Source organism: Aptenodytes forsteri, unplaced genomic scaffold (assembly GCF_000699145.1).
Source record: "Aptenodytes forsteri isolate BGI_AS27 unplaced genomic scaffold, ASM69914v1 Scaffold2, whole genome shotgun sequence".
Lineage (NCBI taxonomy): Eukaryota > Metazoa > Chordata > Aves > Sphenisciformes > Spheniscidae > Aptenodytes > Aptenodytes forsteri.
The window spans coordinates 10,226,288-10,365,998 of record NW_008795695.1 but is presented as its reverse complement, the minus strand read 5'-3'; the positions used below and the strand labels follow the sequence as shown (position 1 = coordinate 10,365,998).

General features: G+C 42.4%; 2 protein-coding genes across 3 annotated transcripts; one reads left to right on the top strand and one right to left on the bottom strand.

Annotated features, from left to right (window-relative positions):
* Nucleotides 1-24,074: 24,074 nt before the first annotated feature.
* On the top strand, nt 24,075-89,919 carry ERG (ERG, ETS transcription factor). Of its 2 annotated transcripts, XM_009282990.2 has the most exons (10): nt 24,075-24,194; nt 55,001-55,218; nt 70,481-70,632; nt 73,622-73,825; nt 74,787-74,867; nt 76,950-77,021; nt 82,784-82,852; nt 83,170-83,226; nt 85,085-85,132; nt 87,942-89,919. In XM_009282990.2, the coding sequence occupies exons 1-10, from the start codon at nt 24,177-24,179 to the stop codon at nt 88,460-88,462; spliced, it is 1,440 nt and encodes a 479-aa protein (XP_009281265.1). In that variant the 5' UTR covers nt 24,075-24,176; the 3' UTR covers nt 88,463-89,919. The 2 variants fall into 2 exon arrangements, with proteins under 2 accessions (XP_009281265.1, XP_009281266.1); XM_009282991.2 differs by lacking the exon at nt 74,787-74,867.
* A 36,472-nt stretch (nt 89,920-126,391) lies between these two features.
* Nucleotides 126,392-129,001, bottom strand: KCNJ15 (potassium voltage-gated channel subfamily J member 15). Its single transcript, XM_009282989.2, has 2 exons — nt 128,854-129,001; nt 126,392-128,505 (listed from the first exon to the last, which is right to left on the bottom strand). The coding sequence occupies exons 1-2, from the start codon at nt 128,919-128,921 to the stop codon at nt 127,359-127,361; spliced, it is 1,215 nt and encodes a 404-aa protein (XP_009281264.1). The 5' UTR covers nt 128,922-129,001; the 3' UTR covers nt 126,392-127,358.
* Nucleotides 129,002-139,711: the final 10,710 nt, after the last annotated feature.

Here is a 139,711-nt window from a genome sequence, read left to right as displayed (position 1 = left end):
ATGATCTTAGAGGTCTTTTCCAACCTTAATGATTCTATGATTAAGCTATGATTAAGCTAACCAGTGATCCACGTGGTGTAGTGGCTGACAAATGGCAGTGGTGGTAATTAATACCATAATCAGCTGTTGTAGCTGCTATGGTGGGCATCGGTGCTTGTGACTGAGCGTGGTGGCTGGGGTGGATACAGGATTAATGTGTGTCCTGGTACTGCTTCTCCACAGAATCATCCTTAGGGCTGCTGCTGTTGGTTTTGGTATGGAGTTTGTATCAGTGTATTTTTTTTTGAGATACTTGTATAAAATATTTTTAGCTGGCTTACATTTACTGTCTCTTGCCGTAGAAAATGTTCATTTTTCAACTCGTATTAAGAGAAGTGAGAGATGTTCAGTGATTTCAGGAATAGAGAAATGGAATATGAAAAAGAAATACAGAAGAGTTGGTGTTTAGTGATGTATTAGAAACCCGCTCTATAACTTTCCCTTGACCAAGGAAATCTCACTTGTTCTGAGACTGTAACACAAAAGGCCCCTGGCCATATCGTCAAGTGGTGTCCTTGTAAAAATGCTTTTAGTGAGCCTCAAGGTTACCTGTGGCCCCTGCAAGATGATGTATTATTCTGTGAAGTTGCTACTCAGGCATCACGTCTGCATTTCCATGAGGATTGGGCACTGGGAAGGGACTGTGGGCCCTGATGACTGGCAATCCCTTTTGCCCAGGAGAACGGTACGGAGCAGGAGGAGGCCGGGTGAGCATCCTTCCCGTCACGTCACTGCCTTCAGGCATGGCCTCGAACATCCACTTGCAGGATGAGAGAATAGTTTGGTCTCCGTCACTCTAGGAAGTCCTCTCCTTTCCAGAGGAGACTGCCAAGGTTAATAGCCATGTGTGGGTGTAACCTGAGGTGTGGTCAACGTCTTGTTTTTTGGGACCTGAATTAAAACCACCACTAAATAACCACCTATCTGCTGGTGACGACTTCTGGTTGTTCCCGAGTTGAGCTGGATTTAAAATGGTAATGTGGATGACCCAATTCCTATTTACAGTTTCCTCAGCTCTCCCATGCTCCCAGATATATCCTTACTTGGGAAACTACATAAAGCAGCTGCCACATATTTCTTTCAGAGTTTCCATTAGTATCAGTTCGTGCAGAGGGTGCCGAGTCCAGTTCTCACTTATGTCAGTGACATCTCGGTGCTCTTTGAGTTCCCTCAGATCAGGGAGCCGGTGTGGCTGGCACTGGCTGTCCAGGGCCACCCATTTTGTAGGAAGTGTTTTCTGCCTTACCATCTCCCATTATTTCTGTCTTCCTGATGTCCTGTGGGTAGGGCCTATGAAACCCTCCTCTGACTTACATGCCATTTCTTCGTTACTTTATGTCACTAGGGTCAAGATTCATCTCGCCTAACTTTACTTGTCTGAAAGCTAAACCTATCTTCAGAGCTAATGGAAATAGAGGCATATTCAGAGGGTATTTAATCCCATTTTAAAATCAATTTCAGAGGAGCCTAGGCAACTCTTTCAGCTTAGATGTCGAACTTTGGGCAGCTAAGGTAAGGTAAAGATAATCTTGCTAAAGGATTTGCTTACATTGCTGTTTCTTGATTCTGTAGTGGAAAGGTGCATTCATAGGCATGAAAAGTCTCCTTAAACTTTCAAAAGAAAAATCACATGCCAACTTTATAACAATGGATCAGATGGAAAAAATGTTCTACCAAATATGTTTTAGACTGCTATCTTGGGTAGTTTTAGTACTCAGTTAAAGATATCAGAAGTACAGAGATTAGCAATTTGGATTTACAAATTACTAAACTAATTTATTTATGGTTTCTGTGGGGGGTAGGAGGGCAAAAGTCGTTCGTGGCCTCACGGGACTTTTTAAAGTTTCGTAACTCAGTTTTGTATGTTAATTTTCCTTTCACCAACACTTGTAGGATTACACATAATTTTAAAAGTATATTTAATCCTGTCTCTTTAGGAGTTTGGTGAAATATTTTGCTTTAATGCTTTGTGTATGCTTGGCTCTGCCTGAAAATTAAATACACGCTGATCTTTATTCTTTCCCTGCTCCAGAATGAGGTTCTTTTAAAATGGGTTCAAACGTACAACCCTATTACCCATGTTGATGGTATCATTCCTAGCTAGGATCCCTGTACCTCTTGCAGATTTTAGCTTTTGCTGACAAGGAGGCACAGCATTCCCGGCTATTTGCACCATATGGTGAATAACTGCAGCTTTTATCATGAAGGAATCCTCGAGTGCTTTTCAAACTGTTTTTATAGGAGTCACTTCACTCATCACTGAAATGGAGCCAGTGCTTGGGGTAAAACATGGCAACCATTCAGTGGTAACCAGGGTCTGCAGCACTTCTGAAAAACTGGGACCGTTTTGCAAAACGTCAGTATTTTTGATGACGTTGGTCATGGGAGGCCAGGTCCTCAGTATAAATAAATTAACGTTTTGGCTTTGCTGGTGTCTGCAGAGTTGCCGTGATTTCTACCCATGGCAAAACTGGCCCTGAGTACTTTTCACTCTCCGAAGCCTTGAGTATACAAAAGCCGCTTTTGTCTGATTTCCCACTTTGTACATCTTGAAGCAGCTGTCAGAGGAAGCATCCGATGTTGTCCGGAGTGGACACCAGCACTGCCCCTCCCCAGTCCTCGCCCCTGCTGCTCGCTGATCTCCCCAAGCCCTTCCCAGAGCCATGAGCCACAGTCGGTGCAGGCCCTGCACCCTTCTCACTTCAGGATGATGGGAAGAAAAAACAGCTTTATCCTTGGCTTATCCTTATAGCCAACACCAGGTGGAGGTAATGACCCAGGTGGCTGCTGTTTGTTGATCTTCAGGCAGATTTGGCAGCCCTACCAGTTGCCTGCTGGATCCCGAGCATGGCATGAGGCCTCCTCCTGCTTCAGTCTCTTGCTGTGCAGCGGGGAGATAGCATCTCGCCAGCAACAAAGGAGGCAGCAGTATTTTCCCACTTCATGCATCTGTTATGAGGGTAAATTAATCAAGTAACACAGGCAAAGAGCTGCAAGGTGGATGCGTAAGTTAAAAACAAACAAACACGAGGTAAAATTCCTGAGGTAAACAATACAAGGCCATCTCAGATATCTAAAGCTAGAAATCATAGCTTTCTGCCATCACTTTAGACAAATGTCACGTAAGACGAGATATTATTCCTGTGAAAGTTTTTGAAAGGAAACTCTCTTTTCATGCAAAAGCCCCTCTTAAAATCTGTGGGGTGTTTGCCTGAGTCGGAGCCATAGGGTCTGGCCTGGCATGCATCGCCCTTGCAAATGCAGCACTCTTCGTCAGGGAGGGGGAAATCTCGCACCGAAGAAATGAAACAGCAGCTCCAAAATAATGCTTTTTGTCTTTAAGATGTGCAAATTCTCATGATCTTGTAAGTACATGCCTTAACTAGAGGCTCTCTAAGACAGGTTAATGTGAACCCTGGGATCTGGTAATGCAGGACTTCCCACGGCATCACCTGGGCTTTTCTGAGAGTGTGTCCTAAAAAAAAAGCGATAAAAATGAGGGCCATGACATTATGGGTGGAGTTGTGTGGAAGAGAGTGTGTAGCTGACAGCATTTTTTCCAGGAAACTGGGCAGTGGTCTTGTGATTTCAGATGCTTTACAAGATACTGCTGGTGATCTTGACGAGCAAACCAGGCTGCCTTTCTGCTGGGTGAGGTTCAGATAACGCTTAGCCCCACTGGTACATACTTTCATGTGGTTTAGATATAGAATATTGCATTGTTTTGAATGACATAGACTTTAATGAGAAGACAGTTTTGGAAGTGTTGGCTGTAATAACAGCACTGTTAATATTACTGTTTTTGGCATGGCAGGCACAGGAAAAGTCTTTCTAGAGCCAGAAATCTGACAGGCTTGACAGGGGGTAGCATCTCTTCTATCTGTCTTGCTCAGCATGTGGCTACAACTTAAGACTATTCTTCCCTCTCTGACAGGCAAATAATTTTGGCTAAAAATTGACTTGGGTGTGGGAGACAAAGATCAGCTCCACATGTGCAGATAGAACCTATTACATCAATGGGTACTGAGTCTCAAAGATGAAATTTCACAGCCAGTTCTCCATGGACAGAGATACAGCCATTGTGGATGTGACTCCAGGATCAGGACTTCACAGTAAAGCTTCTAGCGATAGGAAATGAGGAAAAAGTTCATACTTCATGGTGTAAATTTTTCTTCAGACTAGTGTGAGGCATTTTTTTCTACCTGAAACTAGATCTTAAACAAATACACAGGCACATAAATAGAAATAACTTCATTTTCTGAGTGAAGGTTGGTTATGTGGGTTGGTGGCCCTCATCATTTTTTTAAATCTGGGCAGCCTGAACTTTACCTCTTAGAAGATGGCTCCAGAGGGACTCCACTGTCTTCAGACGGAGCTGGTCTGACTAGCCTAGAGCTTTCAGATAGCTAGCATAAGCAGAAATGTGTCCCCTGCTTAAACTCAGATTTAGCCTGGTAGGCCAAAAATTTCAAAACTGCTGGAAGTAGCTTACTTTCAACACTGAGGCTGTTTCTAAATCACTCCCCCTCACACACATATATGCATTTTGGCTGCTATTTATCACTTTAAATTGTCCCCTATCAAATGTGAAAAGTGTTAGGAGTAGCTAGGATGAAGTGCAGGCTCTAAGGAAGACAGTGACAAAACTGCCCTGGCTTCAATGGAGGCAGAATTTAACCCTCACCATCTTTTTTTTTTTTTAAGCTATAGGTCCCTTCCAACCCAAACTATTCTATGATTCTATGTATATACTTTTATTGGTTATGAACTGTATCACTTTTTGCCATTTTGTTTTGGCAGAGTTTAATGCTAGATAATAGTATGTATTTTTTTTTAAGTCAAGTTGCTAGCTTGGTAAAAGGAAATTAAATACTCACTTTTAAGCATAATTAGTCTGTTGAAAAAAATGGCTGTATTAAGGTGTTAAAAACAGGAAACAGTAGAGCCATCCAGAGGGAGATGACGAGATAAACTGGTGAGTAGGGTTCTTCATAAGGCAAAATGAGGTTTTTTTTTAACTTCCTAGTCAAGTTCTAAATACTTTCTTTTTCTTCTGTGGTTGTCCACAAGCATAGAATTATTTTCTACACATTGTATGCCCTTTGAAGTAATGCACACATTGCATCAATGCATTCAGGCTGTGGCTTGCTCACAAACTATGAATTCACTACATTGATTTAAAAACTTATACTCAGACTGTAAGACCAGTCCGCTCCCTGCATTTCCTGTAGTGCATTTTCTGAATGGATAATCAAAACTGTCTAAGCTACAGGGCAAGAAACAAATTTGGCAGCACTCAATTGTTTTTCACTGAAGTCATTCTTCTGTACCGAACATCCATGAATAGGCACACGGTGGAAAGATACTTGTATCCTTAGCTTCTGAAACACCAGTCTTGTCATAATTTTATGTCAGTGACTTCAAAATGTGCCACATGGAAAACTAAGAATATGTAAATTTTTGCAACTGTAGAATAAATGGATTAGCAATAGTTATTTCAGAAGGATGATGTAGCACACAGCCTGGTAATTCCTTTTCTGTATTGAGTTACAATTACAGTAACTATTGGTGCTACATTTTAAGGGAATTTGTAGAAAATCCTACTGAATTTTTACTAGCAGGGGTTATTGAATCTCAAAAATAAGTGATTAAAAATGAGCTTGTGGAGCGTCAAAAATGCCAAACAGTGAATATTTTTTGAAGTATGCAAATATTTGCATCAATGCCTGCATTAATCTAAGTATTTTGACACATAACAAAAAAGCATTAGCATGAGGAATACATTATACAAACCCGCGATAATCACTGCGATTCTGTAACATCTTGATGACCTTCCAAAATCTAGCTGATGTAAACTTTGTTAAGCTAGTAGTAGTGATGATGTCATTTGCCTTGTAAACAGCTTGAGAGATCTGGATAAAGACATCAACCTTGGCCCTTGAGTTTTTTTAAACAAGCCACCAAAAAAAAATGCATACAGAGAAAAGTCACATATCTCAGCTTTTTGGGTAGGCTTCATCGCACCTAACTTCAGACATCCGTAATGCCTGCATTTAAGCTATTTATCCAAAGCTCCCTTTACGTGAGCGCTCCTTTCCAGCGGGAGGGAACCAGCCATTTTTAGAGGCAAAAATAACCTCAGCTGAAAGCAGTCGCTGAAAACTAACCAGAAGAAAATTCATACGGAATACAGTCCTCCTGATTCCCCCAAAAGATGCTTTGGGTCTAGTGTCTCACTGAAAATGGAGACATCAGCGAAAGGCGGGGAGGCCTTTGGGAGGAGGGAAGGCTTGTCCTCCGATGTGCGTCCGCGGAGGAGAAGCGGAGCTGTCCAGCAGCGCCGGCACAGCGCACCGAGCCCTCTTCGGGGTACGGCCGCTGCTCTCTCTGGCTGAGGGGAGACACGCACGTGGGGAGAAAGTCCTACCTGTCCCTTCCACCAGCAAGCGAGCAGTGCCCTTGCGTGCTTTACAGCTGCAGCTAGTGTTGCTTTTGAAGCCTCCTTGTTTGCAGGGGCTAAGAAAGTACCGAATGTGTCTGACATCATCCACAAATGTTAAACACAAGTGGAGCTGGCTCGGCGGAAGTTCTCCTTTGAAACATGCTTTTGAAACACTGCAGCCTTCAAAGCTGGCTTACATACCCTGCGCTGCGATACACAGTCTTTTGTTTTGCATAGTGTTTGTTTTAATGAGGTAGTGCAATGCAGCTCATCAAAATCAAAAACATATGATGCACCCTAGGCAAGAGAAAGGCAATAACTATACAGATTTTTTTGAAGAGGGCTAGTCATACCACAGGCTACCATTATAACAGAAAAAACAACAAGAATTTTAATATAGCTGTCTGGCCAAATATATTAATTTAAATTGAATGGCTTTTTCTGATATTATAGCTGTGAGGCACAATGTTCTACTGGCAAGCATCTTCAAAACCTTTTTTAGAAGATTTGCTTCAAATTATTTCTGTGCACCAGATCTTGACGGTATGTACATTTGGGAGTCTAACCAAAGGAAAAAAGCTTTTGATTAAATCAATGACCTTTCCTGGAGGTTGAATGAAATGGAGATCGTAATACAAAGAGCTACCTCCTCCAAACAGGTTTTTCTTCAAAATATTTACTCTAAGCTCTCCTCCATTAAATTTGCCCTAACTTTTTTGCAAATGTTCATATCCTTGTGCCAGCACAGAAATACACTTTCCCATTAGAAAATCCTTTTAAATAAATTTTAGTCATTTCCATGATCACTTCCCCAAATGGCTTGCTAACCACCAATTTCCATTCTTTGCCAGAGAAGACTGCTGGGTGCTGTTTACTCTTGGAAACCTGGTCTTTATTGTGCTTTTGCTTTGTTGTGCTTCTTCAAAACCTAGTAATACTTGTTTCCCTCAGCTAATTGCATCTCTTCCCACCTGGCAAACTGGAGACATTTTCCTGCTGATGTGGAGAAGGATGAGTGTGATCATTTCTTAAAAATTTTCTGTATTGATTTCACTTGATAAAAATGGTGTAATCTTATCCTGGCAAATGTCTTTGCCCTTTGTTATTATTCCATGAAGCAGAGCTCTGGGAACTCACTGAAGCTGAGAACAACATGTAACATCCTCCCCAGCAGTTGATGTTAATGAAAGTTGAGTCCCACAAGGAGACCAACAGCTTGTGTGATATTAGGCTGCCTATTATTAGATTAGGCTTGCTACAAAGCCATCAGAAATTTCACCAAAAGGCACAGGCTCAAGAGCAACTACTGTGCAGAGCTGGTGGAGGAAAGAGATCATTTTCCTGCTCACCTGGGCGGCCTCATTTTCAGGTGGATGTGGGGCAACCTACACACAGCCCTTACACAGATTGAAGTGGTCCCTTAGGATTTATTCTGGTGCTGTCTGGGGTGGATACTGATTCTCTGCAACCCAAATTGTGTTCTACAGCAAAAGAAATCTTCAGTGACCCCTTTATGGAAGGCTTTTTTTTTTGGCTTGTGCATGTCTGATGCACCATAAATGACATGATCAGGATTTGACAGCCTAGCTCTATGCTGATAATGCAAAGTTTATTTTAGAACAGAAAACAAGTCTTTGCTATTACTTTTAGAAATAGGAACTGTTTTTCATTCCCACACCACCATTCTTTTTCCCAACATGCTTTCCATAATTTTGGAGCAACTTAAAAATAAAAAATTGATTTAAAGCAATTCTGATAAAATCAATTAAGGAAACAACCTTCTAACAACATTTTACCCATCCCTTTTGCATCACATGTTACATTGGTCTGCACTTCTAAAAAGTTGGTGGGTAATTCTGAGCCCCTCACAGGAGACAACAAAATTCTTCAAGATGTAAGGTGTCAGCAACTCACTTTCTCTTACAAGACAAGATCTCCTCCTCTATCCACAGAGGGTATGAAAATTGCTAATGGAAATAGTAACTAATATTATTTCTATAGTAATAGCTCTGCTGCTCTGAAACACAGAGTACTGGCCAGTCCTTCTGCTAAGCGTGCCCTTCTCCCACCCTTAGCCTGTGGTACCTTTTCTGAAACCCCACGCAGTCATCCTCTGCAGTTAATGGGAGTGCACCGGTGAGGCAGAACCAAGGAGCAGCATCCTCCTTCAGTGAGCTGCAGGGAATTAATTTTGGCCAGAGAGTTTAGTAGCTCTGTCTTGATTTCCAGGTTGCATCAATTGTCTCCCTGGAAAGGTCTGGATGGAAATCTTTCTGGTGGAGCACCACCTGACAGCAGCATGCGACCCCAAGTCATGAAGGGAGCGTAGGGATGCCAGGCTGAGCACATGCTGCCGCCTCAGGCATATGGTTTCACACTGCTTAATAACACTGCAGATTCACACAGGTTTTTGTTTTGGTTTCAGTTACTTCCTTTGCCTTGAGATTTCTCCTTGGAGGCAGGTTGCTGTCCATATTTATTTGTCCTGTACCCAGACGGAAATCCCAAGATCCATTAGTTACAACCAAGTTTTGCAACCCATGGGATTGAATGCAGAATTATGGTCAGTCCCCACAAAGACATAAATACCCACTCCAACTTAGTAGACTGAAAAGTCTGAATCTAGAACTAAACTGCAACATTCATGACTAGTCCTGTTAGCTGCTCTCACACATGGGCAGCACAGGGCCCCAATCAGTTACATACAGTCACACTTAGCTAAAAATGTTTCAAATAGGAACTTTTCTTCTCAAGAAGTAATACTGTGTTTTAGCATGATCAGCATTGTTTCTTTAGCACAACCAGATAAACAGTGATTTCCTAAAGTGATAAGTGTATTTCTTTACGATGCCAAAAAAGCCTACTGCATATCCAAAGACTGGTTTTGTATCCAGGCAATTTTTAGTGAACTTGTCCACTTATCTGAATGCTTCTCTGAGTTTCTGACTCTACCGTTGGTCACCAGATCTGGTACAGTTGGAGTCTGGCAAAGCTGTTTTTCTTCTGACTTGCATGCATTTGATTACCTGATTTGCTGTTCTGTAAGCATTGGAGGCTATCCAAGCCTGTGTCAGATTTGAGTATTTTCCAGCAAAATGTTCTCATTTACATGCCTGACTGTTCTGAAGCAGAGATGTATTTTTCTTCTATCAAGGCCCTCAGCTGTAACTCCCCCATGGCCAGACCTGGTGAGGTGCTGGTGCCTCAGGACTCACCCTGATTTCAAAGATGCTAGTATCAGCACAGCTTGGGACTCAGCCTGCAGCGTGACGGCCCTTTTATCTCTGCTCAGAGGTGAAAGGGGCAACAAGCAACAGCTGATTGATGGGTGTGATCAGATATCTCCCATGAATCACCTTGTGGCAGCATGGCGTGTCTCTGTTCTGCTGTTCTTCTCATGCTGTATACAGGGATGATGTTTGTGACTTTGGGTAGGAGACCACTTTCCTTCTAGTCCCATTCACTTAGGTTTTCTTCCTAGTTTTTTAGAAACTTTCTTAATAGTAATTGACATTCTATTATTGAGTTGTTTTTTCTTCCACTAGTTTCTGCATTTACCAGTAGCAACCTATATGTTTCTACCTGCAGTTGTCTACTCACCTTGGATTCAGGAAATTGCCTAAGTACATGCTTAACTCTAAGGATAAGCTTAAGTTTCACCAGTTTTAATGGGATTTAAGCATGTGTGTAAAGTGAAACCTAAGATTAAATGTCCTTACTGAATAAGGATCTTCTCCTGAGTCGGACCCTGCATGCAGTGCCTTAGAATAGATCCTGGCTGTCCCTCGAGTGTGTTAGACATGCCGGATGCTTTCACAAGTGGTTAATCTGGTGAAGGAATTCATCTCAGAGTCATAAAGAAACCACAAGTTTCCTTCACTTTCGGCCTCCTCAGTCTGCTGCTTTGATATCGTTGGTCAGCTGCTTGTGCTGCAAGAGCATTTGTGTGGAAAGTTTCATACTCTTACGGTCATATAGGTGAGAGATCTACCCAGCTGCTCACACATAAGAAGCTGGTGTGACTTTTATTTCTTAATTCTGTGCAGATAACCCTCTTTGTGAATACAGACTGGGCTTGTGTACTAGCATTTCAAAAGTGGAAGTTGTCAGATGAAGACCAAAACGTCCAAGACTCAAGAAATAGACACAAGATGATAAAACACAAATACTGCAAAACAAAGAGAGGGCAAGAAGTGCAAGGGGCAGGTACATTCCCATGACTCTTTTTCCTTGGACAGGCAACCCACTGAAAGCTTTGAAAAGGGAAGAAATACTGTGTCAATACACAGTACACTACCATATAAATGTAATATGGGAGATACGCACCATTATTGCTGCTTGTGGCGTGGTGTTGTAAATGGGACATGGCTCTCTGAGTACATAGAAACATTTTATTTTAGAAGTGTTGTACAATGTTTTGACATTTCCTAATTTTCTCACTTTTTTTTTAATAATCCAAAGCAACTCATGGAATTAAATTCAAATTTGCAAATATTTCAGATGGCTCAGAATTGTATTTCATAAGGGATATATTATTCACTTCTCCCCAGAATGTGGGAACAGTATCCCCATTATGATATGTTTGCAGTTCTCCTCAAAAACAATTCCCGCAGTAAAGTCCTACTCCCTAATGATCTGCTTTGCTTAGCCTAATTTATCTAGTGCATAAGGATGTCTGTCGCCCTACTGTATCCTTTGCATTTCCTTAGTACATGCTAAATATTTGGGGAAGGGGGTTCTTTCCATGTCTTGGCTAGGGAATCACCATGTAATGAATGAGATTGAAGCCCAAAATAGCATGGTGATTAGAGCATATAATTTCCATAAGGTACTTTAATGCATGAGATTTATTTTAATATGTAGGTGTTCCAGCTTGAAAATGGCAGGATAACTTAAAAAAAAAAAAAAAAGGGAAAAAACCCCCACAATAAGAAAATTAGCTTGAGGGAGAAAATCCTTCAAATGAAACTTCACCCATAGCAGCTGAATATTTTGTTAAGAGCTGAACACACTAAAATCATCATTGTAATGGAAGAGTCAACTGTTTTGACTTCTTTTGTACAGTCTTTAAAATTAATAACATAAATTACCATGTATGAATCTGGCTATTCATAGTGTACAAAGTTCTGTTGTTTGGTATAAGCAGCTTGCAAAAGCAATCTACTTGTTTTCCAACCTTACTTGAACTAACATGTATCATTTTATTTGTTATCCATTTCAATTTTGTTTCAAGGGACAATTTCTAGAATGACAGCTTAGTAACATCAGACTTGCTGTAACTTTTGCATTTCTTATTTTTCTATTAGAAGCTCAAGCCAGAAAAATATCCCACTTCTTGGCAGTTGATTAGAACCATTTACTATAATTTTTGACACTGCAATTATATGGTTCTGTGTCAAATAATGCATTCCAAATTCTTTCCTCATGGAGGGAGCTGTGTGACTGGCAATATCTCAATGGACTTGCTTGGATCATACTTGTGATACTGGCAGATACACAGCTTTGGTTCTGCATATCTTGGCTTGAACAAAGCCTACACAAACATAATTTTGAGAGAAATGCATTCTTTTATAACATTGTTCTTGTGTGTTATTTGTACTCCAATGGCAAACAAAGCTTCCCCACCCCCCAGATCTGGGGCTGCCGTTGTGCAGGAGCTGGGAGGAGTTTATGATTGAAGGTCCTGATCCAGGAAAGCATCTGACCAAGTGTTATGTCGTAGTTCAGTTGCTTGTAATTCCTTCTGTCCCACTTTGCACAGGACAATGAAAGAGCAAGCGAGAGGCTGAGCTGGGGAATGAGTGACTGAATGGAGCCGCTGTCTTGGCAGGTGGCAAGTCCTGCTGGCGAGGGATGGAGGTGATCTAAGTGCTGTGCCTGGGCACGCACTGGGCTACCATGGAGAAAGAAGGGGGGGATTTCCCTCCTTGAAAACATTGAGAATCGTGCTCTTTCCTTCCTTTGCTTTCATGACAAGTGCCCTGAAAACAACACATTGAAACCACTTAAAATATCTGTTCAAGGGAACGTCCAATGTTTTCAAAGCCTGCTGTTATTTTTGTTCAGGCCAAAACTACTCAGCAAGTTTGTCCTGAACTAGCAAATGGCTTCAGCTGTCCCCAAACCACATTCTTTGGCAAATAACTGCATTTCCCATATATAAATACAGTTGCGCCAAGCTGTGAGGGAAACATTGCGTATGGTAAGAGATCTTTGCAAGATTGGAACTGCAGCTTGACCTTGGAGGGGAACAAGCACTGTGCCTGAGTGCAAGGGTATTAAACCACCTGCTCATCTTAAATACCTGTGGCTAGCTGGCGAAGTCGATTGATATGGTGAGTAACTCCTTATGGAGTACTGGCACTAACAGGAGTGTCAGCAGCCCAGGGTAGGAAGGTCAATCCATCTATACAAGACTGTTTTTCAAATGGCATTTTTCTATATTTTTGGTAAGCCCATTATCAGTATCATGTCTAAAAAAGTCTGTTGAAGACTATTTTCCACATCAGATCGGAAAGTCTAGGTTTTCTGAAAATTGCCTGCATTTTTTTCACCTGCTGTTTAGGTCTCCTAGAACTCTGAATATCTGATTACACTGGTAAATCTCGCAGGTGACTGACCTACATTGGACATGCAAACCAGTGGTTTCAGGCATTTGTGCCGACGGTATGTGAAGGCATGAATAGAGGCTCAGCTACGGCTAGAATGAAAATTCTCAGAAAAAGTAATAATTAAAAAAGTAAAGTCCCAAGCCTGCAAAACGACATCCATAAATTCCTTTCTTACATTTTATGTAGTCTTCACTGAAGCCAATGAGAATGTAGTGTTCAATTGCGTGAAGGTAAGCCCATATATGTCTTTGCAGGACTGAAGTTCACATCTGTGGTGTTATTTTCAAAACCAAAATGAGATCATTAAAAAGAAATCCAACAGTTGCAGTTGCTAAGTGACAACAACTCAGGTACCAGTAGTGTCCTTTGTTGAACCTAAGAACTGAGAAGCTATGAAATATTAACACTTAAAGAAAACATAAATCTCAGTAACTTTGAAGTCTAAGGAGAATTTCCTACTTTCCCTTCCCCGTTCCCATTCCCTTTCCCCTTCCCTTTTCTTTTCCCTTTTCCTTTTCCTTTTTTTTAATGCCAGATCATTAAAAAAAATGATACTGACATGAATAACATGTCTTCTCCCTTCTCCTCATAACGAATTTGCCATTTACAAGCCAAACAAAATTTTCACCTTGATTCTCTTGGTTGTTAAAATAGAATTGTGTATGGGATACTGGTTACAATTTTATGGGTGAAAAGAGGATCGCCCCTCCATCAAGGCAGCCATTCAGCGTAGAGGCAGATTTGACTGGAGGGACAGTCTGGGACAAGGTTGTCCTCAAGTCTCAAGGACTTGTCTGACTCAAGTAGATCCTGTCCAGCTTTCATAAGGAAACAGAGCTCTCTGCCCATTCAATGGAGGGGTTGAGAGCTCAAGGATAACCGGCTTTCCACGAGGCTGTGTAGCTCAGCGGGGAGGTGGGGAGACAAGTTGCGTGCCTACCATGGGAAGTTGCGTGCCCACCAAGGGAAAGGCAGAAGGAGTGTTTTGTGCTGCACTGGGTGCATTTTGCATTGCTTTTGGCCACAGCTGCCTGGCACACGGGCACCTGCACAGACCCAGACCGGCTACAGCACCCTGACTCTTGCACAGCATCCATGGGTGACGGGAGGGAGCGGAGGAGTCCTTGGCAGCGGGGTGGAAGGATTAGGGGGAAAAGGTGCAAAGGAAACCAAACTGCCTTAATGCCACAGCTCCTCTTTGAGAAATGCAGCAGCACTTTAGATAGAAATGTTTTAACAAGAACTTCTTCTGTACATCAGTCACAGTACATTGTGGGAAATACTGGGCTAATTCTAGAGTGAGTAAGATCAAGTGATTCAAAGTCAGGTCCAGCCCAACAGAAGGAGGGATAGTTTAAACGTTTATCGTTCTGTTGATACAGACTTTTGAGAAGATGGAGATGAAGTAGACACTCCATAGTGTTGAGTGCCATGAACTGGAAAAGTCTGGCATCTTCTAGGGCCGGGCCCAAAACACAGACCCTTTTAGAATAAGTGCCCCATTCTACGGGATTAATGCTGCATACAAAACTTCATTTCTGTTTTACTGGATCCCAGCTAATTGCGAATGGTTGTTGGGAAAGTCACAGGCCACCAAAGTAATTCAACACACATGTTTTAGCAAGTTTTTCACACATGTCTGGCAAGCCTTTCATAGTAGGAGAAGGCTTTAGGGATTCTTCCCTGGGCCTTAAATCATGCATTAAATCCTATCAATTATTGGTTCCCTCCCTGTTTCCACTTCTGCTCATTTTTTGTTATTGGACAGTACTTTTTGCATCTTGTAACGTGCCTTACTTAGAGCCCTTTGAAGCTCAGAATTTCCAGTTTTCAGGAAACTGTGATAATGTGTAATTTTGTTTAATTCTCAGTGGGTTGAAACCTTAGTCCCATTGAGGTGAAAGGAGTTTTGCCATCTGTGTCGGTGGAAGCAGCACATTGTCTTTATTTTTCTTAAAACACTGTGTAACCTACAAAGTCCTTTAGATACGGGTAAAAAGATTGTGATGATGATGACAAATCCCAGATCTGTAAAAACTCTGAGTTAGAATTATCTTGGCAGTTAACTATATTCAATCCTTTTTTTCAAAGTGATAAGCATTTTATGCCCACAGTTTTTATCCATTAAAGTAATTGAGAACTCCTTTGCTCTCCTTCTTGCGGGTGTATTTAGTCCCCAAGAGAAAGTATTTTGGTTTACCATTGCCAAGTCCTTTGATTTCACTGTAGTACTTTTAAGATAATAATCTAATTTTCTTGTATGTTGTTGGAAATGTCTTTCTCTAAATGTACTGAGCTTTAGAAATGTGGTCATACGGAAATCAGATCAGGTAGGACTTTATCAACCTGGCATTTCTTGGGTGTTGGAGATACTTGGTATTTGTCATCAGGCTTTACAGATCCAAGGTACACTGTTACTCTTTAGAAGAGTTCACAGGCACGTTTCGTTCTGGTAGTAAACATTTATTTTATAAACTGCTTGAATAACGCCAAAGGTAGAGAGTTGCCAACAGGCAGTTCCTGGGATCACCCAGTTTCCAAACAAAAGTCCTTTCTCCTACCCAGACGATCCTGCATGACCACCAGTGCAGAGTAGAGCTCTGGGCAGAGCTCCCAGACATGGGATCCCAGACATGGGATCTAGCAGAAGAGAGGAATGAGGGGTTTCATTGCTAGAGAAACGAGTGAGCTCTTTGTAGCACATCATCATGCTGTGATTTGAGACCTATCCTCTCTGCTCTTCAGAAAGCCACAAGAAAACTGCAGTCTCTACAGGCATTTTTGGTTATTATTTCCTCTCAAAATATTTGCTCTGCTCTTCAAAAAGGTGATAAATATTTTTAGTTTAATTGTATAGCTGAGATTCAAGATAGACCAGTGTTAGTTAACAGTGATTTTTTTAATTATTTTTTTTCTCACAAGGCATGTGGTATTACTGGGTCTTAGAGAGAGCGAGAAAAATCAGACAGTTACAGAAATGTGTGAATTTCATCCTTTTGGGACCACACAGCCTAGCCTCGGGAGTATTCCTAGAAGATGTACTATCACATTTTCCAAGTGCTTAATTTCTATTTATTTTTTGAATCTTATTGAAAAATAATTGTTCAATGATTATTGTTTTCATTATTTCAGTATTTAAAAGGGCCAGCTAAATGTATTCTTCTGTCCTAGACAGAGAAAAGAAAATAAAAGAAAAACGAGTTACCGGTGCAGTGGAAGTAGTTTGCTTTTAGTGTATATGTATGCAGCATGCATTTAGTGTTTGGAAACAATGATGGGAATGGCATCTCGTGCAACCTGAATTTCTCCTTCATAATTTTGGCAAAAGAAGAGTGTTCATGGAGGAGTCTAATTAGTGCATTGCTCCATCAGCCCCCACCCCGTTGCTCTTCTAACTGTGCCCTGTCACCCACAGCCGAGGGTGGCACCAGGCAAGGGGTCCCTACTGCAGACAGGGCAATTATTTCAGTTTTAACATAAGATACTGTGAGATACCTGGCACAGATTGAGACAAACTAAGTAGACCAAAGTTTTGTTTATACTTCTATTGTTTCTCTTACATTTCTCTCTTCCCCGCTGCTGAAGAATTCACCTTTGGTGGAAGACAGCTGTCTAAATGGAAGGAGGCTGATCGATATTGGGGAAAAAGATCAATAGGGAATCCATTTTTTTGCTGTTGTTCAAATCTTGAACTACATCTGAGTTCGTAATTAGCATAAAGACGTATAAAAGTCCTGAGGGTTTCTATTTGTGTCTGTCTGTCTGCTGGGGTGGGGATATTCCTGGGTGTGTGCATGTGTCTCAAGGTGGTCAAAGGGTGGCAGATTCCAGTTATTAAGAATGATCTGGATTAGCCCTGGTCTTTCTGGGTCACTAAGTTTCAAACACAGATTATTTCACATCTGTTTCTTGTTCACAGCCACTAACAAAGAAGTGCAATACCGAAAGAGTCCCAACTTTAGATGCGTGTCTGGTCCTTTAAGGAATTCAGCTAGTTACTTGCGGGGGGACGTGTGTGTGTGTGTAAAAAAAGCACAGCTATACCTCCTATTCAAATTTGCAGATTAGGCAAAAGCCCAGAGGTGAAAGGTCAAATAAAACAGTTGAAAGCATTTTCTATAGACTTCCTGGTCGAGGAGAGGAAAAAAGAGCATGCAGTCCTCCAAAGCATGCTATAAAAGCCAGAAGAGTGTGAGAGACACTTTAATAGGTTCCATTCTTGATGAAAATCTTGCAACAGCCTCACTAATACATTGTAGAAATCCAATATGCCAGACATATTTGCTGTGTGCAATGCCCATCAATCTAGGGATGGTAAGACCTTGAAGGACAGCGGTTTGCAATAACCAGTTCAAACTATTGTGTATTTCAGTTAAAATTATCTAAATCATTTGGAAGAAAGAGATGAAAAATGTTGGCCTTTGCCCTCACAGTTATTTCTTTTTTCCTTGCAGAGAATTTGCTTTTTTGAAGTGTTTTGGTTTGGGTTTTTTTTGTGTCCCATGGTATCATTGTCACTTAACCAGCTTTAAATTATCATCAAACACAAAACAAATAGCTTTCATATCGGTGGCAACTTTCAGCCGAAGGTTTCAGCGCACTTTAATTATTAATCCATGCAGCACTCCTTTGGCATTTGGCGGTACAATCGTTAAGATTTTGGAGATGGGAAAATTAAGGAAGAATGAAAGGGAAGTTGAGTGAGATTCATCTCACGTAAGCAGAGTTACCCAAAGCTGGGTGTCTCAGGTAATCGTACAGGTTCCCTTTGTAGGTAATGGAGAGGGAGAAAGAAGTACTTTAAAGGTGCGATTCATCTCACCTCTTTTAAGTAGCTGTTGTAGGTGAGACTGAATGACATGAGGAAGATAGTTGTGTTGGGGACTGCAGAAGAAGTCTTGGAGAACTAGCTTAGTCTGGACACCTACATTTAAAATCGTCGAGGCCTGATGAAGTGAATCCCACTTCAGCGATAGCGATTCAATTCCCTGTCTGGACACGAGTGTGCCAGCACTTCCCTGTTATGAAGTACATGCGTTGACTACTGCAAATAACTCCAGTGTCAATATAATAGTCACTGTGCCAATGTAAGTCATGTAAACAGAGCTCCCATTTCATTTCCCATTTCTGTGGTCTTTTTTTTATGTGGAGAGTATAGCTGGTCTCCAAAGATGATCAGAACCGAAAAGGTGGGCAAACAGTGGTGTAGGCACCAAAAATATTTTGGCTGATAGAAATATAGCTATATTTCTTAATATAGCTTGAGTCGTAGTTGGGGACTCGGAGTCAGTAGATGAAGTGCTTTTGACTTTCACTTTGAAAACTTCCAACATTTCATTTCTGTAAAACTTTGTCCGTTGGAAAACAATCCATTCTTGATTGCTATTGTTCCATGAAGTAAAGTTAAAAAAAAATCGTGTTGCCCCCAAATCAGGCTCTCTCCCAGCTTTTCAGCTCTGCCACCGAGTGAAGTGAATTCATTGCTACGACAGGAAGGAAGGTGGAGATGGGGGAAAGATGTGAAGGGAGTAATTGGCCGAACGGGTTGGAGCAGCTGAAGATAGCGCGTGGGGTGGTTGAAAGGAAGCAAAGACCGGAGAGTGGGAAGACGTTAAGTCGTAACCGGAGGGTAAAACCGACGGTGGGTGCCACCGCAGCAGGAAGAAATCTCGTTAATCTGCTTCTGTTAAAGTACTGTTTTTATTAAAAGAAGTGACTTCTGACTTTGGAAAGAGCTGTTCATCGCGTTGTGTTGGAGGAAGCAATGCAGCCAGGCGAGCCAGCAGCTCTCCTTTAGAGGGGCACGGAGCACCCTCTAGTGACCGCCGGTGCCGAGCTGCCCGCGGCTCCCAGGGGCGCTCCCGGTGCTCAGCATCAACCGGGGGAACATCGAAGGGATGCGGAGGTGTTCCTCCTCGCTCCGTTGTGGTGCAAGACCTGGTAGTAAGGGAAATGAGAAGCACGAAAGCTTGGAAACAATGCTGGAGGAAAGGGTGCTTTTCGTGGGATGCGTGCTGTGTTGCCCCCGTGGCCAGGTGGTGATAATTAGTATTAATTACGCGGCTTTACATGGGCTGCTTGCTTTGACATAGTAACTGGAGTTTGGCGAAAGCAAATGCCCCACTTTACTCAGAGCAGCGCCTTCCTCCCGGTGTTGACCTCCACGTTTCCAGTCATGGGTCAACGGGCATGAGCCCACCCCAGAATTGGACCCCATTTTTCCCAGGATGGAGTTTGTCCTGTGCCCTCAGACCTGGTGCTGCATCAAACCCACTCAGACATGGAAGGAAGAGGTCCCTTCAGCAGCCCCGAAGGCCCAACAGTCCTGGGGACAGGGGACAAGAGTCCATCACTCGGGGCAGGTTGTGAAACTCAGTTTTTCTCCTGAGTACCCCTGTTTGTTCCCCTGCTAAAAGCCTACTTGTGAGAGCTTGCTTTGTGGTGAGGGGAGAGTTTCCCCTTCTGTGGGAAGATTTACTGACTTTTTCTTCAGCCAGCTGAAAGCTGTGAATTAAAGGGAGGAAGTCCTGCTGAAGGGCTTGCTGAAAACTTGGTGAGACTGTATTTGGCCCTCACACACTGAGCTGAGTATGGCCAAACTGATGTTTGGAGCTACATTGAAGCAAAAAGCTACATCTTTCTGAGAGGATTAAGACCTTTACAGGTGTATCTTCGTGTGCCATGAAGTAGCATTAATTTGCCTGAATTTCTTAAAATCTGCTTCCAAAAACTGCAATGCACAGTCTTTTATCGTACTCAAGTTTTTTGATTTGTAGCCTGGTTCTACCTAGAGGAGAACCTCCTTTTTACCTGTAATGTTGGCAAAAGGAACAGAGTTCACTTTTTCTTTTCTTTTCTTTATTCTCTTCTTTTATTTTAATACCCACATCTGCAGACACTGTATGTATGCATGCTAAGCATAACACACAAGGAGAATGCGTCTCCAGCTTGTCCAATTATTTACCCAGAGTTAGTCATAATGTAAAGAAATCTGTACAGTTAAAGGGATGAAGGCCACATTATTAGCAGTACTAACAACATTTTGAAAGTAAAAAGGAAAGAAGCTATCCGGGCAGACTGCTGAACAGGCGTTGTGAAAGTGAAAGACATAGCGGCACTAGTGAGGGTAGTAGAGCACGCCTCTAGTCTCTTGGCCAGCCCAGGCTGAGCAGCGTTCTTGGTTTACCTCCCAGATAGCAAGATGGATTGCAGTTCTGTTTACATAGGGAATACTGCAATATATTTCCTACATCCTAACACTGTACGGATATGATATGAAAAAATCTGAGGACAGGATTGTTTTTTTAGAGTTAGTAGTGGTGTTTCAAATAGCATGAGAAATGGTCTCTATAGAAATATTTTACATGTGTTTAGGTGAATACACGCATATTGAACATATTTCTAGTACATCCTAGACAGGATGCAACAAGCAAAACAACTTTTTTCTTTGGAAATTCATCTTCTTTGTTAAGGATCTAGTCTAATCACTTCTTTTGCATGGTCAGATCGAATCTTTAGGTCTGTACAGGGCCCTGTTGGTTTAAGTAGGCTTAGATCAGCATAGGTCGGATCCTTTGTCTCCAGTTTAGAAAGCTGTTCTCTAAAGAGGGAGCTCTTTAGCCCTAAAGGTAGAAGGCACTTAAAGCGGTGTTTAAACCTGTCTGTATTCAGGAAAGAACTTAAGCACAGCTGTAATTCTAAAGCATGTGCAAAAACCCCGTTTCGATCAAGAACCTTAATGTGTAATGTTAAGCGCATGCGATAGTGTTTTGTTGCTCTGTGGTTTCTAGATGCAGGCTTGAATGTAGAAGAAAATTCCAACAGAAAGGAGCCCAGACAAATTAGGGTGACAAGCTTGAGAGAGAAAATAAGGGAGGAAGGGAATGTTAGGTGACTTGTGTGGGTTTTTAATACTTTTTTGTGTTTTCATTCTGTTTGTTGACCAAGCTGCATTTTTTCAAACTCACACAGCGTTATTTCAGACAATAGCACATAGTTGCCTAACATAACAAAAACATATTTTCTTTCTATTTAACCTTAACAAAATGCAGAAAAGAGAAAAATAGTAGAAGTGTTTGTACTATTTTTCTTTTGCAACTGGATGATGGTGATTTGATAACCCAATATTTTCCTTTCCTTACAATACCAAGACTCTGTCTTGCAATTGGATCGACATAAGCGTAAGCACTCAGAAATCTGCCTGTGGGTATTAGCTTGAAAGTCAAATAAACTTCATTGAATTCTTTGGCACAGAATGTGTGCCAGTTTAAAATGGCAAAATCCTTACTGGGCTGTGGGCTGTGTAAAACTTATATAATAATAATAGAGCTCAGCAGAGTCTGATATTGCCTGCCTTATGCTTCCAAAAGCCCTATATAAATCAAGAGGAGGTTCGTCTATATGGAGGTAGGCTGGAGAAGAATCATTACTAAAACCTGCTTGTGAATGAACTTCTTAGATCCCATCCGCTGGAGAGCTGGAACTGATACTTCAAGCCTCTCAATATATTTGAGAAAAAATCAGAGTATCATGGGCTTAACTGCAGTGGAAGTCACCCAACTGAAACATTATACAATGCTTTGAAATTGCAAGAAAAAGGTTCTAATCTTTTGGCTGTCTTGCTCATTGTTTGGAGATGAAAAGGGAGGAAATCAACATCCCCATGAAATACAATTACTGTAAATTGCTTTCTTTTCATACTGTTCGTAATGAAAATAGGAAAGTTACCAGAAGTTACCTACTCTGCAGAAGCACAGTAATTCGGTGGATGTAGACTGCAAGAAGACATTCAGCAGCGCAACACTGGATTTCTATATGAATCAACTAATGGAGAATATAAAATACTGCACAGCAGTGCTGGCTCTGGATTGCTCTGAAGTGACCAGAAGTCATCTTTGCAGTGGAAGAAACCAGAGCTCCTTAAAGTAAACTATAAGCTCAAGCTGAATTTGTACAGGGAGTTGATCCTGTGGCACCTGAGGATACAGAGCGGGGAGGAAAAGCAGGGTGTCTGCTCTCCCCTTCCCAGTTTCTCCGTCGGGATCTGGAGTCTGCTGGAAGCTTGCTCAGCCCCTTGGGCTGGCTGAGGAGGCCCTGAGGCTTGCGAGGCAGCTGGAGATGAGTTGGGATACAGGCCCAACTGGGAGACACACCGCTAAGCTTGAAACAGGGACTCCCCAGGGGCGGCTCTGCCAGATCCCGATTGCACTGGTCCTGTGTCACTCCGTTGTGTTCAGGGATTTCCAGCTCTGCGGTCCCCATGGGACACCTGGAAACGAGGATTTCCCAGGACCTAGTGGGTGGCAGAGCCATTCTCGTTAGCAGGGGTGGGTGGACGAGCCTTTCCTCTGCCCTGCCTTGCGTGAAATGGAGCAGCGCCTGCGGGACGAATGCCCGAGGCCCCAGCAGGCAGCGCTTCATGTCCTCCGGGTGCATCTCTGGAAAAGTGCATGGCCGCATTTCACCTTCTTCGGGTCAGGATAGGAGGGGAAGAGCGAACTGGGACTTACCGCTGTCATTGTGTGCCATTTGAAAAAATGCATACCAAATGCCAGCAGTCATCACCAGTTACAGAACAACACTCCAATTTCCTTTTCTTTTCCTAAGGAGCAGGAGAGGAAGGCATTGGGAGAGGGTGAGGTCATCTGCCTCCACTAAATAATGCTATGACAAGCCATCGCTATTTCTTGTTCTTTTTTATCATACCAGAGTCCCTGGTCAGAGGGCAGGACCTTATAACAGTGGGAATTATCTGCCCAGTGATGCAGTGCTTTCAAGCAGCATGTCCATGGTTTGATGTTGTTATAGGAAGCATTGAGAAATCATAAACTGGTTATAGTAGGACCAGCTTGTAAAAATTGCAAGCTTATTAAAAAATTAATACATTCTGACTTCTTTTAATTTTTCCTTTCATTTTTGAGGGTCCTATTTTCAAGCTTTTCTCTTCTAGCTGAAAGCTCAGAATCTCTTGACGCTAGGAACTATGTCTTTTACAAAAACACAAAATGTTGTGAGACTCGTAAGAGCAAGAGGGTTGTGCCGGCACTGGATCCTGAGTGGTTCATTCCATGTGGACTTTTACGCTGGCTGGTGCTGTGGAAACACTTGGCCTTTCTTATTCCCATCCTTTTTTTTTTTTTCAGTTCAACACTCCTAAGCAAGGGTCTGGGACAGGAATGATATTTTGCTTGCACAGCTGGTAGTTTTGGGGTGCCCTGTGACTGCCAAGTGCTACAAAAGGACAAATGAAAATATAACACTGAATAAAAAATGACCATCACACTCCAGCTGGGAAGGGAACTGCCAGTGAAACTATCTCATTTTCATGCGTGGATAGAGCTGTGAAGTAAAGGAAGAGTGTGGAAAATTTAAGACTGTTTATGGCATTCAGGCATTTGCTTTTAAAACATATGTCTTTGTGACTTCCTTTCCTCAGTAAGAAATAGGCATCAAAAAGAAACGATTGTCTCCAGTCTACTTGCTGCTTCTCTGAGAAAAAAAAAAAAGTGCTAGATCAGATAGGCTAGAAAGTGTCAATAGCTCAAGAATCCAGGAATGAAGTTAATGGACAAATATAGATGTGGTGTAAGTGGGGCTAGACTTCATTAACATATTTGGAGTTACACCCGCTTATACCAAGTCTGACTTTGGCCCTGAATCAGCAATTCCCCAGTGGGTAAACTGCATGAAACTAGTGCCGAATTTGGCCCATTTCATCTGACATCTGCATCCTGCCTCAAAGTGGCCTGTCACACTTACTGCACATCAAATCACACCTGCCCAGGCAGTCACAGGCAATTGACTTTTTTGTAAAAAAAAAAAAAATTAAAAAAATTTAGTCACATATCATCAAGAAAAACAACATTGTTTTAGGACTCTTATCTCTTCGCTCCCAAATATCCTGTTTCTTCGAGCTGCAGTGGCCAGGACCAATAGAAACCTCTTCCTGCCATTGGCTGACTTCATTTCCCAGAGTTAGCACAATCTCATCCGCTCTAAACAACCTCATCAAAACTTCTTTCTGGTCAGAGCGAAGCAATAATTATTATTAGCAAATATTAGAGATCAATAATCTTGATCACATTATGGCAAGCACTATTAAGGTAAGAAAGGGGTACCTTTTTTGTTGGACTTCTTTTCAGTGGCGTGTTCTTTGGTTTCCTTTATCAACCTAGATAAGTTAGAATTGGGCAACACCCCCACTGCCACAATAGAGGACAACAAGATTTCCTTTGTACTGCCTAGTAAATTTCCTTTTTCCTACTCCAACCATCCGCAAGGCTTAAAAACTTCAAACTCGGAAAAAAAATTGGTTTTTTTAAATTCACTGTTCAGTGCTGTGGATTGCATATGCGAAGCCCTTTTATGAGAGCTTCTGAAATTTCTTGTAGGTATCATTCTGACAACTTGGATGTGTTTGCGGACTGCCATAAGGGGAGAGGGTGTGCACTGGAAGGAAAGAAGGGGTTCCTAAGAACACTAACCTTTTGGATACTTTTAAATGTTTCTCTTGTTGATGGGGACACAAATATTAGCAAGCGGGAATGAGAGGCACCAGCTCTTGTTTCTCTCTCATGCAGGTGTTAATTATCTGCTTTTCTAGAAACTCTTATCCTGATACTCGGGACCTTTCTGAATGTTATTTTAATGGTGGCGGCAAAATCTCATGGGTGTGTTCTTTTCGTTTTAATTTTTTTGACAATAAAATTCTCTTATTGGCTTATAAATTGATCTTGGTGCATGGTTTGTTTTTTTACGAATGACTTTGCAGAGTTTTTCAGGTTGTGTCACTTAGAAAGTTGAATAAATCTATATGTCTATCTATCTATTTAGTTTTTGCTTCTCTGCATGTCGCAATAGATAGCAGTTAGAGATACAGCAATAGCTGTGATTAATTGCAGAAGTATAACTGTAACTAAACGCTTTGTGATAGTGAAACTAATTTTACGTAAAGAGCAAAACAGCATGTACAGTGAGGAGACTGTGGCGTTGTATTATCAGATTTGGGATCAAGGTATTTGTTTTCTTCGTGGTATTGTGTATTTCTGTACTTTTCTAATTATGCCAGAGATTCAGTAAGAGATACAGAATAGCAGAGGTGCCTGGCCATTAGCTAAGTGGAACTGCAGTTTGATTTCTCAGTAACTTCTGCTTAGATGTTTACATTTTAAAGATGATTTGATGCTTTTTGTTATAGTTTTTGAAATCTGAAAGTCTTGCCTGAAGACAATGTGATTAGAAAAACTAATGAACTTTCTCTTGTTGCAATCGCTGATGCTTTCAAGAGGTTATCTGTGGAGACAAAGATCTGAATCTCCTCTGCATTGCTGGCCAGTATCTATTACATGTTAAGTAGCTCCTGAAACAGCTGAATTCCCTTTGGTTTTGCTGCACATTTCAGAGCACACAGGACATGACAGGCGCTTTATGAAAATCTTGAGGTTCAGGGAGTCAAGTTTTGCATTGCTAAAAGAAGGGCTATGTGCTGAGATAGTAACGCTGGTTTTTGCGTCTATTAATCAGAATGCACTGTCGATGCTGATGGGAATTTTTTTTTCAAAAATGATGGTAAAATGACATTAGCTGTTGTATGCATTTTGCGGAGCTCTTATTATTTATTTTTTGATATTTTGTGTTGGCTGAATTATAATAGGGTAAATGATTGTAAACAGTATCTCATCGTTATTATTTTACCTCCACCTTACACTTACAAAGGTGAGAAGCGACTGTGTGCAGCTGTGTATTACGCAGCCTGTTAATGCAATGCAGTCAGCAAAGCCTCCTGAGTGGAAAAACGTACATTTTTGTCTGCTCATCTGGGAGTGTGAAACTTGCAGGGGGAAATAGGCACCCCAAAACATTGAGGATTTTGGTGCCCAGGGTGCTGGGAAGGCCTTATATTCTGAAGCAAGGATTTTATTTATGCAAGTGCAAAATGTAAAATGACTGGAAAGAAATGACAGGTGCTTTGTACTCTAGATGCAGGAAATGTACTCTGACATGAAGCTAAGCCAGTCCAAAGAGATTCAATTCCTCTTCTATACTGAGTACATAAAGAAGTCATTTAACTGAGAGGTTTCCAAAATAAAGAAATGCCATTTGAAGGCCAAATGGATGTTTGTGCTTTTGCTAAACAGTTATGTTTAGCAAATGTTTTTTGAAATTTCAATATAATGGCCTGTGTTGTCTGCTGGCAAGGGGTAGCCCGGCTATCCCAGCATAGGCAACAAGAAGCTGTGGCCAAGGAAGGTGGAAAGCCTTATCTGGGGTCTCTGTGCCGGGAATTCACTCTCTTCTTTAGGGAAGCTGTGGAGTCATTAATGTCAAAACTGGGTTGCGAATGGCTATGTATTTGTTCATAACCGGATAGAAATTGCTCTAAACGTACACACATGCAAAGGTGGCCTTCCAGTAGAACTTTGATTCATCCTTTTCTTAGCACAAACCTGCAGACAGACCCATGGGACGCTCGGGGCTCATGAGAAATCAGGCTGGCTTAACTGGGGCTAATTGGTATCTGTGAGGGCAAGCATTTGTGTAAGTTTTCTGGCACTGGGGTTGACGTCACGAGCGTGGCTTTACTGGGAGATAGGTCTCATCTCATCCCCTGCCCTCCTTCTGCTGCCCTCTTCCCCTTCTCCCCATGAGAGGGAAAGCACCACGGTGGAAGGTTTCTCCTAAGAAAGGGGACGCAGCAGTGCCTTTTTCCTAGGCTCTGACACGGATGGCTTACTTTAATTCTGACCTTTATGCCATAAGAGCGGCCACCCTTGCTCAGGCGGGGGACCTCTCCCTCTGGCCGGGAGCAGGGCCGGCTCCTGTGGAGGGGCGGTGTAAGAAACTGCAGAGGGGAGAGTGGTGGGAGAAGGTGTGCGCCTCCACAGCCAGGATTTTGGTTTCACTACGCAGTCAGGGGGCTGATATTCGCTTCCCTATACCTGGTGTGCACATGGCTAATCTCACTGTTATGTTTTTTGGCATTTGAAGGATAAAATGTTTTTTACAAGTTTTTTCCAACAGTCAGGATTTCAGCAATAAGGCGACATGTTTCCTTCTGGCACAAGGAGTACCTGACAGATAGGTGCAGTAGCACAACGGTGCAGGGCACTGACGCTGAAGACTATCAAATCAATACAGCACTGCTAATTATAAGCGTCCCACTAGTTACTATAAATACAATTTTAGAAAATATCAGAGGCTTCTGAATTAGGCATCCATCTTTTTTGGTGTTTTTTTTAATAGAATGGAGCAAAAATTACTTAAGTATTACCTTGGGATGAAGTAAAAATACTTATCCTGAAGGTAATTTTGGTTTTTTCCCCATTATCCTATAGTGGAGGAAAGAACATTAAATAGAAAAATGCAACTAGAATTCTACTTCCGTGCCATGTAGCAAGCCTTGTTATATTTCTCTCCCTGCCTGCCAATGCAATTATACTTATTCTTAGAAAAGCTATTCAGTAAGTTATCTTGACTTTACAATGACTTCTTGATTACACGTGTGGATATTTCTTTTACTCTAATTTACTTCTAAATATGTGCATGTCCACTTTTTATTACTGATTTCTAATGTGCTGGTCACATGGAAGCTATGACTTCTGGGAGAAAAAGTCTGTGTATTTGATAAAGGACAGGAGAATCTTTGTGGTTTCTAAGGCTTGAAAGAGTATGAATATACTGATTAAAGCAGTATATAGTGGCAAGATTTTTTTTTTGGTAGGAATCTTAGTCTGTGCTTCTCTCTATAGTTCTACTTTTCTCTCACTTTCTTTAGAAGATCTAAGAACTCACTCAAATATTTCTAAATCCAAGGAAAGCTGGAGACAGTAAAAAAAAAAATAAATCTGTTCTTGGCGTATGGAAATGTTTAAGTCTTTGTTTAGAGGACTGCATCTACACTGAATCCAACAGAACTAATACAGTAATTTGTACTTCTGATCCTTGCATTAAAAAAATTATAAAGATTATTCTCTTTTTGTTCTCATCTCAGTTAGCAAATGATCCAATGGTATATTTAACTTTAAGCCTCTAAATGCTTCCATTGGCTTTGGTGATATGACACAACCCTCTTAAAGCTAAGCACACACCTGAGTGCTCTGGTGAATCAGAAGCAAGAACATAAAGAGTGCCTTAAACCATTTAGCCTGATCTTGCACTCCTTAATTCAAAGTTTCCACCAATGTCATGAAGATTTTGTTCCAATAAAGGCAGTAGAATCAGACCTATAATTATTTCCAGGTTAAATAGTATTCCTGACTCAAATACAAATGTACAATTTCAAGGAAGAAATAGTCATATAAGAACAGAAGAAGATATTTTTGTGTTGTTTTCTTTTGCTTTTAATCAGCAGTCATTTAACTCAATCTGGTTTGTGGCTGCATATGCCAAACTGAAGTCAAATTATAAGGATTTTGCTTTCCAGAATTAAGTCCTCAGGCAAGGAACAACAGCTGGAAAATGCGTATGTTTGACTGTCTGAGTTGGTTTGTTTGTTTGTTTTTTCTTAACAAGAACTATATTATCTCTTAACAAAATGTTTTTCAGCAAGTTCCATGAGTTACAAAAGGCCTTTCAGAAATACTGTTAAAAGAATCAAGTGCTCTTGGAGAATGACTTGCTGAAAGATAAATACAGAAGTAGTTTTGAGAAATGTGAGTGCCAAAAGAAGGGATTTATTTTGCGAGTGACAGTTTATAATCCAGTAAAAATATATAATGCTGTTCACTCAAAAAGAAGTAGGCTTCATAATGCAAGTTTCTAAATCAAGCCAACAGAACTATTTTGAAAATCAGCAAAGTGGAGAAAAGAAAAAGAAAAATTGGGTTTGTATCACTTGTATTATCAATTTTAACAAAGTAAAAGTGATACAGTAGAAAATACCACATGCAGTGCCAAACCTTGTCAAGTTAACAAAAATCTTTTCATTGACTGCAATGTGGTTTCTATCAGATTCATCATTAACTATTTAAAAATTAATTTATTTTGATAGATAATTATACAGTAGAGGAATACTAGCAGTTTTTCACATTGTCAGTAATGAAAAGCTAATGGTCTCACAAAATGGCATGTGTTCTGCTAGTCATCCCGCTGTCCATAATATATATTTGTGTATTAGAGAAGAAATGTTTACTGTGTTCAAAACACTGATAACGATACAGAAACTTCGAAGCGCTTATATGAAAAAGGTATCAATCCTTTCCGTAAAGAATGAATGTGTCGGAGTTATTTTAAGTGTTGTAACCAAGCCTGCCTGAGGTTGGATAGTGCTGTGTCCCTCAATTTATCCCCCCCCGCCCTTAAAAGGACTGTGTAATCCTGTAAACAACTTACCTCAGTGAACAGAGGGAGAAATTTCAGGAAATCTGGTGAGATTCAGGTTGCAAACCTGTATCACAAGGAAGTTACCTCTGTCCTTGGCATGCATCCTTAGGCACCGTGTTGATGATTTATACTATGCACATAGTCATCCTATTAAAAACATTAAACATTGCTTTCAGGAAAGGGATATTAGTTGGTAATAAACAAGTAATATTAGTAATGGTTTTTAATAACTACTGTGTACAAACCAGTGATTGCCACTTCTGGTAATTCTCATGTCATAAGTCTAATTTGTTTCAAAGTAAAATGAATAAAATGACAATTGTTGTCATAAAACGTCATTGAACATTAAAAGGTAAAAAAGAATCATGAGTAATAGCAATTTTTTAAGGCTAGGCTGAAGGACACACCAAGCCATCATCCACATATAGTGGTCCAGGCAAATGGTCTTTTGGAATCGTGGATTTTGGAAATTAATGAGTGGAAGGAATGCATATGATATGATGTCTCCCTTCATTTGCAATGCATGTTTATTTGTATTGAGTGTATATCTCAACTGATGGGTGGGAGACGGTGTCACTAGGCTGGCGTAACCTTTTCACACTAGGAAAAGAGCTGACTTGCTTAGTTAAATGTATGTGTTGCCAGGTTAAGCAGCGCCTGATAGATGGGAAGGAAATAAAACAACAAATTACAAGGACTGGGTATATGCAAATACCTGCAGGAAGGGGTGGTGAATAACTATTTATGGGAAGCGGCAGAACTCTTTAAAATGACCTACCTGACTTAAGAGAGATGAGAGAGCGAGATACAGAGAAACAGTGCTGTAACTGGGAAAAAAGCCACAGGAGACTGGAAATGTTTTGTTTGACAAATCCCTAATTACAGTTGTGCTGAGAGAAACAAGTAGCAGCATATTAATTCTACATGGAAGATTTTGCATAACTGCAATGCTAGCCTGTAAGATTTTTTTTAAACCTCATTCTTTAGAGTTGAAAAACATCTTTTTTTAGACGATATGTTTATTACCTTGATAAACAGTAAAATGCTGCCACAGCAATTACCTTGATGATAAAGAGACTGTAGACAGATACTTCCTGCGTTCATTTCCTACCCCGATAAGTCGCCAAAATCAGGGACTACCAATACAGGAAATGCTTTCAATAGGAACTTCCTATCTGTTAATATCTAATTCACCAAAAAAATCTAAGCCCTTCTTGTTTGATATAAAGGTAATGTTCTGCCTGTTGCTGTTTAAACATTGAAGCCACAGTACAACACGTGTTTGTGTAAAAATTTAAGACTAATGCTGTTACGTTGGGCTATGAAGTATCAGGGTTTTTTCTGCAATGGTAGGAAAAGTGGCCCTGCATTTTACAGAACTGCAAATCAGGATGCTTCAAAATACATTGTCATTCTGTCAGATGAAGAGCAAGCAACCTCCCTCCAACTCCTTGTTGCCTGCATCCTTTCCTTATTTGTATGCATCACCAAATAAAATGTACATTTCACTAGCCCTTGAGGTGGACTTCTCCAACAAATAGTTCAGAGCATGTTCTGGATATATTAAAGAGTCACAGCCATCTCTTGCAATCCAGTGACATATATATATATATAACAGAAATGACTGAAATGGAAATTTTGCCTCACTGTACAGAGAAATAAAACCATGACTAACCTGTATGTTTGAACTTCTGCTAAGAAAAAGAGAAACCTAGAGCAAAATAAAAGTAAACAAAGACAGAAAAGCTCCATTGCTAATCATAACTTCAGGGTAGTTGCTTTCAGGCACGTGAATAGAATGAATGAGGATTTACGAAACCTGAAGTGAAATTGGCCAAAATGAAGTCAAAAGTATTTGGCCAATGGCTTGACTGGGGCCAGGCTTTCACCCAAGTTATTCAGGAGCTCAGCCCAAATTTTGTGCATTGTTTTGCCAATGATTCCCCTGGAGTCACTCCAGGTTTCTGCCACTGTGACTGAGATCGGTATCTTGGCCTTTCCCCGTAGAGTTGAGTAGTCCTTTGCTATTGTAGCTTCATATATATCATGCCTTTTCATCTTTGAAGAATAGACCCATGTTCAGTTATCTCCTTAGACTACTGCAGGAAAGGCAGTTGTTTAAGTTCATGTCGTGGTCTAACAGGCTGGGAATCTGAGGTTGGATTTACAGACCCTTCCAGAGGCTGCATTGCTTGGAGCCGTCCGCCAGGAGAGCTGGTCCTGTGGGGACCTGACCCAAATCCTGGTTACCGCAGATGGGTTCTGCAAGTTGAAGTTAGTTTTGACAAGTAATTTCCACAAGGCCACGGGTGAAGAAGCTCTAGGAAGTTGCCCCTTAGCTTTGGGTTCGTAGGGGTGTTGGGGAAATAGACGCTCCGTCCCAAAAGCAATGTTCCTGGGACGTGGTTAGTCAGCTCTTATCTACTTGCCTACATTTTTATTATTGTTAGTCTTTGGTGTATTCACATCAGCTTCCCTCATGCGTAAGGTATTCCCTTGGAAGTGCTCAAAATTGTTGCTTTTTACTAATCAGATCAACTCACTAAAGTGGTGGCCAGAGCCATTTTTCACATTATTTCCATACAGCCATTACCTTTTAAAAAATGTTCCTGTGATTTGTCATCAAGGCACCGTTACATGTACCGTTTTCATGGAATTCAGAATGTGATTGTTTAGTCTACGTAAAGGGGGAAAAAAGAGGGGGATCCTGTGCCTTTAATGTTGTTTATAACGGTTGGACAGAGCTTGTCAGGTGAAGGTTAATTGCTCTCCAGTTAAAGCAGTTCTCTGCACAGATGGGTTATCAGGGCTGAACACTCGTTACAAGATTAATCTCATTTCCGACAAGACTTCCCTTTCCTTCAACTGATTTTTGCTCAGCCATTGGACCTGTCACCAGCCGTTAAAAGAAGGGTGGGTTACCTCTGGGATATTAATGCTTGTGTGCAGTGAAACAATACAAAGTGTGTGTCATATCGGTAGGGAACATCTTTAGGAGACAGCACATTTCAGTGCTGTTCTGAAGGTCGAGATTCATAAACAACAGAAACAATCAGGAACATTTGTATTAACCCTCTTAATGAACACAAAGTCCAGCCGAATCATCCGTAGGCTCCTTTTTCACATCCGTTCTCTTCTAAATGTGGTATTTTTTTTAGTTCCAAAGGTGTATTTTTGTTGAAAATTTTAGTCAACAAAATAGCCACTCGTGAGATGTGGAACCTGGGACTACGCTTCTGTCCATTCGATTAACTGATGGACGTGGCCACTTCAGTTAATGCTTGTTTCAACGAGAGGAAATACAGCATGGTGGCCACTCGAAGAAATTCAAACTTTGGGAGTTTTGTCTTGGGCTCTACAGTAAACCTGTTGAATTTTCCTCTTTCTCTAAGCTGGAGTAAATCAGAACTGGATCCACTATATCCAATGGGCAACAGAGGTGTAAGATGGATGTAAAGTGAGAGGAGAACCGGGCACATCATGTTCTTAGCACAATATTGCCTCGCTAGCCAAGACTGCAGCAGATCTGCCAGTCCAGGGTGATCCTGAACGGTTGGATGGAGTGAGTTCAAGGAGGCTACGGCATGAACACAAAAGTCTCGCTGGAGTTTTGGGTTTATTTCAGGAGTTCTGATAAAACCAAAATAACACAACTTGGCAAAAGTCTCTGGCTGCCAAGTTTCTTCCTCACAGCTTTAGTCAGTAAATTCCAAAACACTAAACAAATATTCAAGGCAACAAACAGGGTAGCTCTTATGTTTCCTCAGAGTTTCCTGTCCTGGCTTTGGATCAGTGCGATCCTGTCAACGGTGCTGAGTCTATCCATTGACTTCAGTGAATTTTGAATCAGGCTGGGTTGCCTCAGCCAAAAAAGCAAGCTCTGTGGAGGGTCGCAGGCAGCACAGTATTCACTGAATGGTCGTTGTAGATGTGATCCATCAAACCGTACAGATGTGTGCTGAACTGAAAGCGTCTGAGCTGTTCCACCGATGTTTTAGATTAAGAGTGTGCAGACGTGCCTCATCGTGCTGGGCTCTGCAACGGCGAGGTGACCGCCCCCACTTTCTTTTTATTGAACTAATAAGACAAATCCAGCACATTTTATACACCTGTAAGGATGGAGGTGTCTGCACATGTACAGCATTAGACAGGTTAAGTAGTGAGGAGACATACATCCAGGGAGACATCAGAAAATTATGTTATTTCTTCTGACTTGGAGCGAAAATATAGGAAAAGGTTACAGAGAGTCAGATCATCGTCCTTGTCTGATAGATACACAGCAAAGAAGGCATCCTTGTTCCCATGCATGGGGCTCCCACATAGTGAGAAGAATAAATTTGTATGCATTGTTAGTAATATTGGTCAAGAAACAGTTATTCTCCTGAAAATGTTTCAGTGAAGGTCTTTACTGAAATCGCTTATTTTTTATAATATGTTTTGGGCTTTGGATTCTCTGTGCATTTGCCTAATTCACAGGAAAAATCCTAAAAAAATTTATGTTTTATAAACATTTAGCAAAACTAACAAATTATCTGAAAAATAGTTTTCATTAGAAAACTTCTATCTACAAGCTCCCGTCAATTTCTTAGTTTTCTTTTTTGTTTTCTTTTACTCATCAGACTACTCTAATAACTTTACTGCTGCATTCTTAAGGGTTTTTTAAATACTGGTGAGATTAAAAGTTCTTTGATTCTCTGATTTAGAATCCACAGGTTTTAAGGAAATGTACTCACTACAGTTATAAAGCTGAAATGAAAGGTAGACAGGAATTTAACCTCTGGATGTCATACTCTTCAGCAGTATGCATTCAGAGCCAAAGAAATTCAAGTAAGTGGATTCCATTACTGGTTCTAATAAGACAGGAAAAGTGCATAGTAAATCTTTACAATCCTAACTAAATAATTGGTGCTTTATGCCAAAGGAGACTAGTAGAAAGTCTTTAAATGGACCAGGTTGAAATTTTCTAAAAAAAGGGTCCTTCAGGTTAGGTTGTTGAATCTCTGCTTAGAGCCCTGAATAAGGATCTTGATTTTCCAAGGTGCTGATCAACTTGAGAGTTCCCACTTTCTGCTCACTGAGACTTCGGATGGATTTTTGAAGATGGACTGCTTACTCACAATTGGAAGGTGTTGCTATGCCACTTACCTGCTTTCACTGATGTGGAAAAAAACTTACTTAGTCAATACTACCTATCTAGAAAAAGTAAGGAAAATTGGAAGTGGTTAGATCTTTTTTTCCTAGGAAAAGTCTTTGTTTAGTAAAATAATGTAATTGAAAGTTGAAGAAAGACAGTCACACAGGAGATTAATTTGGGCAAAGTGGCTTTGCTGTACTCTTCTTTCTTGTACCTTCCTCCTAACCTGTAGTTTTAACCAGCTGAAATGCTAGGAAACAGCAGCTTTGCAAAACAACTTCTGTATTTTTCCTCCCATCTTTAATACACAGAAACAGAGGCTGGTTTTGTTTTGCAAAGTAGTAACCGTTCCCTTTTAAACTCTTCAGACCTTTTGTTTGATGGTATTGTGTTAGGTTTTTATTCGCATGGGTATCAATGACATGCTTTCGGACAAAAAGTTGCTGCTAACTATTGCTGCTCATGCAATGCTTTTGCATTTTGTTTTCTCACTTAGGAGGGGAAGCTTTAGCTCTAAACATTCAAAATGGGATAACAATGAACTACCAGTTGCAAAACTGCTTGGCGGGCAAGTGTGTTGCAGATTTGACAACTACAACACCTTTTTTAAAAAATTCATTTAAATAGATGTTAAAAATATTTTTAAGTAAAGCACAATCTATAAAATGTATGTGTAAATTATTGACTTTTAACTCATTCTGCATTAATTCGTTCTCCGTAATGGTGCCCAGATACTTTCCAATTAGCATGAATGTTAAATCTTAGCTACCTTCAGATTCACTTTTTTTTTCCCCCACATCTTCATCACATACTTAATCTAACCTTTTAGAACCCAGACCAGACCAAATTCAATTCCAGGTATGTTTCTTTCTGAGCTTGGGCCTTCATAGTGCTGTTTTCCTCTTTCATAGAGGTTTTGTTTGGCCTCAATCTCTGTCAGTCTCAGCTGCTTCTTGGAGGATGCAACTCTTGCCAACTCTCACAATTTTTATCAGGAGTCTTGTGATATTTAGCAGTTTTCTTAAAGGACAGTTTCTTAAATTATATGAACACTTGAAGTCTTCAGTTTTCATTGACAGAAGACTCTCTAGTACTAAAGAATCTACCCTAAAGGCTTAAAAGCCAGGGGGGAGACCAAAAGTGCATTGCTTTTAAGTACTCTGTCTTTCTGAGGCCTGACTTGAAAACTGAACGCTTCAATGTAAGAGAGCTGAACTCATCAACAGGGCAGAGACCCTGCAGAAGAACTACACACACCACCTGGACATCGCTTACCCGCTTCTTAAGGGGCTGCATGTGGTGTTAGTATTGCTTAGGTCTTGACCTCATCCTATGTGCAGAGGTAGATCTCACATACAACGAGTAGCTTGTCTAAGGGTCTGATGCAGATGAACACTCAGTAACCAGAAATTTTAGGGTGCGCTTTTTAATTAATAAAAATAATGAGTCAAACACATTTCTGGTCATGTTTCTAGTTTGTAAGCTGGGATTCAGATGGATTCTTGCCATCAGATGTCCAATATTAAGTCTTAATCCTGAAGCCGTAAAGAAATAAAGCTGGCAGTCTAACCTATTGGAGAAATATATTTTCTGTATAGTAACTGGCAAAAGCTTCAGCTCATTTTTTAAAATCTTAAAATACCCAATATTTGTCATATCACAAGTAAAGATAATGCACCTCTATATATCTTAGTAGCAATGTTCTCTCCAAATATTGCAATTTAGGGGGCTTGAAGGCTTTTATGACACTGGAGGGGATCAATTAAGGGGGCTGGTGGGTTGCTTGAGAAAGGTCAGCATTAAGTGGAGTGTCTGTGAGCCCCAAGGCATTGTTTTCCTTTTTTTTTCCCATAGCTTCTCTTCTGTTCCTTTCCTTAGTGAAAAGAGGAGGACTTGAAGAAATTCAGAAGGTTGAATAAGAAGACGAGGGAGAATGTTGCAAAAGGTTCTATATTAAAGTTTCAAGGTGGAGGTAGAGAGCAGTGGGATGCAATATTGAAATTAAGGTGACAATAAGGAATGTTATAATTTTTGTCAGTAAAAAATACTCAGAATTCAGAATTCATGAGATGATGACATGAGCTTAAAAATCATGGAGTTTCAGGGAATAATATATGTTATATTGTTGATCATCTTATCTGCCTTTTAAACCTTGAAATTCACAATTTTTTAGCTGAAATGAAAATTAACAATCTTAGGTTTCCAGCTGACTCTAGAATTCAGGTTCAAAGGAACCTAAGGTTCAGTAGGATCATGAAAGTTAGCAACTACAGTTGTTAAAAAGGAAGTTTGATAAATCCTCCGAATTAACTCTTTTAAAATCTTAGATAAGATAAAGAAAATAGGATTGGGATGATGCTGAAAATGAAACTGCTAACTTTGATAATGACACTAAAACTAGATGCTGAGCAGAAGCAAGAACAATGCAATTTGCTTCAAAATAATTTACAAACTACTGCATAAGCAACTGAAGCAATAATAATCAGTTCCGGTCAGTGCTGAAAAAAACAAAGTGAAAGGTGGGAAAACAAAATCTGTCAAGGAAGTACTTTGGGTCATGAAGTATCCTAAGGAGGACAAAGTTTTAGAGTTTTTGAAACTATCAGCTTAGTATAAAGGGGACACTAGAAGAAAAGAAAAACAAAGTAATTATACTCTGAATTTTCATGACAGTGAGTATAAACTGTAATCTCCAGTACTTCAGAGACCATTTACAATCACCAGACTTGTGTAAATAAATGAGAATGTGGCCAAGCAAAGGAGAACAGAAGCCCAAACTTCCAAAAAAGTCTAGCTTTGCAAGCAAAGAAGTCCTACGCAAAACACAACCAAAGGTTCTGGATTTTTCCTGTGAATTAGGCAAATGCACAGAGAATCCAAAGCCCAAAGTACAAGCTAAAAATTTGCATTTGCTTTTACAGAACAGTGGGCAGTTGCAGAAGACTTTTTTTTGTGCAAAGACCCTGAGTTTCTTTTATTAAATATGGCTGAGCTGAAGCAGCGAGCTCTATTGCGCCCTTCAGGCACGGCCTGGCAGAGGTGCTGTGCAAAGGCCACTGTCATCCTCTGGGAGATCACCACTGCCGGAGGAGTGGATGTGGTGCTCTCTGCAACCAGGAAATGCCTTCCTTTCCAGGCAAGTTGTGTCAGCTCAAAGACAAGCACTTCCCTACCTGCCTTGTTCTTAGCAAACGGCAGAGCGAGTCGTCTCTCTGTTCTAGGGGATGTGATGCCTGCGGTGGTCCCAGCACATCTGTGGAAATAATACATAAGGAGGAGTCCTCAGTTCATACATGTGAATGCATTCTCCTTATCACACATATCGTTTGTGGGGCGGGTCATTTAGCAAAAGGCTTAGCTCAACATGTCAGAGATTCATGTAAGACAATGTGTGATCTCAGCTGGCTCAGAAAGAAACCGCACTGAGATTCCCTAGTTTGTCCTACTGCTAAAAAGTCCCAACAGAACTAGCATGAAAAATGTATTCAACCAGCCACTGTGTTTTTCTAAGCTATATCTTCTGTATTTGCTGTAGTATGAATGTGTTAATATCTATCCATTCTATTCCAGTCTGTTACCCAACTTGTCCGCTAAATACCAAATGCTGCTTCTATCTTCTTTTAGGTGACAGGAAATTTAATTCAGAAGCTCTCAATAGAAGTGTTCAATTCCCTGACCTTCAATATCTTTTTTTCCCCCTTTCTCTTTTAGTATTCCTTTCTGATTTACTTTCTAAGCTTTCTAGAGCCTGTGGGTTTGCTGATCAAATGTCAAAACATATCTCTAAACTAAAACGAATATTTTTTTTACGTTAGTTTTGTACACTGCTCCGAAAAAACCCACCTCATTTGTCTCCATATATTGAAGTCTTACAATGCTAAGCAATGGATAGTCTCTAATAAAAATTGTAGCCACTATGGATATCTTCAGCACACCAAAGTCCTCATGAACATTACCTCAATTGCCTCTTATTTTCTCAGTTTCTCTGGCTGACTTTGTTGCACTCAATGCCTTCCCAGTGCTCCAGCCACCAGCAGAATCCTCCAGTCTCAAAGACTTCAGCCTATATTTTAATCATCCATATTCTTTCCTTCTCTAGATTTCTTTGATCTCCTTTAGGGCTACTTCATCTCTTCCTCTGTTTCCTTTTCACTCAGATTGCCTTTTCTCTGCTTTATGTAATCCTCAGTTGCCCTCAACTTCTAAACACGTTTCTGAAGGACAGAGCTGGTTTCACACTGCCTGTCTCCTGCATCTTCACACAAACATCTTGCACCCCTTTCCACCAGAAACACAGTTCACTGTGTGAAATCTGCAAATTTCAGTACCTTGCTAGTATGGGAAAATATTTCCCTCTGAATAATGAAAATACAGGAGGAAAAAAAGTCCAAACCCCTCCTATTTGTATAACCAATAGCCTGCTAATTACTCCTGTTGTTGCTCGCTAAGTACAGGACATTTTGCCTTTTTTAATTCCCGTGTTGTAAGCTCAGTGGGAGCAGAGAGTTATGCAGCACCGGTGAGTCAGAGCAGGTTCTGTACGTGCATGATCTGATGGCTAATGACTCAGGCAGAGGACTGGAGGAGAGGCTTTTCAGTTAAATCCACAGATCCAGAGTGTGACTTAAAAAAATCACTATGTATTTTCAAAACAGCTGCTTTTTTTCAGGTTCCCATCCTGAGACACTTCCATTGTGATATTCAGAGCTTTTCTATTTCCCACAGAATTGGTGCCGTTACTAACCTCTCTGCACTTTTAATCTGGCGTGAAAGGGGACATTATACTACTCAGCTGCTAAAATTTCATAGGCTGCCACAAAGCTCAGTTAATGCTGAAGTTGTTCTAGTGCTTTGAGAAATATCTGTAAATTAAAGGCTGTTAGCTCCTATTTACAAATAGTTCTATTTATGTCAGTAGAAGTGCTCATATAAAAGATCAGTGTGGAATGCATAATTTTTAGCTACCAAGTTTTAAAATTAGTGTAGTTTTCTTTGCAAGAATTGATGATTTCACTGACACCTAAAAAATATTGTAAGAGTTAGGAAAGTATCCTCAGGAATTGTACTAGAAATACAGAGTCAGGAACTCCAGACTTCGAAAACTGCATAAGTAAGAACTGAATTTTCAAATAACTGATTAAAAAATACTTATTTGTGCATGTGACGTAATATTTAGTGTACTCAACATACAAAGCCTATTTGGAGAAAAAGTAGAATACAAGAAGATGTGGCAGGAACTTTAAACGTTTCTAGCAAATGTTTCCTCCACAGTCGTGACTGAAGTCTGAAGCTTCAGAGGGTAATAAACAGCTTTAAAACATGCCTGGTCAGTGATGAAATACTCAACATGAGGAAGCAAAAATCTTCCTGAAGCCTTAGATCTGTTTTCCATATTCTTACAAAAGAGTTGGTTTCTAAAGATCTGTTTTCGATTTCAGTGTTACTGGAAGTATCTTATAAGAAAAGAGTTCAGAAACCTCTGATGTATTTAAAAGACGTTCAGAAGAGTCAGCATTCTCTTAGTAAAACCAAGTATGTGTTTCTGTTAACTCTGATGGAGCAAAACTACTTCACATTGAACAATTTAAAATAATTTTGTTTTGGAAAAAATACTGTTTGAAATCCTCAGCAATCAGTTTGTATTTGTCTGGCTGCAGAATTACAGTCTTGAGAAATTCATGCTTTGAACAGATGCCTAGTTCAAACATGGATACCTGAAGCTGGGCACCTACGTGTATGTGTGCATCGTAATTATTTGCCTGACTTGCAAATGTATGAACACCCACAACTACAAAAGCCTCATTAGCTGGATGTATTCCAGATGAATTGAATGATATATTAAGAAAACTTTAAGACTTTCCTTGGTCAAATTCCAGTCTCCAGTCTGTCAGGCTCTCAGAGGGAAAATAAAACATAAAAAGCCCACCTTCCTGCTCTCATGTCAAGTGCTCTTATCGACTTACTGTTGCCTTTGGCTTACTTCAGCTGTTGGCAGCTCCTGACATTATCAAAAGCCAAGCCCCAACATTGCAATAGGGCAGGAGGATTCTGCACATGAGGGGTGAGAGCCATCTTCCCTTTGGTGGGACATGCTGCGTTAGGGAATTTGCCCCAGCAGGAGCCTGCAGGGATATTCCCTCCTACCCTGCACAGGTATCTATAGCAGGGAGGGTTCGGGGCTGATGGGGGAGCGCAGGGGGGCACTGTCAGTACCACACATTGCATTTGCTCCTGCATGTTCTCCCCACTGTGAGGTCCAGGGATGGTCCTGGGCAGTGAAAGGGTATCCAAAAGTGGAGCGATTCCTCCAGTTTCCCCCTTGCCACCATGATGTTGACACAGAGAGGGAGATCAGCTAGAGCAGAGCCAGAGAAAGCAGCTGCAGAAGGAGCCCAGACAGGGATGAGTAGTTTGTATGGTTTTAGCTGGGCTTGCTCCAGACCATGCTGAATAACCCTTTGTTCTTCCTTCCCCCTTCCTCAGTCTTTTCTCTTCACCTCCACTCCAATTCTTGCCTGCCTTGCATAGTAGCCTTTCATTTTTTATTATCTTCTGCACAGCTCATTCAAATTGACCTAAATTGGCAGAACTGTGACGGTCACACTACGCACTTAACTTGTGCTTTGTATCTATTTCCCTCTGCTTGTGTTCCTTCTGTGTTAGCTGTGAGCATTTTGTGATAAGGTCTATCTATGGCTTTGCCTTAGTTCTGTGCCCAAGATGGCAGAGTCCATTTCTTTCTTGCATCTAGCACTGCATAACATTCATGGTTAGTAAATACTACTGAGGCATTTGAAAGGTCCTTTTTGCTGCAGACCGTGGCAGTTTCGAAGTCCACAGTAGCAAGTCAGCACATCGAGGCATGAGTGTTGCCCCATATCTCCTTCTCTGTAGAGTACACCTTTCATGGTAATGCCAGGTCTTGCTGACACATGGTAGTGTTTTGGACTGTGGGTTTTAATTGCAAGTGATTGCAAAGTCTGTGTTTTGCATCTTTTATAAAGAGAAAAAAGAAAGGAACCACATTTTTTCACTGCAAAAGCAGTGTCTCTGTACCTGAAGATTTCAAAGCTTGGGGAAAAGCATTCCAGTTGTTGTGCTGATTCTACAAATGTTTCTTTCTTACTTGCATAATGGTCATGGACAGCAAGGCTAAAATAATTTGTTCCTTATTTACTTTTATTCCTTCTTTCTGCTTTTATATCCTTGACAAGCCAAATACGGAAACAGGATTTAAAAATGGCACGGTGACATTTATCATTGACTTTTATCCTATGTGTCTCAATGAGTGATATGCGTTATACCTGTGGGAGTTTAGTGTATGGGTTTTCTTGGTTTACTGAATACCGGGAACTTTGGAGATTGCTCAGGGCAGCCAGGAACTAAATCAACATGATCTTCTGGTTTTCCCTTCTTACAGAATGACATGTATCATTTTGCTTTATTTAGTCCATGCTTTCATTTTATGAGATTGCAGAGAAGCATAAATGGTGTCTGTTTACATTCCTTACTGATTCAACTTGAAATTATGACCAAGTATGGCTTGAGTAGTCTATAAAAAGATATGGTAGTTTCTGGCCCTCAGACATATAAAGGTGTTCCTGGAAGCTCAAAACCCAGAGTGCAAATCAGTTAGCCTTCTCGATGATTTTGAAACCTCAAATCCTTTGAAATAGTTGGCAACTTGCCTGTTGCATATTTACAGTTACACAACTCTTCCTCTCTGTGACTTCTAAAAGTTCCTCCTTCCTTTTTACTTTAAGGCCCTTGGCAGCATCAAAACAGCTTCTCTCCCTCTCTCTCTCAGTCTTTCCCCTCTCCGCAGCCCTCCCCCCTCTAGCTCGCTCTCTCCTTGGTATGGCACATTGTTCTGTGGAAATGGGTTGTTTTGAGTTCACACTTTGTTTTCCTGCTGTTTTTCTGGGAAGCTGGACGTGGCACAAAAGATATGGGAACAGCTTGTAGGAAATGGGTTTGTTTGGGGAAACAATAAAAGAGAAACAGCCCGCATACCTCTCCTGTATGTTTGAAGGCGTAGCGTACAGTATATAAAGACATTTCAGGGCTCGTTGAAAAATACAGTCAATATCAGAGCTGCAGGGCATGGTTTTAGTAAGAGTGATAATGTTGGTAATCACTAGTTCAGAAGAAATACTGCTACAGGGAAAAACTGCAGGATTTTTCTTGGCGCCACATGCATCTTCCTTTCCTTCTTCACATCTACAATTAGAAATGGGCCACAACCTGTTTCTGCTGCATACTAGATTCAGCAGAAAACATGGTTGCAGAGCCACAAGTTTCACAATAAAAGGTTGAATTTCTGATGCCGTTCTCCTAAAAAAGGGAAAAAGAATGAAAAAAGTCAAAACTTTTCTAAAATAATTGTTTAAATTCTGTAATTTTGGACTGGTGATTTTGTTTAGAAAGACATTGCTTAAATAAAGTAATAGCTCAATTTAAAAGTAAAACCACAGGTGTAACTGGGATTAAATTTTTTTTGAGTGTCACAAAGCAAATTTTTTTGTGTATGTAAGGGTTTCTTGTTGTTGTTCTGTTTTGTTTTGTTTGGGGACAAACAAAGAACTTACGCTCCAACCTTTGTCTGTCATAGGTACAAACCAACATTTTTCTTCTGATCCATTGGTTTGGCTACCTCTCCAATTGTAATATATCTAAACCCATACCAGTCTCTTTGACTGATCTCATAGCTAATGTTTGAGCTAAACCAAGAATATCCTTACTTTATACCGGTTCAGCAGAGCAGGTTAAATATGCTTAAACATAAGAACGCACTTAACTTTATTGCTATTTTACTAAGCACTCCCCCGTGTTAATCTTTGCACACACAGAAATGACTTAATACTGTGACATTCAACCCCGTATTAATTTCATTAGTCATGTTTTGTGGCAAATGACTAAAATAACGTGTGCTGAAGTATGAATCAAGATATTCATTATAAACAATTATAGGAAAGTATGTTAGGCTATACACTGTAAAGGTTATCGTGACAGGAAGTCATATTTTACATACACAGTGGGCATACTTGGAAAGTTCATTCTGAATTTAGAAAGATTACCCATCTGAGGAATATTCCATATGCTCGTGAAATGGGGAATACCATGAGGAGCATGTCATACTATATATGTATATATTCAATGTATACATGGAAGATCCAGAATAAAAGGTGGCTGAGGAAAAGGAAGGGAAACTAATGTAAACAAAGGACTTTCTGTTACAGTGTTATGCAAAAAAGGAGAGCACTCTTAAAGTAGTGAATTTCTAAAAAGCAATAGCAATTTGCATTTTAATTCCAGTTATCTAATGCAGAGAAGTCAGTCAAAAATATCAACAGAAATACACTTGGAAGTAAATAAAAACATCCGTACAAATAAAGATGGCTTAAGCAGTGTTTGCAAAAGCTATCAAGCAAGGAAATTGATAAATGTTGAATGTGATAAGTGTTCTTTAAATAGGAAGGTGAGAATTTTAAATGTGTATGAAGGTGAACATAAGGGAGCATCTGAGACCTTGTCAGCCTGATGCAGCAGGGAAGAGGATCTCCAGCTCCAGGGGGTCCCTGAGGAAGAAGCTGAGCTGCAGGAAAGCAGCTCTGCAGATGCCCGAGAACGGCTCCCCCTCACTCTCTCTTGGCTGATTGCCGTGCCTGGCTGCTGGTTTGGGGGGACCAGCCAGATTTAATGGGCCACACGCCCAGTGAACACCCTTTTGTTTTCCCACGATTTCTTTGGGGTAGCTAATACTACATTTGGAGCTAAGATCCCCCATAACTGCAGTCTTTCCAGACAGAAAGTGAGCGACCTGTTCATGGCACACACGTGTGCACACGTGCACAAACACCATACACGGAGGCACTACAAGGAAGTGATGGGTCACCCAGAAGTTCAGTTCATGGCCATCATCCAAGTGTTATTTCCCTATCGCTGTTAGGCATTCATAAAAACCAAAGGTTCATTGGAGAGGAAACTAATTTGGATTCTCTTTTCGGTTTTACCCCTAATATTTAATTTTTTCATCAGTGCAATGGCTGTAAAGGTCTCTTCATTCCTTCCTATACATTTCTCATCACTTTGCTGATGAGTTTGTCTTTGGTACATAGTATGCCTTAGAGAAAAGTATTTTAAAGCCTGAATTATTCTTACTTTAAAAACTTGTTCAGAGATTGAGGATGGGATTATCTAAAAATGTGTGTGTGTTTACATATACTTATGCGTGTGTATATATATATAATGGGCATATATAATTATATATACAAATATATATGTGGTAGATCAACCCACCACAGTTAATAAATATTAAACTTAGTATAAATGTAATGTATGATCTTGTAGTTTTGGCTAAACGGTAGGAAAAAGAGCTGCAAATATTACCCTCATGATAACACTGGACAAATCTTTTGAGTAAGGCCAAAAAAAATCATGTGGTATCTTTATGTTAAGAATTTTCTCAATAAAGTTACCAAAACCAAAGTACCAGGGCAGTTACCGTGTTCAAGCAAAGCCTTTAGTTCTGGACAGATGACCAACTCCAGTAAACACGCAGTAATTCTTGAAGACATCCCATTCAAACTGCTGGGGCTACCCATGATGCCAAACATGTTAAGAGGAAACATGGAAGGGATAGGATTGCATGCCTAGAATGGGATTGGTGTCTGGTCTGGGGCAGCTGTTTTGGCCCCAAGACTCTTTCCCAGTATCATTTTGATCTATTAGCAGAAGTTCATAGCAGGTGTGGCACACAGCCTCAGTTCACTTCCGATTGGGCTGCGGGCCACTTTACAAACCTGTCACCTGTTTTGCCAAACAAGTCTTTGCTTGAAAGGTTGCTGAAGAAAAACCCAGATGTTTATTTTTTAACAAAGTAGAAGGTTGGCTGCTCCTTCAGATTGATAAAGTCCTATACTAGAAAAGCAGGGTAGAAGCAACAGGCTAGCCCTGGGCTGAGGCAGAAATGAAAAGGAGTTTTATATCCAAGTTTCCCCAGTTTTCTAGGTACTTTGAAGCCCTAGAAGTTAACAGCCAAGCATGAAGGAGGAAAAAACTTCAAGCTTTCAAAACTCATAAGGGACAATACTATCAAGATGAAAAGGAAGAAAAGTCTATTGTATTGACTGAAAAAATAGTCATTCAAACTTCGGTGTTACAGCTCTTTATATGGATGGAAGTGCTAAAATAAGCATACAAAGCTACAGTTTCTTTAAAAATGCGTATACAATATACAATCTGCAGGATACAATTGTATTGTTTTTAGCATTGGTGAATTAAGGTTGACATAATCATTCAGGAATATGTATTCTGAGCCCAGCCGATCATTGTGCTGCTCCCACCCTGCAGCCATGTAACTCCGTTCGTTCCGCTACTGGTGCAGTAAATAAAACCTGGTGTTGCCTCAGCATTTAAGTAGTTTACTAGCATTCTACTCATGCAGAAGGGAAAAAGGAGCTGGACTCATCACTGTATAGCACCAGATTGTCTGCTTTATTGCCTAGGCTTTTTGATACAGTCTTGTGAATTTTGAGGTCTGCTTTCATTCAGAAGCCTGGTGCAGTTCTTCGGTGGTTGTGCATAGGCAGAGCTGCTTCCAGACATAACCCTCTTGCAGTCATTGGGCATTGAATGTGCACTGAAACAGATGCAGGACGGAGGCTTTCATCATTGCATTTGAACAAGCCCGCTGCATTGCTTTGACGGTGGCCAGGGCACGTGACATGTATGAAGAAGTTTCCTATTTCCATTTATTAACTCTTGGTTTGGGGTTAAACTATTCATTTGCACTTTACTGTCAGATAAAGACTGCAGGTGAAATAATTGATTGTGAAATGGCAACTCTTTAAATCAGATGCTCATGGACACTTCCTGGTCTCTGGACCACTCTACTGAGTGTGATAATTTTAGTGTGTGAGATGCAGGGTAGTCCCAAATATGGCACGGAGCTTGGCATGAGGGAGGTATGTTTTCTAAGCCGAGACCCGTTTTTAGTTATTCTTACCAAAGTTTCCCCATCTGCAATAGTGGAACAGTGATTTTTTTCTTATTTTATGAAGCACTTGGGAGTCCTGGAGTTGAATGACTCGTGCTACAGATATTACCCTATGATGAAAGGAGGTGATAAAAATAGCTTGGGCAAAAATAGGGTTTGCTGACATTTCAGGAATGACAGTCTATGTATTAGAAATGATGATAAAGCACCACAGTCTACATTTGAATTTATAACGTCTCAGGATTTTTTCATTAAGACACAAAATGTTAAACCTTTGGGCTTAGCCATGAGGCCTCTGTTCACATTACTAGTCCTAGTGAAGCCGGGAGAATGACTTACACAAAGAGGGCTGCAGGATCAGTCCTTAAACATCTGCTGTTGTTTCCCAGAAAAGCATCTAGCCTGCAATTTCATAACATCATTTTGATGGATGCTTGATTATTCCTTTTTTCAAGTGGGACTGCAGCAGTGGCTCTCCTTTGCTTCCAAACATCCTTTGTATTTTTCTCAGCAAGAGGTGAAGATATCAGATAAGTGGCAGCACCGGGCCCGTGTTTGGATTAACACGGACTATCCAAGTGCTCTTTGCAAATAGGTGGAGGATGTTAGCTGAGCTGGCAATAAGATTCTCATGGGTGGAGGTGAGGACAACATCTGTCTTTCCTATCTTGTACTTGCCAAGGTTTTTTGTTGTTCCTGAACTCTCTCATGAATATAATATGTGGATTTTTGTCTGATCTAATGAATCCAAGACTCGGAGATTTAGAAGGAAAACATACTCCAGATGTGTGCTGCAATTCCTGACTCAGGTGACTGCATTTTAAGTAGGAACCTTTTCCAGTATGTTCCACACACTATATTGAATATCTTGCGAAACTGCTTCTTTTGCGAATGGTCAGAAGAGAGTTGTAAGAGCATCATGATTAATAAGCTATAGCAAGGCTAAAACATCAATTGTTTGTCTTTTGTTTCACTGATTATTGCTGGATGCAATGAATCTCAGGCTCAAAGACTTGGCTTTAAAGTGGGACTGCAAATTTAGGCTAGAAGCTCTTTAAGCAGTTCAACCACAGCTTGCTTTATCATGCAGTGATGCCTGTTGCAGACGTGAGCGGAGCGGGGTTTCAGACTGGAGGACTGCCCGCTGCTCTGCAAGGTTCTGGTGTCCAGCCTCGCGTGTGCTCTCTGTTCCAGAGTGGAAATGACATTCCTGGCCTGTTTGAAATTAGACTTTCACTCCAGATAAACAGCTTTGTAGAGCATCAGAAGATGTAGTCTGAGGAAGAATGGAAGAGCAGCAAGCAAGAAGAGTGACTTGGTAAAGTCTGGAGCAGCTGTACCAAGGTGCACACTGTGTGCTTTCTTGCACACTTTCATCTGTTCTTTCTTTCAGTTACAATTGTATGTAATTCAATTGCACACGATTTCAGTAACAAATGTTACCAAGTATACAGGGGATACTGAGTGCAAAAAAGCATGGAAACACTTAATAGAGCTAATTGCATGGTCTTAATCAGAACAATCTTCCCTCAGAAAATGCAGGTCCTCTGCAAATGTAACTGTTTATTAGAGTGTTTTAACATCTGCAAAACACACACCAGTGAGACAATTCATCCTTTTAATAATCATTTTGGTGAAAGTTTTCATATAACAGCTTTTTGTCTAATTTAAAATGAAAATAAGTCCCAGTATGTCAGAATTCTTTGTAGAACGGAGAATTAGTTTTTCTGACCAACTGTAGACATCCGACAAGTGATAGGAAACAGCCTATGTCTGGATGGATTGTGGCTGCTTGGAGCTCTAAGCTTGTGCTTACATATATATTATAAAATCAGATTAGAGAAGTAAAAGTTGTTTGCATTAATGAGGAGAAATACCATAAAACCAGTGTCAAAAAATAGATTATATAAATGCAATGACATATGGCAAAGTTAATAAAAAGTTCTCGATTGCAGTGTTATTGCAAGTCCCTCATAGCCAAGGGTAACAGGTCCGTTTTGGAGTGTGGGAGTGCTGACCCCACAAGATGACTCCACAAGCAATAAATGCCTTTCACTGTCTGCAGCATCTCTCAATGTGCAAGGCGGGTTGTTGCTGCGTTTGTGTCTCCTCATGCATCCTCCTCTTTACGTGTAGTTCTTGCCCAGCGTCCTACTGGTTTGTGGCCAGTGTTTTTCATGATACTGGTGTGCTATTGCCTGCTAGGATTTTGACAGTGCTGGCCAGTAAGCTCTCGACTTTCAAAGTTCTTGAAACATTTTTTTGAGCAGCGAATCACTTGATAGATTTTGGATAGCCAGTGGGGATAAAAAAGACCTACTAAACCTTTCCTGTTACAGGGATTAAGCAATAAACCATGGAAATTAAAAAAACAGAGCTGAATATTTTGAGATACACATATATACACAGACATACAATGAGTATGTACCTGGAGACATGATTCAATTTGATTGCCGTACAAATGAATGGAAATGGTGTCATGTCTGAAGTGGAAGCTGGGTTGATGACATGGAGGGACAGTGCACAAATGTATTTCATGCACAAGCCGGCATGTTGCCTAATCAGAATTCACAAAAAGCAATGCCAGGTTAGAATGGCCTCCAAAGTCTTTCAAAATCCTGCTGCAGTATACTAAACCTTTCCTGTTACAGGGATTAAGCAATAAACCATGGAAATTAAAAAAACAGAGCTGAATATTTTGAGATACACATATATACACAGACATACAATGAGTATGTACCTGGAGACATGATTCAATTTGATTGCCGTACAAATGAATGGAAATGGTGTCATGTCTGAAGTGGAAGCTGGGTTGATGACATGGAGGGACAGTGCACAAATGTATTTCATGCACAAGCCGGCATGTTGCCTAATCAGAATTCACTTGAGAAAAAGCAATGCCAGGTTAGAATGGCCTCCAAAGTCTTTCAAAATCCTGCTGCAGTATTTTTTCCCCAATAACCCTCAGCACAAGCAAATTACGCTAGACCACTGCACACCTCATTGTCTTCTTTAATTATTTCTTAAGTTTGATCAAGCTTTAGGAAAAAAACGTCTTTGTCCTTAGTTCCTGACATTGCATATAAAGGATAGGTCAGCTTGCATATACTTCTCATGATGGGAACTACTTCAATCACATTTCCTGTAACTTCATGTTTCTAGGCCAAGTAATCTTGCATTTGATTAAGTAAACACCTTTGTCCTGAGGACTTTATGCCTACTTTAAAGGCGTTGCTGTACCTATTGTTCTACAAATTTGTCAGTCTGTTAGTCTTTTTTTTTTTAACTTATCAGTAAAGTATAAGTCAAAACCAAATAGAGAAGACATTTTGTTCTTTTATCATTAGTACAGAAAGTCCAAGTGAGAAGCCAGGTTTTGCATAGTACAAGCGATTAAAAAATAAAAAAATCTTAATGAAGGAACAGATTTTTATGTTTTGCTGAGGATGTCATGAGAGGAAGTATGTGGAGAAAGGAAGACGAAATAAAGAAAATCCATGTCCAATATTGACCTCAGGTAGTGTTACCGACAGTTCTACATCACAGATTTGCATGAAAGACCTTTCCCACCTGCCACTGTAAGCGGTATGTGTTGCTTTCTTCATATTACATCACCCCAGACACTGGTTACTAGAAATGAAAGGCTTCATTTCTGAGATTTCATGAGAATATGTTGTTGTCATGCAAAATCCAGGAAGATGACTCATCCACTACTAAAATTATTACCATAAAGGTACAAAACTTGGCAAGATTGAAAGGAGCCTTATAATGAATCTATTTTATAATATTTATTAACGTTTACCTTGCTTTACTGTATCCCACTTACTGCTTGATGTTGCCAAACTGCTCCAGAAACAGTGTTAATATGGATGAGAAAAAAAGATTAACCTGTAAATGAGTAATGAAAAGTATTTACTAGAAGTAGAACTGGCATCCATATGTAAAAAGCCCTTGCCAAGCATTGTCAGTATTAATAGTTTTGTCTACATTTATATGTGGCCAGACCACGCGGCTATTCTTCATGATGGTGAATGCTCACAATTTTTTATTACATTTGGTCCAGGAGCTTGCATTTAGAATTGTAGCAGAAAGTATATTTTTAAGTCCCTGTATGTAAGAAAGAAATATCCATGCTGCTTTCTGTCAGCTGTTCAGTACAGTAGTTTGCTGTTAGAGCCTTCCTTTCACTGCTTATGTAGGGTTAAGGCTTGAAGGCTTTAATTAGTAAAGAGAAATCAAGGAAAGACAAGATGAAGTGATGCATGTAAGGAGCAGCTGAAGGACATTTTCTATCTCTTTTTGGAGATACCAAATTATGTCAGTTATCAGACATTCTTGTATAGCTGAGAAATGCTTCATATTTCTTCATGCTATTTCTATGCTTTCCCACAGTATGAGTTTCACATGAGATTATATCGGGTTGTATTAGCTCTGATTGTTCAGCATCACTGTGTCTTGCAAGGTCAGTGGATTCAGAAATTCTTCACTTTTCAAGATCACTGAGAGGAAGAAAGGCAGCAGTTGCCAACCCTTGACAGACAACTCCCACCCATGTGTCAGAGAAAACTTTTCCCTGTGCGTGAGGATATATATGCAAGGACCACATGTATCACCTGTAGCGGTTGCTGGTAAATTGACATCAATGGTCCTGGCTGCATTTGAAGGAGAGGACAGTTGGTATGACTGCCTGAGTCCTGGCTGACGGGAGGAGTAGCAGAACAGGTGCTAAACATAGTTCCCAAGTTTCCCACACTGAAACCTCAATCTCACTTACATGCGAGAAGAGAGAAAAGATGGTTAAAGAGGAAGTAAGGCTAATTCTAGTTTAGACCATGTTCTCTAGTTATGCTGACTCCTCAAAATTATGCAAAAGCTTAGATGGCCAGTTCAGCTTTTGTAACGTGCTCAAGGGAGGGGTGATACATGTCCTACTGTCCTTCAAGACAGGCCAGCAAAGATCAGTGAGGACTCGGAGTAAAATGTCAGAGATACTCGCTATCATAGAGTACACATTAATAAGCCTTCCACATAAGGACCGACCCAACAGCGTGCAAAGTTGGCAGAAACTCAGTTATTCCTACAGAGCCTTTACAGACCTGTCAGCGTGCACTAACTGATAACTAGCAGGATGGAGTACAGATGAGTGTTTGCTATTAAATCAGCACAAAACTCTAGCTAGCAAATTGAGCTTTTTTTGGTCATGAATAACTAGGCATTTTTTCCTGAAATGTGAAGTCTGAGTCTGTCTCTTGGGTTCATTTATGTTTGTCTTGTTTTTGCCATAGTCTTTTAGATATTCACACAACCCTTATTAATTGGGCTCCTATTTCCAGCATTTGCTGTCCTCCTCAGGAAGTTAAAATGTGTGTACTTTCCCTCTTTGTGCAACATAATAGGCATCCATGGCACAAGCAATGTTTACTGTCATTAGTAATACCAATAAATAGAAAACCCGTATTTTTTTTGTTTACATTTATACTTACCCTAAGTATTCATAAATTAATTTACATTAGGTGGAGTCAAGTTTAATAGGAACCAGAATAAATCTATTTTGTTTCACTTGCGTGGGGGAGGATGAGAAATATATTCATTATATAGTGTAAAAGGTCTGTTAGTAAATGGTTTACAGAGTAAAATAATATTCTGCCTGTTGTATTTGCAATCTTGTATCTGCTTTCTCCTGTATAATTCACGCTTTCATGTGTTTACTGGAGCTAGCTCTTCCAAAATTAACATTTCATTACAAGTTTTTTGGCTCATGTATTAGCTCTAGAGTGGGGCAGAAAAGAGGGAACTGTGCAGTAAATAGTCTCAGGCGTGGGATGCACTGTGATTGCCTGGCCAGGCTGTGTGTGTGTGTGTGTGTGTATTTATTTATATATATTTTCATAAAAAACGCTCATGGACTGCCGAGAAAGAACTTTTTATTTTCCTTCCAGTGTAACATTTTCTTTCTTTAGTTCTTGTGATATGATCCCTGCTACTTTACTATCCAAGTACATCAAGCCCCCCTGCTGTCTCTCAGCACAGTGTCACCAGGGAGCAATCTTTGGAGAGCAAGGGACCAGCAGCCATCTCCCCCCACACCTCCTTGGAAAGCAGGAGCTGTCTGTAGGCTTTTCCAGAAATGGCTCATCAGAAAATCTTCAGACTGCCAACAGCAGCAGTTTTTAGCAGGCCAGAGACCCACAGGAGTCTGAGAGGCATGGCAAAAAGGAGAGGTGTTATTCTGGCATCCCTCCTGTCTCACAGAAGCACATTCACACCCCTAGAGACCCAAAAGGCAGCAGTTTGGTAGCTGGGCGCAGGTTGGGGGAAGCGTGTGCAAAGCAGGGGTGCTAAGTGGGGAGTTAATATTAATGGTGATAGTCTGGTGGTGACCTTTGCACTCAAACGACATCTGAATAACATTAATGAAATGGTGCAGATCATTGTCTGAATTTTGCATCCTGGCCTGTGGCAGGAAACGTTAGTGTTAGTGATTCAATTATGAGTCTCGTGGCATTTGGAGGACTGCTTGAGAACCCATTCCCCAAGTCCAGAGATTAAGGAGTGATCTCAATTTTCATGATAAGTAAGAAGAAGAAAGTGATGTTCCCGCCCTTGCGGTTGCAGAGGAAACTGAATATTAACAGAGTCCACCCTGAGGGCTCACAAACCAGGCGAATAAAAAGAATGATAAATGTATACCCCCTTAAAACAAACAAATACAACTGCTGATTTTTAGGGCCGCATGTGACTGCCGGAGCTTGTGCAAAGCCCTCTTCCAGCAGCTGGGGAAGGGAAGAGCCTGCAGGCAGCCGCCTGGCTTTCCAGAGCCGGAGGGCTCCCATCGCTCTGGCTCTTTTCTCTCTCCCCTCTCCACCACGTCCTCCTCTGCTGACAGAGCCACGCGGTTTTATTGTCCTCCCATCAGCTGTCAGCGGTGGGGCAGCGCGGGCCCACACACACTGCCTCGCGAGGGTGCGGTTGCGCGCGGAGCATCCTGCCCCGAATCTGGCTCGGGCTCCCCCCCTGCCCCCCCCATCCTTGGCCCCTGTGCCTCCAGCCATTGCCAGCTGGCCTCCTCCACGGCTGCTGTCATCTGGTGCGCTGCACGCTGAGCCTCCGCCAGCCCGATGATGGGGCTTGCTCCGCGGCCACCAACAGGGGCCATGCGGGAGGGAGGGAAGTGCTGGGCTGCCCCCCTGCCCTGTTTCGGGCATCTCAGGGCAGAGCCGTGGTGCCGGGGTGGGGGGAGGGAGTCACGCTTTGGGTTGCCATCCATTTACACTCTAATGCCCCGTATTCACCCTAAGTAGCCCCTGGAGAGGGGGGCTTTCCTTGGAAGGCTGCTTTTGGAGGGGTGGCCCCCCAAGCCTGTGAGGTGCTGGGGGCCAGCAGGAGGGAGGGAGCCCAGACTGGCTCCTGTGGCCAGGGAGCCTCAGCTCAGGCAGGACGGGTCCCTACGGCAACATCAACCTTTCCTATGGCTTCCTGATGGGCCCGGCGGGCACGCTGCCTGCCTGAGCTGGGCTTGGGCACCGCCTTGCTCCCATGACTTGGCTCCAGATAACATGGGGAAGGAGTTAGTGCCAATACAAATGCGTGGCGGTGGGGAGAGAGGGTGACCTTTGTTCCCTCTGGTGTCTGTCCGGTCTCCAGCTAGCCGTGATGGCAGCCACCCTGCCACTGAGGGGCCTGATGAACCCTGCCACCCTTGAGGGCCATAACCGCAGTGCTGCCGCGGCGAGGGAAGGTGGCTGGGGAAGCCCTTCCCACAGCACCAGAGCGGGATGCCCAGCCAGGTGGTCCACCAGGAAGGGTTGCCGTGAGAGAGAGAGGCGGCTGGTGGGCATGGTGTCCTCTCGGGGCTGGTGGTGGGCACCTCCACCAAAGCGGGTGGTGGATGCTGGCAGAAAGAGCAGGGTCCCTGGATTGGAGGTTGCGCCCAGCTGTCTCGACTCTGTCCAGAAGGGACTTGGCCCCGGTCCCAGAGGAAGGAAGAGGAGCTCCCAGTGAGTCAGCAAAGCCTGGCTTTCGGTCACTCCTTGCAGGGGCAGTTAAAGCAGCAATGGCAGCTTGCTTACGCCCCCAGCAGATCTGACCCTCCACATCCCTACCTGGGACACCAGAGGCCTGAGCTTTGCTGCCTGTCCTGCCCTCTCCTCTCGCCCAGCTCCTGGCCACTATTCCTAAGTGTTTGGTAGCGTGTGTTTGTGCATCTTCTCAGCTGCTGGTGGGAAGGGTCTCCCCAGGGGAGAGGTTGTCGTCCTGCCATATGCTGACGGTATGTCTGGCACCATGAGTCCTCACCTCCACCGACAGCAGTGGCGTGCCTAAAAAGTAATGAGCATTTAAGCAAGCGACCAGCTGTTCGTTCTCTTGTGAGATGGACAAGCCCTTTTTTCCTTGGGGTATATTGTAATGTCTGCTCTGAAACATAGTCATGCTGACTTCTCTTCCCTGGTTTGCAGGAAGCGTTATCAGTGGTGAGTGAAGACCAGTCCTTGTTCGAGTGCGCCTACGGATCGCCCCACCTTACGAAGACAGAGATGACGGCCTCCTCCTCCAGTGAATATGGGCAGACGTCAAAGATGAGTCCGCGTGTTCCCCAGCAAGACTGGTTATCACAGCCCCCGGCCAGAGTCACCATCAAGATGGAGTGTAACCCAAACCAGGTTAATGGGTCAAGGTAATAAGGCCAGTGTTACTGTGGTTCAAGTACACTTTTTCTTGTGATGGGTATAGCTCCGTTGTCTAAATCTGTGAATGTAGCGCCATTTTATATGCCCTAAGATATCCCACCTGGCCACCAGCTGCTGTCCCAGAAGCCAACAGGTCTCCCATACATTGTGGGTCACACCTGCCAGCCCCGTTCAGGTGTTACAGAGGGTCTCAAATGGTGCTACAAGCACAGTCTTCTCATGAGCTTGTGCAACACCTTTCTGTGTTTCCTCTGACTGTGGATAATTTTGGATGTGAACTTGCATTGCACGCTAGGTGAAAGAGCATATATTAAAGTTAGCAAAATGTGAGTTTGCTGTAGCACCATTGATCCATCTAAGGATGTGGCATATGTGATCTAACACTCAATGGAAGTTGTCAAAATACAGTAATTTGGTCAGTTTCCTTTGCTCTAAATGTAACCAGAGAAGCATAGGAAGTATATTCTTGTAATGGCAGAGGGAGTGAACTATTGATCTTTGCTTTTATATTTACTGTAAACATAGTGCCAAAAAGCATAACCGTGGAGTTGGATTTAAGAGCTCATGCTGAAGAAACAGCACATGTATGGACGCAAGCAGGGGAGTAGAAAGGAACAGAAAAAGAAATTACTCAGCTCAATGGGCAGTAGCCACAGCCTGTCAGTGCATTAATTGTTGTCTCGGGACTTTTTTTATGAATGTCGCTATGAAGGAGAATTGTATTGATTAAGCCAAAAGAGTAATGCAGTGGATTTGTGGATATTGACTGGTAGCTCTCCCAAGCATAGGAGCACTCTATGGGATTTCTTCCATATGAAAAAACACAATGAAGATTTTTTTTTTTCAAGGAAACTATCCAAACAAGTGCTTTCCTGTTTAAAATGCCTGACTGTCAAAACATTTTCCTTTGGTGTTGCTGAAGGGCAGAGGTCCAGAGAGTTGGTTGCTCACAATTGTTGGTGATGTACCAGTGAAGACTGTGCTTCACATCTCTCTGTCACAAACACCTGCCTACTAATCTCATCTCCCAGCCTCAGTTATTTAGAAAAACCTCAGCTATGGGCACTGTGGTTACTGTTCACACTTGCTGTGCTAATGTGATGAGCACCACAAGCAGGGCAAACTGGTTTGACAGCTTATCACACCTACACTTTTCACTGGTAAGGATGGAAATCGTGCTGAATTTCCAGTGAATAGTCAAAGATTTGAGATACGTAGAAATAAACGGTGAACTGAAGTTACAAAGAATTAGGGGAAGTCTTGTGAGCTTATTTATTCAGAACTTATTCACAATCAATTTCAGTGAGGGTTTTTTTTTCTTTTTTTTGTGCTAAGCAAATGCACAGATATAATCACAAATGGAGTATTGATTCAAAACCAGTTTCACCTGCTTCCTAAAATTACCTCTAAGTATTTGTGCTGGCACTTCTGTAAGAGAACTGATCACAGTTTTTCTCAGTGTAAATTCCGTAAAGTTCATTAGAGTAGATAATTAGTGTTAATTGCTACTGCAATTAGTGGTAATAATTTGTAATGTTATACATACCTAAAGTCAGTTATACACAGACTCCTATTTTGACATACTCCCAGATCTTAAGGGAGAGTCTAGATGATACAGATCCATTTGAAATTGTAGATCAATTACATTTTCAAAATAATCAAGCCAGAATCCTGAATTTGCTGTTTTGGATTCCTGAAATACGTAACTAGCCTGAAGCTCAGTTTGTGAATCACAGGTATTTAGCTGTTGCTGTGATGGTTTAAGGACAAAACGGCAGGCAGTAATACCATCTTTTATTAGCTGAAACCTTGTCCTGTCTAATCCTTGTTAGCAACCCTGGTAAGGATTATACTCTGATTTAGGAGGTCAGGACTCTTACCAAGACCAAAATGTGTGCCCATAGTCAAATCAGCTACATTGGGTCTCCAGGCAAACCCGTAGAGCCTGTGGGTGAGAGCATGGTGTAGAAAATGTGCTGTCACACACTGGCATGCCCCAAACCAGTAGAGACTGGTAAGAGCCGTGATTTGGGAACACAGACAGCTCCAGGCGCTAAAGCACCTGGCTCCTCCAGGGGCTGCCTTGGTCCAGAGAGGGCTGGGCACCCTGAGGCACCCTGCAATAGCAGGGTGGCAGCTGAGCCCTGCCTTGCTATCCAGAGAGGACTGAAAGTGTCAATGTGGATGGATGTGTGTTTGGGCGTGCAGCTGGGAGAGATCCTGTGCTCAGTGCCTTTGCTTCTCTCCTGGTGGCTGTGCCGTCGTTGGATAAAAACAGAAGTAGCCCAGGGAGTGGGGAACCGCAGTGCAGCCACCAGAGCAGAGCATCCCAGCTGCAGGGCTGGAGTTAGGCTCCCCGTCTCTCGCCTGAACCCGCAGTTCACGTGTTGCTGCCTGCCTGGCAGCCCGACTTCAGCAGGCAGAACAGGGCAGACTCGTGTTCAGCATATTTTACAGCCTGATGGATGGGGGCATGCACTCAGGCTGGGGGGGCTCGCTGTCCATATCTCCCAAATCTAAGGTATGTTCACCTTGTATATGTGAACGCAGAATACTTTCTAGGGATGGATAAGCATTCAGAAGCCCTGAATTAAACAGGCTGTTTGGACGTATCTTCATAACACCTATCATTTCTCCTTCCTTTATGCTATTTTCTATCAGTGTGTGCATGCATTGAATCACTTAGGGTGGTACTTAGGCTACCTGCACAGCCAATAGGCAGGAACTGGCCGCTGTTTGAGGCTGCCTGAGTTGCTCTTTGCAAAGAGAGGTATCTGCCTTTCCTTCAGAGGTATCCTGGTCTCCGCACTAGCTGCATAAAATGTTTGTGCATATGGTCTGCACTGTTACTAGCAGAACAGGCATCTACTTTTGCAAGGATAATCTGAGCATCGGGGGAATTATCTTTAAATCAATCTGTTTTGATTAGTCACGAGGCGTAATTTTGATTTATACTTTTCCAGCAGAACTGTTAATTGTTATAGAAGAGGTGGCACGCAGGAGTTGCCAAGGCATCTGGAACCCTAGTGACACACTTTTGCACCATCCTGACCACCTTTACCACCATTACAGAAGTAAAGAGATGCAAAGAAGAAATTTTGTGTACCTCCTCTCTAAAAAAATAGCATTAGGTCTACCTACTCCATCATTAGGACTTGGAGTTTAGTGCAAATTAGCTGAGCAGCAAATGAAGACTAAATAAGTTCTTAATTTTTCTCTGGACAGCATCACTCAGAGGTGCTTAATGTGGCCATCATTAGAAAGTGAACAGCTCAGCAGTGGCCATTCTTTCCCAATATCAACGAGCATGTGAACTGGCACACAGGCTACGCTGCCGGAAGAGGCTGTACAAGTTACTGCTCTGAACTGCAAAATGTTTTTGATCAGAACCCTGGTTTTCTAAAGGGCACATTCTGGCTGAAAATATAATGGGAAGAAATGTAATTCTTTCTATATTGAACTAAAAATAACCTGCAGCATTGGACGCAGGGTTTCATTTATTAATCTTGGATTTGACAGCCTCCCCTGTTGCCTGAGCAATACAGAGTTCCTAACTGGAGAAAACGAGGAAAATTCATACTTCACTGCAATTCCTAAGACATGACATTATGCTGAAAAATAAACAAAGAAAAAACACTTACAGACTACCAAAAAAAAAAAAAAATTAACAGTACAAAAAAAAAAATTCATGAAGATATTGCACGCTTGTACTTAACACAAAAATAAAAAAAATATTAGCACACAGGCTACGCTGCCGGAGGAGGCTGTACAAGTTACTGCTCTGAACTGCAAAATGTTTTTGATCAGAACCCTGGTTTTCTAAAGGGCACATTCTGGCTGAAAATATAATGGGAAGAAATGTAATTCTTTCTATATTGAATTAAAAATAACCTGCAGCATTGGACGCAGGGTTTCATTTATTAATCTTGGATTTGACAGCCTCCCCTGTTGCCTGAGCAATACAGAGTTCCTAACTGGAGAAAACGAGGAAAATTCATACTTCACTGCAATTCCTAAGACATGACATTATGCTGAAAAATAAACAAAGAAAAAACACTTACAGACTACCAAAGATAAGAATAGATTAACAGTACAAAAAAAAAAATTCATGAAGATATTGCACGCTTGTACTTAACACAAAAATAAAAAAAATATTATTGTAATTAACATATGCTTTTTATTTCATCAGAAAACTATTATTTTATAAGGCCTAACACAAGCCTGAAAAAATAGATCTTAATATTACACTTTTAATGGAGAACTAATATTGCCGAGTAACAAATATAAATATGTCATGGCATCTCTAAAACTTATATACATGTGTGCATATGATATATATAGTGTTAATACTTTGGGAATTGTAATGCTTCCTAGTATGTGATATTCCTGCCAGTCGTAGGAAACAGTGTGTATCACTCAAACCTTGCATAAAATGAAGTTACTTATCAGTGATATATTATTGCTAAATAATCATAACAAATATTCTGATATATTGATTAGTACTGTCAATATGGAATCCACTACAGGTTAGTGTGATATATGCATCTCTCACAAATCTGAAAACCATTTTTTCCTTCCTGAAGTCCCACTAGGCCTTTGCCATTTGTATGTTGGTGTTTCACTGGTTTCCTGACAGGTTATCTGCTGTTTGTCACATACATAATATCAGCCACAATTTATATGTGCAGATTAGTGGTACCCTGCCATTCTGTAGGCTACTTTGCATTTTCTTTTCTGCAGAAGCCTTCCCCACCCTGCTCATGTGCAGTCCATAAATTTATTTCCTTAAATGAAATGCTCAGTTCTTAAAAATGCTTCATATGTTAAAAATTAACACATGCAGTAGCTATAGAGCTTGGAGCTGCTTTTCATTTTTACTAAAACTGTACCTTCTCTGTTTACGCCCATTTTAAAATCTGGGTTGTCCCAAAGGAGTCTAAAATACCACGGCCACACTGCAGAGCTGCAGAAGTGCTACCTCTAGGATCTGCAGAGTGTCCTCTGTAATCGTCTTCCTACGAGGGAGCCTGGGTCTGAATAACACAGCGTAAAGAGGATGCAAAACAGGGTACCAGAACCCACAAAGTGGTAACCAGAGAATAGTTAGCTTTTTGATTTTCTGCCGTCCAGCTCTCCCTTCTCACTGTGTTAGGCTGCTTCCTGGCCATATATTCTGTCGTCTGGAAGGGAGTATAAAATTTTAGGAGCGTACTAAACCTCTTACGCATCAACAATTAAGTACCCATTCAAAGCAGAAATGTACTCACTCTGCTAGGACTCTCCCCAGATATACTTTGGCTGTAATTGCCCTACATTAACTCTCAAAACATAACAGTCTCAAAACTGGCATTCCTGTGAATACTGAAGAAATAACATTAGAATGAAATTAAAGGGGTTTTTTTCAGTGTGCTGCAGAGGGATTAGCTACACAGTTTTCTTTAACAATAACAGTATTTTTAAAGCTAAACCCTGCTGCACAGCACCAGAAAATATAGCCTAAGGGCCTACCTTAAATTAAATAAAGCAAGAAAAGTTTAAATTAAAGCTGTCATTTACCTTGCTGTTGTTGCATATATAATGCAGATTGTCACAGGTGGTACCAAATTGAGTTTCTTCAAATCCGTTATGTTGGTACAGCCATTATATTTCTTCCAGGTACATAAATCTAATGAGACCTTTTGTGCCACCATATCGTCAATCTTTCACCTGAATGTAATAATGTTGTTTCCTGCTATTTATTGCTCTTGAGTCAGACTAAAAGATTCACCCTGTTATAGTAAAGCACTATAATATAAATCTGGAGATTGCATATGTCATACTGTTACTTACTTTTCTGTTTATTGTTCTTTACATATTTTATCAAATTAAGTATGAGCAATTCTATTGCAATGAATGAATGCAATTCATGTTATGCATTTAGGGTGAAATTCACTCCTGTGGAAATGCTCTCATGAGGCCCTGGGTACTGCTTAAACAACATTTAAATCCGTGGATTGCTCAGTGGTCTATGAATACACTCACCTATGGGACTACGCCATGCCCATGGGTGGGACTATAGAAAGGTAGCTTGGAAGAATGACATTTACCGGTGGGTAATCAATCTTTTTAAGGGAGGCTGAAGTGGAACATCCAGTCTTATTCAGGCCACAGATAAATTTCATTTGCTGTGAGCAGTGTGATGATTTCATTGAAAAAGCATTTTGAAAGTTAGCTGCAGTGAAAGCACAGCAGAAGTTTTCCAACATCAGCTTGGCTGATACAGAAGTTTTAAAGAAATGCCAGAAATAATTAGTTGTCATTAAGATTTAATCATGTGCAAAATGTTATTTTAAGTGCTACCAATTGTTGCTTGAAAACCATTTGAGAATGAAATTATCACTTAATATATCTTTTGTGCTGGCTCTTTTGGGAAATGCCATTTTTCTTTGCATGTTACTGTTCTAAATTTTCATCGAAGAGCCTCTGTACTAGCTGGGTTGAGTGCATCTGACGCACAGGAGGACTTTGAAGAGTCCAAAGTGACCTCAAGGTTTTTTTTTGTTTTGGTTTGTTTTTTTTTCTTTTCCCCTTGATGTAAAGTCTCTTAAGTGGTAGCTATTTTGTGCTATACAAGCCAGCAAATTTGAATGGGTAGCACTTGAGGTACCTTGTGCAGTCTAGCCATGTGCCAGCTGATGTGCCCAGCCACTAAGGAGGGTGCATTCATCCATATGGAACTCTGTATTGCCACCACAACAGAATCATCCCGCTCCCAGGATCCAGGCTGATGTGCTTTAAGCCAGATGAGGCACCTCTGCATTATGCTCCAGTCTGTGGTACGATACTGGTGGATCTAGCTAGGGCATTTGCACACCTTGCGTGTGTCCAACATGTGGAGAAACAGGGTTGATCTGCCGTAATCACCCTGACATCACTTGTTTTTCAAGGGCATGGCTTTTTCCATCCCTGGAGCACAACCCCGCAGCCGAGGCTCAGTGCCATCCCTCCCACATCTGGTGGCATACCGCCGGCATGCAGCCCCGGTATTCTTGGTAAACCTCAGCTCAGACTAAACAACAAGCATGGTCCAAAACCCATCGCAGTCAATGGGACTCTCTCCTCTGTCTCCAACAGGGCTTGAGTCAGCCCCTACGTCAGTCCACAGCAAAGCTGGGAGATCTGTCTTAAGAGGATGACTTTCCTAATGCATTTATTGGAGCTGCCTATATAAAGTAACATGAATCTTGGGTAAAAAGATGTGGTGTTAGTTATCTCAGACTGATAATCTTTTTTCCCACTGACTGGGTGGTTGGTGGAGTGGCTGCCTACCAAACTGGAAAAACTGCGAATTCAGGATCTTCTCCATGTAGGGCTTTATGTGTGACTACTTCAAGAAGTTCCTCTTTGCTCTGACAATCCACCAGCTTAACATCAGTGCATGCGTGTGTGTTTGTGCATGGTTTGGCTCTGTTCTTGCAGCAAACGTTGCCAGGAGAAAAACAAACCCAGCTCACCACTACTATAGCTATTTTTTTGCAGCTTTTTGGGGGGTGCTGGGCTGGCAGGTGCTAGCTGAGAAGCTTTCCACTCTAGGATAATGTGTTCATTCATAATTGGCATGGTTACATGTTGGATTGACCACTGATGCTTAAATTGTGTGCTTAGCTTCAGATGTTTAAGAGGGAGATGAGCATAGCCAGAATTTCAAAAGTGCTAAGCAACCAAAAGCTCTCATATGGGTAGTGAAATATAAAATTAGTCTTCAAATAATGACATAGGACCCCACAAGAGTTATGATCACTGTCATTACTTATGACTATTGCTATCATTACTGCTTCATTTCCAGTACAGTATTTACTGTGTCTAGAGTGTTTAGAGCCGGTGGTTGTGGTGTTCCCCTGGGCTGGCACGGCACAGGCACTGTCAGTAGGTAGGTTGTCTCTGACCCGGTGCATTTGGAGATGAGTCTTCTCCTCTTCCCCTTCATTAGTAGGTGTTTTATTTTGATCAGGGTAGTATCAGTGGGGGTGTTCAGTATTTAAAGTTTGGGAATAGCATTTTAAGACAAAGCAGAGGCGAATAAGAAAAAGAAAAGTGGCTAATCATTGACTTTACCATTTCGCAACTGTCAGCCTCACAGCCCAGTAATGCTAATCACGAAAATCAGCAGACGTTCCACAGACACGGGGGATTATGGTTTCCATACAAGATGTCACTTCTGTTTATGCCTGGCATGCTCTACTTTGCTAACTTTCTATACGATCCCTGCCCACAAAAGAAGGCATATGTGGTTTGGGAAGGGCCCTGTCTCCCAGTATTTCGTATTTTATGAAACCACAAATACAACAGTCTTACAAGCTCTTGAAATGAAATACAATTTGAGAAATGTAATCCATTACCATTATAATAGAATTTCTATAAAAATAATAAAAAAAACCAAGAGAAAATAGGTCCTGAAAGTTATAGGCCAACTGGGAAGTCATTGTGGCTTTGGCCTAGCTATCACCATGTCAGACTTCAGCCTTCTCCCAGGCAGCAATCTAATTGTAAATTATGTATATACAGAACATCATTTCTTAGCTTTGGCTTTTAGTGACCCCCTTCCCTTCTTTCCCTTTCTTCACTCCAACCTCACACATAAGAAATATTGAAGTGTTTGCACTAATGGAGAAATGACAACGTGCAGTCAAACTTAAACCAGCTGTTCCCCACACTGTGAACACAAAGAGCCAGGCCGGTAATATTTATAGCTTGACTGGCCTCTAGTGAGCCAGACGCTGACTGCCTTAATTTGCCATGATGGCCTTAAGGCTTGAAGCAGCTGTGGAGCACAAGATAGCCAGGGAAAGTTAAGCAAAAAAAAAAAAGAAAAGAAAAGATTGTTTCAATTAGCAAAAGTTATTGTTTGATTGAAAGTGAACGGCTGCTGCATATACCATTCAATAAACAAGCATCTTTTGTTTTGCTTACAGAAAGCCAACGACGTTGCATGTGTTGGCATGTGGTGTTTGCTTTCTCCTTTCACTGGTGGAAGGAACCGAAGGCACCTCTACGTTGCCATGCTGTGGCATCTCTGAGCGACTCCTGGGCCGACCCCATGCAACCCTGAGCACCTACCGAGCTCGGGGCACCCCACACAGTGGTGTCTGCCCCTGTTTTGGACGCTGAGGGAGTGTGTTAGCGTGGCGCTGCCCCAAGCCCATCCACACTGCAGCCCTGGTCTGTTGGCGCTGTTGAAGACCGGTTTGGTTGCCCCTGCATAGCCCAGCATGGAGCAGTGCACCTCCATGACTGTGTGGCTCAGTGAGGTCTTTGGTTTTCCTTTTTTTCTTTTCTTTTGTCTTCTTAGGACTGCTTTTGACACTTACCTTATTAGCAAAGATAAACAGACTGTCACCGTGGCTTCAGCATCAGCTTAAGCCAGCTTTAGCCGGCGGCACGGGTCCCAAGGGGCTTCCCTCCCCTCCACAGACCTCGGCAGCTTGCTCTTACCCTGGCTATCCCCTTTCCTGTGAGTGAGCATCGCCTTCACACAGCTGCCCCATGTGGGTGGGGGAGTGACTCAGGTTATAGCGAAGCACTGAGTTACTTACCCACCCACCCATTTATTTACTTATTTGCCTACTTGCTGGGGAAGCAGCTTCCCAGCCCAGTACGCTAAGCAGTTGCGTGAGAGCCTGTGTGAGCACCCCAGGGATTTTTCAACCTACGTACATTTTCTGGCATTTTAATGCCTCTGTTATGCTGGAGTCCTCTGTGGGGAATTTTGTTCTGCTTTCACAAGAAGCCTTGGAAGGGAAAATAAAACCTCTGTTTTCCTTTCAGCAGGTTAAGCGTGGTGGTGCTCACGCAGCAGATTTAAGGGCAGGTGCCTGCACAGGAGCAGAGCGCTTGGTGCGCTTGCAGGGCTTGGCCTGGTGTACGCACAGAAGAAGCCGGGCAGCCGCGTCCAGCTGTGGTGCTGGGCAATGAGTATGCGTGGTGGAAACCAAGCTCTGTCAAAGCAAGTGTTGGGGCCTCTGATACCACCACTGAAAGCGCTTTTCAGAGTCTCACTTAGCACCCATGGGGATCACCGTTGGTGGCAGGGAAGCAGCCCCTGGGGCTCTGCAAAGCTGCTGGTGCAGCCACACTCCTGCCCCGGCAGCTGGGGAGCGCGGGCTCCTTCTCCCCAGGCAGGGTCAGGCTGTCCCCAGTGATTGCTGCCAAAGGGGAACCCAAAGGGGGATCTGCAGGACCCTTCTTTGCATGTCACTGCTGTGGCAGGTCTCAGCAGATGTGAATCCCACTGGTTCATGAAGAGGAAGAGGGTGTAGAGTGGGGCAGGGAAGAGAGTTTAGGGCTGCAGCTGCGTAACCCTTTGAATTGATATTGTGGACTAAGGTATGTCAGGTGTGCTTTAAGATACAGCAGTGTACCTCAAAGTAAGAAATCTCAGGGAAGTTTTGTTTTTTAATTCGTGGGCCACTTTTTCAGTGACAAACCATTTTGGGGGGGGGGAAGTGCTGACCAAATTCACTACAACTTGAGTAGTTGCAGTGAATGGAGATGAGCCTGAGCATGCTTTGCAATATACTCAGTATGAGCTGACCTTTAAATGATGTCATTTTGGCTAAATATAAATTTACATATATTGGCCCAAATTATCTGAGGGAGCTGGCTTTGCGGAGCTCTCCCTCTTGTACGTAAGGATAGGGTGGGGTCATCGCAGCCCTGCTGGGGCCGTTCCCCTCTTTCTCAGATCTCTGGCATTACGAAATGGGAGAGGAGAGGTGAGCAGAGGAATCTGTATCCTGTAGGACAGTGTCATGGTTTGTTCACCAAAGCCTTACAGAAGAAAAGTTCCTGGTTAGCTCAGCGTGTCCTCTGACCTGACCAGCCGCAGGCTGGTTGGGGACCATGCACGGAAAACTCTTCAAAAATATGCTTACACCGCTCTACTCTCCTGAGACCACTTTTCTATAAGTAGCCTCTGTAAGGAAGTTATCCAAGCTGTGGTTATTAAATAAGCTTATAAAGATATGTAGATATTTGGAGAATACAATTTTTCTCACTTATTTCCCTCTGAAATTCAGAAATATTAAATAGAGGGGTTTATATTATGGGAATGTCACAGAGATCGTGTAAAATTTTGCTGATTCCTAATCTGTGTTTCTCTGACACCTTGCATTTTAACACAACACAGGTGTTTTATGTCACATGGGGAAAATAATAGCATAGTGAAGAGGAAAAAATGTGTTTCATACACTTATTTATGAACTTACATCTGCTTTCATCAGAGTCAATGGTTGGCAAAACTCCAATCGGCTTCAGTAGGAGTGGGAGCTAAATTTAACCATCAAATCAGCTTGAATCTAAGTAAACCTGAATAAAGGCGAGGCTTCCAGGTCCAAGGACCCATGGAGAAATACTTTTTTCAATAGACATTTATCAGCAATCAGAGCTGAATCAGCTCAGGACTGGACAAAGTGTTCCTGGGTAGCATGATTGTAGTCTTTCCACTTTCTTTTTTTTTTTGGTGTAAATTCCAGGTGTAACACAGTATATTTACAACGGGTAAAAATAACATGCAGCTGTGAAGAAAAACATCTCAGGTTTCATTTCAGACCTGGAGCTCAGGATGAATCACTGCAAAGCTTCACCCTTTACACTGGGCACACTTTCTGAAAGTTGCTTTTCCACTGCCCCTGCTCCCCCGGTGGTTCAGAAATAGAGCAGACTCACAGAAAGTCCTAAAAAAAGCCTTTGCAGACAATCACTCTCTTGTTGTTCTGAGCACTAAAAATACCATTTTCTAGTGTCTGCCTGCATTTTCAGTTTTGCTTTCTATACTGTAGAAGTCCATTCCAGCCATTTGAATTAAGACTTGGTTCAGTGGTATGCATAAGCACACGCTCAATTTGAAGTACCTGAGTAGTCCTGTTAGCTCCCATGGAGCTGCTTACGTGCTTGAAGTTAAGCATGGTCTTAGAAGATTTGCTGAACTGGGGATTTGCTTGTCCACCCAGTAAGGTAATGGGACAAAGCCCTTGACCATCTGCTTCTGGATTTTAATGAAAAGTTATGATTTATTTATGATCTTCTTCCCCAGCCGTGTCTGTTTATATTCAGATCAGAAAACCAGCTCAGAAGCCCTGTCAGATTGCCAAAAGCTGTGTGCTACTGCTGGATCTTTCACATTATTTACTGTTCAGTGTTTACAAGAGTGTTTTTAATGCACGATTGCCCATAGAAGTGGTGTAAGCTAATACTGATGTGATATTTCACATCAGCAGCAAGACTTTGATGTCCCTATATCCCAAGTTCCTTTTCACAGAAAAAACAAAATAAAGTAACTGCGCCAGTTAGGCCAAAGGATGCTGCTAGCTCTCTGTTTCCCAAAAACATCCCTAAAAAGTCAGTGAATGGGCCAAATGGTTCTTTCTTTTGGCTTTGTAACACAACTGACCTTGGGAGTCAGGGTGGGCACCTGCACAGGTATAAGGGCAGGAGCTGGATGGTGTTTCCAAATATATGTGATTTAGTATGCGGACTCACTTATGCATATATGCCATTTGTATTTGTAAAGGTAAACAGAAAAAGCCAACATTTTAGTCACAAGCAATCATCACAAAAGCTCTTTTTGAACATGTTTATGTCTGAAAGAAAAAGTTACTTTGTTTTGCTTAGCTCTGTTTAGAGAGAAATAAGCTGCATCCCAGAATTATATGTAGAGGTATGTAGTGGGATAGAAAAGTTAAACCTGAGAGAATAATACCCAAGTATTCTGCTTCTGAGAGGAAAGGCTAAATTCACCACCACTCAATGACAGGCAAGACCGCGTGCTGACTATATCTTCTCTTGTGGTTATTATTCAGTCCTGTGGCTGACAAAGCAGTTGTAGGACCTTTACACAAGGCAGATTTCATAGGTAATATGTTATGTGGCACCCAAGACATTTTATACCTGAAAAAGGTGTGTGAAGCCAACATTTCCCAGGCAACATTCAAGGCCCTGTTCCTTCTCCTAAAGAAGATGACAGTACCCACTGAATGGTTTCTGTGATATATTTTATTTTTAAACTGAAAGCCATCAGCAGTTAATTTTTTTTTAATAATACATTAACACAACATAGTAAAATTAGTAGTAACACTGCGTAGAAAAAAACTGATATACTTAAAATGTACTTTTAGTATTTAAGATGTATACTAAATCTTTTCAGCTTTCCAAGTGCTAGTTATTTTTTAAAACACACATGAGAATTATAACTGCATTAGTTCCTGACGCATGGCAGTTGTCGTGGTTTAACCCCAGCCAGCAACTGAGCACCACACAGCCGCTCGCTCAGTCCCCCCCGGTGGGATAGGGGAATCTGAAGAGCAAAAGTGAGAAAACTGGTGGGTTGAGATAAAGACAGTTTAATAAGTAAAGCAAAAGCCACGCACACAAGCAAAGCAAAACAAGGAATTCATTCACTCCTTCCCACTGGCAGGCAGGTGTTCAGCCATCTCCAGGAAAGCAGGGCTCCATCACGCATAACGGTTACTTGGGAAGACAGACGCCATCACTCCGAACGTCCCCCCCTTCCTCCTTCTTCCCCCAGCTTTATATGCTGAGCATGACGTCACATGGTGTGGAACATCCCTTTGGTCAGTTGGGGTCAGCTGTCCTGGCTGTGTCCCCTCCCAACTTCTTGTGCACCCCCAGCCTACTCGCTGGTGGGTTGGGGGGAGAAACAGAAAAGGCCTTGACTCTGTGTAAGCACTGCTCAGCAATAGCTAAAACATCCCTGTATTATCAACACTGTTTTCAGCACAAATCCAGAACATAGCCCCATACCAGCTACTATGAAGAAAATTAACTCTATCCCAGCCAAAAGCAGCTGAACAGTCAACTCGACCGAGTCACTTGGGCATTGGCTAAAATATCTGCCACATCCTTTTGATGTATGTTGAGCAGACTGTGGTCTAAACTCTATTATTTTTCCTCGTCTGTCCTCAAACAATAGCAAAAGTCTTCTGGGAAAGCACCTGTATTCTGACCACTGGTGGGTTTACAGTGACATTGCTGCCCAACACTTGCAGCAAGAGCTGGGATTTCTGAGCTGGGGAGAGCAAGAGGCTCTGGGTGAAACACGGAGTCTGGGTCTTGGAGGGTCTCTCAGTTCTCTGGACTGCAAATTAGTTGGTTTGCAAGGAACTGAAATGAAGCATCGCAACCTGACTTGCTGCTTGTTTAGTAAGACCATAGTACAGTTTCAGGAGTTAAATGGCAGGACTAAAAGAAAGCTTGTAAGTAATGTAGTATCGCTAAAGAAACCAAAACCCAACTAACACCCTCCTTACCTTGCCAAACAGCCTCTTTACATTTAAAGGTATTCCCGGTGGCTCTGTTCTTTATCTTGATTTTTGTAACAATTTTTCTCTCTCTGATGAAACACATTGTAGACATTAAATTAAGGGACAAATATGTCTGTGTCTGCCAGAAAGAAAACTGTGATGCAATTAAAATGCCATTAGGGAACCCCCTGTGGGATGTTAAACCTAAAGACTCTATTCAGAAAGCGAAGCCAAAATTAAAGAGGTGTCTGGTTGCAGATCCTCTGCAGATTTCCATTTCTTGACTACAGTACCATGGAGACTGTGCTAGTCAGGAGCTGAAAGGTTTTTCCAGTCATGCGTGTGGTATTTTGAATCATGGCATTGGCAAATGTTCCTTTTCTGTAAGCCATACGTAGAGGTGTGTCTACATTGCATGACATAAAGTGCAACTGAGCATGGCCCATATGAAACAATGACAGCAGTGGAGATGGGAAGCTGTCCAAGCCTTGGACAAGCCTTGTCCAAGGCTTGGACAACGACAACTAATAATAGTTTTCCCTCAGAAAATTTACATTAAGTGCATGTCTATGTTTGCTGAGTTGTCTGTAAGATGTTTGGAGAGAGAAGTGCAGCTACTTGCAGCCATCAGGCTCAGCAAGCTCATGAACAAGCCTCCATTCTAGCCCCATCTCTGGAAATAAATCGTTAGTGTTTATATGTTTGGAGACATGTAAGAGCCTGATCCTTTGAAAATAAAAATAAACATATGGTCCTTTGAGGCTTGTCATTTTTTCTGAGGCAACTGAAGAAATCAGCAGAGTCATTGGGTGGTAGGTACTGAGTTTTCCAGTGACAGCCCAACCCTGGTGCTCAAGTCTCATTTTTTCCATTTCATTCAGCATGATTCTTTGCTGAGGATATTAGTAGGGACTGGAATAATAATAGAAGCACATCTCTCTTCTCTGTCTAGGAATTCCCCTGATGACTGCAGCGTGGCAAAAGGAGGGAAAATGGTTAGCGGCTCAGAAAATGTTGGGATGAACTATGGAAACTACATGGAAGAGAAGCATGTTCCACCCCCAAATATGACTACCAATGAACGAAGAGTCATTGTGCCAGCAGGTTAGACCCTCTACACAAAAATTTCAGACAAAAAAAATGCATTTCCCCTAAGTCTACTACATTATTTAAGAAGATTTAGAGAAAAGTGGCAATGTGATACTGGTGATCAGGAAGAAAAGAGCAGTAATTTCCCAGGGTTATTAAGAGACCGAGCTGAGAAATACCATGGTGAAGCCACCTCCTCAACCTGTTCTTCCCATTTCAGCAGCAGAACTGGCTGATTACAGGCACTCAGATCTTATCTAATTCTCTAGCTCCTTTTGGAGTATTTCACCCTGAAGTGGGAAAACTGAAGAGCCACTTCCATTTCCTAACACTATGGACTAGCTGAGTGCAGAGTGTGTGGGAGAGAGAAAGGATCACTGTTGTACCACATGATATCCCTGCAAATACCAAATGCAGTCCGGCTCTCAGCATGCTAAAAACACAATAGCTTCTGTGAAATCAGACAGTGCATGAAAAGCATTTATGTAGGTTATCCCCTGAGTTTGGGCGGTGTAAAACGTTTTAATAAGCAAACTGACAACTCCACTGCAATGTAAGAGCACAATTGAGAAATTCTTGGTTAGTCTTGGCAAGCTTGGTTGTGGGATTCAGCAGTTAATTGAACAAGAAGGCTTTCACTCCTGTGTGCCTTGTCCTCCAAACAAACCTCTACTGGAAGGTTTGTTGTCTCGGTTTGCAAAATAATTAGCATGCCTATTTCCGAAGTCAAAGCATTAGACCATCATGACATATGTGGGTGTTCATAAACCGCTGGATATACACAGCATAGACACAACACCTGCAACCTGTGAACAGAAGGGAATGTTTTGCTGCTAGTTCCTCGCCAGCAGAGATGTGCCTATCTGAAACATTTCTGCTACTGCTATGTTGCTTAATATTCTTACAGTTTTTCAGTTGCTAAGATATGCAAGAGTACTAACTGTGGCCAATTTTGCAAGCTGTGATTATTTCAGTTATTTGTCAAGATATGTGCGGACAAGTATGTTGCAGTATGCTCTGCAATGGTATTGACAGTTCTATTCTGAAGCACAGAAGAGTGATACACTGAATAATGAAGTGTCCTGTCTTACTGGAAGCAGACCACACTGAAATTCACGACATTTGAATGTTCTTCTAAAACATTTGTCTTCTTGATGGTTGGCACTTTTTTCAGTCTTTTAGTAACCCTTAGCATGGTTAGCTCAGCAAGATCTTTTTTTCTCAGTGTATTCCTGGAGGTGTGTTTTGAGGTGGATTTGAGTGACATTCAAGGAACAAGATGGTCACAGTCACAGCCTTTCTATTTTGAGGTCCCTAGAAGAAATGTATAGGTAAAAATCAGTTGGTTTTGTTTGACTGCCACATAGGCAGTGTGCAGCTCATGTGGCAATGTTTAGGAATAAAAAAAAAACAAAATTCACATTTCCAGCTGTGGTAACTTTCTAGTTATCATAAATAAGAAGCATTTAAAAATCATAGGCATAATCAAAGTGTTTTGGTAAACTTCCTGGTGTTTGGTTGTTTACTTCAAACCAAACTGAATGTAGTTGTTGGAGTTCTTTGCTGTAGATGTGGGCAATCTCATCCAGACCCTAGGTTTACCAACCAGACTTGCATCTCTCTAGATTGCTACATATTTCATACCAGATGGGGGGGTTCTTTTAAGTGTTGTTTGGTGCACTTCAGAGAACAGAGAAACCCTCTGAAGCTCCAGAGGATTAAATATTCTGACTTGCAAGGGCTTAAAATGCCAAAAGAAGCATCAGAAAAGGGGAGGCACTAGTGGGTGAAGGATTGGGAATGAGCAACAGCATGACAGACTCTCAATACTTCCTAGCCCATGGAAAGAGGTCCCCACCTCTTTCAAGACCAGCCTGAACAACAATCAAAAGAGAGAGGATGACACTGAATTAAGCCACAGAAAAGCTATTTAGGCTGTCACTCAAGTCCCAGCCCTTCCACAGACGTTTATGTGACACAGTACAGCCATTTGAGCTCTGTGTGCTCCATTCTCAGTCTTCAGGATATCACAGAATCACAGAATTGTTTAAGTTGGAAGGCACAGACTCTCGAGAAGTTTGTTTTTTCTCTTCAAAAAGTATAAATTCTTCATGGTAGGAGCTGTCTTCCATTATGGGGATGTGCACTGCAGGTCATTAGGGACCTTCATGTTTATGGGTGCTTACTGTAACTCAAGAATAGGGAAAAGTAGAATGGAAGAGAAATAGAAAAGGAGGAGTTCAGAGGCAAAAAAGAAGTTTAAGTTAAAATCAAGGATTCATTCAGAAACATAAGGTATTTGGCCTTATGTTTTGCTTAAAATCTGGACTAGTTCTTGTTCTTTTTCCCCAGATGGTTTTGCCAATACTTCAGGTAGTAAGTAAAAACCCATGCAGGTGTAGCAATGTACACCAGTGCAACACAGCAGTCTAGGAAAGGAATTGCAGCATATTTTAATATGACACACTCTATGAAATAACTAGCCAAATCTGTGAGTGCTTACTTAGCCTATGCCCAAGAAACAGTGCTTCTGACTTGAGTGGAAATTTCACTTGAATAAAGGTAGAAATTCAATGGAGAGCTTTGAAAACTGTTCAGATGCAAGTTGCAGTGCTGTCAGCAGGCTCCCTTAAATACTTTTCTGAAGAGTATTCTCTGCATGAGGACAGGAGCCTATGTTAATCTGTGGATAGTAATGCATAAAAATAATAAGACAAAAGAACTGAATGGGAGAAGGAGCTCAACAGCAGAGGGTTTGTTGTTAGTGATCAGAGCTCACAGCTCTTCCCTAATAGTTTTTCACAGACAGTTATTCTCCTTTGCACTCAACAGGCCAAACTAATTCCTCGTGTATCTCCAGCAGTCAGTAAACTGCTGACTTAATTAAGTCAGCAGGGGACTAAGGTCTCTCCCGTTCGACTGTGGTCTACATTTATTTTGTACTGGTCCAGTGCATCAGCACTCTCCCCTCTCTGCCTAATTTTATGCTTTGTGATACCACCAGATCCTACGTTATGGAGCACAGACCACGTACGCCAGTGGCTGGAATGGGCGGTGAAGGAGTACGGTCTCCCGGATGTGGACATCTTGTTGTTCCAGAACATCGATGGGAAGGAGCTGTGTAAAATGACCAAAGACGACTTCCAGAGACTCACCCCAAGCTATAATGCAGATATCCTCCTGTCACACCTACACTACCTCAGAGAGAGTAAGCTAGTTTTCTGTCATTATGGTAGTGGCTACAATCAGTCTGTGGTTGATATCAGTCTTAGATTTAATGGTGTGGATACACTCAGCTGGGTTTTCAAATGTCTGTTGCAAATGTTGCTGTTCCTAAGAACATAATAGGGAGCCTGATCCAAAGCCTCTTGAGTTTGATGGAAAGATTCCCATTAATTTCAGTTGGCTTTCACTCATGTTCATTGAAGAAAAGAGTTAGGGAATATTTCTACATGTCCATCTCAGAGAAAAATCAAATTGAAACCCAGCATATTCATCAGCATACTGTAGGAAGAAAATCATATGGGATTCAGTGCTAATGTTTTTTCTGGTCACATACTCATTTCTTTCCATTTTAACGATGAGAATGCTAAACAAGAGTACAAACATTGATTCATAAAGCGAATTCCAGGCATGATTCTAAGGACTGACAGCAGTTTGCTCCACTCTGAATAGGATCAGGAAGATTTCACTGAATTGAATAAAAGTTCTGTAAATTCATGGAAAAAAGGAACAGTCCCTGATGTCCAAATACAAATTACTTGTAGTGCATGGCTAGCATTTCAAAGGGAAAGAAGGGACTAGTGAATTCCTGGCTTGAGGGCTTTCATCTAAGCTTGAGGAATTTTGCAGGTTTGCCTCAGTTTAAAAAAGTTAAAGTGAACATGGTTTTTAAAGAAAAAAACAACAAGCGTTGCAACACCAGTGCGGTGCAGTCTTCTCCACACGCACACTGTCAATAATCAGTCAGAAATATTATGCATTCATAATGTGGAATAAATGAATGCCCTAGTTTAAGCTGTAGCGCACACGCCTCCCTCCAAACTGCAGACTGAAACTGACTGTCGGTAGACTCGCATTCAGACAATCCTGTCAGGGGAAAATATGGTTTAAAAAGATAATTCACAATTTTTTTTCATTTTGGTGTTGCTTTTTGTTTTGTTTTGTAGCTCCTCTTCCACATTTGACTTCAGATGATGTTGATAAGGCCTTACAAAACTCTCCACGGTTAATGCATGCTAGAAACACAGGTAATGCTGGCACTGCTCCCATTGCTATAGGTCATCTTCTAAAAGCACAGGATTCCTTTTTATGGGTTGCTTGCTAAAAATGGAAACGGTAAATCAGGAGGGAGACAAGCTTATCCTCTCCTTGCTGTGTGTGTGAGTTTTATGCACAGACACACAGAAAAAAGGTGAGATCACGTAGGGCCAGATGGTGCAAAAATGGTCTCCTTACTGGTAATTTCTTGTGTCCTACAAGAGAACGGGGTCCCTGACACATGGTAAACTGCAGGCTCAGGGCCTTTGTCTCTGAGGACTTTTTTTCTCATTCTGTCTCATTGTACTGTCAGATCTACTCCACGGATCCCTAGAAGGTTGGTGGAGCTCAAAAGTGCTTCAGCACTTGCCTAAGTGCTGTGGGCTCTGGTGAATGGGGATTGTCTCCCCTCCCATGCAGTATATGTCGTATAATTCAATAAAATTTCTATTTAGGCAGTTAGCTCATCTCATTTGTCAGCTATATGGGACTTGAGCTGGAAACTCCACTAGGTTTGGTGGTGTGATTTCCACTAAGTCTGATCTGAATGTAAAATGATTTTTATTAATATTCACCCTTCTATTAAGTTGGCCCAGAAAAGTATTGAGTGTAGGTAGGAGGACGATACAATACATGCCTCAAAAGCATCTGTCTTTCAGGATGTGACTTAAAATATTTATGAAAATAATTCAGAATAAATTTTATCTTGCTCTAGCAGTTGTGCAACAGAGGATGGCATGGAATTGTACATATAGTATGGTATACATACTGATTAAAGTTGTTTGGAATATTGCATGATCATGCCTGAGGGTATTAGTTACCTACAGTGACCAGAAATAACAATTCTTTATGAGAAATGAAAAAGATAATACAAAGGATAATAAAAAAAAAAAAAAAAAAGAAAACCTTGGATTGCGATGCCTTTTTCATATTTCATTTATGTTTTCACTGTGGTAAATAGCAGTGAGTTTCCTAGCAAAATTAACTAGATTAGAAGATCTCTTCCTGAGATTAGATGTTTGACACTTGACATAAAGTCCTACTGTGGGCTGTAGGCCTGCTGCAAACCCCACCAAAAGCAACAAAAAATTTTCCATTGACTTTGATGGGGTTTGGAATAAGCCTTAAGCCCTTTTTAAAAATAGATGGACTCGATGGTCTTTTCCATCTCTGGCTTTTCAAATTCTAATTTGCCAAGCAGTTTCCACATACAGTTATCCAAGTGTTGTTTAGCAGTTCTATGTGTTATCTTTTTCTATATGTGTGCACTGACAATGATATTTTGAAATTAATTTCACCAAAATGAGATTGTCTGCATTTCTGTCATTGAGAGTGTGAATAATATCGTGCTGATCATCAGCACATGGATAATTAGTTGTTCTGGTGGCATAAGAACTTTGGAGTGGGATTTTCAAAGGACCCCAAAAGAGTTAGAAACAAGTTCTTCTTGAAGTCAGCAATAATTGCACAAATCCTTATGACCCTTTTCGTGTTCCTAGAGATGGTCGTTAGAAGTCTGTTGATGTAGTTAGAGCAATTTCAATGCCTGAGATAAGTGAGATATCATTTTCTATATCAAGCTCAGTATTTTTAATTTTTTCACTGTGTGAAGAGAACGAGATTTCTGAGGGTCTGACCCAAAGCTGACCAAAGTCTGTGAGAAGATTCCCACAGACATCAATAGGCTTTGGCCCAGGCCTACAGTCTCTGTTGAAAATAGGAACCTGTTTGGGAAGTGCATGCATTAATGAAGAGAAGGCAAAGAAGTTTTACTTCAGAAAATATGAAACCACCTGCCCAGGTGGAGGTGATTGTGGGGAAGGTGGAAGAGATTTCCTGAACTTGACTGTCTCCTCTCTTAACACAGATTTTGCACAGACTTTTATCCAGTAATTTGAATGGATTTACACAGGTGCAAAGGCTATCGGAATTAACTTTTATATATAACAGTCCTGAGACAGAAAATAGTTATTCATAGTCTTCATTCAGACACACTACAAGAGGGAAAATATCTGGGCTTAGGGACTGTGAAAATGAATCTTTAGGTGTTATGTCTTCTTCTTTCTCTTTAGGAGGTGCCACTTTTATTTTTCCAAACACATCAGTTTATCCAGAAGCAACACAAAGAATTACAACCAGGCCAGGTATGAACAATGACCACCTTTTGTATGCTGTGATCTTACTCATTTCATCTCTTGAAGTATCTCATTCTTTTTCTCCTTCAACTCTCTTTTCATAAACATTAGTCTGTATTTTGAATACACACACATATTATATACATATATTTTATATATATGTGTGTGCATATATCATTGTGTGGAGTGAGATGATTAAATAGAGCAGTTTAATGTCTGTTTCTTCCACATATCTCTGTCTTTGAAGCAATGCTATCTAGTGTTTAAAGCACCAGAGAATCAGAAGACCAGAGCTGTATTCTCTGGTTCTGTTGCATTGTCCTAGCACAGTCACTCTTCAGTGTGCTTCAGCTCTCTGTCTGTAAAATGAGGCAAGAATACCCTCTAATGCTATTTGAAGTATATTGGGAAAAAGTACTCTAAAAATGCAGGATACATGTTTCTCCTGCTATCTACGTTTTATTTATGTTTGAGGCAAATAAACCCCACAACACCTGATTCTAAGTTTAAGAGACTAAATAGGTAAACTCAAAACATAAGAAGGTTCTTATTGCTCAAAAGTTTGAAGCCCATGAAAGTATTGTGGGTGCGCTGGTTTGTGAAAGGCTAACGGGAATAATTAAAGAGATGAGGACATTGCTATGAAGCTAAAAATCTTCTTTACATCACCCTTCACCACTAAATATGCTGGAAAAATGCCTAATCTGGACATTTGCTTTTCCAGTAATAAGTGCAAAGTACTGTGAGACGTCAAGAGGAGTTGCAGCAAAATACTAAATTTAAAGGAAATCCATTACTGAGCCAGAGGCATGCATCCAAGTGTTCTGAAGGGACATACACTTGAATTGACTGAGCTCTTGTGAGAAGATACATTTTATCATTAAAAACAGAGGGGTTTTTGGATAGCAAATATTTTATCTATCTTTTATCAGTGCTCTAGGGTATAATCCAGGAGAGTATACACAAGTAACTATTTTATATACACTTGTATACATGTATATATGCATGTCTGCAGATTTGTTAATTGATAATTAAAAAGTTAGATAGGGAAACAGCTACCAGACCATTACATGATCAAATCCACCCTCCTCAGCTTGTAGGAAAACAAACTCTTCTGCTAGATTTGTTGCCTATAACAATACTGTAGTGAATAGAAAGAAAACCACTGTTCCAATGCATACATTTGGCATTTGGCTTTCATAAGACATTTACCAAAGTGCCCCACAACTATTTACAATGAAAGTTAAATCAGGATGTCATAAGAAACAAAATATTTTAACAAATCAAGAACCGGCTAATTAACCTGTTACGAAGACTAAATAAGTGACATCTTAAGTCATGGGTGCTTTAGCATTCTCTGCCATGATCTATAGTTATTAATAATTGGAAAAAGGACACAATAAAATTTGGTATAAAACTTAGAGATGACATATGATTTTGTCATTACTTAAAACCAGAGATTCCTCTAAAGGATTCCTGTACAGGCACCCAGAGCCTTATTAGAGATCAACAAACTGGCAATATGTTAACAGTTGAAAATACAAGTTGATAAATGCGGTATAAGACACAAGTTATTTGGATATCTTACTGATTTCAAATTAACCCTCTTCACTCGTAAAAGAAGAACTTAACATAGGCATCTTTATTTATGGCACAATTAAAGCCACTGCTCTAGTTGTTGGCCAAAGTGAAAAAAAAGTAAACAAATGAAGAAACACAGTGGAGGAGGATCATATGGGAAATCTGACTCTGCCATTAAATAAATCAGCAGTGTGGCCTTGTTTGGAAAGCTGTGTGAATCATCCCTTATCAAAAGGGCTATTTACAGAATTAGAAGGTGCTTAGGGCAAGCCATGGGAATATGGAAAATCTTTCGAGTGTGTTGAAAGATATAAAAGTTAGAAATTGTTCAACTTGGGGTCTGGGGATGAGGAAACATGATATAATTATCAAAATAAAGAGTGTCCCAGAGTACCTGCTTAGTCTCAGTATTAGAAGAAAGGATATTAAAAAAAAAGTTAGACATTTTCATGAAACATTAAAGCAGACTGTGGCCCTCGTGGTCACAGGTTGTAGTAGTACTCAGGAGCTTTGAACGGCACGGAAGAATCTGGACATGAATATGCATGAGAAGACAAAGTATAGCTATAGAAACAATTACCAACTATGCAATTTAAACTGGTTGCCCAAAGCTCTTAGTAGTTTCCAATGAAAATGAACATGTAACGCAAGACCAGAGGGACCTGGGTGTCCTGCAGGAAATAACCATGCCAATTGACAGGATTTCAGGCAAAGGCTAGAATGAGTCTGCTGTGAAAGAATACTATTTTATGGGTATGCTTCCACTGGATTTGAACAAAAACTGGATTTTTTTAATCCCATGGGAAATTCTGTGATTTCAATATTTGTTTCATCCTGACTTGTGATGAAAAAATAAAGTACTAGTTTTCTCTGAAGTAAAAGGTTCTAAAAAAAAAACACGTATCAGACATGGTGAAGTCCTTCATTTCAGCATTTTTATCCAAATCACATTTACAATGACACTTACAAAACAAAATGCTTTATGTCAACATTAAAAGCATCTTCCTGTGTTGACACAATTCCTTGTGGGAGTTGTAGTTTGGATATGGGGTGTCTCTATTCTTCTGTGTAAACTGGTGTATCCTAACTAAACATTTCCTACAACAAACAATCATGTGATTTTGAAAGTATTCTTTTATTTTATCTTTTACAATTGAAAGTTGACAAACATCTTTAAAGTCAGAATTTCATTCAGAAAGAAGAAAAGATTTTTTTTCAGAAAATCAGTTTTCTCTCAAGAAACTATTTGGTTGGCTTATTCCATGGCTTTCCTTTTAGTTAAATGTCACATTTCAACTAGACTGCAAAGAAGCTTTTCTATAACGAAGCACCCTTCATGTGAGAGCAATAGCAGACCGTGGGGACAATCACTTGATGACATGGAAAAGGTCAAAAATGAGCAGGGGGGAGTAAATAAAGTTAAATGGGAATTAGCCAAATCCTGGGATGCAATTCTGGAGAAAGTAATTAAGCATTGCCATTGTTAGGGCACTACAATAGAAAATAGGAAATGAGCAGGGCTTGTAATGAACTGCAATGACAAAGGCATATTTCTTCAGTCACCTTTACAACAGAACATGAGGTTTCAGCAAGCTGAAAGCCATACAATGAAGCTATCAGGAGCTCAGGAAGACCTAATATGGGTTTGTCTACGTCTCATCAAACAGGAGCATTCCCATCAAAGATAAGGACATGTTGTACTAATATCTCATGAATAAGAACAGGTCTGCTTATCTAGGATGGCAACATGTTTATCGAGGCACAATACTGAACTAAGAATGAAGTTGGAATTTTGCGCTATTTCAAGAAAAGCTGATAACTGGATTTTTCTTTTAAAGGAGAGGGCGTAGTCAGAAAACCATCTTATGATGTGTTGAGTTAAAAGGCAAAACAGTTTTCTCACAGTACTAAATTTGTACCAAATATATTTTAAGGCTGCAAGTGCCATGGAGTACAAGCACACAACATCACACAACCTGCTCAGTGTAAGGAGAGGAGAGGAGAGGTTGCAGGACGAGTTGCACAGCCTAGTGACAAGCACATACCTTCTGTGATCTTTTTCCCCTATTTGTCTGTAGTCTTTCTGGGCAGGGAATGGAAGAACTGGAGGAAAAAAATAAGTTCCCTATGTCACCAGAATCTCCCTGGCAAGGCTGCCATGGAGGTAGGGATCTGGCCAGGCAAGGCAGGACTGGACAAGATACGTGCAAGCAGCCCACGGCTGAGCCCTGTCCCTCGCTGTACAGACAGAACTTGGAAACCCCTGGAAACATGACCAGAGTCGTCCTGAATTTTTTTGCCAGATGATAAAGTCCTCAGGCCATGAGGTGCCTCTAACTACAACAATTAATAGCAGTGTTGATCTCAACCTGGTCAGGACATCTGCATGTTACAATGATTCACCTGCACACCAGTATTCTGCTTAGAGATGAGCACTTGTGCAATTCACGTTATTTTCTCAGTGTTTCTGAAGGACAAGACTGTGGAATAGTTCTCAAGAAATCAGGGATAAGAAGGCATTAGTTATTCAAATGTAATACAAAGATAAATTGCATATCTCAGCAAAAGCAGTTTTTGAAGTGTAAGATTCCGAGAGACAACAGTGCTGCTAGCGCCAGTCTGCTCCTCAAGCCAAACAGACTAAATAAATTAAAGGCAATTTGGTTGCAAATTTCACATTACACTTTATTTCCATTCGATACTTCTGCTCATAGTGCTTGGAAATGGGCAGAGATACATCTGTTTTGCACAGAGCCAGTCTGTGACTGTTTCTTTACTTCCTGACTGGTTTAACTTCCAAACATAATTTCTAAAATAAAGCACAAGCACTGTTAAGAATCAAATCACCTGCTCCAACTTAGTTCTACCAGGTGGGTATTGCTACCTTCCTGAGATCCTGGGTAGGCTATGTAAGTCTCTGATTTTGGCAGCAATTTTAGCCAGCCATAGAAAAGCACAGGCAACTGCAAGAGATTTTAAAGGGTAAACCAAACATTTGAATTTACTACATACACTTTATGAAGAAAGCTTTTCTGGTTTAGTTTCTTCATTTTTATATGCTAAAGCACTTAAATGAAATAGAAGTAATGAGTAAATGAAAGAAAAGGCAAATGAAAATTTAGATACGTAAAGTTAAGGAGCCTGTCCCAAGAAGCAGAAAGGAATATTTAAATAGATGAAGCAGGAAAAAAAGCTATCCACTTTTTGGAAGAAATATAATATGTATACTTATATATGTTTAACATTTAAGCATGTTCACTGTTTTCACATGTTATGTTTCTAAAGATCTGTGAGGATACAGGGGTGTGGAAGGGAAAGTGAAGGAAAAAGAATTATTAATAATTTGAAATGACTAGTAGAAGAGAAACAAGTGAGATTGGCAAAGTGCAGCAATCCATTATCCCAAAAGGTTGGATTCTGAATGATGAGAGCGAGACCAGAGGGTGCCTCTGAGGAAGAGAGCACTTGCAAGCATGAGGAGTAATATCACAGGGAGAGCACAACAAAGTGTGTGATGGCAATGAGAGCCGGTGCAAACACAAACATACAACAGTGGTTTAGAGGAATCTCCAACAGACAAAACCAAGACTTTGTTGTCTCACATATCTCTGCCTATGACCAGGTGGCAGAAAAGGGAACTCTCAAACTCAACCTATAAGGTTTGATCAATCTCAAGGGGTGACAGCAACAGACTAACGGAGAATGACACATGAAATCAACTAAAGTCTATCTTCTTAAAATAACTGTTACATGCTGAGATTGGGAGGGATGGTACACAGTTTATACTTAATCTGAGCTCTGACCTCTTGGGGGACTTTTCCTGCAAGACTCTAGCATAAATTGTCCATGATGTACAGTGTGTGTCATTCTTTGGTGTCCTGGGCTGAGGAAGGAGACCAAAGGGAGTACTCTAAGCCTTTGGAAATGATGGGGCCTATAGAGTATTTGTACCAGCTATTTCAGTGCAGTTCAGACATCTAACAAGAATAGGCACCTCTAAAGAGCAATGCAGAGGGCAATGTGGTACTGTTATTTTTAGAGACAATAAAGACGATAAAGGTTTTAACAAGGAGTGTCCTTCCTATTTCAGTAATTTTTCCAATCCAATGGGTCCCCTAGAAATGTGCCCCTTATGGACATAAACACTTTATGCCATATCTGCATGAATCCAGTGTATTTTTCCTTTGCAGATTTGCCTTATGAGCAAGCCAGGAGATCAGCATGGACGAGTCACACCCACCCCAGTCCTCAGTCAAAAGGTAAAATGCAGCCTGGATAGACTCTGAAGTGAACTGGTAGGAGCTACCTCAGCATTCAGCTCTGGAGGATTTTTACCTGTGCCTTGGCTGGAAAGCCTGTTAGCTGTGTATAGGCAATACCGGGTGGAGTCACTGGGGCAGCCACATCCTTCCTTGAATTCAGGCTTCATCAGGTCCATTTAGTCTTATAAAGCTAAATCCTATTGTGACCATCATTGAGTGGTGAGCAGCAGGAGTCCCAGACCTGTGATCAGTCACAGGTTTTGTGACCATCTTCCAAACTGGAAAAATAACTACATGGGTTTTTCCATTTTCAGCTACTCAGCCATCATCCTCAACAGTTCCCAAAACAGAAGACCAGCGTCCTCAGTTAGGTAGGTGTCATTTTGTTTGAATTACGCCTGGGTGTGACGGGGTTTGTTGAACATGATGAGAAGGACAGCTCTCACCTACTAACCAGGAGAAAATTGCAACATGTGATTCAGACCACTAATAAGATCTCCAGCTGGTGACCACTAAATCTCCAGACGTGTATGAGTTGGCTCTATACCTGGATCTGAGATGAAGGCTCCCATGGCCATTGAAAATTGCTTTTAGTAAAGTTTAATGGCAGTGACAACCTTGCAGAGTAAAAAAAGCTGTTAAACAAAGTACCTATGTACAGTTTAGGTACAAAGGTGGAAAGTAAGGATGTCAAAAGACCATATACTCCACAGTAGTTGAAATGCTAGCAGTTGGAAAATGTGCATGAGCAAAGAAAGGAAAATGGATTACAGCATACAGAAATCTATTTGAATTGGGCTCCTGAAATTAAAAAGGAGAATTAGAAGGATTCTTAGTCTATTGGGAAACTGAGGAGAAAGTAGAAGTTCATGAGTTTGTAGACTAGTGGTTTTGCAAAATGGGTGCATTTTGTGTTTTCAAAGCAGCTAATCCATGGGGTAGGACCTAATCCCTTATTGTGAATTAGACTGTGTTTTGGGCAGGTAGCTAGAAAGCACTACAGAGATTCTGAGTCAGGTACAGCTTTTGTTAAAAGCAAAAAGGTAGAAATAGGAAATAAAAGAGATCTGGAGGATATTCTTAGCTCAGAAGACTCTGAGCCTGTTTTTATCACATGGATTTCAAATCATTATTCTGGTTTTTGTTATAGCTAAATAAGACTGTGCGCATGACTACGTCTCATTAACTCATATACATGCTGCCTGGGAAGTATTATACTGCTTTTTCTCCCAAATAGCGTTTTATCTAATCTGGCCTTCCATCCATAAGAATCTTTCAAGAAATATACTGATCATTTATGTAAGTCCTCAGGACTGTTTAATGGCTGTGTGTGAGCTGCACAGATTATTTAAATGCATAAGGAATGTAACCTGATTATCTTCTTGGCTGTAAAACTGGCGACTGTTTGAGAGCAGCTGTCCAGAGATGAGGCAGCCCAGCAACAGGGTCATTCAGCGAGGGGCTCCGGGCTGTGCTTGCAGCCCATCACTTCGGCTTTTGTACTTCTGTCACAACCTCCCCTTTTTCCTGTTGTACTTCAATTCAGGCCAAAATGAGTTTTCATTTCCGGAGGGAATCCCTTGAGAAAAATATTGAGATGCTACAGGCATTGTGTGGCTGACACAGGCTCTTCTGAAAACCCTAGTTGCAAGGTTAATACAGGGGATCCCTCACTCGCCTCCGGTGACAAAGAATAGACCCAGCCACATTGCCTGGGTTCAGCCATGCACTCTCAGCTCTCTTCTGGAGGCTCTTTTGGCACAGAGTGAGTTAGCAGTGGCGCGGGGAAAACAAATGTGGCCTCACAAGAAGAGAGGCCGCTGTCCTTTGTGGAGGGGACTCTCACCCCATTACCTGTCTGTGCCTGTGGGCCCTGGCACGCTGCGAGGGTCAATAGTACCAAAGGGTGCTTGCGTGTATGCGTACTTTATTTAAGTAGGAATCAGAATACTTCTGGGCCAAATTTACAGTGAGTCTGAATATATGCTTGTGCACGCTAATACAGTACAAAAGGCAAATGTGTATCCTTGCAATTGTCCCCTTGCACACCCAGTTTTATGGGAAAACATGCAAATATTGCGATGCAGAGAAAGGAACCGCTTTCCCCAGTGTTGGACCTGCTGTCCCATCAGGCGGTATACACTGCCCCTTACAAGGTTAAAAAATAACACCTAAAATATTTGACATCGTTGTTACATGATTTAAAATCTTTCTTTCACAATGTTCTAGATCCGTATCAGATTCTTGGACCGACCAGCAGCCGACTTGCAAATCCAGGTGAGAAGGGATTTTGCTGATTTAGGAGGATTTCTCTTCACTGCTAGTGTCCTTATTCCAGCTTTAAGGCCAGACCTGGAAGGTGATGTGACCAATTTTACCACTCTTCAGTATGACCCAGTGGGAGCTGATGACACCCAATGTGTTGCAGGATTAGGTTTCTAAATTACACAAGGGTGGGACTGAGGTCACAGATTAAGATACATAAACTCATGTATCTTAATGTAGGTGTCTACATATGAGCTAGGTGTCTTATTTCCCATGGTTTTCATTGGAGACGTAGTTAATACAGCTCTCTCTAGAGAGCTATTCAAATCATCCTAGAGTAGATGGTTACATTCAGTCAGTCAAATACCTCATTAGAGATATTTGAGCTCCTCATATCAACAGGAGTTCACTTCAGTTGCCTAAACATTGGGATTTTGTTAAGTGCTGTAAGATATCCCATCTGGCCTCCAGGTACCCCTCCAGAAAGGCGTGAGTCTCTTACCGATCTGCGTCATATGTGTCCCAGATTCTGTTAATCAACAATACAATGCCATACTGATCTTGACAAATACAAAATTTTGGGATGAATAACCCAAACCAGCAAAAATATGTAGGGAAAAAACAGGAAAGCATAATCTATTTGCAAAGAATAATTGGGTTAAACACTTCAAAAATGTTCTCCCACTTTAAGAAGAAGGCAACGGGGTGCATTGTGGACAGGGGCTTGTAGCATATTTTAGCTAAAGATGAGGAACCTTCTTGGTGAGTTAATAACACTGATTGTGAACTGTGCAGATTGCACTGTGGCTACTCTGAGTCCGCAGGACACACTGTGGCCGTACACCACCATAATCAACATCATAATCTGCCACAATGGATTGACATTGTAAGTGCTACTTCCCATTTCCCTTGCTTTAACAGCCACAGGGCACAGTGTTCCTTGTTCCACATTGCAAGTCTCCTCAACCCCCAGTGACAATGTTTCTTCTTACGAGGATTGTATGGCTTTTCAAGGCATGAAATTGCCAAAGTACTGATTCATTTCCTTTCACTTTATCCCAAGTGACATCAAGCACAGTTCTAGATTAGCTTACTTTCTAAACAGTTTTGCATGGCATAGGAAAGCAATTAAGTGAGTATTAAGAATAGGGTTCTCCAAATGGCCTAAGGCAGTGGGTTTCCAAGTGACACTTACCTTAACTGGAAGTGGGGGCATACCTCCCTTTAATTTGTTCGTAAACCACGGCTTTTACAATTTTGTCAAGCGTCCATTTGGTAGCCTTCATTACTGTGGAAAACACTAACATGATCTGTATTGGGATACTTTTTCAACATTTAGATATGGAATTCCTATGCACCATCATTCCTGTGCTTTAACATGTTTTGTGTGTTTATAAATTGGTGGAATTACTCTCTCATTAAAAGGAAATTGACAGCAACCATTTATTTTCATAGGACTATATATTACATTTGGAAGGCAAGTGTTTATGTTAGAACATATGTTGGATTGCTTATTCAAAAATTTGTGTTTTGTCCAGTGCTGAACTGTTTATTGATTTTCAAAGGCTAATCCTCTTGTTATGTTTCGTGTATTAAAACTTGCATGTCTTGCTCATACCATGGATTCTTTTGTTTGTTTGTTTACTTAATGCATGTTAATGGAACAGAAGAAATTCATTAAGGACAGTTTGGATAAATATCATTTAAACGAATATGGGTTTCAGTTGCACTGAAGTATAAACTGCTAATGGATTTCAGATGCTACTCTAGCTTGATATTATAATTCGCTACTATAAGCTTTCTGAAGAAAAGCTTTGTTTATTATACCCACATATCTGGTTTGGAAGAAAAAAGAAACCCAACTGATTCCTGGTCAGAGATGTACTTAGAAGTTAGCACATACAAGCTGGTTGGCAAATTCTGCTGACATTGTGCTTGTGAAACAGATTGCCTTGCAAGCTGCTTCAGCTGTATTTTGCATCATTTCAGTGCTGCTTTATTAAGAAATGCTAAGCTTTTAACATGAATATCAGTGGCAAGGCCATTTGAAATCTACTTTCAATTGCCTAAAATGGTCAAATTTTGTTCCTATAACTCTGGGCAACACACTTCTGCAAATTTGACAGCAGACTAATTATTTTCTTTTTAAGATGAAATTGGCAGAGGAGGGAGAAAACCCCAACATTTTAAGTCTTAACTTCAATAATCATTTAAACTCGTTTGACACAGAACGATGACAAGAATGTATTTTATGGACCTTTTCACTGTTCTTGCAAATGTTTTGCTCTATGGTTGTATGCAGTGCAACAGCAATCTAATAAGTTTCCGTTCTGCATTTCCCCAAATGCTGCAAATGGATGATATGGTTTGGCATGAGCCCAGCTTTCGCTGAACTTCTCCATTTTGTGTAGGCTTATTCCATAGCAGAGAACATTTAGTTGCAACATAATGCTGTGAGAACAAGCAAAATGTTACGCAAGTGAAAGCTGTTTGTCCTGAACTTTAGAGATTAGTTTCCTAAATGAGTGCCGTATTATTTCCCCATCAATTGTCTACACTGAATGACATTAGGTAACTATTATATCTCCCTGTAATGGCATTCTGCCACTCAGATGAGGGAAAACATGACACATTACCATTATATCTGCTCTTTAGGATTTCATGAGACAGGGCTGGGAGAAAGGGGACTAGTTAAGAGTAAGAAGTAGGAACCGACATTGCAACATTTCCTAATAGGGTCCTATGTGAGAGCTTAGAAGAATTGATGTCTTAACATTATTAGTCACTAGTCCTGACACTTCTATTTCATTTCCCCCCACAGGGAGTGGGCAGATACAGCTATGGCAGTTCCTGCTGGAGCTCCTCTCGGACAGCTCCAATTCCAACTGCATCACCTGGGAGGGCACCAACGGGGAGTTCAAGATGACTGACCCCGACGAAGTGGCTCGACGCTGGGGGGAGCGGAAAAGCAAACCTAACATGAACTATGACAAACTCAGCCGTGCGCTTCGCTACTACTATGATAAAAATATTATGACTAAGGTTCATGGTAAGCGCTACGCCTACAAATTTGATTTCCATGGAATTGCTCAGGCTCTCCAGCCTCATCCCCCAGAGTCGTCCATGTACAAATACCCGTCAGACCTCCCCTACATGAGCTCCTACCATGCGCACCCTCAGAAGATGAACTTTGTAGCTCCCCATCCCCCTGCTTTGCCCGTAACATCGTCCAGCTTTTTCGCTGCCCCTAACCCATACTGGAATTCACCAACTGGAGGTATCTACCCCAATACCAGGCTGCCAGCTGCTCATATGCCTTCTCATCTTGGCACCTACTACTAAGCGGGGAAAAAGAGAAACACCAGAAAAAGCAAACAAAGACACTTCTCGCTGGGATACGGTCCCTGATGAATTGCAATGAACTCTATTGGAGTACACGAATTAAAAGTGCCTAAAGAGACAAATGAAGGTTTGGCTGGGAAAAAACACATTAAAAAATAGATGTCAAAAAGACTCTTTGTAGTAGGGATTTAAACGAGATATTCAAGAAGTATTAAGATACTAAAATGTAATGTATATGGGCATCGACTCTGTGGACCAAACAACAATAGACTATTGTAGGTAAAAGCATGAAATGATAAGGAAAACCTACGAAAGCTAGTGGTCTTAAAAAGTTGATAAGCTTATGTGTAAAGTTTGATATCTTGCTAGTGCAAAACTGGGACTATACTACAGCAATATAAGGATAAGTCTATAGTGACCTAACATACAATATATGAATCATTAGAAAAGAGGGGGGAAGAAGGGAGGGGCAGGGAAAAAAAGGAAAAAACCCTACCTGTATTTAAAAAATCAAAACATATCAACAAAAGAGACTGGTTTAGTGTGGAAGCTGATTTGGAATATAACAACATTGTTTTGGTTAAAATCAAATGCGTTCCATTCATCAGAGTGTTACCAGCTACTCAAACTGTGAAGACAACCCAAACTTTAAGATTTCTTGACAGTATTACAGGAACCCTGAGCCAAACATTGGAAATGAGAATGTGCTGAAGGGCAAGTGTATGATTGTAGATCAGAGGCCTGCACCTGACAGAGGAAGCAGAAAGGAGAAAGAGGAGGACAAAGGTGGTGAGAATGGGAGAAAAGAAACTTCTTTACCGGTAGAGACTGAAAAGACTGAAAACTTAGTAGCGTTGGGACTATGAAGAAACACTTGTTTGGACTTGTGAAACATATTGCTCAGTATCACACCATTCCCAGTATTACAGAAGGAACAGACTTGATTTTATAGTAATAAAAAAAGGTGGAAAAAGGGAAAAGCAGAAGAATTCAGAAATCAGAATATGCATCTCTTTTTAAAAAAAAGTAAAACTGGAATTGTGTTTGATATTTAAAAGCTACCAGTTAGAACCTCATCATTATTAAGGGAGTTTGTTTTCTATTGGTTAAAGCAAGAGACAACCCCTGACTGCCAAAATCAGAAATCATCTAAGTATTTTTGTTAGGCGGGCGCCAGTTTTTCTTTATCGAGTCGCGAACGCTGTGCGTTTGTCAGAATGAAGTATACAAGTCAATGTTATTTTTTCCTTTTTATATAATTATTATATAACTTATGCATTTATACACTACGAGTTGATCTCGGCCAGCCAAAGACACAAAAAAGGGACAATCAAAAATATTGTGGCCTTGAATTTTAACTCTGTATGCTTAATGTTTACATTATGAACATATTAGTACTTAGAATGCAGAATGTATGTAATAAAATAAGCTTGGCCTAGCATGGCAATTCAGATTGACACTGTAGTTTGCATTTGCATTTGCATTTTTAGTGCCTGACACACCTATCAGATCTCCTACTCACCGTGTTAAAATATGCTAGGCATTATTTTGTTTTGTGAAATCTGGCAATCATGAAAATGTAGGACCAAATAGCAATGCTTAGCCTAAGTTCAAAGTGGACAGGTGCTGTGTATCTTCTTTTCCAGACAGTTCTGCTAAAATACTTGCAGCCCTTCTTTAACAGTGCCTTGCCATTCTTGTCCTGAGCTGCTTTTGCCCAGAGATTGCAACCATGCCCAATTCTCTGACAACTTCATGGCCAAGGTTGAAAATGAAGTCTAAAGGAGGCCTCTAAGGAAGAATACTGACACCCAGAAATTATCTTTTGTTGCCATCAGATTATGCGCCATAATCTCATCCTGAGATGTGTTTTCATACTGAATCGTATGTTGAATTACCATGGCCCCTTGCTATTAATACATACTGTATCATTATTAGTAAATAAAGTGAATAATGAATAACTTCCATTATTCCTCACTTTAGAATGGAGTGTATGGTAGCTTGTTAATTTGTCCATCCTGGCTGTTTACAAAGGGCAGGATGTTTTCTTTCTGTTCTAGACTTAGAGGCTTCCCACACTGTACCCTGGGCCCCAAAACTACATCTGGTGCCTAATGGCATGACTCCATTTTTTTGCAACACCATCTGAAGAACTGGTCTGGAAAATCAGCACTGACATTTATGAGTGGCTCTCCGCAGCAGGCAGTGTTTACTGCAGAGACTCCAGACAGCTCAGACCTCCAACTGTATCCCTTTTTTGCTGTTCTTTTGTCTCTTTTTCAGACAAAATGGGTGTGGTTTCAGGTTTTACAACAAATGTTCCGCATATCCGTTTTGTGGAGCATTAATCAGTGCTGTGCAATGGGAGCCCGCTTGCCAGACTCCCGTGTTATGGGTGTCTTGGTGGCAGTTTATAAGCACAGGATTATATTACTAATGTTTGAGACTTGAGCAGTGGCATCATAAGCCTTGTGATCGTTTGGGAAATAAGCACTGTAAGTCTGTATCTCTTAAAAAATAAAAACTCGCGGAAAGGTTAGAAAAACTGAACTCTTGGAAAAGGTTAGTCCCTCACTATTTTAGAAAGTTATGGCAGGCACACCTACATGCTGACTATAAGAATAATAGTTTGCCTTTCAGTGGAAATACATCTACAGATGCTTGCTATCTACTTCATGCGTACTTCCAACTCAAAAAACGGTAAGTGTATTGTTGAACCGCCTTTTAATTAAACACTTAAAAATCCAGATAAAACAACCGTCTTTGTTTAGATTGGCAAGGATGTGCCTGGAGGCCTCCAAAGCATCCCCAGTGCTCACAGAGCTGTCTGCAGGATTTCCAGATTGTGTTGCCTGGCTGCTATCGTGTGCAATGGGAACAACATCCTGACATTAAAAGAAAGGATCCAAATCCTGGGACAGGGATGGAGTCACAGCAGATGGCGTGATGGAGACCCCTCATGATGAAGAGCAAAATCCTACAGTAAGCCATGGGTAAGGTCACTGGTGAATCAGTCCAGGACAGCCATTGTAGAGCTACACCTTTCCCCAGGAGCAGCTCACAGCTTTCCAGGAGCCTTGGAAAACCTGGATTTTGAAATCCTGAGGATGAAGAGGAAAGCGAAGGATGGAGAGACCCTACTGCTGCAGCACTGGCACAGATGGGTCTGCTACTTGCAGGACCTCCCTACCCCAGGGGCAACAGCCACCCCATGGGTTCTTCCTGCTGGAGGGCAAGGACCAGCCCAGTGTCCCAGGGCACTGGCAGAGGCAAACCAGGCAGTGGACCCATGGTAGTGTCTCTGCTGCTCACCACCTGCTACCCAATCTGGCCTTGCTACTGGGAGCCAGGAAGACCAGAGTGAGGCCAGAGTTTTAGGGGCTGGTTCCCAGTTCAGACCATGACAAGGGATGGGCCCAGTATAGCCAAAATCTTCAGGGAAGCTGAGCAACTCTGCGTCCATACCATGAGAGACATTCATGTGAGGCTCAGCCAGACCCCAAGACCTCGGCTGAACGTCTGCCATTTAAGCACCTGTATGCATGGACAGCATGGCCCTGATGAGTCCACATTGGTACAAGTTGGTCATGTTGATAACTTTGGCCCTTTGTTTGAATTAGAACTTCTTCTAAAGTCAGTGATCAGTCAAATCTCATACCTTATTACAGCACTCTGAGGACTGCTCTGAAAGTAGAAGCTTTATTTTTCCTGAAATTTAGAGATAAACATGCATGCTTTCAGCAAGAAATACACATCTATCTGAGAAGCTACACTGTAACATGGGAGGTGATGGTGAGAAAAGTTTCAAAAGTAAAACTAGGAAGCTCAAATTTCACCGTTCTCAATCAAGATATTTCCCCTGATATTAAATTGGTTTTAGTGAGTATATAAAAAAATGCCTTTGAAGGATGTATTTTACACTTGTACTGTGAGTCTTAAGGGAAGATCGGCAGAGGTTAGGACAGCACAGCACCAACTGTAATGAACTGCTTCATTCCTCACACTTTCCACATTCAGAAGAGTCCACGCTGGGTACCTCAAACACCACATGCTTTCTAAACTGCCCACAGAAACATAGGGGTCATCAGTGATTTAGACTTTCTTCTGCAAACTCTTCTTGCTCAGACTGTTTCTTACACCAGCTAAGATCTAATTTTAAAATAAATTTTTAAATTACAGATGCATTAAAAAAAGGCAAAACCCCCACTCTACCTTATATTATATGCTTAATGATTCCATGATCTTTTTCTGTGCCATCCTCTCAAGTTTTGGTCTCATCAGGGGAATGGCCCTGAGAATAGTCTCAGTCGCTGTAAGTCAGAATGGCACCTCATCCATCGAAAGGATTCCGTGAACTCATGCCTGAATTTTAACTGCCTCCTGAAGCAACCCTGATGCAACACAAGTGCTTAGTTCCCTATCTGGTCAGTGGAGGGACCCTTCGGATACCTTCACAGCAGATCCTGCCTGCCTTTGGGACCTGTGTTAAGGAGATTAGGTGCTACCATGGAGGCTCACAGCAGACTGTGGCTAGTCCTTGGGCTTGGCTGGGACCTTGCTGACCATCAGCAAGACAAGCCCTTTCATGAGTGACAGGTAACCCAGTTGTGTGGCAGCAACGCCTGGTGGAAAAAACAGAGCTCCCTTGTGTTTTCTTGGTAAAGATATTTCTTCTTTTTTTCCCCTCATTGGAGTTGTCACATCCCTCGCTGTGTTGGGCTGTTCGGAGACCCCTTCCTCATCAGAGCTCAGCTAAGAGCTCACAGCCCTTAGGGTTCAGAGGAGGCCACCCTCCAGCACTTGGCATTACACTGAGGGAGGAAAGGGCTAAGGAGTCCATGAAGCCTCCCGCTTGGTTAATTAGCACTATGCCCCTCCCTCCATGATGAGCACTGCATATACACACACCTGGTGGAGGCATGAAGCTCTCAACTATACACTCCCTCATGCCTCTGACCATCTGGTTATGCCTTGACTTCTGTGCAGACCACACGAGTGGGTCACACCAGGATTTCAGAAAGAGAAAACATGAAAATGAAGTCTGGGTAAGCCACACCATTTTCAGGACATGAGGCTGCTCAGAAGGCTGTCCTGACTCCCTGCTTGTTTCCAGGCTTCAGCTGCAACCTCCAAAGTGGCTTGGCTCCACCGCTGCCCCTTGGGCGGTGTGACTGCTCCTTTGAGGCACTGGCAGTTGAGACTACATCAGATGCATGACCCAGTGAGAGCCTTGCTTGAAGAAGGGGGACCACTTGGTGAGCTGGTTAATGACGATATTAGGCCAACTGGAATGTGGAATATTGTTTCAAAATGTAATGGCCATCATTGATTAAAAAGGCACATATTTTCAAGAAAACTAAATAAAACAGCCAGGCTGCTTAGGCTAGGAATTGCCCTGAGATGTACTTCTAAATCACTGGAGTGAGGACTTCTCAAAACCAGGCTCAGAAAATTTCTTGGGTTGTATACCAGAATCTTGGGCCATATATATTTCATAAAAGAATAAAAGGCAGAATAATTTTCTATGCACAATCCTAGAAGAAGTAGTTAGAAAGTCTACTTGGGAAACCCCATCCATCCCCCTCACTATTACAGAACTATTTTCTATTGTATACTTACTGATGTTTCCTTAACCCTCCACTTATTTGAAAAGGTCTCAACTCCAGAGTATTTCCACCCATTCCCTTAACACAGAGGCTAATATATCTCATTATCAAAGAGGTTTTTTTTGTTTTCCTGCTATTTTTGTGTTTTGCAATTTTTTCTGATTACGCTCCCCATGCATCACACTCCAGAGCTCCTAGCCTGCCTCAATGTTTACAGCTTTCCAAATATTTGTAGTTTGTTATCACACTCTCTTTGACTGGATGTTAGCCAAGCTTAGACGTATTCCACTTCACAAACCTATCCCTCTTCTTCTCTGATAATTGTTAATGGGCCCTTCTTTTTTTGTTGTTGTTTTTTTTTTTTCCCCCGTCTCTGCACATGAGCAGGCCTGATGTCTCCTGCTGTCTGAACCATTTCCATCTATGACTTTTCTGGCTGCCACCTCCTTCCTACTGGAGTCTATGCCTCTCTCCCCAGTCAAGCAGCTAATGTGCTTGTAGCCTCACCTGGCTGAAAGGTCTTCCTTGAGCAGCTAAAAGACCCTTCACCCCTTCAGCTCTGAATGGACTTCCATGTTCTTCTTTGTTTGGAGCAGTTTCTTTCTCATGAACTGAAAAACCTCCCTTCCTCAGATCTCTCCACCAACGGACCACCAGGAAGGTTTTTCCAAACTACTGTTGTGAACTTGCTGCACTAATTCCACCAGCTCATCTCGCCCAACTGTGCAGTGTTTATTTTGGCCCTGTTCTCTCTGTGTCCCGGCCAGGCTGAAAGCTGCTTCAGGCAGAAAATGCACATCCACAGAGCACCCAGCAATATGTTGCTGCTTACTACCAGATAATTATGAGAGACATTGCCAAAAAAAGTGCTTATAGATTTCCAATTTTCTTCATGATGAAGGTGTCATTCTTCTCCACTGGAAACTTGAAAGCTGCTCCGCAGAAAATGAATACAGGGTTCTTAAAGCAGGCACAGGCATTTGGGCTAAATGATTGCCATGGTCCTTTTAGGCTTCAAAGCAGTCCTAAGAGGATATGAAAGACAAATTTTAAGTTTTAGACACGTCTTTCACTCAGTTCTTTCATATATTTTTGCAAAACTAATCACCAGTTTGTAGCAGCAAATCAGCCATGTAGACGCCTTGGCGACCTGAGACATGAGTGCAGGACTGCCAGGAATGATATAGGGCTTCAAAGACCACCTTCCTGCACCCTCCTGGAGAAGAGCTGGAGGGCTTGTGAAGCTGTCTGCAGCAGCACTGACCACTGAAATGGTCAATTTTAAAAATAATGTCCCTTTTCCCTTGTGGGTTGGGGAGGGGTATGTTTACCTGCATTACTGTAGACAAAATACAAGGGGAAGAAAAAAAAGGGGAAAGTAAAAATATTCATTTGCTTTGTGGTTGAAAAATCACCCCATGCTGTCTAGTTCCCAGAAACACTAGTCTGGTACATCAATATATTTCAGTTTCCTGGGATGAGAATGGCATTCAGATGACCCATCCATGAGTCGGATCCTATTGTGCTGGATATGGTAAATACAGATCATGACTAACAGATGTTGCTTTGAAGCGCTCATATCTTTAAATACACAAGACTAATAAATGCTGGAAGAGGCTGTATTTTTTACCAAGACTAGCTGAACGTTTTCCATTTCAGCTCTTTCTTCAAGGAGGGAGGGTGGGATTGTTTTTTTCTTCTAACATGCTCTGAGGATAAACCCAGGAAACGTGTAGAAGGTGCTTGGACATTGTGATGGGCTCATATCCTGACACAGATAGACAGCTCACAGCCTGGCTCCCCAAGGGACTGAAGTGCCTGCTGTTTCCCTGAATGACTGCTGATTATGACTATGGAAAAGTTGGAAGTGGCTCTGTATGGTTGTAAGTAAGTTGTAAACCTCCCACCACGAGTTTCCAAGAAAAAGACAGAAAATTAGGACTAAAGCAAGTGGCACACAGCCTTTGGAGCACAGCAGGGCTTGATTCTCAAAAAAGGTGTGAAAATAAAGGTTGTTACCTTGGCTGTTCCTGGAAGATTAAAGTGAAGGAGGTAGCAGGAAAGGGGGCATACAACCAAGGATGCATGGAAATGGCAGACGGAGCTATGGGGCTTTTCCAGTTGGGCTGGAAAGGGGAAGGAAAAATAGGACAAGGAGGCCAAAATCAAGAGGGAAAGAAGAAGAAAAAGAGTTATGAAGTGCTGTCAGAGGGGGTAGTAAAGTGTCATGACACTGCCCCCTTTATTAGCAATTTATGGAAGGGGGTATAAGTGGACCTTTAAGACATTCTTGCAAGGATTACTCAATGCTAAGTGTTTGACCTGATTTGATGATGTTTACATGAAATCAGATCTGAGTCGTCAGTAAACAGAGAGCCAACCAGAGGATCAAAATGTGGGCTGACAATGTGAAGGCAGCAATCAAGGAGGTTGACTTAACTCAACCTCCCCTCCCCCTTAGGGAAAGAGGAATTGCACGTGGTCAGGGGATGCCAGGGAGGCTTCAATACCTGGTGAAACCCAAACAGGTTATTTTCCTGTATAGGCATGGAAAGTGAAAGATGGATCTGAGGGATGTGGGGAAGGAAACAGCAACTGGATATCAAGAGGTTAATGGAAAGAGAGGTGAAAGTGGAAGAAAAGGAGACCATAGACCCTAGTGAATTTAGGGCTTCAAGAGAACCGAAAAAGGCTGAAAGAAGATAAGCTCAGGTTTAATTCAAAGTACTGAGCCCAGCGGAGATGCTGGAGAGGATCTGTGATGTGTGATTCGGTAGGAGACAGGTTAGCACATCTGGGCTAACGTAAGAGCTGAAGCCGCCTGAGCTGAGGAGACGATGGGGTTTGTAAATGTTATACTTCATTTCTCTTTCTACACTTACCACTTTAGTATATTTTCAGCTAACATTTCATTATAATTTCCACAAACATTTCATGTCACGACTTCATTACAATGTAGACTGCACACTGAACAGCTGTAAAATAGCCTTGCCAATGCTGGTAATTTGCACTGGTAATGTAATATCCAGTTCCAATCACTGATGAGTGCTATGCAAAATGAGCTAACCAGCATTTTTCATTTCTTTAACCACTTACCTCAACAATTAAATGTATTGCAATGCTAAATGTATAGTATATAATAAATCATTCCAGACTGTATAAAGGCATCAGACGATACATCTCTCTTGTTTTGTCATAAGCTGTATAAAATGCTGGCTTAGCACTCTGTAAGCAGCTTTGTTCACTCTTGTTGCTTTAATTGTATACCAAAACCCAGTAGAGTTTTATGCATACAGCGTGTGTCTCCCGCCATGTGCCAGATCCAACATGCTCTTTTTTTCCTACTCAATGCAGATCACAATCAAAGGTTTTAGCATAGCAGTCTATGAGGTGGGAAACCAGCCACTACTTTAACATTTTTGATGTTCCACTGTAACTACTGGAATAGCTCTTGAGCTGAGACATGGTAGGTGCTCCTAGTTACTATTGCATTTCCATTTCCCTACTTTGGCTAAAAGCTGAGACGTTTGGTTTGTGGCTCAGTCACCTATTTCTCAAAAATGTCTGGTGGGCTTTACTGTAATTATAATTATGTTATAGAGAGTCATTGGGGTCTAACGTGCCTGTTTTCTCCCATTTTGGCACAATACAATGTAAAAGTAGAGAAATTGGAAGAGGTAGAGCAGCTTTATTTAGTCAGAATACCTGGCAAAATGTAGTTAGGTGACTGATGATAAGGCTTCCAAAAGACCCAAAGTAGCTCAGGCTCTCAAATCTGATAGACTTGTGATGGGGTTTGTGTCCCCTAGTCCCTCAGACGTTCCAGAAATCCTTCCCTGGTGCTTTGTCATTTAACAAAGTCACGCTTGTTTGGAAGGACTTGAAGCTGAGTGCACAGCCCTGGTGGTGACCCACCCTCTAGCAAAGGCAGCCATCAAGAGGTAAAATGCCACCATACAACATGTTCACTGTTAAAGAAAAAATAGTTCACCAAAGCACTTTTCAAAACTGTGATTGATAGCTTTATGTTCCCATGGTGGGACTTGGGGTGGTCTTGAAAAGAAAAAGAGCTGGACAACGATGTAGATTTGGGATTGTGTTTGAGTACCCTTGACTATGAAGTCTACAGTCTTGGTCTGACACCTGCATGTTGATGTGCAAATGTGACCTTCTCTCCCCAAGCAACCGCTCCCACACAGATGGAAATGCAGGCCTTACAGCTCTTGGACCTCAACAAAAAATGCCCATGCATTTTCTAACCCCTTCTGTGGGGCTGCTGGGGCCTCTTATGGCCTTCAGGGTAGTAGCAGCCAACAGTGTCTGGGCAGTCACTTATTTCAAGGCTACCGAGAGCGTCTGTAGGGAGAAGCACTCTCACAGACTGTGAAGGTGCTAATGAGTTTCCTGAACAATAATGTAATATGAGACATTAAGGAAGGTCTGGGTGCTTGTGGCATTGTCTGACTGCCAAGTGATCTGCGCAGGGTTGTGGTTCATGGTGAACCATATGGAGAACTGACAGGCCCCTAGGGAAGGAGCAGTGCTCCCATACACCTGCTGGGCCTTGCGTGGTTTATGCAATTAGCCTTATAATTAGGCTCCTGGAGACTCACAGGCCTAGTTCCCTGCACCTCCTATAGAAAGAGGTGACCTGAACATTTTCTAGGAGTGGTATGGTTTGCTTGACTGTTGAAGTAAGTACAGGAGTGCACGCTGGGCTTAGCCTGCAAATACTTCATGCCTCCACTTTGACCCTCCCTCATGTTACACGGTGACTGACTGAGTCAGCTCCTGCAACTCCTCCTGTTGCTTAGCTCAGGCTTTGGGACCCAGAAACCATGGCTCCAGTGGCAGCTGGACACCCCGACTGATCAGTCCCTACAGGCAAGGTGGCTCACAGAGCTGTGGGCGTGCAAGACACCAGGCATTTTTCTCTTCAGCAAGAAAAACAAAAAAATCTGTTTTAAAAAATACAGGAGCTGGTAAGTGAATTTGAAGCCCACGTGTTACTGGCGGCAGCATGCCCAGGCTGGACCGCTGGGGCAGGGCTCCTCTGGCTGTGCTCCCGCAGAGCAGTGGACAAGGTGGGCTGCCAGGCTGGGACCAAACCCACTGCCACAGTAATGCCGGCGGCCCCGGCGTTCAGTATCTCTGGGCTGTGGACGAAAGCTCCATAGGCTGCCGGCGCAACCTATGCCAAGGGGTGCTGGGGCAGAGGGATGCCAAGTCAAAACCTCCTGCTTTCTTGTCCTGCATGGCCACTGCGCTCCTCCTATGGTGGGATTCATCTCGGGGCATGAACCTGTGGGGTTGGGGCTTTTGCAGGCAGTGATCCGCCGAGCAGCCCTGTGTGTCCCCTGCCTGCCCCTGTCCCCTTCTCCCCGCAGCCACGGAGGGAGGGCTGGGCACCCTCAGGCACGTGTCAGGGCTTCCCTCAGATGTCAGCAGAAGAGTGTGTGCATGCATGCATGTGTGCGTGTGCGCACACGTGTGTGTAGTTTCCATGTCCCTGATGCTCCCTGGTAAAGTCTCCCAATGATCTCGTCATTCCCACACCAGTGCTCTGTAGTATTGAGTGATCTGCAGGGATTTGCCAAGTGGTTTATAACCAGCTTTTTGACGGCTATGTTTTGCAACACAGGTCATATTCAGTCACTTTGCCCTCTCCCCTCATCACTTTCCTCCTGGGCTACAGCTGGGTGGCTGGGGAGAGCTGAAGGCACAGGACATTTTTGGATGCCCTCTGTATTTCAGATGCTCCCTGAAGTTTCTGTTTGAAGGTCTGGGCTATGCCCCTCGCCCCAGCCTGGAGTAGGCTGTGGTGCTGAGCCTGGTCCCACCAGGGCAGCTGAAGGAGACGGAGGTGTGTGAGAGTGGGAGATGAAGGCAGCATGGGCTGGGAAGGTACGGCACACCATGCTGTCCCTACTCTGCTGCCCCGGCCTGACTTTACGCTGCTGCTGTACTGCACTGCAGGTGCAATCCTGCTGCTTATTCTGGCAAAAGCCTGCACGTTTCCCATCCCCTCAGCAGGTCCCTGTGGTGTGGGTGACAGTGTGCTCACCCCAGGGACAAGTGGCCCCCAGACCAGTGCTTACCCCCTGCTGTAGTGCTGTCTGGGGCTCCCTGTAGCCATTGTTGAATGCCACACTGTCCTACTTCACCTGGGACGCTGTCCTGCTCACGAAAGTCAGCCCTGGTTTGTCTCCTCCAGCTGCTCTAATACCAAGGGACCCAGGAGACCCTGCACCTCCAGCCCTGCCCTGCACACACATCAGCCCCAGCCATGCCCCGCTCCCCCCGGGAGCCAGGGCCCGGCAGCAGAATAACTGGAGCCGCTCTCCTCAAATGTGTCAGGGCATATTCGCCGGTCAAGGCATATTCCTACTTCCCCCAAAAGGTGGCACTAGGATTCACAAAAGTGAACCACTCGGCACCCTGACTATTTTTACATCTGTGAAAAATGCCATCAGGGCCCTCCACTGCGGTCCCCACGCCTCGCTCCCCATACCCGGGGGATGGCATAACCGAGGGATGGCCTCTCCGGAGCATGCAGCCACCACCTCCCCAGGGCAGACCCTAATGAGGCCCGAGGTTATGGGCAACAAAAACAGAGTGAAAAATTGTTTGCCACCTGCTGAGAGTACATAGCAGTAGGGGATGTCTTTTGGTAGGATGAAAATACCCCCCCATACACATACATCCTGTGGTTTATTTCTAAGGCAATGAGAAAAACACATATACAATATTGGAATTAATCTTCTTGTATGCTGACATTATCTGCTGTAGTAAAATTGACATCATTAGGATTTTTACTGAGAAGTTAATTATTTTTTCATTTAAGCAACACAGCCCATAAACCTATGAATAGAGTCTGTCTGGTAATTTAGGCCACGTTTTAAGGTTTTTTTGAATGCAAATGTTTCTACATAATGACAATTATAGAAATATTTTGATGGTTAAAAGAATAAAACTAATGAAAATAACTTTTGGTGAGATTATTTTTCCTTGCAATTTTTATAACATATTGAAGAAAGCTTTTTATCTGTCAGTGAAGCAATACTTAGCCTGAAAAACAATCCCCATTCCAAGATAATGGACTTTTTGTATTCATTAATGTCTCTAATAGAGCTATCACCTGAACAGCTGAGATTTTTCTTTTCGTTCAAGCAAATGGTAGGATCTATATAAATGAAAAGAAGTTCAAGCATGCAGATGAAGGGTTTCTAAAGACAGAAGAACTCCAAAGCTGAAAGTGCTGTCTCAGTACATTTAAAAATGAAGGGAGTGCCTTGTCAAAGCGGCTCACCTTCCTGGGCAGCTCAGCAGCCTCCAAGGACTATTGGGTCCCACAATTGCCCAAGCAAATATTATTCATTAGCAAGTTCAGCAGTGACACTTCTTGCAAGAAGATCTTTTGTTTTGCAAATGCTGGTGTCTCCGGAAAGATAGATGTCTGATTCACGTGTGCTTCCAATTTGTTGGACCAGAGGTTAGCATACAGTCATTCCTACTGCTAGCAGCCAGAAGATGCTTTTTTCCTCTGCGTGTTACTGCCACCAAAGCATGATTAAAAACAAGGGTGAAAGGCAGTCTGAAGGCTGTACTTATCCCTGAACTTCCCACATGATAGACCTGGAGAAGGTGAGGTCCTTGCAATGCACATGTTCTTCTAAGTACATAAGCTTGGAGGTGTCAGTTGAGCACGTTACTGTCCCTGAGCATTACCCTATTTTAATAGTGCGAAGTATGATCTGTATGTCCTGCTTATTTCATTGCCCACTCCTTTCGCTTTGCTTAGCAATACACTTTTGCTACTCATGTCTTTGGGTAGGAAGCTGGTCTGTTCAGTGGTCTACAAATTGCCGTGCACCTTGCAGCACAACTACTAATGAAATAGTAAAGTGGCAACACAGTCTCAGAGGAGAGGACTGCTCTGGGCTAGATTCACCCACAGCCCTTCTGGAGGGCAGCAGTTTGCTGCCTTTTGTAAACTCAGGAGACCCTGGGACAAAAAAAAAAACCAAACCAAACCAAAAACCAAACAACAACAACAACAAAAGACTTTACAAAGCAGACCCTGATTGTAGAAATGCGCTGCGTGAAGAGTATATGTTTAGGATGCTTTGGAACATGGGCATGGGGGAACTGAGTGTTTTAAAATGTCCTGACACTAGATGGAGCGGTGGGTTAGAGCAATCCCCTCTTTGCCGGCGACCCTGTTTGGAGCACATTTCAGGCCCATCCTGGGGTTTGGCAGGACCGTGCATGTTTGTCAGCCTCCGCTCAAGAGGTACCAGGGTCTGAAGGAGCCGTGCGGTTTCAGGTCAGGACGCAGAGAGGTGCTCAGCTGTTTGCAGCTGTGCCAGCCTGCTCCGTCTCCAGCCCCGCTTCTCCTTCTCTCGCTTTCATTAACAGCATCGTTGCCCAGAAATCACAGAAAAAGCAAAGCTGATTGCCAAAATTAACCATCCCCAAGAGGACAGGAGCTAACCTCTAGTGCCAAAATAGGCGCCAGGTTGAGTCTAGCTCTGCTGCAGGAACAGTTTCCCCGCAGCCCGTAAGCATGAGTCCAGCTCTTACCGACGCTGGCGGGGCTGGCCGTGGGTGCAGAAGTCGGCACGGGTGCGTGCGCATTGCCGTACCAGGGCATCAGTGCTTCATCTGGCAAGTGCTGAGCTGCCACGGGGAGCCGTGGGCACCTGCCGTGCTTGCTGATGTCAACGGCAGCAAATGGGATTCGGTGCTTTGAGGATGGCTTGGCACCTTGTAGGCAGGAGGCTTTAATGTGGTTTCTTGGGTGTAACTGAAAGTAGCTTTTGGCCCAGGGGAATGAATATTTTTTGCCTTTGTATATGCCCTGATTTTTGTAATCATGCTGTTAAATGTGTCTTCTGGAGAGCGGTAATTAAGAGAGCATATATTTTAGTTACTTCTTCAGAAGCCATTGAGCATGGTTGTTCAAAGTGCGATTTTTTCCTCTTCTGAATAGATGATTTTTTTTTCTTTCATCAACACATGTGCTGGCAGCACACTGGGGGTCAGAACAACGACTTCTGGGAGGATTTCCTTCGTGACACCGTGGATTAGGCACACAAAATCCTACTGACCTGTTCTGAACTCTGTGGTCTTGAGCCACTTCAGCATTTCTGGTCACTCTCTCACTACCCCAAGAAATATTCTGAGTGCAATTTAAACCTGTCCTGGTGTTTGATACTTACCTACTTATTAGACCCTTCTTCAGTTATATGCACTAGTGGTCAGAACTGGGACATCATGAGAGAGCAAAAGGTGCCTCCAGTTGAGGTATTGCTTTATAGCTCATGAAGAACTGAAAAGAGAGGAAATAGGAAGTGTTATAATAACTGAGTAAGGCTTTCAGCACAATCCATCATAACTGTTGTTCCTTAAATGTCTCTTTCTGTGGGTCTCGCAATGTAAACCTGAGCTTAGCTTCCCAGAAGAGTAAATTTTCTTCTAGCACATGAAAGATGTTCTAAAAGCTTGAGCTTTTAAAGCCTATGGAAAAATAGGCATTGAAATGATGTAGGAAAAAAATAAGCTTGGGGAGGGAAAGAGGTATAAGATAGCGATCACAACAAAATGTTTACGAGCATGATTTCACTGTCAGGAATGCTGCAGCAGGAATTTGAGATTTTTTTATCATTCATCAAGAGGGACAAAATGTAAACAATTGGCTCAGGAATATTTTTTATGAACAAACAAGTTTAGTTTGCTGTGACTCCTGGATTCAGTTTTGAGGTCAGCAGGGAGCCGTTGCTTATCTTGCCTGACCTTCATTAGCAGAAGCCACACGATTTCATCCAGCTACTCCTGTAATGAATTTGACACCAGGGGAACAGGTTCTTAATTTTTCACTAATATCCAGGCAGAACTACAAGAATTCTGTCACTTTCATCAGTTTTAGCACAAATGTGTATTTTTGCCAAACTTTCAGCCACTACTGTGTTTGTTGATCTTTAGTTCCTTTGTTTGTTTACTGTCTGTAGCAAATATTATGTTCTTCTCTGTAAAAGTGCCCACCCGTCAGTCAGGGAATAAGAAACAATCCCACATCCCTGAGGTGACTCACACACCTCGTGGATACTGAATCACCATTAAGATGAGGTGAACATGTGGTGTGCAAAGCGGAGGCTGGAATGTTTTCAGCCAAAACATTCAGAAAATACTGGTACGCATTAAGGAATTCATGGGAGGGAAGAGGAGAAGCTTGTGAATGATTGTTTACAACCCAAAGGACTAAACTAACAATTCCCAAGTGCTTCTGGCTGGAACCCCCATTACAGACCATTCATTTTGTGTGACCCCAAAACCAGAGAGAAGTATAGAAAATTCAGCTGAACTTTGTCTAGCTCTAGTCCACAACCTCTCCTCAGCAGGCCCCACTCCAAGTTTGGGCACTATTGGGGTAAACTATTATTTGCTTAGTACCATGAGTGCTAGCAATACAGCGGTACACTGTCATACACCATATACCACACAAACTCCCTTTGTGCCCTGAAAATGGGGCTCTGCTGTCCCTGCTGTCCCCAGGAGAGGGCTGACATCAATGGCACTGGCTCCCCATGGGACGATGCTGCTGCTGAGCTGTGATGGGGCTTCCTGCTTCAGAGTTTCCACCCATGTCCAGGCTGAGAAGGAACAAGGATGATCCTCAATAGCTCCCAGGCAGACTCATCCCCTGCCCAGTCATGGGGCGGCGAGAAGCTGTGTGTGTGTGATCAGCATGATGCCAAGCAAAGCCAGCTACTTGCCAGGGTCCCAGCACATGAGCTTGGAGGCAGCATTATGTTGAGACAACCGCTGGGACCCCAGCAGCACTGAGCATGGGCAAAGCTCACTTGCGACGGCACGGCAAGGCACAACGTAGGCACCCCACAGGGACTTTTGAAACTCCATTCTTGAGTGACCTGGCCAAGGCTATACTGGAAGCACACTGAAATTGTAGGAACTGAGTCACAGAACCCAGCACACGCATTCGCATTGGATGCTTTTACAGGTTAAAAGTGCATCCTCTTCAAGAGGCCTTTTTTTTCTCCCCGTATGAAAGTAATTTGGGGTGATTGTTTTGTTCAGAGTTGGATGCATGGTGTTTTGTTGTTGTCTGAACTGAGAAGTTCATGTGTTAAACACTGTTCCAGAGCTGTACCCGATTGTGTCCAGGTTAATAGACGAGCCTTTGTCAAGGACATTGTGCAAACACATTTCCACAAGACATTATTGTCTGGACACATGAGCAAATATTTGCCTAAAAAGTGTAATTGACTATTGTTCAAGAACTGCCACCTGCCCCTTGGTTTTCTGGCACTCTCGTAGAAGGGACTATGCTTTACAGCATTGCCTTCAGCCAACATTTCCACGGGAGCCAACTTTTGACCAACAATTAAGTAAACATTCAGCTTGCTGATTTTTTTCCCCCCAAGGCTGCATAGTCCTTTTATAATAAAGGAAGTGTTACAAAGAAAAGGAGAAAAGGCAACCAGCCTTGCCTCAGCAATAGCGCTAGGGGGAAATTATATACGTGGGGAACGGTAGTCTAACATGCTGGAGTAGTCATGGACCAAGCAGCAACACAAAGGACAAGCTCATCTGTGTTGTCAAGTTCATTGTGTCAGCTGAAGTGATGAGAAGTGATGACAGTCACGATGCCAGGGGATGGACAGACAAAAGAAGACTGTGCAGCTGTCCTTTAATATGTGGTGCGTGACATGCCAGGCAGTTAGAGCAGGAGCTCTGCAACCTCCTTTTGCATCTCCAGTAAAGCTGCCCCAAACTGCAAATAAATGACTTCAGAGATAAACACTTGCCTGCCCGCCTTAATCTTAAAGATATATTTATACAGAGATATATTTTGGAAAGCTACACTCAGTTTCACAGTGGAAAACTAAATATTTCTCTCTGAGAATCTTGAACTTAAATATGTTGATGGTTAACCATTGTCTTCTCAGGCCTTTCTGGTTGAAGCAGTTCAATAAATTTGATGGGAATTCACCAAAATATTTGGTCAATTAAAAAAGAAATTTTTCTGATTTAAACCCTTTTGTTAAAAATGGTTTCATCCAGTTCCACTCATGGAAACTGTATGATTGTCCAAACTGATTTTTTTTCATATTTATATCACCTTTATTTCAAATTTCTTCTCCCAAAAACAAGTGATGTTACTTCCAGGCTAAGCTGTGCCGTGGGTTTTGTGGTGGTAGTGACTGGCTAGAAATATATAATTGCACTAGATGCATTCCTTTTTGGTTTGCTCAGTGTAATAAAACGTTTTGCTACCAGTTAGCAGAAATTAGTATTTCTTTTTACGTCTCTCAGATTTCCCAGCTGACTGGCCCCTGTGACCCTGGCTGTTGCAATTCTGCTGGCCTCAGAGCTCAGCAGACGAGTTTCTTTGACTCCCCTCCTTTGTTTCTTTGACTCCCCTTCTTTATTTCTTCCTCTCAGACCCGCACTACCTGATGAAATGGTCCTGTCTTTTCAGAACTTCACCAGAATCATCTTAATCTTGACCCTTATATTCCCACTTGTCTCATTGCAGAAAATATGGCCCATGAAATCCCTGGTCTGTTAAGACCTGACTGAACCACTGAAATAGCTTGACTTCACCCCATACTCTTTCTGCATTGTTACTGCAAACCCCGCAGCTATCACAGCTCTCCAGAGACATAGTCCATGCATGGTATTATATACATGAGGATTTGTGGCATCTCTGTGCTCATCATCTCCATCCTTGCTCAGAAAACATGATTGTCAGGTGAGGGACAGCCAGCCCTATCTGAGGATGACAAGAGTTGAGTGGAGATACCTGTGTTTGCGTGGTAGGACACACATTAACTACCTTAACGCCCTTAACTACCATCATCTTTTCCCTTTGATCTGTCACTGTACTTGTGTTGTGGTAACCGTTGGTGCTGTTGACAAGAAGAGTAAAATAATGTTACCAAAACTTCCCCAAAATAGCCTCCTCTTCATCACTCAAGAAGCCCTTTTTCAACACCAGCTGTCAACTGCCCACAGCAGGAAATGCTTCCTCCGGTGTGTTTTCCTCCTGTGGGACTGTTAGCTCTGAAACATGCCATTGTGCAGAGCATGGATTCAATACACAAAAGGCTAAAAACTGCACAGCATCCTGTCCTTGCTATTCATAAAGTGGAGTCCTTCTCTCACTCTGCAACACAGCGAGGGGCCAAAAAGAAAACCGTGGGTGCCTAACCCAGTAACGCTGTTGTCGTAGCAGAGTCACATCCCTGAAGGCTGAATCCTATACCAAAGGTGAGCACGCTGAAGACAGAGCAATGGTTAGAGAGCTGACATGCCCGCCACTGCCCGGAAAGAGAGGAAAATGAGACGCTGAACTATTTCCTTGCATGAGGACTGCAAGATCTCCTAAGCTGAAGGGAAGAGAGGTGCTGATGTGTTATAGTGATTTCTACTAGCAGATTGCCACCAATACCTTGTCTAACTTTGGGGAAAAAAAAAATCACACTTGTCCTTCACTGTGCAAGCGGCTTTACTGGTGTAGCGCTCTAGGTTTGGTATGGCAAAGGTCTTGGCAATGTCTCTGCTGTCCAACCGTTTTGGAGAAGGGAGCAGAGGTGAGTGAAGGTGGGCCACAATGAATTGCCGTTGAGCCATCAAGAGCGTGACTGTGGTAAATACCAAGAAATGTCGTCCTGCTGCTTACAGTTAGTCACTGATGAGGCTGCACTGGCTCATAGCACGCTGTGCCCTCTCTTGAGCCAAGGTAAATCCAATGGTGTCTTTTCTGCCAGCTGAGGAGCCAGGGGAGGCTTGTGCAAAGGTTTCGCGGATGAAAGAGGAAATCATTTCTTGATGCACGCCAAGGTTATAACTGGGGGGATTTGCGCAACTGGGAAAAACCTAGACTTTTCTTCATCTCTCATGAGGAAATTGAGAAGCTCAGTCGCCAAATATCTGTTGGGAGAATCAAGAGGAAGCAGAGGTGTTTATTCGCAGAAGGAAATGGGAGGGCTCAGCGGCTGCAGCAGTGACATTATCCGAGCACGGGGCATGCACAGGGCCGTGCTGGGACTCTCATCCTGTTGTCTCAGCAGAGCAGGAAGCTATCATCCCCGAGCCCTCCGTCCTGCCAGTGCCCACGCTACACTGAGCCTCACGGGGATCACAAGCCCCGTGGGATTTTTTATTTTAATGTCTGCTTCAAAGATCACGTGTTTTTCTCTGTGTGTGTGTGTATGTGTGAGACTTGCTTCTCATCCATGCCCTCCACAGCCCTCTTATTTAGCTTTTCCTGTTGACCAAAGGTTTGATTCCACTCTGGAGAAAAAAAAAAACCACCAGAAATGCTTCTCTGTGCATCTCACCCATCCTCTACTTCAGCTTAATGAAAATGGCTCTGTGAATTTAGTGCTGTTCAGGCTGTACTATCCATAGTTTAGGGTTTTTTTTATTATACTGCTTTTATCTTCTCAGGAGCTGTACATGATTCCAGAAGTACATTAAGTCACATGATTAGTATATGGTGCGTGTGGTTTGGTTTTCCTTTCCCAGAGGAAAAATTACTTGTGCAATGTTGTGTTTTGATTTAGTGCTTTCAGGGTTTTTAGGATGCACTTTTTTTAAAATATCCTCATTCCTCTGTGTGTGTGTATTAGAGGGTGACAAGGGCTGAGATAGCCCACAGTTTCTGTGGGCACGATGATTTCATGGTCCAGGACCAGCTTCCAAAACAACCTTTTATCCTGAACAGAAGAATATTAAATTTATGGGGGGAAGTTATTGGTGGCATAGAAGTCATACTTTACGTCAAAGCCTGAGGCAGTTTTTCAGAAATGCTGGGCTCAGGCCTGTGGCGTGTCTGTGGCAGCCGGGATTGCAAAGAGACCTGCCACAGCTTTCTCTTGCAGTTAGTGTTCCCATGGGCTGATGGCTTTATGGTTTTGCTGTGGTCTACATGATAAGTGAGGAAGCCAAGGGAGTGAAAATGGCTATGTGAGAAAAGAATGGCAGTTCCTAGACAATGGGAGTTGAACAAAAGTGTTGTTTATTGGTACCATTGTGCATTATTTAACACACATGGAAGACCCAGGAGGTCCCCGAAGCTATGGGCTAAATGAATCTGCTGCATTTCTGCAGATTGAGCCCCAAGCAGTTGCAGTTGAGCTGCAAATTCTTCCAACCACTGCCCTTGGCCAACCAGCACCGCCTTCGCCCTCCACTTTGGCATTGGGTCAGAAATTGTGCTTTTCTCTGGTTATACCTGCCCATTGGGTCTGAAGAACAGCAATGCTTATCCATCATTGGGACACCTCAAAGATCTGTTAAATGAAGTGTAAATGTTAAAGAAAAGACAGACAGCGATCTGGCATATTTTGTTGGCCTAATGCTCCTTTGGGAAATGTCAGTGCTCTGTGAGGACAGAAGGGGAAAGGGTGAGTGGATGGGGTGTAATTACCCTCCGGTTGAATGGGGAACTAGAATGACAGAGCATCTGTGATACTGGAGGTCTAGGACACATCATCAAATTGCTGCAGATGCACTTGTTCTTCCTTTTTTTCCTGGGCCATCCCAGTCTTTGAAAGCCATGAAACAACACAGAGATGGTGCCCACAGAGCTCAGCCTGGGATGGTGTGTGATCTGCACCAGGTCCTCGAGGCGATTCCTGCCAGGCCTTCCCAGCTGAGCAGTGCCACCTTCAGCACAGGAAAAAAAGCCCACAAAAGCAGCCTGTATAGGGCTGAACCACTGCCCGGCACAGTCAGTGGGCAGCTCACCTGTGAGCTGTGTGCATTTCAGCCAAGGCTCAGGGTGCCCTGGATCAGAGACCTTTTTCTTCATGTGTGCATGCAAGATGTGTTGCCCTCCATCAGCTGGCCTGTGCCCACTCCTACAGAGCCTTTTTAGGAGAATCAAAACAAGCTTTTAAATTATCTGCCCGTTTACACAGTAAAACCAGCTTACATTATTGTAGCTCCTATCAAAGTCCAGGGAGTATGTCCATAGAGCAGCATGATTTGGCCTTTAAATAGGAGCCCTCTTACTAAATTGAACAATGCTGCAAAGAGAAAGTCTGTTGTAAATAATTTATTTTACTTGGGTAACCATGGGAAAGGAGAGAGCAGAGCAGGAAGGAAAGGGTACCTACATTTGCAGCCAGCAAGATTGGTATCAGTCCTGGAAAAATATCTGAGTAGGGATTAGAGAGAAACTGACAAAGGTTGTCCTTTGTGTGTGATCTGCAATAACAAAAGGGGGTGTAAATGCCTTCCAAAGTAAACAGCAAACCTTCTCTCTTCTTTCAAGACACAGAGCTGTGTGACCGGTGATGGCAGCAGCTCGTGCCTGGGATGGTGGTGAGGAGAGGGGCAGCAGGCAAAGCTGTGCGGCTGCCGAGGCCCAGCCGTAGCCACCGTGTTGACAGGGAGCAGCACAGCCCCTGTAGCTGTCATGGCAGGGGCAGGTCCGTGTCGGGGCACAGGGCAACAGGGAGCACGCTTTGGCCCATGAGATGCACCTGGAAGAGGCATATTTTTCAGTACAGCCCCATTGCTGCCAGAGTTAGCAAACGAACAACCTCTCTCAACCAGAGAGATCCACATGGCACTTTCTGCATTGCCCACATCACTCCGGCCAGCTGGGCTTGTTTATGTCAGCTGCTCTGACTTCAGTCCCACCGGGGCAGTGACGGTGCTCTTCAGCAGCAGGCACAACCTGCAGAGCCAATGACTTTTACTTAAATCAAATCCACTTCAGAGAAAAGAAAAAACAGAAAACCTGATTCTAGCCCCTTCCTAAGGCTTGACCCTTCCCTGCTCCTAGGGAGGCCCATCCCATCCTCTTCCTTTGCAAAAGCAAACCTGTCGCTTGCTTGTGCTTACCCTTCCTCCTACCTCCCACCAGAAAGGGTTTTTAGTTCTGCAATCTCCTTTTGATCCCAAGCTTCACCAATATATAATTTTCAATGCACTGGAGACAAGACCTCTGAACCCAACAGCACTGCTTACTATCTTTTGATATAACCTTAAATCACCTTATCCGGAAAACTTGTAGGTTACTTCCCTGTTTACGTTTTCCACAGACTCCTTTGAATTAAAACATACGATACCTATTCCTGGACCCTGATACAGTTTATACGGTTTCTCTTAATAACCTTCATAAAGACATTAAGTTTATTACCTAATAATATATAGTTGGGAGTCATAAAATTTATTTATATTAGATAGTTTTCCAGGCATGTGGAAGGTAATTCAGCACCCCCAGCCTGTGTTCTGATGAGGTCAGATGGATTCCTTAAAACACAGGAAGTTTAGCAGCAAACCAATTTTTTTTAATCAAAGTAATATTCCTGCCAGCTCTGAGATATTTCTCCGTCATGTGTTGACTTTCAAGAATAGTGTACTTTGTTCCTTTGTTCCTGTCATGCTACGGTAAGCAAAGCTGATCATGTTTTCTTTCCTCTTGGACCAAAACAAGCCACCTGAAAGCCAGCAGCCAGCCATCGCCTCGGACAGTGCAGGGAGCCCTTTGGGAGGATGGGGGTGACTGAGCACTGCAGTTCACACTGCGCATCGGCACCCCGTGGTGCCTCCCCGTGCTGTGTGTCAGGACAAATCCTGAAGTCACCCTCAGGTCACAGCTCACCTGCCAGGGTCTGTGCTGCAGACACGTGCCCTTTGGTGCCCGGGGACACCCGAGCGAGGGACCCCCCCTTGCCCCAACAGGGACCCCGACCACCCCGGGTGCCTCCCCTGCACAGGCAGTGGCTGGGGGGAGGCAGAACAGAGCCTGATGACAGCTCATCTGGTGGTGGGTTGCCTCAGGTTGCTGTCTGAGTGTTACTGCTCTCATTTCTTTGGCTTCTGGTTGAAAGGAAGGCTTTGCAAATAAGGCAGTCATCTGGAAACCAGCGTCTAGGTTCAGTTTAGAGCTCTGCCATGGACTTCCTGAGATAGCGTGGGAAAGTCACTCCATCTCGCTGTGCCGCACAGTGTCTGCCTGTGAAAGGGGAAGGGAGAGAGAATCTCTCATTTCTTCCTCCCTTTGTTCATCTTGTCCTTTAAGACTGTAGCTTCTGAGGTTAATGGCTGTTTCTCATAGCGTGTACAAGTATCCTGAGTTTGGCCAGGGCCCGTAGGTGTTACTTTAATGTAGACAATAAATAGTAATAAAAGTAGCCATGAAATTGCTGTCACCAGATATGAACCAAAAAGAAGTGAAATAAATGGCATGCATCTGAGCTTCTATGCCAGTGGAAACTTTGCTAGTTCTCTCGGTTATGTGGAGCTCCTATGGCAGGTCAATGTGGCACGTTCTTGTAATGGCACTAGAAGACTCCCAGTATTTGAGTTTTTCTGAAAACTTCATGTCCTAGAGTCAGGGGTTACAGCTGAGTCTCAGCTTCCACTGAAAACCAAGATTCTCTACTTCTAATGGTCCAGAGAAAAGTTTTAAAATATTAATCCTGGAGGAAGAGAGACAGGTGGAGAGCAAGAGAGAAATAGGAGGGCGAGGGGAAGGAGAAAGAGGAAGAGAGAAAGAAAGAGGGAAAGAGATGAGAGAAAGAGAGAAAGAGAGGAAGGAAGGAAGGAAGGAAGGAAGGAAGAAAGGAAGAAAGGAAGAAAGGAAGGAAGGAAGGAAGGAAGGAAGAAAGGAAGGAAGAAAGGAAGGAAGGAAGGAAGGAAGGAAGAAAGGAAGAAAGGAAGAAAGGAAGAAAGGAAGAAAGGAAGAAAGGAAGGAAGGAAGGAAGGAAGGAAGAAAGGAAGGAAGGAAGGAAGGAAGGAAGAAAGGAAGAAAGGAAGAAAGGAAGGAAGGAAGGAAGGAAGGAAGAAAGGAAGGAAGAAAGGAAGAAAGGAAGAAAGGAAGAAAGGAAGAAAGGAAGAAAAGAAGAAAGGAAGAAAGGAAGAAAGAAAGAAAGAAAGAAAGAAAGAAAATCCATATTTTCTTGTTTTTTAAGGTCTCATGATGTTTATGCCAGTCTTAAGATCTCTAGTGGCCTGATTCGTGGTTTCTGAATAGATATCTTTGGCAGCACAGGAATCTCATTTAAGACTTTAAACAATTATGTTCTCAGAGTCTCCAAATAAAATGCTTGTGCTTTAACAACAGTGGAAAAGTGAAAGGTTTGGCTTCTTTCCCTTTTGGATCAGCAATGGAATGAATGGAAAACTGGTGCTGTGTGCTGCACTGATAAAAGAGCAAACAGATTGTTTCTAGTGGTGCTGGAGCACACCAGCTAGGAGGACCTGATGCATATTTCATCTGACTCTGCTGGTCTGTGGACAAGTTGTGTTGTTGCTGCCAAAAAGTGTGTTTCTTCTATAAGCTAAGAGAGATGCCACCCTCAGTAGTTTTGAAGACCCCACCTTCTTTTTGAGTGTTGTCGGATGTAGTGTTGTAAGATGTTGGGGAAGGAAGGAGGTCTCCCAGAAGTGAATAAAAAACTCTGATGATAAGCATCCTCTGTTAAGCCCTGCTACTACAGAATCAAGTTCAAAGAGTAAGCAGCAATGCACATTTACGGTACAAATCTGCCAGCTGGCACAAGTCCCTTAGCCCAATCCCAGTGCCCTGGCCAGTGCAGCAAGCACACTCACCTCCATAAGCCATAGCAGTGGAAATGCACTCCCCCCCAGCTAGATTAGGACAAAGCCCAGTCCTAGGCATAGTCTAGGTATTGCATAGAGGCTAGAAGTCACAATATCTTTCAAATATCCAGGGCTTTGATCCCCACAAGCAAACGTGCTTCAGTGGATACTGTTCAGCATAAGAATTCAAAAATCACGAGGCTTACATAGTCTGGTTTTAGGGCTTGACTGCAAGGTCTTCTGGTCATACCATGGAAATCAGTGGATGCTGAGGGGATGCTCTGTGTCCTGCTCTGCTTCTTGTGTGCCCCAAATCCAATGACAGCAGCTGTTTTGATAAGAATCCTCATCAGACGAATCCATGAGTTTTCCACTCCTCAATTATGAATATGAACTCTAGTCATATTCGAGCCACAAACCAAATCTAAACTTAATCTGGATGCAGACCCAGCCCCTTCCCCCGTTCAAAACATGCAGGAATTCCAAAGGCAAATTTTGGAATTTTCCATGGTTTGTGATAGTCTCTGTGGAGCAGCGTGCGGGCAAAGCAAGCACGTAACATGGCTATTGAGGGCCAGATGAGTGGAAGCAGTTGTTTGCTTAGTGGGTAATACCCTGGAAGTCAATGAGGCTGCTCTCTAGGGAAAACATGGGAAATCAATGGCAGAATCTGGCTCTGTGTCTATAACCTTCTGTAACTACAGGGTTCAGCAAATGTGCAAGAGGCCGAGCTAGCAGAGAGCGCTAGGGGGGCTGCTGCTAGCCCACTGCAGACCTGTTTTCTCCAGGTTTGAAACATTAGGGAGGAAAAAAGAAAGGGAGTGTTAGAAATTTCTGTCTGAGATTCCCATCCTTTGGATTATCCGCCTCTAGGAGAATTTGCCCTGTGAACATCCACTAAAGTGGAGCAAACTATTCAAAGTGGGTAGAAACTCTGTCCTGTTCATAAGGCTTACACAAAAGGCTTACTCAGCCACTGAAGCTCAGCAAGTCCCCACACTTGAGCCCTACTAGGTGGGCTGAGTGACTGGTTGAGTGGGCACAGGGCTGCCTCACTGCCCAGGAATGCCTGTTACCCCATGAATTCTCAGCTGTTTGTAACCTAAATGCCACTTAGAGTGTTTTTTCCCGAACATATTTTGCAAAACTGTCAAACTTCAGACATGCAAGCATGTACGAAACCCAGTGGTGGAGTTGGTTTGGGAAGCACTGGGTGAGTTTGCCTAGCAACTGTTTCAGACATATATTCCAGTTAGACAGCACAAATGTTCAAATTCCTTGGCTGCTTTCTGGAGTCCCAGGTCTTTACCTTGGCTTCAGATCTGGATCAGACCAGAACTGCTTGGGAGTGATTTTCCTTTATCAGCTACTTTACAGATAATTTACTAGCAGTCCAAGCTGCATATTTACTTTGAAGAGCAGGAACTTCATCTTTCAGATAAGATTACTCTCCTACGAGTAAATATTGGGCAGAACACAAGGAAAGGATGAAAACTGCAGTCAAAATGAAAAGGAAATGGCTGATCAGGCTATTAGATAGTTAGCTCAGGTTGAAGTACCTTCAGAATTGGTCAGAAAGGAGATTAGAGGGGAAAATAGTTCATGGCTTTGTAGGGCCAAGTGCAATGCTCTACATTGGCTTGTGATCCTTGCAACGTATTCACCTGGCAAGCTCCGTAGATTTAGACACTGCAAGTTAATTCAGAAAGAGTCTGAATAGCTAGTATAAATACTATTCAGCTAAATGTGGCTGTTCGCTGTAGCATCCGAAGTCTGTTGCATGCTAGCCCAAACTCTTTAACAGAAAAAAAACCAGAAAAATTAAAGCCCTGTCTAAAAGCCTTTTCTCTGTGGAGGGGATGCTGCACTGCAGGGCAGCAGGTGCCAGGCTTGCCCACCGTTCCCATGAGGGAGCTTTTGGAGGAGCGAACATTTGTAACAAGCTCTTTTGGAGCAAAGGCCGTGGGAAGCATGTCAGGGTGGGGAACCTGGGAGAGAGACAAAACGATGACGAGCTGCATCAGCTGCAAACCTGGGTGCTGCATTTCCATGTGGTGCTTGGCTACCCTGGTGACAGACACGTTATAAATACCTCAAGACAGACCCATTTTGGAGGGGTGCCTGCAGCTGTGGGGAAGCTGCAGATTAGAAATTCCAACCGACTTGTCACAGGCACGAAAAATATTTCCCAACGCCACTCTGTGCTCGGGGGGCTTTTCCTAAGCAGATGAGACTTCAGTAGTCTCATGAAACTGCTGTTAGAAAGGCTTGTGAGAGCTGCGTTCAGCCCGAAAACTGATTACTGCTGCTGTCAAAGCCAGTGTGATGTGATGCTTGCCCTTGGAGCGAAATAATACTAGTGGAGAAGTGATTGTGTTTGAAGAGGCGAAGGCTCGAGCTGGCTGTTTAATGCCATCACTGGGTTGTGAAATGGAGGGGCCAGTAGCGAGAGCCCACATGTGCACCTAGCCACCAGGTCACGCAGGCCAAAATGTGCTTGTAGGGCTTACGTCACCCACGTGATGTCAGCCAGCAGAAGACTGCAGGCAGGATTATGTCACTACTCCTGTCCCAACCTATATTCAGGGAGACTAAGTGTCCCACTTCAGCAGCATGCTTTAAATTACATTTGACATTCGGTACAATGTCCGAACCATCCCCAGCCATTTGTTCCCGTGCTTTGTGCTCCTGAAGAAGAGACCATCACGTAAAACCTACCTCATGGTAGGTTGTCCATGTAGGTGCCTACCTCATGGGTGACAGAAATGTTGACAGCACGGTTCACCACATAGGTGAAATGCGAGACAGATTTTATCCTGAATTATGAACCTCCCAGATCTAAAACCTTTCCAGGATAGACTGATATTACTGCAAATGCAATTGTGATGACTCTTAATAGGCTGAAAGTATTTTCATTTCTGAAAGATAAGCACTTATCATTCTGATGTTCCAGCGAGCTCGGTGCCAGGCAGTACAATACCCAGGACACAATCAAGGCCTCGCTCCTGCGCAAACAACGGGAAGCAGAGGAAATTACACAAAGCCACACTGGAGCGTGCACCTTCCCCTTCATGAAGGCATGAATGAGAAATCACCAGGCTGAATAATTTCTTTCTGATAAATGACTCTGTATTAATTAAAGCTAATCACTCTAGCATAGCTCCTTATATGGCTGTTAAATTGTTACCAGCTTACTGATGATCATGTTTACGAAAAGTAATTGGGCTACCTTTCTATAGGAGTTATCAGAGATTTCCACCCATCACTAACTTGTTCCTTCCTCCGCCACAGGTCCCTTAGATGTGCCAAATGCCAGATTAACTATTTATGGGGTTGCTGTCTGCCTGAAGGGGAAGAAATCTCCAAACTGAAGAAGGAGGTGGGTGCAATAAGTATTTTTAATAGGGTTTTTCCTCCTCGTTGGCCACTGGTGGTGCTTATAAGGACAAATGAACAAACAAGAATGAAATGGCGCAATATTCCTTTGCTTCCTTGTTAGTGCCATTTTTCTGCACTACCACAAAATTCCTCCTGCCCAGACTGATATTAACATAAAGCTTGTAAGTGCTCTTGGGGCCCTGATTACATTCACTGCCCCCCCTTGCCAACACGTAATGTATATTTTTTTTCATATATGTTTTATGTGTTCATAAAAAGCTATACCCCACTTGACATTTGTTATCTGGATTAAGGCTATTCATTCAGCTGGCCAAAAAGGGATGGAAATCTATGGAGCATTTCATCTGCCACAATCCACAGATGATGGTCATTTGTCAGGTTGCTAATATGAACAAATCCAATAAAACAAGCAATCAGCCTATGGACTTAAATAAAACAACATAAAGAGGAAGAAATACCAGGCCCTCCTCCATAATGCTCTCCTATTTATTATTTTTGTCTGTGTGGTCTTGCGATCATAAATGTTGCCATTACAGGCTACATTACTTTCTTGCATGAATCACTGAGCAAGGGTTTTATCACCAAGACCTTCTAGTAAAGAGAAGACAAAATGTAGTGCTTTGAAGGTCTCCTCTGAATTCAAACGTCTGAACTGAAAATGGCCAGTATTGAGCCAGCTCAGAATTACTGCTACGTTTACTAGAGCTAGTAATATCCAGAGTTATTTCCGCTCTGCTCTTTTACAAGTCATGTGATTTCATTTCTTCTCTATCAACACTCTAGTAAATGAAAACCAGGCTCATAATCATACAATCAATTTTATTACATTGCCACTGTGTGAAAAGATTAACCAGCATTTTCGATAAGGAGACTGAGCAAACCGTGACTGCTTCAACGACAACAACAACAAAGAGAGAGCATTTAAATAAATGATTGTGGAAAAGAACTATTTCATATAGTCAAAATGTAATTGGGTACATAACATGGCCGATATGCTGAAGGCCATGAAAATTTAATTACCCTCCGAACCACTGAATAAATTATGCAGCCTCCAATTGCTGCAGAACAAAGTTTATAGGCCAGATTCACTGTTGGCACCAGCAAACAGACTTACATTGGCTTCCATGGAGTTGTCATCATTTGTTCCAGTGGTGAGCTTGGCTCGCCATCCCTGCAGCATGGATCCAGAGTCCTTTGAAGTCAATGGAAAGGGCCCTTGACTTCAAGGGACTTTGGATCATGCCTGGTGTACCGTGTGTTTTGCCAGCAACTGAGTTAGTTATGAAGGGACTTTGGATCATGCCTGGTGTACCGTGTGTTTTGCCAACTGAATTAGTTATGCTGCAGATCACCATGTACATACACATTCGGTGTCATGACACGTACTGATCCGGGAGTGGGACTGGAAATGCATCCCTAGCAGCAAAGACTATTTCTGTAACCCAAGCCCGCATTTGGAGCTGGTCTCTTCACATTTAGAATATTTCCACTTAGTGCCCAGCCCCTCAGTTTGTTTGCAGTTTAATTCCTTCTAGCATGTTATTCCATCACCCCCTCAAATCGCTCAGTAACTGCCTGAAAATTGAAGCTATTTTAGATGAAGCTTCATCGGAAAAGATGTGGTTATAAGCTAACATATTCTTGCCCTGCACCAGCTGTCTGTTCTCTAAACCTAGCTGTGAACATAATTTTCCCAAGAAAGCTCTCTGGCAGAAGTTAGGTAGGAGAAAGATGACGGAGAGCAAGATCATGCATTTTAACCACCAGTTAGTAGCATTAAGTTGCAGAGCTTGCTCTTGTCAAATACTGTCCAACCTGGGTAGAGAAGGTACATACGAACAACGCAGAGACTCCAGTCATCACATAACTAGAGAAATGCAGAGAAAGTCCAATAAAACATGAAGCTCTTCATAGGCTCTGCTTCCCAATGACTTGCTGGGGTGCCTCAGATGGCATCTCTGGACAGGTTCAGGATGCATCACCTGGGTGGCTCTCAGTCAGACCTGTGTCCTGTCTGTCCTGGGCCTGGAGATTGAGCCACAAATCTCAGCAGCGGCAATCCACCTTTCCTATTGACAGGCTGAGGGAGTAAATAGATTTTTCCTTGTCCATCTCAGCACAACAAATGTTTGTGAGAGAAGGAGGCCAAGGAGAGGGGGAAACTGAGCAGACATATAGAAAAATAACCAGAGAGGCTGTCCTAACAGGCAGGAATGGCAGCATGGGCTGACCAAGAGAACTGAGGAGGAGAACAAAAATTTTGCCAGTAACTGGTGTTTGTCTCGATGGACAAACATCAGTGTGAATTTGAACTATCTCCTGGATGATAGGAGGATGAGAGAGAAAATCTGACACATGCCGCTTCTCGAGTAGCATCAAATGTATTAAAAATGTTTATATGCCTAATGTGACCTAATTGCGACCTCACTGAACTAAAACTCGGGTCTCCAGCTTTGACACCTAGTATTGACACCTCCAGCTTTGACCTGCTGGGTTACTCTTGCTGTTTTGTTATTCTGTGCCACAGCTTCCCAGCTGTAAAGAGGAATGACAGTAAATCATGTTGACTGCTTTAATAAAGCACTAAAGAACCTCCTGCTCTAAAGAGCAGCAAAAGAAAAATAGGCAGAGTTACTATTATTTAGCAGCTGGATTCAGGTATGAGATGGATACTTGGTAATGGGATGGTGATATCAGATTGCAGGTTTAAAATAGACACTTTCAGAATATGAAAGTCCACAGGTGAACTTGTGAAATACCAGTTCAATCACTGACCATGGATTAGCAATGAAGTCTAAGTTCAAATTCCAGCTAAAAAGCCAAATTTATGGGTGCAAAATATAATGTTTAAACAAACCTGTGTCTGACACCAACTGATCATCACAAAACAGAATTAGAGCTGGCTACCATTCTTTTGGGTTAGCATGAAACTACTGGAAGTTTAAAGCTTTTTCATGTTTTGTCACAATCTCGATAATAGGCTTATTATGGGGGTTGTAAAATTTCATTACAGCACATTCATTTCTTGAACAAAATGAGGCTCATTTTTCCAGTGGAAATAGCCTGGTCTTGATGATGCTTCTCTCTGCGCCAGAGAAAAGGTTCAGCTGGCTTCTTGGATCAGCTTTACGGCCTCTTTGCAGCGCCAGGCCGCTGCAGAAAGGGGAACCGTGGAGCCAAGAATTTGGCCTCTGGATTTCAGTGACATTAACACCCAGAAAGAATTCCTGGGAAGGACCACTTCCATGAGCGAAACTGGAGCCATTCCTCGCAGTCTGGGGCTTGTCTGCACATGCGAATAAATGCATCTGGAATAAGAGCAGCTGTAAATTTAAAGTGGGACAGTGGTAAAATGGAGTAAGTCATGTGGCAATGTGATTATTTCTTTTTTATTTCTGATGGAATCGGTGAAGTTGATGCAGGGAAAAACACCCACTTTCCAGTCTCACAGCGTCCACGTGTATTATCGCTCCTGACTGAGTTACTTGGAGTTGTTAAATGATTGCACTAGAATAACTCCATGTGCAGACAAGATCTCATTTTTCTATAGAACTGGGGAACGACAGAAGTCTATCAGGGAATAAATTCAGCTTGCTTATTTCTTCTCAGAACAAAAGATTTGCCCAGGTTTGTGAGGTTAGTATGAATAAAATTGCCAGGATAAAGCAATCAGTGTTTCATTAATAGACGTTTCACAGCTGAGTAAACTTTTTTCAATGTATCAGCTGGAAGACTCAACCGTTTCTGGTTTTCAAAACATAAGTTTTGAGCATCTGTTCTAGCTTTCAAGCACTTTGGTTGAAGGAGAAAAGATCAGCTATCATATTCACCCAAATATAAGTCAAAATACGGTTTTAGAGCAATTTTCTAGAAAAAAACCACAACTTGCCTTATACCTAGGTGCAACTTATTTGAAGAGGAAAGCAAATCTCAGTTCTGAAGTGCTACACACTTAGAGAAGGTATTTATCTGTTCCTCTTTTACTTGCCTGTCTTTTGGTAAGTGTTTTCCTTATTTTTTGCCAGCCATAAACTGTCATAATATGCACCCAAGTCTGCAGCTTTTAGAGATGTTTCATGTTCATACAGAACTTGTAGGGATGCCATTTGTTATTCACTGCTATTTCAGGGCACTTGGTGTACAGAACAGATCCTCTCAAAATGAATTCATGGAAGAGAGCAGAGGAGAGAGGGAGGGAGGAAGAAACGTGGGGATCTCACTGGGAATTATGTTTAACCTCCACTCTGACCTTCCCCAGACACCTGATGGTACTGCACTGAGACTGAAGTGAGTGATTCTGTCACACGAATATCAGTTGGACACGCTTTGGGAAATGAACATTGCCTAAACCTTTGTTTCTCACAGGAAAGCAGCTATACGTCTGCAGCTTTACAATGAAAAACTATCCTGACTTACAACAAGCATCTTTCACAGGTCACTATGGTATATACTGTTCTTTCCAAACTTTGTCTACCATCAGGGTAGCATTTACGATACTTTTTTCTGAAAATAACAATCTGGTTTTTTCCGAGGACTAGCAAGATTGGCCATTTAGCATGAATCACCTAATTCATTCCAGATCTTGGACTTTGATATTTATTTTGAGATATTTCTTATTTTGGAGCACCGCAAAGGGTACATTTCACAGACCATTTTACCAATTTCATTGGGTAAAAAATGAGTAACAATTCCCTAACTTGAAAATTGTTGTTTAACCGCAGTTGTTAAGTGAAATCTTACTCTGCTTATGATTCAAGTATACATCTTTGTTGCAAAGGAAAGATAAATAAATTATGATCCTAACCAGCGTTAGATAATTAGATGCTTAATATAAGGAGTAGAAGGGAAAAGACATTGAAATAGGTCTATGGGAGGTGAACAATTTGCACTGCAAAAGCTATTAATGGCTACTGGAGCCATCTGACCTCTGTTAAGTCTTTTCCTCAGACACCTCAGCTCTTTTTAATGTATAGCAACTCAGACTCACTGCATTTTAGTTTGAGGCTGGCGTGTTCCTGAGGGAGAGTAGATACACAGTGAGGGTGGCCAAAGACAGCTTTATGTTGCTGACCCCATCGGACGCTTTTGCTCTGCATGAAAGTCAGCAGAACAGAATACACGTCTTGCATCTCCACAGTGCAGGATCTTAGCACCAACTTACCTCCATGAGCTGGTTTTGGTTTCATCAGAGCCTGCCACACATCTGAATCTCAGCTGGCACCTCAGTAGTGCTAGGCAATGCTCCATTCTGCTGTTGATCCTGAGGATGCTGATCTTGGGCAAAGGAGAGGAGCAGGCAGGTAGAGCAGTACAGTCTTTGTCCGCTGTGAAAGATTCAGACATGGTCACATGTCTGTCAGAGGCATAAATCCTATGTCCTTAAACACTTTCCTCCTCTCTGTATCACTAATGTCAGTCATCCTGTCATATTTTGTCTGGATAAACATTTACAGGGGATAGTAAAGAAGGAATGAATTTAACAGTCATGCAATATGGTGAGGTGCACAGTGACCATTGTGGAATTTATTGTTAAGAGGAGATGCAAAAAGCATATCTATGCTGTGCTACTTGTGGAATTATGTTGTTTTGTTGTGTGTACTATGTGATAACGCAGGACAGGGCAGCTCTGAACAGTCTCTGCTGAGGGAATATATGATGTCCTGGAAATGCTCCAAAAGCTCTTTCAAGCCATTTAGGTACCTATTGCATTAAAAGGGCTCTGTTCTGGTAATCTAATATTTGCAGAGAGTATCTGCTGAAGGCTGAGCAGACAAGTCAGGGTAACATTCCTTTATTCATGTAATCCCAACAACATGAAGGTGACCCGGATATGACTGCTTTGCAGCCAAACAATATATTAGCAATGAATAAGCAAGAGCTAGAGCATACACTATGCTTTTTTAAGATTCTCTCCATCACGGATTTGATAGAGTCATCACAGCATCTTACCTGTTCTCTTTCAAGATCAGGCTGTCATCAGACTAACACTGAGCAAACACATTCAGAAGTCATCAGGAACATTTGTTCAAATACAGAACTTGCATTCACTTTTCCCAGTCCTTTGAGTCATCTCAGCAAATCTGAGAGTTGTTTTTTTTTTTTAACCTGGCATCCTATGGAAGTGGCAAATGTTCAGTCATACGGATGAGTATGAGTGTGCATGATTGGTTTTTTTTCTCTCTGTTTCTCCATTCCGCATCCACTCCCCCAGTATCTTTTAGACCTAATTGTTACTTGCCCTCCTACCTGTATTCAGAAAATTAGAGAAACTCATTTTTCTGGAGACCACTAGCTCCCCTGTCAAATTCTTGGCTTTCCACAAACGTTGTCATCAGTTTGGAAGATGAAGTGAAACATTTGTGAAGGATGGTGGATCTGACTCCGGCACTGCAGTCAGCCTGCAGTCTCTGGGGGTTCATTTCTTCCCTTCCCTTCCCAAGCCATTGCAAGGAAGCAACAGAAGTGAAATTATGCTTCTTCAATCACCTACCTCCACAGAAAAAAATCAAAATAGAGGAAAAGAAAGAGAACAATGAAGTATTGAAGCCAAAGCCAAAGCAAATAGTTCAGAAACAGTCCATGAGCTGAAATAAGTTCCCATTCAGCTGTGTGCTGTACAAGTCCAAATAATTAAAACGACTCTAAAAATGTTCTGGTCACTGATAACTCATGAATAAAAGAAAGATAAATATGTCATATTCCTCAGTAAATTTTAAAAAGTGATATTTAGTTTACCATGACTATTTTCTTCTGAATGATCTAGTGACTGGAATGGATGATTTACTTGACAGACATACTCATGCACCTAGCGCACACAGGGACATGGGGCTCCACCGATTTCTTTAGTCTCTGAAATTTTAGATTCAGATTTAATTTAAATTTATTCATAAAGTTAGTACATTTTAAAGACTAGTATAATATCCAACTCAGTAGTTCCCAAAGCAATATCTTCCATTTGTGGGGCAGGGAGAGGAGTGAGAAGGTGCTGCTGCCGGCTGTGAGGGACCTGACCTGCTGGAGCTGTGGATGCTCTGCCTCGACACCTTGGGACAAGCAGTCAGCAGACAAGAAGGCTCTCACACCCTCAATCACCATGTGGGCAAGACAGTCCTTGCTAATGGGTAAGGCAGCTTTGGGATGGCCATGGAAGTTTTGCTTTCTGGTTCTCCATCCTGTCAGTCCTCAGCCGAGGTAAATCACCATAGCTGTATTTACACAACCAGAAGAGCTTACCACAAGCAGTGAGAGGTTGTGGTTTGCTGGTGATTCATATCAGATCCACGTCATGACATTTTTCCACTGCAGTTCAGTACTCTGCAGCTAAGCATGCTGCTCCAAGGCCACTTTTGCTCTTCTTAACTTGCAGATAGAGCAATGGAAGTTATGCTCGCACGAAAGCAGGAAGGAAAAGTACAGCTCATCGCAGAATAAGACTGTGTTCTGAAGCTGGAATGAATGAATAGCCGTGCATTATGTATTATACTAATGTATGTATGTAATACTACTGTACAGTCTCTCACTACCTGATGAAGGTTTTCTTTGACTTTGCCAAAGATTTCCAGTGCCTTCCCTTCCCTTCCCTTCCCTTCCCTTCCCTTCCTCTTGTAGGACTGAAAGTTCAGAGAAAATAATTTCTGTGATGCTTTTTTTCTTTCCAAGGCTTTTGCTTATGATGTTTTTTTTCTTCAGGATAACCTGATGACTGAAATGGACTAGTGAACATAGCGACTGAACCTTGGGATTGGTGTACACAAGAACTTAAGTCTGTACCTGCTTCCTTAGCTCCAAAAGTGAAGGTCCTAAAAAATTACTGCTCAGCAGCTGTCAAAGCCTGGAGCAGCCTGGTCTCTAGGCTCCTAAATGGCTGCCACAGAAGTCCCCACACAAGAACATTGCTGCAGCTGGGTACCCACAGGACTTCCTAGATCTGACACTCAAGAAATGTGTGTATCTTACAGGGCTCAATGCACTAGGATTTCTTAAGATACAAGCAAGAAAGTGCAATAACAAACAAGTTTATTGAAATCGATGGAGTGCTCACCTGAAAGATACAAATTGACATGTTTCTCTTTATTTCCAGGGATGGGAAGGGGATGGGAGGAAGGGGATCAGTTCATCACCAGGTATTTCTGGAGAAGAACCAGCTCACTTGCTGTTGGTGAAGTTGTTTTACAGTCAATACACAGGTGAGACAATGACTTTAGGAATGATCTGAGCACTCACCCAGATAAAAAAGAATTGGAGTGTATCTTTGATTATCAAAACATGGAGGCTAAGGCCTGGCAGAAGAAGGGTTAAGACACCTGCAAACTTTCACCTCAGCATCGCAAAGCAGTGTTCTCTGAGTTGTAGGACATGAACCTCAGGTCTACAAAGTGACTGCAAAAAATCATGGCGCACACATGCTTCCTTGCAACGAAGCAAGTGATCAAAATTAAGGAAAACTGAAAATTAACAATCAATAATTTAAACATTAACATCCTTTATATGTGGTTGCAAATGAAAATCTGTGTGACAACACAGCATAATACCACCTAGAAATTCTTTCCAAAAATGCTAAGTGGGCCCTGCAATTACAATGGTTTGAGAAACCTTGCTCACATTGTAGTGGGTAGGGAACCTTCCTGGATTAAGTTAAGTCAAGTCTCTCTTTTCAGACAAGTACTTGGATCTCTGACTTCTCACACAGGAGAGCTAACCATTTACATAAACGAGCAGTTTTAAGCCTCTCATGCCCCTCCTTACCACCACCAGTATGCGCTCCGTTCTTCCTGACATTCATTCTTGGTGCCACGGGCATCTCTGTGCTCAACTTGCTGAGTGCCTCTTTAGGCACCAAGCTGGATTCATTTATTGTATAGAACATTGTATGGCAGACTGCAGGACTGCATTCCGCTAGGCCACATGGTGCTGGGAAGCTAAGCACAGTGACAGTACATGTAATGGTACCAAAAGTCCTTTCATCACTGCAGGCCTTGGTGGCTCTCAGGCCAAGACCTGGCCCACAGACCCAAAACTCATACTTAATACAGCTTTTCCTTGCCAAAGCTTTAGTGGAGCAAAATCTCTAGAACTCAGAAAGCTGCCAAAGCGATATGAGTCAGAAATAATTTCTAAGTCCCATTAAAAAAGCTGACCTACGTATAATAGGCATGCTATGTGGACACCACTGCTACCTGGTTTGCTACCCATAATCTGACCGCTTTAGTGATCTGCTGAGTCCCTGGGTTGTGTGCTGGATGCAACTGCCTATGCCAAGTGCTCGGCTCTTTCAACATCTCCGAGGTACCACACGTTCTCCCCGTGCCACAAAGAGATCAGGAGCTGCTCAAATTAAAGTCCTTTATTAATGGAATGGTTTTAATAGACCAAAAATGAAATGGATGAAAGGAATGCTTGTCTTTTATGGTTGCCAGAAAAAGTAAATATTGTCTACAGACATTATACAGCTTTCTTTTAACCAAAATTAAATACGGTCCATAGCAAAGCAAGCAATCTGTAGAAATGTATTGTTATGCTGCTATTACAAACTTTACATTGGATAAAAACCAGGTGTCTCAAAGCCAGCTTTAACCTTAGTTGATTACTGTTATGATTCTGTGTATTTTGCCTTCATCTCCCTTTTTTGCTATTATATATAAATCAGGCATTAACAAGGTTAAAAAAGTGAGTGATCACAAAACAATCACAAAACAAGCTCTGAGTAGCAGAGACAGAGAGTGAGCTCCTTGCTCACCACCCAGCACGACTACTCTGTCACCCTCTTTCAAGATTTAAGGAGGAGTTTATCACCTCCCTGCAGGCTCTTCCCACATCCAACCATTTGTCTCTCCAATCAACTTTCAGTGCCAGGAATGCCCGTGAAGGCAATACCTGGTACGAGAACATACATTTTAAATATACATATTTTAAAGGAGCATATTTTCTTCTAGCAGTACTGTGTGCTGTCTCTGCGAATGCATGTTCACAGTAAAACCATGTCAAATAAATATTACAAGGAATCAGCACAGTGCATCCAGTTTCACTTTCCAAACGGAAAGTGGTGTGTCTGCGTTTAGTGGTGGTATAAGGCAGAGACTTAATACAAATCCAACTTTGCTAAGTCACGGTCATGAACAAAGAAATCCTGCCTAATTACAAAATACTTGATTAACAACTCAGCCAAACAAAGGGATAGGTTTACTATACACCAAAGCTATTTGCTGAAGAGGACTTCACTGCTGGTTTCATAGCGGACAGACAGCACAGAGAGTATGTTTTTTCAGTTTGCAAAAAGGATTAATCAGATTACTTTGTCCATTCAATCAAACATTGCTCTGCTGTAACAACATCGTTCTCAGTTCCCTCTCTCTTTGATCCTCCTGCCTGTATTTCTCCTCTAGTTTTTGTTTTTCAGAGTCCATACTATAAAAAGTGGAATCTGTGCTTCTCCTAATCTTCTCAAACTGACTGAAATCCGCAACGTACTTTCCATTTGGAGAGAGAGAAACCACAGGAACGAACTCGTAGCCCCAGTGGATCTCCTCAGGGATGTAGGAAGTCCTGCTTTGGCAGACAGCACTGGTGGACTCCACCGTGGCGTTCAGGAGCACCACAAGCTCAAAGTCCTTCTCCTTGAGATTTTGAGGCGTGAGATCTCTCAAAGGGCTGCTTTCATCCAAAATATGGTAGAAGGTTAAAGGCAAAATGAGAAATGGACTCTCTGAAGAGGAGTCAACGTTGAACTTGACACTGGCTTGATTCAGCAGGATCCGCTCCCCTTCTTTGGTTTCATATGTCTGAAGAAGCTTCCCAGACAGCTGACACTGTATCAGAAGGCTCTTCCTCATATTTGCTACTCTGATCACCAGGCAAAGTTCTCCATTGTGTTTCGTAATGACAGCACAGTGGCTGAATTTAATAGTCTCTGCCCTTTTTTTAGGTCTTGCAATTTTGGCCAGAAAGGTACCTGTGATGAAGATTTCAATCAAGGTGGTGATGACCAGTTGGGCCACAAGTAAGAAAATGGCATGAGGACACTCCTCTGTAATGAAACGAAATCCATAGCCAATGGTTGTCTGTGACTCCAGGGAGAAGAGGAATGCCCCAGTCAGAGAGTCTACATTCTGGACACACGGCTCGCGCTTTGGGGTGAACTTGTTTATTTCTAAATCACCATGAAGGAATGCAATGGCATAGTAGATAACTCCAAAGAGGAACCAGGTCATAACGAAAGTAGCAGCAAATAAGGTAAGTTTGTACCTCCACTTCATGTCTATAACTGTAGTCCACAAATCTTGAAGGTAGAGTAGATAAATGCCATCGACTTTGTCTATCCGCACGTTGCTATGACCGCTTTTGGACATCACACGGGGTTTGTGTGCCTTGAGCATGGCAGTGTCGATGCCTCCGTTAACCAGCGGGACGCGGGACATATTAATCTTCGTGGTTTCCATTCTCACTGCTTCAGTCCTAAGGAGAGAATAAAAGAAGACTGTTACTTAATGAAATCAAAGCACATGACTGATTCTGAAAAGCATTTGAAAATGTTGATGGAGAGAAAGCACAAACATAATCTAAACACAGCAGCAGTGAATAAAAACAGTTGAAATATAGTTACCATCATACAATATCTGACACTACAAATAATTTCATATTCTTTTTTCCAGGAAAAAAAAACAAAACATTTTTTGATTCTGGTGACTGCCAAATATGGAGAAGTAGGTTTCTTTTATGATAGCCTGCAAAAGAAATTTGACCAAGCTGAAATTTTATATTAGTACTTTATTTCTGTAAAATGCATTAATTTTTTTTTCTTACGTTTCTCTAGAGAAGAGGCTCTTTTTGATTACTGAGCAGGTTTTCTTTAATGCCCTGAAGAGAGACATCTGATCAAAATTAAAGTCGCGTCAATGCTTGGTTTAGAACGCAGATCCAGCACACCACCTCTGTCTCTTCCTGCAACGGAGGCAAAATGAGCCAGACCAGCTTTCACTGTGAACAATTAACTTCCACAAGGGATTTACTCAATCGGATCTGGCTCTTTGTTACAAACCTACAACTAACCTAGAGGGAAACAAAGCAGACCCAAACACATCAAAGTCGAGTTTTGGAAAGGAATATTTACACCTGAAAACACTTCAAAGCTGTTTGCACTGTACCGCACTCTGATTTTAAGCCATCTAAGGAAAAAAAGGAGGCAATTCCCAAAGTCAGCCGTGGGCCCTAACCTGCGGGAACCCAGCAATCATTGGACCACCCGACTCCTGAAGTTTGTTTACTGTGCATCAGTCCGGGTGGAGAGTAAGTGTGCGGACACTCAGGACTGAACAAAGCCCACAGAGTGAAGCAGAACGGTGCCTGTGCCAGTTTGATGAGGCAAGTGACAAGACCCGGCTTGCAGGACCAGACAGTGATTACATAGAGCAAGGACAGTGCATGTTATAGTTGTTTCCAACAACAAAACTTCCTGCTGACAAAAACAACAAAGAAAAAAACCATCCCATGCATCCTTTGTGCTTTGGCAGGTCATACAAAAAGCATTGTTTTGTTCCATTGTTTTCCTCAAAAAGAGCCTTAAGTAAGTGATTCGTTTTCGTGAACCACTGGGAAAAAAAAAAAAAAAAAAAGAATGTCTTCCTTATAGCTACTTAAAAGAATTTTGCAGGAAGTACAAGATATATTTGTGGTACACACATGTGCCAGTCCAGGACATCAGCATAATTGCTCACTGAAGTACCTTTCCTGTTATGTCAATTAAGGAGAATTTTTGTTTATGACTATACCCATCACATTGCTGCAGGTTTTCTGGGAAAGGGTAACTAAACTTAACTCCCATTAACACCTGTAGCTCATTATAATTTTGGTTTAATCACCAACATTTCTCTTCCATAGCCTAGGAGCCATTGCCATATATATTTATATATAAAAGAAAGGAACGCATCAATGATCCCAGTAGGAGATTCCTTATGTGACAGTCAAATCAACACACAGCGCGCAGCATGTCCGGATAATAAACAGGAAAAAACCTTCAAGTGATCTGAAAAAGAACAACGGGAGGAAATGGGGGGGTGGGAGGGGTCGGGGTGGGAAGGCGCATACATGCAACTGCTCTTTAGGCAAACTCAAAATCAAGCGCTACTGTCAGCGCATGGTAAATACATGCAACCTCTAATGGGAAAACTTTTAGGAAAATGCATACCGCTTAGTGAAGAGGCTTCATTCCCCACACCGCAGAAAACACCCCAACAGCGATCAAAAAAAGAAGAAGGGGGGGAAAGGGGGGGGTGGGAGGGGTCGGGGTGGGAAGGCGCATACATGCAACTGCTCTTTAGGCAAACTCAAAATCAAGCGCTACTGTCAGCGCACGGTAAATACATGCAACCTCTAATGGGAAAACTTTTAGGAAAATGCATACCGCTTAGTGAAGAGGCTTCATTCCCCACACCGAGCCTCACCCTGGATAAGCCATGGATATAAAACCTGTGCAAAAATCTGTCCCGAAATAAGTACGCTTCTTCCCCTCAAGCACACTTCCCCTTAGCCATTACTTCCAGGCACAAACATTACGTGGTCAGAACAAATTTCCCTGCCACAAATTGCTAGGCCAGGAGATAGCTGGCCTCTCCAATCCAGCGCCAGGGACACGTCCCCGTCCCATCCCATCCCCCTGCTCAGCCTACCTGGATGCCTGCTCCTGGGAGCAGCTCCCCAGGGCTGCCGGCTCCTCCTCCTCTGGAGGCCACGAGGATGGAGATGGCCAAGGCTCCACCTTCCCTTCTCGGTGCTCCAGCTGGTGGGCTTGAGCTGGTGGGGCAGGGACAGGGCTCATGGGCTTGGAGAAGAGCAGACTTACCTGCTCAGGGTCAGGGGTGGCCCAAGGCGAGTGGCACGTGGACACTCGGCACACCACACTCACCATGACTTTACCATGCCCAAGAAACACTGGCTTCTGCACAAGTGGTCAGCATACGTGTAATAAATCTGGCATGTTTGGGATGCACTGGGCATGCTGTGCAGAGCAGCTCTGCCCCACATGCACTGTGGCTCTGATACTTCCTTCATATACCAAACTTGGTACGCATACACTGCACCATTCATCTGCAGCACCAGCCAGGTCCAGTTTCAACCCGCACAAGGGCCTGGTGAGAGTTCTTGCCCCTGCCTCTGCTCTGCCCTGAAATACCTTGTTCCCTGTCCGGGAGCCCTGAATGGAGAAAATCCTGACACTGCAGCCTGCCACATTTCCAGACCTGGTGGTGGACACCTAACATCACAGATGTACCGAAATGCCGTAGCAGAAGAGTTCCCCCACAAGACGAGAGGTGGGAAGGTAGTTGCAAGGCACAGTGTCTTCCCTGGGCTACACCAACAGTGACAGCTGTAAATTTTGCCATTTCAGGCTTAACTTGAGAAGTAAAGCTTTGCTGCAGCCCTAGGCAATGTCTGGCATGCTCCAGACTGTGTTTCAACCCACAACCAAAGCCGTTTCTCACTGTGCCTCTCTACTGTCCCCATGTGTAAAGTGGATCTCCCCATGTGAGGTCAGCATGGCAGAGCTCTTAGTTTTGGAGTCCACCATAGATGAAAGAGGCTGTATCAGTGCTCCCCTGTCATCTTTTGTGTCCTCCCTTGATTTGTATTTCTGTATGTGACAAAGTTACTCAGCTTTACAGTGATTTCCTGAAATGGATCCCAGCCAACTTCTGGTGCTTTTTTTGGTGTTAGGGTATTTTTTGTGTTGATTTGCTTCCTATTTTCTTCTCTTACATCACTTTTTCCTGTGTGATCCTGAATTCCTCTAGTGCTCTTTTCCTCTCCAGGGAAATTCATCTTGGTTTCCTTTCCCTGCAGAAATATTTCCCTTCTTCTCTGTCACACTGATACGGGAAGAGAGGATCTGTCATGCCGCCTTGGAACAGCACTGCCTCTGCTCCCCTCCCTTATCACTGGCAGCAGCCAGCAGCAGTCATCTGGGGGGAAGAAACTCTGATGAAACCAACAGTGGAACAAAACCTGGCTTCAGAGGAGGGTTCTCCCCTGCCCTCCACTTCCCACTGCTTCCTGAGTGAAGTGACCAGTACAATATCCCACAAAAAATGATTCGTGGGTGTCCGTATGTATAAAACCCATGTTACAACACCTGCGTTACTGTTTCCCATCTTATACCTTATATAGGCACCTCAGATACTCTACGCCCTGACAACCGTCCTCAGCACCTCAGCTGAAAGATTTTGGTTTGTTTGGTTTCTACTCCTTTCCCTCTAAATCAGAAAGCACATCTACCAGAGTAAGTTAATACAAGCAAACAAGACTGAATAATCATAGTAGTATACATTTTTAAATTAAAATAACATCTACTTGCCCATTAGCTAACTGATTTTACACTGATAAAGTATTTTTTATTACTGTAAAAACCCCCGACTCAAAGAGTAGCTGCAAATAAAAGTGAACTGAAGTACAGTTAAGGAAACAGCTACTTCAAGAGGGAAGAAGATGAAATTGTCTCAGACTTGTCTAGCACTTTAATGTCCTGTGAATTCCTCCTTTCCTCACCAGCCCTTTGGAACAGCCAAAGGAGACTCCCTGTCAGAGCACATGCTGGTAAGGAAGTTTAGTGCAGACAAAGTCAATAAAACGTAGAGCTACATACCAAACCACCAACCATGAATACCTTGATATTAAGGTAATTCCAGCAGCCAGGGATATAACAAGCACATTAACACTGCTTCCAGAGACCACATTATCAAGAAGTCGAAGCCAGCTTGCATACACGCAAAAATGTTCCTGTTGCATGAAGCCAGATTTGCTTGTGCAAGACCTCTTTTGGCAGACACAACTGATTAAAAGTGTACAGGAGCATGACTTGTTCGAATGGCCTCAGCTGTTTGCTTTTTTTCAAATCAGATATGCTTTGCCACTTGAGCAAACCCTCATGCATGCTTCACTGCCACTCTGATACAGGGGCAAAGCTTGAACTGTTTTTTCAACCAGCATAAACCATTAGCAGGCTTGGCATTAAAAAAAAGCAGGGGTGAGGAAAGAAAACATTGACAAGAACTGCATAATCTTTAGATCTTTCCTAGGTCTGATGTGGTTCAGTAGGTTATAAAAGTCCCTCCTGAATTCTCAGTGCTCTGCCTAGCATGAACACCCTCCTGCCTTTGGGCTATGCACCAGGTTATGCTGCGCAATTGTCAACCAGCAAAATCCTCCTCTGTAGCTGAGTTATGGAATACAACAGGAGAGAGCGGAGGTAGAGGGAGGGAAGCAGTGGTTGCAAAAGGATGCTTCACCTCTGCCACCAGCTGCAGCATGCAGTCACACAGCTGGACACTGCTACCCTGGACTTCATAAAAGAGTCCTTCAGCAGTAGGACTGATCAGCGTTGAAAATGGTGATAGGCAGGCTGGCAGTCAGTCATATTGTGAAAGAAGCTGCCTTTAAAAACTAAATTAACACCTTTTTATTTTCTTTCACAAAAGGACTGAGCCAAGAGAACTGTAAATACCCCCTCAAGTCAAAATCAGTTCCCAAAGCTGTGCCTTTAGCTCCCCATCCCTCCGTAGAGTCACCCATCAGTGCAGGGCAGCCCTGTGAATGGTGACTCTTCCCGGGCTCGGGCACCCAGGAGCAGGTGAAAGCAGAGGCACGGCCGAGCCTGCAGGCAGGATAGTGCCCGGGTGCTGCAGAACTGACTGTGCCGTACATAGGTGGGGGCGAGCGGTGTGGTGGGGGAGGTAGCAGCGTGTTTTTCAACACTCCCGGCAGGGCCAGGACAACCATTTACAGACCAGTATGAAGAAAGTGAAAACCCCAATCCATCTTTGTCTCTCCTAGGCTGCCTGCCTGACATCTGGCCATGGAAGATGAATTAAAGCTGGAGAAGTCTCATGGTGCGTTGTTTCTGAGGGAGATTTGTACAGGAATCTTGTTCTTTCCAAGGGCAGGCTGTAAGACTTTGCAGTAACTATTGATTTATGTAGATGAGCCTTGGAAACTACACTGGTGCAAGCAAATAGGAAAACAACCAAGCAGGCAGAGAGAAGGCAAAAGATGACTCAAAGCTTATTGAGGTTAATGGAGAAGCTCCCAGTGATTTCACAGGTCTCTGGACCTTTCTCCAAGTGGAGAAAAAGCACTACCGCTAGCGTCTGAACAGCTAACACACTGCAAGTGAGCTGTTCATCTTTTCAAAAACCTGCCCTCCAGCCTCTGCCCTGGGCTCTGCGGATGAACAGGGCACTTGGCTGTGCAGAGCCTTCATCCAGGAACCCTCACATACACCAAAGTCTTCCTTCAGAAAGAAGTAAGTAAAGTGATCTGTGTCTGAAACTCTCCTTTTTGTGTTCGGTAATATGGCTTATACAATGCTGCTGGAAAAGAGAGAAAGGTTCCCCAGAAACCTGTTCTGCTCTTTTATTTTTACGAATGGCTTTTCTTCTGTAGTGCAACATTCAATACTTTTGAATGTCTCCCTTGCTGACATATTGTTGTTTCAAACTCTTTTCAGTTTCAGACAATTCATTAGCACAGTTAAGCATTTAAAACCTCCCTTTGCTGTGATGCTTTTCCCACCCACTAACCCTTTCCTCGTTCTTGCTGCGCAAACCTTACCTGGCTCTTTCTACACGGGCAAGTCTAAACAGACTCTCGAGAGCCTGTCCTTTCTGTTTCTGGGGAGCTGGGTGCCAGAACTACTCTGCAAGGCTGAAAGGGACATTGTTGTTGCATTATGCTTATCAAGCTCACACCCTGTACTTGCACTTTCATTTACATCTTCAACCTGCTGTAGGAACATCAGTGACCCCTCACAGTAGGCCTCTGGCACAGGCAAGCATCTCAGCGACACCACAGAGAAGGAACCGAGCTAAGGGAGGACGGGAGTGATGTCCTGTCCGAATCGACGTTAGCAGTCAATACTAAGGCCAGGACTAGACCTTCAGAGAGCCTAATGCCTACTGTTGTCCTGTTATGCAATTGCTGCCACTATTTCTTCACTCTTCCCTTTTAGGATGCCTTTGAGGGCTTTCAGTAGCTACATCCTGTCCTTCTTTCTCCCTGAGGTACTTCTTTTTTCCATGAGGGTATCTCTCCTTATCCTGTTTGCCCCATTTTGCTTAGTATCCCATTCCCCTGCTCTTTCCCACTCTCTGCGAATCAAAAGATCCAAACTAGTTGTGCTTACGCTACCACCAGAGAAGCGTGTAGCTGTGGCAGCAGAGTTTCTTCACACAAGACTGCACACTGGTTTATGTTCTGCAAGTATCTTACCGTAGGTTCACAGCACCTATTCCTGACCTCTCCGTTACATGACTGTTTTCAATGGTTTCAAATTTTGCAAGGCTTCAACGTTTTGGGCTGAGGTTTTCCTCAAGACTGGTCACAAGCGAACACACTTTTTTATTCATTTGTTTACTTAATGTGTCAGTCAAAACAAAATAGCCATTTCCAAAATCAAAGCCAAGAAAACATGTTTTGGGATGTTTCTGCATCCATGTTAAGACAGTTTTGGTGTCTTTTCCTTCATGAAGCCAGAGTGTAAACACGTAAGCAATTCTTGGTGCAGAGACAGAAGTTCACACTCTCCATGGCCAGGTGAGCACCCTAACAGCTTGGCCATAGAGTAATGCTGATGCCTTCTTGCTTTCTGGCCTTATAAATCCTCATCCATACAGTGATGCAGCTTCATTAGGAAGTGCAGAGTCTCCCCTCCCCATCTCCCCAGTTCCTTATCAGTGAACTCCCCTGCAAGGGTGGAAATGTGGGAACAAATCGCCTCAGACATGGGGAGGAGTCTCACCTCCACCTCCTTCGATGGTCAGATTTGGGAACACAAATGGCAGCAGTCATGCAGTTTGGGGAGCCTTGCTATGCAGGAGGGAGGTGGAGAAGCAGAGAAGGGGGTATGTTGGGAGAAGGTTGAAGGCAAGCCAAGGAATGCCTCATTTCTGGCTCTTCTTGCTTAGACACGAGATATAAACTAATCCATTCGGTGTCTTACAGGGTGCTTTGTGGCATGCCCAAACGCAGAGCTGTTGGGCGCCCAGCAAAATGAGGGTCGGAAATGGAGACACCTGTACACGTCGAGCACTTCTAGCACAAACCAGAAGCTGGGCAGGGATTTTCTGCAAAATAGTTTTTCACTTAGTCAACTAAGGCCTACCTAAGTCCTATTTAAGTACTTAATTCCTTTTTTGGGAACGGGCCCTTCGCCAGCCAGCTGCTCCAGCTGCTGTGAGAGCACACCTTCATGCAGCTCCTGCCGCCTTCCCCGTCCCGGCACAAGAACAAGCCACCTAGCTGGAGCACGGCTCCCAGGGGAGCGCCAGCCAAGAAAAGGCACCCAGAGAGGCTGCACTGCTCTTTTCTCAGATTTCAGGGCTGGGGCTCAAGACGGTTGAGTTGTTTGCCCAGAGGCATATTTTACCTCTTTTTATACTTGCTTATGTACTGCCTGGTATAAATCACCTGGCTATGATCTGACCGCATGAGCTCATGTACCAGGACAGTTTCATGTTTCTCAACACAACCGAAGGACAACTGTGTTTTGTCCTAGTATTTTAGTCACAAGGTGGCGACTTTTATAACAATATAAAAAATAATGAATTTGAACCCATCTACTGCTCAGGTTGTCAAGTCTGACAAAGTTCGTAGGGAAGGGAGTCCCCTTCCAGGTCAGTGCGGAGCACAAACGTACTGGACTGGGCTGCTGCCTGTTTTCTGGGACTGTCATTCCCTGCTCACCGTAGGTTGGCTGTGTCCTTGTTTTCCCTTCTTTCACAGCAGGTGAAGGACAGCACCTTGTTTTTAACCTCCCCAGTACTCACCCATCGCTTCACAAGCTGGCAGATGCCTACTCAACCACCGAATAATAGTAATAATAGTAAAGTTAAACTCAGAGCAATTGATTTGCCAATCTGCAGTTGGTTTCAAATTTGCTGCTTTTGTTTCAGACCTGAAGAAGGGCTAGTGGGACAGAAAGCTTGTCTGGTTTCTTTTCTTGTTTGTTTGCTTTATTCTCCAAATTCATTTCTTGGTCTAATAAAAATCTGGTTTCATTTAAAAACAAACAAGCAAACAAAACCAAAACCAGACACTTACTGTAGATTTTTAATTTAAATTGTCAGCAGGTGGCTGAAAATGAGTAGTAATGTGCCTAGTCATGGTTATGCAAGAGGCAGGGGGAAAAGTTAGCACTTTGCTGACAGTTCACAAAAGCTGGTTAAAACAGCTGCAGTCTGCCTTCCCCAGGGCCACTTCTCCTCCCTGTTTCTCAGCTACCATGGCTGGTACACGAAAGATTATTTATCAGGCAGCAGTGGGATATTTCAAATAATTTAGAGTGGTTTGTGCCTCTCTTTCCTTTCTTGGTCTACAGATACCCGGAGCCTTCCCAACGTTGGACATCAGGTCCCAGTGCCAGCCTTGTCCCACTCTGATGAGCAGGGGCATCGGCTCCTACCCGTATGTCAACCGTGCAGTATGAATATATCCCGTGGTTGAGCAGCTCTCTTTAATTACCATTTGTGATGCCAATTCATTGCATGATGCATGCACTGTACCCCAGTCAAGTTGGGTTTTGTTTTTTAATTAGTCATTGCACACCGGGGCTCTCCTCATAGCTCAGTGTAGGTGTGGCAGTGAGGTGAGGCTCCCTGCAGGGTGTCAGGCTTCTGCTGCGGCAGATTTTTTAATGTGCTCTCTCCATATGAAAGCTGCATTTCCCGTAAATCACAGCACTCCTTTAGCCCATACCATGAGACATTACGCTGATGGGGGAATGACCTTAGTACCCCACAAACATCCCATTGTACGTACACATTCGCAAACACTGCTGAAATAAACATGTTCATAATTTTCCATCTTTATGCAGTCACTAAATCTCAAAACTGAAGTACCAGTCTATGAAAAGAATTTTCCACCAAAAAAATGTCTGCATCTTATAAATATGTAAAAACCTCAACAATTTTGAAAATCATGGTAGGGCTGCAAAAGGCAAGGAAACTGGCAAGGGAAAAAAGCATTTTATTTAAAGGTCTGTATATTGGTAACCTTTTGTTCATCTAGTGTCTAATGTGGACAGAATCAAATCTAACTGGGGAAATAGGACGCCTTGACCCAGCAGGAAGATGGACCCTGTTATAGTAATAAAGCTTTTCCTCTGTGACGGTTTTTGGGTCTCTCTTACCTGTATGGTGTAGCTGCTTTGTGCCGCTTCATCTAGGCAGAGTAACAGTAAATGTAGAGTAACCTGCTAATTAAGCCAGATTTATGGCTTCTCTGCATGGCCAGGACATACCAGTTAATTTGGCCTTGTGATTTTTGCAATACTACAAAGCACATTTCCAAGAAAGAAGGATGGGTTTGTCATGGTTTCATCTTAAAACTTGTTACAAGCTGATTTTCTCAGGAAGTTATTTGGTTATGAAGAATTGCCCTACCTGTGTGAACAAGTTCATACTGTGGAAAATGTTTTCAAAAAGTGACTCTTCTTTCACGCTAGCAAAATGCAGCCTGTGAGACAAAGTATCCACTTTCCTCACCCAAACCTGATGATTTTTAAATTGGATGTCTTTCTCTCTTAGGCAAAGCACAGATGATGCTACTAGCACAGCAGAGACATACATAGATTACTTACCTATTTTTTGATAATTAATTACTTTATTGTGAGTTACAGAGTAAGTGTGGCCCATATTCTCTTTGAGAGACACAACAGCTTCAAAAATGTTCATTAATACTCCATTTTCTCTGCACTACAAAGATTTCAGATTGCACCAAGCACCCATTTCCCTTGACCGTCTAGGTCTGATAAACAGAGAGCAAGTTCTACTTGATCTCAGACAAGTATTTGGTAGCTACCTAACAGAAACAAAATGTTAAAACTCTTAAATGCTGGAAAGAAAATTCAATAGTGTCCAATAAAATCAGGACCCATGATATTTCACAGGCAAACATATATATGCACTTACATAGAAATCATAGGTTCATTTTTCCTATTTAAAATAATGCTCCATGGTATATGTGTTTTCATAAATGGTGTGTTGCCTATTCTGTAAAGCATAAGCAGTTGCAAATATAGAGTGTTGATGTGGGAGATTTTGATGTATCTAGAGTTGTGAATGCATCTTCTTTTACATATGTTTCCCTTTGTGCCGTTATTTCCCTTAATAAAGTCTCTAGATCTTGACACAAAAAAATTTTCCCAAACAACAAGTCTCAGACACATCCACAATGACCAATAACCACAACCTTGGAGCAAAGTCCTTGCCCAGTCAGGTCTCCCCTTGAGCTTTGCCAAAGCACTGCCCAAACAGTCACAACACAGCCCCCATGAGGCCACTGGCGTTACTCCGGGGCTCACGCACCCTGTCCCCATCCCCATCCCCATCCTTGGCCCCATTCTAGTCCCGATCCTGCTGCTGTCCCCAGCCAAGCGCTGCTTCCTCACCGGCCTTGCGGAGGGTGGCCACAGATCCCAGGGGGGACAGAAATGGTCATGGGGGTCCTATAAACCATTCAAATGCCACGCTGGTGTATAAACTGGGGCATTTCACCTGCCTCTTTGAAGTGGTCAGGGCCAAATTAAAAATATCAATGACATTTTCATATTAGTGTACGGTTGCTTATTTTCAGTACTGCCCAGGAGTTTTATTTCAGGGCAGCTTTCTCTCTTCCC

What these genes read in the sequence shown, in the direction of transcription:
- KCNJ15 (XM_009282989.2), bottom strand. Translation starts at nt 128,921, where the DNA reads ATGTCTCTCTTCAGGGCATTAAAGAAAACCTGCTCAGTAATCAAAAAG. An exon ending in AGCCTCTTCTCTAGAGAAAC is followed by an intron (nt 128,506 to 128,853) that starts GTAAGAAAAAAA and finishes TTCTCTCCTTAG; the next exon opens with GACTGAAGCAGTGAGAATGG.
- ERG (XM_009282990.2), top strand. An exon ending in CCTACACTACCTCAGAGAGA is followed by an intron (nt 73,826 to 74,786) that starts GTAAGCTAGTTT and finishes TTTGTTTTGTAG; the next exon opens with CTCCTCTTCCACATTTGACT. An exon ending in AATGCATGCTAGAAACACAG is followed by an intron (nt 74,868 to 76,949) that starts GTAATGCTGGCA and finishes CTTTCTCTTTAG; the next exon opens with GAGGTGCCACTTTTATTTTT.